The sequence below is a fragment of the Nyctibius grandis genome, chromosome 5, assembly GCF_013368605.1.
Source record: "Nyctibius grandis isolate bNycGra1 chromosome 5, bNycGra1.pri, whole genome shotgun sequence".
Classification (NCBI taxonomy): domain Eukaryota; kingdom Metazoa; phylum Chordata; class Aves; order Nyctibiiformes; family Nyctibiidae; genus Nyctibius; species Nyctibius grandis.
In genome coordinates this window covers 76,190,486-76,333,900 of record NC_090662.1, presented here as the reverse complement: position 1 = coordinate 76,333,900, position 143,415 = coordinate 76,190,486, and the positions used below count along the sequence as shown (strand labels likewise).

Here is a 143,415-nt window from a genome sequence, read left to right as displayed (position 1 = left end):
CTGTACAGAAGCCAGAAACAAAGGTCTAGCTTCTGAGCAGAGCTAGCAAAAATTTTCCAACAGAATATTTTTATCTCAGAAGGTGTCATTTCATCAAAATTTAATCTTTCCACTCGAACTTGCCAGTTTTGACAACGTTGCCATGTCAAAACCCCCACAAAATTAAAAGGAGTGTTCAAGAAGATCAAACCCCTTCTGTATTGGAACAAATGCTATTTGTTTTCCTTTTAAAAGGAGTTTTATTTTTTTGTAATTCAAAGAAATAAAAAACAGAAATAAATGCTTACATTTGATCCCTCGAAGTTCAAATAACTCCAAAATATATTTTTATGTTTAGTCTGTTTCACAAGATTATTTTTTTTGTTCAATAGCAGGGAGATCAATCAAATACCTGGTGCAAACTTGGCATGTCTTCAATGATGGAGGTTATGGAGTCTGACCAGCAGTTCTTCTAAGACAATATGGAAAGCCAGAACCACACAGCTCTCCCTCTTTTCTCATCATTTACTGTTCCTCACAGATTTTGAGGACTAATTCTATTAGGAGATGCTCAGAGAAGATACTGGGAGGCCAGGAAACTTTGAAAACCCTGGGAGTCGACAGTCAGTACAAATCTGTGTGAGCTCTGTGCCTACAGGATTTCATGGCACCATACTCCCAAATATTCCCATGGAAAAGGCCACTCACTGGCGTGGAATTGAGCTCTTTGCAAAGGGTCCACATGACAACTGTGCAAACCTCTTTTCTACCAGGCCTCTTGGGACCTCTTCATGAAGTCATTGCATACTTCAGAAATGGCCCTTTCTTTGAAAATCCTTGCTGTTTGAAGGGGACTACTTACTCCACCTGAGCTCCTCTTTTCCTTGAGAGTCAGAAGTCTCCACAGCTGCAGGTGTGTTAAACATCAGCACACCGCTGTGCCCAAACAGAGCGCTGATCACAAACAAGGAAGACATCAGTAGAGCATACCCAGGTGTTGGCCCTTTACCAAAAATTAATTCCATTCCTGAAGTGCATAATGACAAAACGCACTGCCTTTCAAGAGGGCCATGCACACATCGCTGTACCAGGCCATATGGAGATAATCAAACCAGCCTGCAAGGGTACCCAAAGCCATCTACCTGCCATGGCACAGTGCTCAGCCTTGGCTAACACAACGTTCATATCAAAGACATTCAATCCTCTGAGCAGAGCTGCTAGAACTGATGAGGAGGGTAAAGCTACCCTGTACGGAGCCTTAGGGTCTCTACCAGGCCTGACACCTATGGTAAGTTATTTAGGTGGGATACATCTGCACAGCATTGTGTCCCATGATGGTAGCCTTTCCAAGACTTGTATGTCAGTATGAAGAGTACCGGGGCATCATCACCACCCACATGCTTTGGCACAAACAGCTGAGAAGCCAAAGCAGTAGATCTTGTCACGTGGAGTATGGGTGACTGCGTTGCATTTCTTTTGACTTCTCTACAGCTGCACCTAACAATTATGCCCTTTTTTGGAAAGTTGTTACCAACCCCATGGCTAATATGCACTGCATGTTGTGCGTAGTGCTCTTGTAAAACTGTTTTTTGTGCTCAATTTAGCAGAGATGAGTTCATTGGTATGAGCTACAGTGGCAATAAAACTAGACACTTTTGGATAATGTCACTGGTGGCCATCATCTAGTTAACACTAATTGGTTTCCTAAATACCAGGGGGACAGATTCTTGTAAGAGGATGTAATTAGTGGGGGTTAGACCATGCTTTAATTTGTTGCTTAGTGCTCCCATGGAATTGGTTCCTTGAGGCACATCAGAGAGGAGAAGTAGTAACTGGAAAAGATGTTTCCCAAACTTTTATTCCTGTGACTTGCTCCACTGAAGCCAATGAAAATACCCACATCAGTAGCAGAGTTGTGAAATTGGTTTCTTACTTTTGATTAAACTATACAGAGAGGAACTTAAGTTATAGGATGACAATTATCGATTCCCCAAAGCTAGACACTTCCCCCCAATTCTTTGCATCTTGGCTGGGTATTTTTGCAGGATTTCTTATCTCAGCAGCCTGTAGTCAAGCAGTGGGAGCTGGGAACAAAGAGAATCAGGAAAGCGATGGTACCGTTGTTTCCCTCTCTGAATTACAGTCATCTGAAAGTCTAGCTGATAGCTCAGAGCGCGATGCTGAATGGTGCATCGCTCCATAACAAGAACAGCAAGCCTGAGACCGTTTGCCTCTGCTGCAATTCAATCAGGGTGCCTTGCAGCTCAAATTGCTACTATTTTGTGGGTCACTACCTCCTCCAATATTCTGTGTGCCCTCTCTTGTTTTCTTTTCATTTGCTATGCAGGCTCGCAGACCTTCCTGCTAGGTTTCACTTGGGAGGCCCAGAACCCCTGTTCTGCAAATCCTAACAGGACCTTGATGGATGCTAATGTCTCTGCCTTTCATATCATTTTACCAGTGAAACCTTTGATCTGTCAGCAGTCTTTATATCAACGCAGTCATCTCATAAAATGGAGAATATGACAAAAATATCTGCTGTGCTAGCATAGAGTATTTCCCCCCACCCCTCATAAAAATGCAGCATTAGGGAGTTTACTTTAACCTCCATCAGCCAGATGTGCTGTGAGGGTAGAACTGGGAGCAAAAACTTTATTTCATTTTATTTTTCTTTTATTTTAAAAAAAAAAAAAAGCAGTCTGGTAAAGGAACTTGTAAAGCAACAAGTACTGTACATTATGATTCAGAGCAGCAAGGGACAGCTGGAGAGACTTGATTGGCTCCAGCCCAATGAAACAGAGGCTTCTTGTGACCAGCTGCTGTGCTACAGCATGAATGACAAGGGTAATAATTGATTACTAACTGGCAGCTCAAAAGGAAGAAAGAATTAACAAGAGTGATGAGGTGCTTTACAGCTTGGTAACTGTAAAACCAGTAGAACAATTAGGAGAAAAAGAAAGGGTTTTCACTTCTTACCTTAGAGTTACAAGGACAGTGCTAGTTATTGTAAATCGCATGACAAGCAAGCCAGAGGGGCAGGTCAGTGAGTAATATGGGGGCTTTACACGCCCACAGGTCCCTCAGAATCATTCAGCAGATTTACCGGGGAGCAGCTAAAACTCTAACAAAAGCATCCAGCCATGCCAGTTACATTGGTAGTCAAGGCAAGGTCTCTGAGCCGTCAGCCATAATATCATAGTGGATCTGAAACCTCCAGCGAACGGTGCATTGTGACAAACCAATTCTTTGCCTTTCAGTGGACGCTCGATGGCACATACACTCTTTCTGCCCTGAGAATGAACGCACGCCTTTTTCTTTTTCTTCTTCCCCCCACCCCGCCCCCTTCTTGTAAATGGATTTTGTGTTCACCAGTAAATGCGCTGGATGCATTGTCGCTACACCTTTCTTCAAGGGGCTCGTACTGACCTCATGCTCTGGGCCATGTAAAGACTTCTGGCCACTGAGAGCCAGGCTCTGTCCCTTTTTCATGCAGAGTAGCACCTTACTTTGGGCCAGATCATGGCCAGCATGCCAATGCAAGAAGTAAGGGGCCATAACGTGTCCTGTGTCTTGCTTCCCACACACAGAGGAATAATAGCCTCTGCAGACTATGCCCTTTCCTTAGCCCAAGTGGGAAGAAGGGAGAACTTGATGGATCTTTCATTTCCTTTCCCAAGGCATCTGGCAGCAGGAAGCATGTGCTGTGCCAGCTACAGACCCGTCACGGTTTGCTCCCTTCCCAGAGCAGCAAGGAGACAGGTCTGTCCCAGCGGTAGCTCAGCAGCGGATGGCTCCTTTCCTGGGGCTGAAGCACCATGGTCTGATCTAGCTCTCTGTGAGCAGAGCTGATAAAATCAATGGGACTAATCATGGGGAAAGATATCATTCAGCATGAGCAAAGCTGGCAGCTTCTGGTCTGACATATGGAAAATGCTCTTCTAGCTGGTTGAAGCCTTTTCAATCCAGCCCACCCTCACCCCTCCTCCTGCTCCAGAATCTGCCATCCTTGTGCTTATGAAGTAGCTCCTTACCACTGGCAAGATCTGACACCCTCCAACCAAAGTTAACAAGAGCTGTCTCTCACATCTTCAGCCATCTGAAAGCTAAGCAACCCATTCAAATTGGGGTTTTAGTCACCTTCTACAGCCACTGCAAAGAAAGCTCTCCCCCCAGAGGTGAATTCTTACTATCTCTTACTGCCTGCTCTATGATGGTGCACCATCCACCTCTCGCACTGGCCTATGGACTTGCCTCAGCAACAAGTTAAGAGCTGACTTTGAATTTTTTTGAGGATCAAGATATATGAGAGACACTGTCATGCCCTGTTCAGGGTCTTACTATGACACTTGAGACCAATGAAGTCAATGAGTAATGCACTAAGGGGATTGGGATTGGTCCCCTCTGCAGCTAGAGGCACAACCCCTTGGGCTGTGTGGCAGGGAGGATGGCCAGCTCAGGTTGCTAACATCAACAAGAAAAGCTGCTGTGACAGAGGGGAGCTGAGCTGCTCCAGGGTAGGGGTAATTGGGGCTGTCCTTGCTCCCATTGAGTGGAACGTTAATGGAACAAGTTTCAGACAGAGGATATTGCAGTGGAGCTCAAGATGTACAAATGCAAATGGTACAAGAGGCATGTCTTCATCAGTCCACCCTTGAAGACTCCCCTAAGGACTGTAGAGGGAACTTTACTAGAAAATCTACCAAAAATTCAAGGCCTGGGGGTGGGTTGGCAGGTCTGGGTTTTTTGTTATTATATACGTAGCGCAAAAATGTGCTTGACTAATCTAAACCTTGTGTTGCTTTCTTATACTGCTAGAGCAATTATAGCTGCGGAAAAAAAACACATCACCCAATATGGAAATACTTTTTTTTCATGTTTGACATTTTTACATTTTTACTGACAGGGCAAAGCCTATGATTTAATCGGTCTCCATTTCCCATAACTGCTTAGAAGGGACTGGCCCCTCCTCCACATTTCTCAAAGGGCTGATGATTAGAAAGAAGGCCATGCAAAACTCAAAGGAGTTACCTCCATCTATCATGTAGCACTGTCAAGCTAGGGAAAAAAAACAAAGAAAGAAAATAAATACTTTCTCCCAAAGGTCTTGATGTGTGCACTGCAGTGTACATAGTGATTGTGAGTCTTTGTGGCAGAAATGGGATCATTTTGAAGAAACAAGGTATTTTTGCCACTCATTCAGGAAAATGAGAAGCTATTCTGCTTTTCTTTTACTGAAGCACATTCCTTCCACATCGCTTTTTTCACTCGTATTACTCTTTTTAGTAGCAATGCCACAGCCTGCTGGGAAGAAAGAAAGAAACAAAGAAAGATGATGACCAGGAGGCCCCAGCTCTGCTCTTGTCAAAGGTGATGGACCCACCTCAGTGTGTCAAGCAAATTGCCTTCAGTATGCGCCAAATGGAGACACAAAGTACTAGCATTCCGGCCCAGGAAAAGACAAGTGGCAGCTTTCCTCCACAGAAGGTGCGGAGACACAGCTGCAAACAAGAAAGAGCAAATAATCAGGTGGTCACAGAGACAATAAAAATTGGAAGCTGAGCACAAATTATGTCATCAGTGCTGATTAAGGTGTTCAGAGTTTGGGAAGAATCAAAAACTATTCCAAATGTGGAACTATCTCCTTAAACACATAAAAGTACAGTTAACTTTCTCTTTCAGCTCTCCCCCATGTGTGCTGGCACCATCCCCTCGTGCTGCTGTGATGACTCATAGGAATAGGAGGGTGCCACAGGTGACCAGAAGAGATCTCACCCTGTGCAAATGGGGCATAAAAGTGCTGTGAGCATCTGGGGGTGGCCAGAAGTAAGATACTTACTTGCTCTGCAGGTAGAAATGCCAGTTGTTCTAAGTGCTGGTAGCAGATAAGGCCTTGCTTTCAGTGGCTTATCACTTTGCCACGTTACTAAGTTCAAGTATTACCTGTGCAAGACCTTTGGCCATAGCAGAGAGGGATATCCTGGGGTTTGACTGTTGTGTTTTTTTTTTCCTAGGCGTTAGCAAAAACAGTTTAGCTGATTGTAAGAACAAAGAGGTGGAAAGCCAGGTTGTCTTGACCATGTCTGAAAAAATTACCTATGTGGTGATTTTTGAGCTGACATTTTCAAAGAGTCCATACTTACTAAGTTCCAACTCCTCACAGCCCTCACCTAGGACCTGTCTCTGCATGCACAGACCTAAGGGAGCAGAAGGTCCGCCTCAGGTCTCACCAGAAAAACAGGAATGAACCTCAACTTTCCCTGTGGCTGCCTCTGCTGACCAGCCTGAGACACACTGAGGGGAACCAAAGGCTGTTTCTTGAGGGCAGCTGGGGTGGTTTGGCTGCCACTCCAGCAGAGGGAGGGAAACAAGACTGGTGATCAGGAGACCAAGAAAGAAGCAGCATGACTGAACCAGACAAGAAAAAGACTGGAACAAGAAGACAGAGTTGGATACAGGGACAGAGTGAGGAATAAGGAAAGGAGATCGGAGCTTACCCTCAAGGAGAAACTGGACTGGGACAAGCAGCCAGGATTTGTTGTGGGAAAATGAGAGTTGTGAGTAGATATTGATTTGGGACATAAAGTCTTGAGAGAGACTCCAGGAGTGGATGGGCAAGAAGAGAGGTGCTAGGAGAAGGTCCAAGAAGGGAAACTGTAACTGTGACTCACCAAGAATACAGTGTGTCTCACTGAGGATTTGTTCTTATCCCATTTTACAGATGAGGAAACTAGGTCACAAGGACATTAAGTGACTTCTCCAAAGATATACATGTAATTATGAAGTTAAATATCAATCCTTCACATTTCTACTCAGACACAGGAAGAGTGGGGCTTGCCATGTGACCACCCTTCTTTTTGAGACTGGACTGATTGCCTCTCATACCTTCACAATGAGATGTAGGAAACTTGAGTTTTTCTCAGAGCTCTCCTGCTGACCAGCAAGCAGCATGGGTCGCTCGCTCCATCTCTCAGGGGTCCTGTTGCCTGTGGCTTTCAGGACAACCTGTGATGTACCACACAACTCACTAAAGCACCGTACTGTGGGAGACCCAGTCAAGCCCCAGAGCGTGCCCTATCAGAGAGAAGCAGGGCATGAGATTTTCTCATTCAGTGCTGTCTGTTTACATCTCAGAGGTTTCAGATTTTGCTGCAAAGCCAAAACTCACCAAGGCAAAAAAAGAAAAAAATAAAGTTAAAAAAAAAAGTCTGGTAGTCTGCAATATTGAGAATCCTGAAGAAGAGAGCAAGAAAAGGAACTACCTACCTGCAAGCGTACTCTCCTACCTTGTACTGCTTCATTTATACAAGTGGGTCTGGCTCATGTGGCTTGTTCAGACAGCTCCAGTGGGACTTATTTAGTGAAAAGGACACTACAGGAAAGGATTTGTAAACTCTGGGAGAAACCCAGATTCCTGTGTAAAGCATCTTTGGAATCTTTCAATAGCTTTCCAGTGACTTGCCCTGTTCATTGCGGGTTTCTAAAAACATACTAAGAAGCGGATAATAGCTTAGCAGCAAGCAGACTAATAAAAAAAATTATTTTTATTATTATCATCATTGTCATTATCATCATCATCATCGCATTATTATTCCACCAGATTTACCAATACGGAAGGAAGGGTAATTCCTCTTTGTAAATTACCAACCGCTGCTGAAAGTGCAATACCACCTCACAGAAACCTCCAGTTTTCTCTGCTTTCATTATCTTGTGCTGAACGCATTATGATCCACCATGCACCTCCACAATTTCAAGCCATTTTGTGAATTCTGCTATTCTATAAACTTCAGAAATAAATCAAGATATGTGTGCATTTTGACGATAATATTTCATGCCCCTATTTAAGAAGGAGGAGAACACAGAGGTATCATTAGGTACTAGGAATTTGCTCACAAAGGTGTAGAATAAAGTGGATAGGTGCCTTGTGAGACTCAGATTAAAATTACTTCTGATTCAAATTGAAAGTAAAAGGCACTGATGCACTCATTGTTTGCAATTAAAGTGCACATCAAAGGGGGGTTAACATTATTAAGCAAAACTGAAAGTGCTGCAGATAAAACACCTATTCTGCTAAGCCTCTGGTTAGACGTTCTCATTTCTTCACTCTACCTACACATGTGCAGGGCTTCCCCTCTGCTGCCATCAAACTTTCAGAATAAAAAAATCACTATTTCTAAACCAATTTTATTACAGTAAAAGTTAGCAGCACAGAATGCGAGACCCTGGGAAAACTGTTCTGAGAAGAGCATTGGTCTTACAGTAAAGCACTGGACAGAGACTTCTGAAATGAGTGCAGTTCCTAGGTCCTCTGTAGGTTTCCTGTGTGTCTGGTCAAGTCATTCAGTGCTTCAGTTCCCAAATGTCAAGAAAGGGTGATACCACAGCGTTCCCACACTCAGCTTGACAGGACTGTGTCAAGTACAGACTTTGGAGGTTGGGTCTGAAACTTCGCTTCTGCTTGGTCTCTCATCTTTGTCACCAAGCTGCCCATTTCTCTCATTCAGTGTCAAGAGAGGCTCAGCTGGGCACAAGGAACCTTCTGCCCCTTGATGGGCTACTCCACATACAGAGTGCAGTTGTTCTCTACCTGCATGCTCCCTGGAGCACCAGATTTACAGCACATGTGCAGAATGAATTCATGGCAAAAGTACCATGACTTTCCCTTGTGATACTGGGCCCCAGAGAGCAAAGACGAGATTCCCAATGCTGGAACAAAGCACATGGTGAAAGAAAGTTCAAGAATTAGGGCACACAGCAGGCTTAGGGGGCACTCTTTGTCTTTAGTCTTGTATATTTTTACATTAAATCATCAAATTAATCATCAGAGGAATACAGGAATAGTCTTGGGAAGTGAGATCTGTAGAACAATCTTTGAACTGATGCAGCTTGTGACAGCCTAGCAGATAGAACATTAGGTCAAGCTAAGGAGACTTGACCTTTTGAAGATGATGCTGACCCTGATCCTTCTTTGTAAGTTCCTTTTTAGATGGGCTGTATATGATCATTTCACACTGCCTGCCTTCCTGAGTTTGCACTTCCAATCGTTCTGCTGAGCTTCCCAGCATACACTTTTGCTTGTTTCTCATCTGAGCCAGGAAGACATATCTTGCCAAAAATTCCCTCTCAAATCCCCTTCCTTTTACACAGTGAGAGCAAAACAAAGGAACCAGAATACAGCATGCGAGGGTAGCCTTCAAGATTAAGACAACATTAGCAAGAATATATCTACATTCACATTAGATTCACAAGAAAAAAGCCTGACAAGTCTTCATTGTTCGAAGCTATGAGAAAAGGAGGAATAAAAAGAAATACAATAAAGCTATCTGGTTGGAGAAGAAATAAAAGTTGCATACAGGAAAGCGCAGAGCATGGGCAATGGCTTTTTGCTATTACTTGTCCAAAAGGCAAGAGAGAGGCTTTTTGAGAGCAGCTAATATCAGCAGTAAGGGAATTTTCCCACCAATGGGAAAACCGCAGCAAAATTTCACAAGGAGAGGATGTGTGAGAAACAAATTCTGATCTTCAGCATCACCTCACCACACCTTAAATACCTCTCTTGGAGGAATGCCTCGTGCCATGCAATGCTTTAGCATCGTGAGGTCTCATGTAACTGACAGGAACAGCTACACATCAACTCTGGGGGCTTCCAATCATACAACCGCCAGTGGACTGCCAAGATCCTACTCCATACTCCCTCATAGCCCTGCAGACCTGCCCCAGCTCCAGCCAGGGGAACTCAGGTTTGCCTCTGACTCTGCATGCTTTGTAACACCTGGCATCCCAGCATCTTTCTCCATGAATGAGTAATATGGGGACCTTACTACTAACCTAATCTAGGCATTCAAAGAAGGAAGTCAGGTTCATTAAGCCTTTCAGAAAGCAGCATCTAATAATAAACATGACATTGCTTTGATTCCAGGAGCACCGTCTCAACCCAGTTGGACGGAGCAGCTGTACTAGTCTCCTTGGGCCAGAGAAGCCCAGGCACCAGGCTGTTGGTCAGGATGGGGCTCCCTCTCCAGCCGTTGCACCAGCATCATTTGCTTTATGATCTCCAGGAGGAGATGGCTGTGGGTGCCAGGGATGGATCAGCAGAACGAGTGCAGACGGTTACATCAGGGCACTGTGCGTCCGGAATTAAACCCAACAGGAAGGATATGCTCTTACAGGATACGTTTGTCATATTACTTGAGGTTTTAAAGACTAAATTAGGTGAAAGGCAGCTCTTTGACTCAGATATCCCTCCGAGACCAGGGACTTCCCACTGTCTCAGAAGAGCGGTGCAAGCACAGAGGGGTAGCGGTGCAAGCACAGAGGGGTTTCAGTGCAGCTAGAGAAGTGCCACTGATGACAGATGCAATGCAAGTGAGCACAGAGCAGAGCTCTTTCAGTTCATTAAAATCTAAGGCTTAGAGCCTGGAAGAGGGGAGGTTGGAACCAGCCCTATGGAAAACTCCTGTGGAATTTAATAGAAAAAAATATTACAGATTTTGAAAGCTTATTGGGAATACTCCTTCCCCTGAAAAGGTTTTGGGGTTTTTGCATTGGTTTCCTTGAAATTTGTCCTCACACATTTCTGTGGACCCTCCTGGATTCATACCTATTACATTTCACTAGACTTTTCCATGCAGACATGCAAACTGAAACCACAGAAAATATTTTCATGCACCCTCCACCCTTCAGAGCAAACCCACCATGTTCTCCCCGACTCCAGTGAGGTGTGATGTGGCAGCTTCCTCAGAGATGCCAGCCAGCTGCAGTAGGCAGAGAGGCAACAGAAGCTGGGTGGAGGGAAATAAAGCCCGCTTTTAGGTAAAAACCCTGTGCTCCCTGCCTTTTTCGTTCTTTCTCTTGCAGCCAAGATGCACAGGGCTAAATCAATAGACTCACAAATCTGAGGAAGTTTATAAGCCACTCTTAGCAGAGACCAGTGACAATCCTAAATTTGAGGTGTCCACAAGCTAGCAAATCCTGCTCTGGTGAAAGTGAGCGCACCTCCTATCGAGACCAGAGAGAGCTGCTCCCAATTACACTAAAGCTGAATATGGACCCATTACTGACTTTTCTTATTGTTGGACATTGTTAAAAAAAAAGACACTGGAAAAATGTGCATTCTATCAAGTGTTGTGAAACTGTGTGGGTTGGAGAAGGCTTGGTTTTTAATAAACGAAACATTCATTGCATCCTATTTCAAGGACTTCTGTTAGATAGACAGGAGGCAACAAGCAGGAAGCTGAAGGTTTTCTCCTGCTAGTTCTCCCTTTGCTATCAAACAATAACATTTTTAATGCAATAGAAAAGAAAAAAAAAAAAAGGAGGGGGGAGTAGGAAACCATGTAACCGTGGAGGCCAGGGAGGTTTCCTTACCTTTGCCAAGGTCAGAGCCTGGCATCACATACAGTGTGAGAATGCTGGTGCTCAGGTGGCTCTGTGCCCGTTCACAGGAAAAAGTGACAGACTAGCCTTTTTCCAGCTATTCTGAGGTTAATTTTTGAATGGTTCCTATGGACTGTAAAAAAAAAAAAAAAAAGTTGTATTTTAAAGGCAGATTTAAACCAACCTGAGACCTCAGCATACGCTCCTTGAGTCATGTCAAGGCATACCTGCAGTCTTCAGTCCTATTACATTTTCAAAGGCATTTTCCACTGGAATGGTATAAGCCTCCAAAGTTTTAGGTATAGTTCATTCTTCCCAACTTCCCTCTGCTCTGCTTCCTCCTTATTGTTTTCATCTGCTAGTACATCCCTGCCTGATTTGTCATCATTTCATGTTGACATACTGTAGTAAGACAATTGCAGCTGCTCTCTCTGAAGAACGCAAACAGGGATCTGTCATCTCCTCTCCCTTCTTCCCCCTCGCCCTCCCGGCAGGGATGGATTTCACCGGGAATGAAGGGACCATCACCACTGAGCAGTGGCTGCCATCTGCCTGTGCAGAGGGCTGGCAGATGATCCCTTGTCACTCAGATCTTTGGCCATTGCAGTTTATGCTCTGGCTAAATGCTCACCCATCCAAGTGTGTGTATGTTTATGTAGTCAACTCTGGGATGCAAACGGCATTCCTCTTATCATACGGAGAGAGGATATGAGCTCATTCATAAAGAATCCCAGCTCTGGGGTGCCCCACTCACTTAATCCAAGCATCCCCTGCATGCCCCTTCTTCTGAGAGGGTGGAAGAAAAGCAAAGCACAGTGCTAGTGGCTTTTAATAAGTGGGATAATATATTTCAGAGAGGAGCTCAGACAGGAGAGGAAATGAACTTGGCTAGACAGTCACTTATAATAAAAAAGGGAGGAAGAAATTTGCAAAACTCATTCCATTATTTCATATAAATATACTTGGCTGGGTTAAGACAGGCTGATATAATCATAAGATGCTGAATAAGACTAAAGGCCATCTCTCCCCTTTAGACAGATTTAGCAACGCAGCACCATTTATTAGTCTGCTTGATAAAGAAACAAACAGATTATTGGCTTGGCAATTGCTGACTGTCAAAATAAGCAAAGCTCTAAATGTTGTACTAGGCCTCTGACACTGGAAGAAGACCCTGGGACTGGTACAGCACCCAAATTGTCTCACTGGAGCTCCACCTGGGCTGAGGGATCAGCTTGTGTGGTACGCTTTGCAGGCCTAGGCTTAAAACGGGAGCGATGAGCAACTGATGTTTTAGGCATGTGACTCAGCAAACACATAAATAGGAGTGTAACTTGGACACAGCGGTGTATCTGCCCGGGGCTTTGGTTGAACACATAACCCCCAAGTAGTGAAGTAATTAGTAAATGAGATTTAGGTGGGAGAAGAGCAAGAAACAACAGGGAAAGACCTGTTGCCACTAAATGTGGTGTTGCTGTTTGGGGCTCATTAAAACAGAGGACATCAAAAAGCTGGGAATGGTTCAGAAAGGAGCTGCAACATCCTGAATACCTGCGATGAGACCAGAGCTGGCTCTCACCATAAGCAAACCAGGCAGTTACCGCCTAAGAGAGCAGACAAATGCAGGCAGCACCAGGTCTGCTCTGCCCGTACCAGGCTGGCTGCTGCCACTGCCACTGAGGGAGAAGGCAGGGCACGTGGCACAGCCATGAGTGTGCCAGGAGGTGAGTCTCTCCTGCTTTTCTGCCCCAGCTTCAACCCTTTTCCCTCACCTTCCCCTTCCCTGGGCAAAAATGTCCACTGACCCCCACAAGATGAGAAAACTCAGCTCTGCCTGCAGTACCAGGGTGCCTTGAGCCAGCCCTTGCAAAACACTTGAGTGACTTCAGTCTGTTTATTTTATCCAAGAAGATGTGCCCAGGCAAAGGTTTCTAAGTGTTTGCATGGAAAGACCACAGAGATCTCACCTAGCAAGTGAAAAGCCTAAAAAGACCTCAGATAGCTAGATAACAAGGTGACAACTGAAAAGAGATATGTTTAGGCTAGGGGTAAAATGCCCACTCAAAGGAGAGTTATGAACTGGAACAACTCAGCCAGGCATGAGGAGGGTGCAACATAGTGAGATGGCTCATGGTGACTGACTTTCCCTCCAGGCATAGTCAAGTTCAGCCTCTGGATATGGGGACTTGACAGAGGAACTGCTGGACACACTGAAAATAATTTTTCAGTGTGATCAAGGAGCTCAGACAAGACAATTTCAACAGTCTCTGCCAGCTATAGTGTCAAAGAGGCTCAGAGCAGCCCCAGTGAAGTTAGGACACCATCTTAAAGTCCCTGGGAACCCAAAAAAACAGAAGTTGCAGAGGGTGGAAGAAAGGAGGTGATGTAATCTGTAGCTGAGGGGTAGACTAGGACAGTCAGAGCTGAAGAGGGATGATAGTATCTCAGAGGGGATATCAGCACCACTCCATTTTGCAGTGCTGATACAGGGATGGAGCAGGTCCTGGGTGAACCTGCACCCAGGACCACATACACCCTGGATCTATGCTTAGCCCACTCTGCAAGGGGGTTAGAAACAGCTCTCTTCCCAAACCCTGCCCGACTCCACCACCTGTACCACCACCACCCCCTAACCACCAGTCCTCAGGCTAAGCTACATCTCCTGCACTCCTAGCAAAGATGCCATGCAGGAACACAGGCACAGGGTTCACAGGGTTACACTGTCACCTTCAAAGGCTTGCTCAAGATCACACAAGAAGCCTGTGTGAATGCAAAGAGCAAAAATAACCTTCTGAATCTTGAGCTAGTATCTAACCCATGAGGCACATTTTTCCATTGGGATTTTTTTTATAAAACCATGCCTAAAAGTTCCCACCTTGCTCCTGCATAAGTTAATGGGGAGTCTGTAAACATTGTCAGCAGGAACAGGATCATCCACGCGCAGTATTGAGTTAAAATGTTAGAAATAGACATCTACTCATTACAGTGAAGGCAATTTTGCCAATGCGTGGGCTATATCATGACTTCATGATACTCTTCTGTTTAAATTTCCAGCTCCTGAAGGTATGTATGTGGTGACATAAGCAACTCACTGGTATTCTTTAAGTGAATCTGCAGTGCTTGTTGATGAGAAATAAGTAGGACCACAACCTTGGACTTCAGGAGAGCTGACTTTGGCCTCTTCAATGACCTCCTTGGGGGTATCCCATGGGTTAGGGCTCTAGAGGGCAGGGGGGTCCATGAGAGCTGGTCAGTATTCAAACATCACTTCCTCCAAGCTCAAGATCGGTGCATCCCTATGAGTAAGAAATCAAACAAAGGGGGCAGAAGATCTGCATGGGTGAGCAAGGAGCTTCTGGCAAAACTGAAATGGAAGAAGGAAGTCTACAGAATGTGGAAAAAGGGACAGGCTACTTGGGAGGAATATAGGAAGGTTGTCAAGAGTATGCAGGGAGGCGACAAGGAAGGCTAAGGCCCGCTTGGAATTAAATCTGGCAAGGGAGATCAAAGACAACAAGAAGGGCTTCTTCAAGTACATCAGCAGCAAAAGGAAGACCAGGGAAAACATGGGCCTGCTGCTGAATGAGGAGGGTGCCCTGGTGACGAAGGATGCAGAGAAGGCAGAGTTACTGAATGCCTTCTTTGCCACAGTCTTTACTACTAAGGCCAGCCCTCAAGAATCACAGACCCTGGAGGTACAAGAGAAAAGTCTGGAGAAAGGAAGACTTCCCCTTGGTTGAGGAGGATCAAGTTAGAGATCATTTAGACAAACTGGACACCCACAAATCTATGGGCCCCGATGGGATGCACACACAAGTGTTGAGGGAACCAGCAGATGTTATTGCCCAGCCACTCTCTATCATCTTTGAAAGGTCATGGAGAACAGGAGAGGTTCCTGAGGACTGGAGGAAGGCCAATGTCACTCCAGTCTTTAAAAAGGGTAAGAAGGAGGACCCAGGCAACTACAGACCGATCAGCCTCACCTCTGTCCCTGGAAAGGTGATGGAGCAGCTCATTCTGGATGCCATCTCTAAGCATGTGGAGAAGGTCATCAGAAGTAGTCAACATGGATTCACCAAGGGGAAATCATGCTTGCCTTCTAATCTGATAGCCTTCTATGACGACATGACTGGCTGGGTTGATGAGGGGAGAGCAGTGGATGTTATCTACCTTGACTTCAGCAAGGCTTTTGACACTGTCTCCCATAACATCCTCATAGGAAAGCTCAAGAAGTGTGGGTTAGATGAGTGCACAGTGATGTGGATCGAGAACTGGCCGAATGACAGAGCCCAGAGGGTTGTGATCAGCAGTGCTCAGTCTAGTTGGAGGCCTGTAGCTAGTGGTGTTCCCCAGGGGTCAGTACTGGGTCTGGTCCTGTTCAACTTATTCATCAATGACCTGGACGAAGGAACAGAATGTACACTCAGCAAATTTGCTGATGACACAAAACTGGGAGGGGTGGCCAATATACCAGAAGGCTGTGCTGCCATTCAGCGAGACCTGGACAGGCTGGAGAGCTGGGCAGAGAGGAACCTCATGAAGTTCAACATAGGCAAGTGTAGAGTCCTGCACCTTGGGAGGAATAACCCCATGCACCGGTACAGGTTGGCAGCTGATCTACTGGAAAGCAGCTCTGCAGAGAAGGACCTGGGTGTTCTGGTGGACAACAAGGCCAATGGTATCCTGGGGTGCATTAGGAAGAGTGTGGCCAACAGGTCAAAGGAAGTTATCCTGCCCCTCTACACGGCCCTGGTGAGGCCACATCTGGAGTACTGTGTCCAGTTCTGGGCTCCCCAGTTCAAGAAAGATAAGGAATTACTGAAGAGAGTCCAGCAAAGGGCTACAAAGGTGATCAGAGGACTGGAGCATCTCTCTTATGAGGAGAGGCTGAGAGAGCTGGGTCTGTTCAGCTTGGAGAAGAGAAGACTGAGAGGGGATCTTATCAACAGTTACAAATACCTTAGGGGTGGGTGTCAAGAGGAGGGGGCCAGAATCTTCTCAGTGGTGCCCAGCGACAGGACAAGGGACAATGGGCACAAGCTGAAACACAGGAAGTTCCATCTGAATATGAGGAAGAACTTCTTTACTTTGAGGGTGACAGAGCACTGGAACAGGCTGCCCAGGGAGGTTGTGGAGTCTTCTTCTCTGGAGATATTCAAAACCCGCCTGGATGCAACCCCGTGCAACATGCTCTAGGGTGAACCTGCTTTGGCAGGGGGTTGGACTAGATGATCTCCAGCGGTCCCTTCCAACCCTTAACCTTTCTGTGATTCTGTGATTCTGTGAAAGCTTAAAAATGTAACAGGAGATAAATGAAAACTGAAAAATGTGAACAGAACTTGAACTACTTTCTAAATCTCATTTTTCAGCCACTCCCATAAATACTTGCAGCCTGAACTTTTGGCACTGGTAATATTTCTTATGCTTATGCTTTAAAGTGCGAGGTTATAAGATTATAGTCTTTCAAAATTAATGGGAATTTACTATCACAAACACCTTTTTTAAGACTTGCAATTTTGTAAGTGGTTTATCATTTTTAAAAATGATTTTTAAAACATTTTCTTTTAAATCTCATTTTGTGACTGAGCTGGCTCCATTTTTGATTAATGTTTTCTGCCACATGACAACTGATAAAAAGTTATTATAAAATAATTTGAAGGGAAATTATAAATTGAAAATGCAGAAGATTATTTCAAAATTTTTGTCATATATATTAATTTTTCAGTTCAGCTAGTAATTTTGGCTACTATTTTCAGAACCTAATCCTGAATTAATCTAAAGGAGCCCCATTGTCAGAAGAGTTCAGTTTCAACTGTGAACATGCAGCACACAGAAAATCTAGTCCCTCCAAGGTATCACATTATGAACAGCTGGAAGCAAGGCACAGAATTTCACCAGTCAGTTTAAAAACTCTTGCCCGTAATGAATTGCTGTGCTTGTGCTCTATAAAGGGCAGAGGGTTGAATATATTCATGCCATATTGCTTTTTTAACGTACGTAGTTCCTTCAAATTGAAGCCAGATTTGCATCTAGCAGGACACCACACATCTGGGGACACCTTTGCCGACATGGTAACTTCAACGTGCAGAAAATGCATGTGGTAGTAGCTACCTTTTCCAGAAAGTATCTCTGTTAATATTTGTGAAGTACACAAGGGACAAGGATGGCGATCGTGACAGACAGTCACAGGAAGGTGGTAATTGCTCTCTCCTCACAGCAGAGTTCAGAAGTGGATGGCAAGGTACAGGACTGTACACTGACCCTGATGACAGAACAGCTCCTGCATGTCTGCCTACTGAGCAAGGATGATGGGATGGGGCTGGAAGTTCATTTGTTCGGTCACTTCCCAGCCCTGAGAGTGCCTGCGTTTAGGCAGAAGTACATTGCTTTTCCCATAACACATGTGGGGCATACCTAGCTGGGAAGAGGTAGTTCCCCCTTTAAAAAAAAAATAATAATGACAAAACAAGGTTTTCTCATTTTCACTATAAAAGTAACTTTGAGTTTTCTCCTTTTCATTTAAAAAAAAAAAAAAGATTACTCACTCAAACAAACATCCTCTTCAGTTTGGGATGAAAAACCCATAAGCTTTCTCGAAACAGATTTTGCATTCAAACTTTTACAGAATTAATAAGCTTCTCTGTCAAATATATTCTGGCAGAAAATTTTCCACTGTTTCCTCAATTAGCACACACACTTGTACACAAAATTGCATGCATATTTCTTTCCATTTCTGTCCGGCTGTCTTGTAAAGGTCTAAAACACTCACATCAGCTCCCATGAATGAGGAAAAAAAGAGCACTGCATCTATTTTACAGATGTGCAGCGAGATTAATTAGATTTACCCAAGGACACACAAGAAGTCTGTTCAGCAGCTGGGAAGAAAACCCCAAGTTCTAGTCATGTGCTTTAGCCACAGAATTATCCTTACTCTTGGAAAAGCAGAGGGGTGCTTCTATGGAAAACAATGAGTTGTAAAGCCTGAGGAAAATAAATTCTCCAAGGCTTTTTCTTAAGTAGGGCTGGAGAAAGAATTTGTCATAGATGGGTCGCTTGTAGGGATGTTTAAATGCGGATTTTGGTCCCATTTGTAGTCTGGTTTGCTTTAGTAAATAAATATGTACATGTGTTTAGGTGGGCTTGAATAAACCTCCATCAGTGAAAGACTCCTTCACAAAACCACTGGTGCAGAGGAGAGCCCAGCTTCCCCCCGCTCGCATGCAACTCCATGCCCATGCCACCCCACTGATGTCATAAATGCTAAATTCTTTCATCGTTGTTTGAAACAAGACCTCCATTATAAGCCAAATTTTCACTCTCCCTCTAGATGAAAAATAATCAGGCTGAACTTTCACAGGCATGATATTATTCCGGGGTAGAATGCCTTTTTAGGAAACTTGAGGCTGAGCGAACAAAGTTTTCAAGAGATTTTGGATGAGGGAAGCAGGGGAGGTGACAAGGAAACATACAAAAATGAGCTGCTTTTATATTTTCCTGGCTTACTGAAAAAACTTTCAGGCAGGAATAACCAAGGGAATAAGGCAGATTTTCTTTTCTACATGATATCATGAGTTGCACACACTGCAGCAATATCTGTAAGCTCTAACTGACCAAGAAACCTCAGAGCAGCCCATCAGGAGCAGCAACGCAAGGTGGAAAGCAGCTCTGGAGGAGCTAGCACAATCGGCGCAAACTTTGACTAATTGTATCATTCAGGTGTGGAGGGATCTCTGGAGGTCCCTAGACCAACCCCTTGCTCACAGCAGGGCGAATTCCAAAGCTAGATGAGGTCTCACAGGGCCTTGTTCAGTCAGACTTGGACAACGTCCAAGGATGGATATCCCTCAGCTTCCCTGCGTTCCTGCTCCTGTGCTGCACCACTCTCACAGGGAAGAATTTTTCTTAACAGAAACATCAGATTTTGTCTTGTTGCAGCATGTATTCCTTGCCTCTGGTCCTTTCTCTGTGCAATTCTGAGAAGAATCTGGTTCTGCTTTTTCTATAACTCCCCTTTAGCAAGTGAAGACTGCACCTATATCTATCTGAGTCTTCTCCAAGCTGAACAAACCCAGTGCCCTCAGCCTCCCCACATACACCACATGCTCCAATCCCTGACCATCCTAGAGGCTCTTTTCAGAACTTTGTCCTGAAAAGTTTGTCATCTTCTCTTTGTTCTTTCTCCAGGAGGAACACATGCAGCAGTGGCACCTGATGCATGTATTGACTCAACCTACCTTAAGCTAGCCTGATCTGGCCACACTGACTGTAAATATGGCTTCAGATGCAGTGCACACAGGCACACAGAGAGAGGCAAGAGGGACAGCAGAAACCCTGATGCCAGCTCAATGCCTGGCCTCAAGGTCCAGAAGTAAACAGATGGGGATCTACAAGGACAGTTCTTCACAGAGGGTCTTTCATGTCTAGTGCAGTCCATCCTTATATCCTTCCCAGGCCTCTCTTTCTACAGCCACCTCCAGTTTCCCAGCTGCAGAGATGTATAGGCAGGACCAGGCACACTTACTGACACAAAGAGGTTCCTTATTCCAGTAAAGCTCCCATTGATTTCAAGGGGACTGTTTTTGCAGGAACACCAGACCAAGCTCTGTTAAAACTGGCGTCTTTTTAGTAGAAAATACCACTGGTGTTTTGAGCATGTGCAATATCTGAAGTGTCTACCCCAAGGAGTTTTGCAGGTGGTGGGCACAGCTTTCCAGCTTGTTCAACTCCATCATGGTCCACTGCAGACTTCAGTGTCATTGCAGACAGATTTTCCTCTCCATCTTCACTGAAAGAGCACATAAGGGGCAACCAGGGCAGCACAACTGAATCAGGCAGCTGCTCGGCTCTGAGAACTGGCTGTTCCATACCAGAGGAATAGACTGGTTTTTGAAGGCAAAGTAACACATGACAAGAGCCCAGTGATACCACAGTTATCTACAATATACTGCATGAAACTGACCTTCGTCTGGCCTGGGGTAAGTCCTGGGGACTAAAGGTGGCTGAGTTGTTTTGTTCCTCCTCCCAGTAGCAGGGTGGAAGGGAAAAGAGGCATGATCAAGATGTTCATGGATGACAGTCAAGCCTTCCTGATAGAATTGCTTTCTGGGATCATTCATACAGGGGATAGCTGAAATAATAGCTAACTCCAGGGGAGCTGCCTGCTTCTGGATCTAAAGAACACAAAGAATTTTATGTCTTTTTGTGGCCCTATTTTTCCTGTATAATACATGTTGTAGGCTCTGACTGTAGCTGAGGACTAGGGCTTTGATATCTTCTAGAATTCCTCATTTTATTAAATAATTTGAGTAAATGGTATTAACACGAGTTTTTGCATGGAAATTGAAACCTAAGTATGTCTGGTGTGTGGTAGAGGTAATCAGGGCAATACTGAAGTAGCATGTGATAAATTTTGTCTTTCATGCATCTTTGTCTAACTCTCCAGTACTTTTGCTGTGAAATCTATCCTCCGCAAGAGCTCTGCCTAAACTCTGTGTGGCTTCATAGTGCCATCTTCGAAAAAAATAAACCCACCAAACCAAAAACAACTTGTCAGGGGAATATTTTTCTGTTTTCTTCAAAAATAAGATACCCACACACCCTAAAAGCTACAGCAGGCAGAACTGCAGAACCAGCAAGAAGGAGTCTAAGCCCAGTGGCAAACTGAAGACCTGACGTGCTGAGGCAAATGATGAGAGAAATCAGAGCTTCCTACTACTGAAAACAGGGAATTCCCAGATCACCAGCAAAGCATGTATCATTTTCTTCCACCCCCAGAATATTCACTGACACTAGGCTTTTAAAAACACAATTTTATTCTAGTAGAAAATCTATTTTGCTACAACTTTCTGACATAGAATAGTTGTAACGTTTTTCTTCTTCTGAGGCTTATGCAGTTGCGGAGCCCTGGTAAGTAAAGAAACTTGGCTTTTCAATCAATAGGTCCTCTAAAAGCTCTGTAGTCTTTGCAAGCTTTTTTAAAACTTTTTTTTAAACTTTGTTTTTAATAAACAGAAACCTTACTGGTGTGACCTTAAATACTTACCGGCGCTTGTACAGAGCAAATCCATACATTAGCTGCATGCCTTCAATATCCATGAGTAATGAGGCATCTCCAGCCATACAATAAGATTTTGATGCCAGACACCGTCATGTATTTTCTGCCTCTCATATATATGCATGTGTGTGAGAAAACCCCACCTTCATATATAGTAAGTCTTTCTAGCGACATTTTCACATGAGAGAGGGAGGCTGAGGTAATCTTATTATCACCAAAACATTGTAAAAACAGCAGAGCATTGGAGAACTTTAATCCTTTTCTAAATTATGGACTGAGAACATTACAATCGTGCTGAGCACAAAGGCAGAGCTGTAACTTGACAGGCTTGTATAATTTACAGCCTCCATAGTAAAGAGGTGTTTTTATTAAATGACTGCCTGAATTTCTGCAGCCACTTCAGTCTCTGATGATACTGGGGAGGCTTGCATTCTGCTGCCATCATTCAAATCCTTCCCTTTCACAACATGAATATGGCTGGGATTCCAGTTCAAAACCCATATACAGTTATTTATCTATTACTGCTCATCAATTCAGAGCTGGGGCTATTTATGCTGGTACATCATTTCACACACCTTAAATAGCTTTTGTTTCTCATTTTATAAAGCTGAGTTTTCTTTATCAAATAAGCATAAAACATTAACTAAACAATAAGTAAAATCCATTTATCACCAGGAAAATGCCCCTTGCAAAGAAGACCTGTTTTTTATCTTCATGTATTCAAATTTCTATTTAAAGTAAAATAACATACGACAAATAAAGAACTGAAGCTTTTTTGCTGACTGAATACTCATTTGCCATAGGTACCTAACATTATTTTTCCCTTCTGTATTGTACAGAAAATAAGAGCATTTGCACAGTGAAAGTGGTAAAAATACTTTTATCAGTATCCACTAAAGAATATTTTTGCACTGGGCAAATAGGATGGGTGACTTCAATCTCAACATTACAGTGCATACTCTAGAAGGATGTTTACACTGCTGGAATGAAAACAATTCATAAGCAAGCTTTTAACTTAAAATAAGTAATATAAATATTTATCAGACTAGTGTTTTAAGGCCTATATTACTAAACTATTTCTGCATTATATTGGGAGTGACAGCTATTGTTAAAATTGAAATGCTTTCATGGCAGAAAATTAACTGAAATCCATTTAGCCAGCATGGAATTTTGCATTAGCGAGTATGTATTTACTGGACTTAGAAAAAACAGGTCAGAAATTTCAGACAGATAGACCTTATTCTGGGAAAGTGTTTTGTCTTAGCATGACCTCTCCTGTGGATCCCACTGATATTTAGTAGAGAATCTTCATCCCTCCCTCCCTGTTTTAAGGCAGGTCCTACAGAACGAATTCTGGATATCATTCCACAACACATAAGCAGCTGCTGAGCTTTAAGCCTGTGAATGCTACCATTGACTCCAGTGCACGCAGATACACACTTAAAATTAACTATGTGCTCTTTACTGGATGAGAGGCACAGCACTCAAACCCTTGCAATATCAAGCCTTCATGCCTCAGTTGGTCATTCTCAGATCATCATTCCTCACTCTCAGTAAGAAGCTCCCTTGCTTTTCTTTAGCACCTTGGGCTGACATGTCTCTTCAGTCTTCAAAATTAATTTTTTAATCTATCATCTGCCAAGCACTCTGTTGAGACAACAGGAGGTGGAGCATAGCATCCCCAGCACAAATCCACAAAATCAAGGAAATGCATCTTCAGTCCATCAAGACGCATATGACACCCTCTCCTCCCCTCCCACAGCTACTAACTTGACACACCTCCCATAGTCTGCTGTGGGTAGTTGGGCCATGCTCAGAAAGCCACTTGTTCTTCATGCCTTCTGTAGCCAAGACCCTCTCTCCCACTCTGTTGCACCATCAATTCAATCCCTTCCCACCTTTCTAGATCTTCCAAGATAACTCCACATGCCCTGCCTGGGGATGCTACTGTTGTCTCCACACACATGCCAGCTCCAGCCATGTCAGCACTGAGGCCAAAACAATAAACTATATTGGACCCACCTAACTCCATCCAGAACCCCAGTATTTTGGTTACCGGGAGAGTTATGCAAAGACCACGAGCAGAGCAGATGATGGGACTCACCAGTGGGACTGACCCACCTCAGCCCTGTTCAGTGTCTCATCTGAAAAACATTTATGGCTGTTTGGGGACCACAACACATATAATCATAGAATCATTTAGGTTGGAAAGGACCTTTAAGATCATTGAGTCCAACCATAAATCTAACACTGCCAAGTCCACCACTAAACCATGTCCCTAAGCACCACATCTACATATCTTCATATCTTTTAAATATCATCCTTAACTCTGCCTCATTCAATTAGCAAACCTTTATTAGGTTGCTTTTCTTTCTCCAGCTCTGCTACACTTGGTGAAGGAGTGTGTTGTACTCAGAAATGCTGGTTTGGAATAAGGTGTTTGAGGAAGAGAGATTAGAGGGAGCAAAAAGAGACATTTTGTCAGAAGGGCCAGAGATAAGACTGGAGGGCATGGTCAGTGAGATAACACAGTGGCAGGAGAGATGAAATGTGTTCCTCGTGCATGGCAGAAGAGAGGAGAATGTCCATTGTTTTATTACGTCACTGACTTTACAAGTCTAAATGGGGTATATTGCTTACTGATAGAATCCTAATTACCTCCAGTGAGGCTTCTCATAGAAATTTACATGACTTTTTAACCACTTAAGAATAATAATTGCATGCAGATGGATGGGGATAGAAGGGCCTTGCACACCTCCAAGCAGCTCCACATCAATACTTCTGCATCAGCAGCTCCATGAGCACTAGCAGAAAAGCATAGCTGTTGAAATCCAAGGTTTACTGGTTAAAGAGGAGTGTAGTTATGTCTACCCCAGTCAGCGAGATCTGTGTGCACACACAGCCCCATCAATAACATGAAGGTGGTGTTGCTTAGTTACGCCATGGATAATGACTGGAAATGGAAGCAAATCTAATTTCAGTTTTAAATAAACTGTTAAATCAGAAAAACTTAGCATCCAGGATGCTAGCCTTTTTTTATTGACTACGTATTCATATATATGTAGTCCATAAAAAAAAGTCCATATATATACATACGTATATATGAATTTAAAAACAGAAGGGGTTGAATTTCATGCAGCATCTAATTTCAAAGACTTTCTGTGAGAGTCTTAAGAGTATTAAGTGAAGAAAAAAAAATCTCATAAAAATCCAAACTGCAAAACAAATGTCAAAGGGCGTTAAAACTAAGCTTACATGAAATTTCACACATGAAATTGGCCACCTAGATTAACCAAGGAATTTATGCTCTGTTTTCACGGAACCATTGTAGCTTTGGAGTCATTTCAAGGTACTGCTTTCATGTATTTCAACAGAGGGATTTGCATATGCCCACAGAAAGGCACACTCCTGATTGCTTTTCCAGGTGGCATCTCAGATGTTGTGTTTGGTATCTAAAGGTGTTCCAACTTTCAGTAGACTTTTAGGACTCTTTCTACATTTGAATGCTCTGATGATAAAAGCTGACGCTCTTGGTTCATTTACCGTGATTGTCCCACCTGAGTGTTTCATGGTGGCTCATGAAGTATGAGGTCTTAACTGAGTCTTTCAACATGAGGTAACTCTTACAGGAGGCATTGTGTTGCAGCCTCTTTGAGATCTTCCCTGTGCTGAGTTTTTAGTAATATTTTCCCCTCCCCAAAAAAATGGTTAATGCAAAGAAAAGTGGCACAGTATGAGTCCCCAGAGTAGCACAAGAACAGCATGTCTACAGGGCACTGTGCTTGAGTCAACAGGACAGCACAACTTTTGGACCCTGCAGTGCTGCTCTACAGCATGGGGATGTGAGTTCCTCTAGGCCCAATGATACCTTTTAGAATATTTTTGCTATAGGACTTAGCACATTGTTAACATGTAAAAGGCAATGTTTGTGTTTTTTTCTTTTCCCACTCTACAGTCTCTCTTTTTGTGGACATTTCCTGGTGGACAGCAGTGTGTAAGTTTCTGGGGATCTGCTTTACTCAACTTTTTGCTTGTTCCACTCTTTTTCAGATATCCTTCTGTTTTTCTGACTTGCATTGCCTGTCAGACTTCTGTCACAGGTCTGGAAATATTCCCATTGGAGATTCCTCATCTCACCTCACACAGTTCTGCCTTCTCAAGAACATCCTGTTGCAAAGGATCTGCATTTCAGTCATGATGTATAGAATTAAAAATAGATTTATCCAGAAATTATTTATCTCCTAATTGTTAGAGTAGGAAATCCTGGAAAGGGAAACATTGTAAATGTGAAGCATTAGGAGAGATCGCCCAGGAAGCTCTGTAATCTCCAACATGAAAGACTACCAAAAGTCACAATAGAGCAAAGCTCCATGTTAGTGAACCCATTCCCTGGAGTAAAGGCAGTACCTTGGTGGCTCTAATCTAATCAAGGTTAACGGTGATCAAAAGTCATTACTCTATTGACTGCCAATTGCAAAGATCAAGGTCAGTGCAACACATTCATGAGGAATTAAAAAATCCGAGTTTCTACTGAAGGAATGCACTTCCGGTCACCACTTGGTAGCACGTCATGCTGACATCTGGAAATTTTAGAGGACGATACGGAGACCACATGTCTTGCATGCACCATGCGAAGGGTTATTAGTGCAAGGAAGGATGGCAAAGCTGTAAGAAACTATCTGAATCTATTAACTGACAGGGGGGTTTACGTGAAGATACATAATTTTTGAGTGCTAAGTCAGCCACAACAGACTCCATTTTACACCTTAGTTCTTTCTGGATGACACTTTTGGTTATGTATCTTACCATTAGCAGTATTTCATAGAAGCACAGAATCACAGAATCACAGAACAACCTGAGCTAGAAGGGAGACACAAGGATCATCGAGTCTAACTTCTGACTCCACACAGGGCAGCCTAAAAATTAAACCAGATATCTAAGACCGTTGTCCAAACACTTCTTGAACTGAGGATCTTGTTCCAGTGCTTTACCACCCTCTCAGTGAAGAACTGTTTCCTAATATCCAACCCGAACTTCCCGTGAAGCAGCTTTAAGCCATTCCCTTGCATCCAGAAAAAAGAGATCAGCACCTCCATCTCCGCTGCCCGTTTTGAGGAAGTTGTAGACAGCATTTGGAGGGAAAGGATCAGGGTCGTCAGAATTTGCAGCAGTTCAGAGACTGTTCAGGTGTGCTATATGGAAAAAAATGTGCACTGTGTGGCTTAACTCTTAATTCTGAATTTTAGCAAGTTTTCTGACTCAGACTTGTAGCTACTGCAACAGTGTCTTTTAACATATTTCTTAGGTCAGTCTATATAAACTGAACAGCTCCTCTAGTCTGGAATTGCTGGTCTTGTAGGCAAACTGGCAATTGTAAAAGTCATGTTTTAAAGAAAAAATGAAAGAACAGACACAGGCTGACCTACTCTGGCCCATAAGATCCTTGCATATTTACCATTATTTCAATTCCCCCCATCCCTGCTATTAAAAGGTGCTAGAAGTTGAAGGCATTTCGGGTAAGACATTCATGCAAAATGTTTTCCAACCAGATTTGACATCTCAGGCTGCCACTGACAGGCTGGTGTAATGCATTTCACGACCAATAGCTCTAACTGACACTACCTTTCACTCCAAATTATTTCTGCTCCTGTATCGTAACTGAGGAGACATCTAGGAACTTCGAATCCCTGTAATACCTGAGCACCACACACAACCATGAGAAGCTTTAACATCATCATGCCCCCTTTGCAAACAACTAAGGCATGCCCCAAAGTCTCAAGGTCTGCACCTAACTAGGAATAGAAAAGTGGTTGTCCATACCTGGTTAAGGATCTCAGCCACTAGATAAACCTGTTGAGGTGTTGCCAAGACCAATTACCATGACAGGCAAGCTTATTTGTTCTTCTTCTTGCTCTACAGGTCTAGGTGACCGCTACAGTCACACACAAAGACCTGCAGCTACCATGACCCCCCAAACAGCTTTTCTTTTGGCTGAAGAAAAAACAGTGCCTCTAAGTCAGTCATGAACTGCCACACCAAGTCACTGCCTGACCGCGCTGCGCCTGGGAGCTGTAACCATCAAAAAGTGCTATAGCCAAGGCAGGATGGCAAATATTGAGTTTTTAATGATACCTACTGCACACAAAGAGCCATGGAAACTCCCCTGGGTTCTCCACCACCCAAACTGTGGCAGCGAGCGCACATTATCCCTTGGCACCTGGAAAGGGCAGCGAGCCACATCTCTCGGCTGCGATGCAGTTTCAGTGGCACTCAACCTGGCCCCAGAGGCATTTTCCTGGATGTAAAACACTGGGTAGGCTTGGATTTATTTTTGGTTTTAATACTATTTTGGTAGCAGTTTGTTGCCTTCAGGAACCACAGTGTAATAGAAAATTAATCTAGTCTTAAGCTTTGAAAGAGGAATGCAGTGAACATGCATATGGCTGTAAACAACAGACCCAAAAGTTGGGGGCCTGCTCTGTGCTCCCTTCTCACTGGGTTTTGCATTACCTGCACTAACCCAAACACCCTGGGACGTGCAGGCAGCCATCTGTCCTTCCTGTCCTTTCAACTACAAGCCCAAGGCGAACACCCGTTGGCCAAACATTTCAGAATTTTCTGCGGAGGACGGGGCTGTTTCCCCCGTGCATTATAACGAAGCCCGCGCTGCTGTCATGTTCCAGCTCCTGCAAGCACAAGCCCTGGCAGCGGCCCAGTCAGCAGAAGCCAGAGCTGCGGCAGCACAAGGAGACCCCTGCCCCGCTGCCCCCGCTGCCGCCCCAGCGGCTTAACCAATGTCAGCCCGACGGGTGCACGCAGGGGAGGATGGATGTCTCGCACTGCCCAGGGGCCAGGGATGAGCTGCCGAGCTGGCCTGGTCACCCTGCCCTTCTCATCAGTGGCACAGGGAAGATTGGGAGCCATTATATGTAACCTGCTTGACTGAGACCAGACAGACAGGGGTTATTAAAGGCTATAATTTCACAGCCCACATGCAGAGGCTTTTTGTTTTTTAAAAAAAAGATGCTACATTGCCCTGCCTCAGGAAAGCCATCAGGACCGCCCCACCTTGGAGGCAGGGAAGGCCCTCAGCCACACTGGGACCCGCCTGCCAAGGCCTTCTGCATCTCAAAAACTTCCAGACTGGAAAATCTGTGTTTTTCTCCCCCATTGCGCTATTACAGCGGTGTTGTTATTTGCATCAGAGTGGTGCTTAGAGACCTCAGCCAAAGGAGTAAGTCTCATAGCACTAGACACAACACACGTGCTGTTCCAGACTACCCCTTCTCCAGCACATCCTCACCTAAATGGACACAGCAGACAAAAGCAGGAGGAAGAAAATACCAGTGAATCCATTTCATGTGTGGGAAACTGATTCCTATTTGGGCCAAGGCCACTCCACATCACTGATAGCATCACAGTGAATAAGAGCTGTGTCTACTTTGAGGGCAGTTTGCTGAAGTAAGAAGAGCATAAATAAGAGTCGTACCCAGAGAAAGTGAAGTATTTGTCTAAGGTCACACAAGAATTGCATTGCATAGCCAGGACTTTAAGCATACAAGATGTGTTTCTGAGAGCAGTTAAGCAGAAGCACTAGGTAGAATGATAAAAAAAATGTACTCCTCTTTCAATTGATTATTACTCTCTACAACAGGAGTGTCTCAAATGAGGTTGGAGTCACATCATCCTCGACACCCTACAAACACCATGAAGCAGTGTTTTAATTTCTATTTTGTGTAAGTCTTTCTGCTGAGAATGAATTGGTTTCTACATCAGTACAAAATGTCATTGAGTCTTTTATTTTTATTAAGAAGTAGCTATATTGTATTTGTGGAACACAATTTATTAACACAACAGACAACTCTCCAATGTCACTTCATTAACAAAAGCAGTTTATGACTGTGAATGAGATCAGAACCTATGTCAAACCCCTAAAGGTGCAGCAAGGGTCAAATTTTACCTTGTTTTACAGGTTAGCAATTTATGGGCTTGGTATGCCAATCTCATTTCAGTAAAGATGTCCTAGATTTATGTCAATGTGAAAGTTGAGAATGTAAGTTCGGGATTTTCCGGAGGGCAAGCACAGGTTCGAGGAGAGGAGAGAAGAGAAGAGGAGAGGAGAGGAGAGGAGAGGAGAGGAGAGGAGAGGAGAGGAGAGGAGAGGAGAGAAGAGACAAGGTTTATGGTTGTAATTCTTCAGATAAGAGCACAAGCTGAACCAAGGCAATCCTCTTGTAAACTTTGGCTTTTACTCACTGTATCTTTTCTGAATGGAAAATCAACAGTAGATGAATTCTCCTGTAGTGAAGACCACACTTTTAAACTCATCTGGGTATTCCACACAGATGCTTGCATTTCTGTACAGGGAAGCCTATCAAAACCTCATAGGTGCGCTAGTTTGCCACCCCCTCATGCTCACCTTTTAACTGGGCTGCAATTTCACACACAGATTTTCTTTTCTATCAGTAAGAGATTCGCTCCTGCAAGATTCAGAGAAGCCATCTAAGTGTTATTTTGTAGGGATCCTATTTTTAATGTTATGCCTGAAGCGATTTGATAACCAGAGATGAGGCGGTCCTCCTGCCCTCCTCCAGATCTGTATGCCACAAGATCTGGAGCTCAGATGACCTCCCACTGAACTAATTTGGGGGGCAGGGAGGGACACATGACCTAAACTGGTGGCAAACTAGCGCAGCTGCAACAACTGAACAGCTTCCTGCTGGGTCCGGCCCTGGTGCTGGCTCCTTGCCTGGCCCAGGAAACTCCACCACGGGCACAAGAGAGGCGAGGGGGGTGATGCGGGGGGCGGGCAGGACTGCCCTGTTAAGTGGCAGTAGCTGTTTGATCAGTTCAAAGCATACCACACCCTCATGTACACTAGCTTAGTCTTTTCATACTAGGGATAGTGATTTTCAGTTTTTTTCCAGCTGTGGATTTCCCAGAGGAGTGGTGGACTTCATGCACAGACACAGATAAATGCCTAGCATATGTTAGCCTATACTCCCTCCTTGGAATTAGTACACCAGCACCCCAGGTGTCTGTAGCTAGAGTGTAATGGCAAGCAGCATCATATACTTTCAGATAAATGGTTGTCTTGCTTCCTTTGAAATTACTGCAAGTTCTGGCTGATCAATAAGAAGGAAAAAAAAAACCAAAAGTTAAAAATTTCACCTTATTGCTGGCAAAGAACAGGGAAAAGTCATGTTGAAAATCCAGTGTTTTATCCTTGGCAACTCTGCTTTGCTAGTGCACCAAACTGGAGAGGAAGAAACCATTATTGGCAACACAGTTTAGGGTCTTCTTCAGCACGCAAAGCTCCTCTGTGGGCAGAGAGCAAGCACAATGTCTAAGCCCAGCCTATTCACATTGACTATTGGAGAAACAACCAGACAGCCTTGGGAAGACAAGCTAACCCGAGACTCTCTGAACGAATGTTTGAAATGGATTAAGTCAGGTGGAATTAGGTCATGGGGGAAACGTTTTAGGTACATTTGGTCTGTATCTAATCTGATTGTGGTGCATAGACACCAGCAAAAGCCAGCAAAAATGTAGATGAAGCGTAGTAAAAATTTTACAAATGTATTTTCTACAGAAACCTGTGAGCACCCATGAGATTTTAAAATTATAAAATATGTTTCCCCGAAATGAGATGGAGAAGTATAGCTCTATTTATAGCCCTGCTACAATGACTTTTCACAAAAAAGGTCAAGTACCTGTTATTTGACTGAAGATCCATTGGTACAACCCTACATGAAGGGTAAACTTACGCTACAAGGTACTCATTTTGTATCGGAGCTTACTGAGTAGCCAAACAGTGTATCAGCCCAGATGTTTTTTTAGAAGGAGCTGGTAAACAATAAAATTCAAAGCAACTGGCCTTGTTCCCAGGTAGGATAAAATCACGGTTTGCTGCCATTTAGCAGTTAGGTCTCGGCTGGCAGGATAGTCCACTTGCAGAAAGGCAGGACGAAAGTGCTACGTTTGGCTCTAACTCATTTCCCAATGGCTGGGTCTTCGGCAGGGTGCCCATAGTGTTGTATTTACATAACCTTACCTGATAAAAACCTAAAGAAAACTAAGTAATGACTCTGAGATTTAACCCACAGTTTAAAGTGTTAAACAACCCTCCCTACACTTAGAATAAATATTCCAACTTTCTCCCATGGTTTCGAGATGTCTTTGCAAGCGCATGACTTCAGAGAGAAAAGGAACAAAGGTTTGGCATTAGGAGAGAGAAGATATGCAAGGAAGCAAACATCTGTGTTCTGGAAAATGAAATTATTTAGAACTTGAGTTGAGCAGAACCATGAATTTCCAACACCAGTTTTTTTATTTGATCTGTTGAACACATCGTACGCATTTCATTTTGAGCTAGCTCAGTATTCAGCAGCACTTTTCAGTTGTGCCAGGGTGTTGACTCCTGGGAAGGAGCAGTGGAGGAGCTCACAACATTCTTCATTGCTACAAGCCACCCCATCCATGTTCTCTTGATGCCTAGGTTTGCTCACTTAAAGGGGAGACTGCACTACATCACAGGGGGATGTGGTCTGATCAGAGAGCCCAGCCACAGGACTGCAAGGCCCCTTCCCACAAGCAATGCACTACAGCTTAATGTGGAGCCTCTGACAGTCAAAGCATCTGGGGCCATTTCAACACCAGACTCACCTGAAACAAGGTACTGTTGGGAAGCCTGTTAGGAAGATTCAGATAATTTGAAAATCTCAGTAAGATTTATTTTTTTCCTTGGAATAAAAGAAATAAATACTTTGTGGTCACTGAACTGCTATCAAGTATGCAATGCAAGTAGCTCTGTTGGAGCACCAACACACATGGAGAAAACTCGTGGTACAAAATGCCAGATGTATGATGATCTAGTTTTGTTTTCCATTGTTATCTCTACCAGATGGTTTTATATCACACCTCTGACCATGATTTGCAAAGCACCAAAAATTTAGCATTTTTAAAAAAATATTATATTCAAACTCTCATTTTACTGCCTTGAATTGTATTTTGTTGTGGTAAATACTTGTTAAAGTTCATTCTTTCCTTCCATATGGTCTTTCCTCTTCTGAATACTTGCAGCACTGTACATTTTACAGTTACAGTGGACCCTTTTGATTCAAAAATTTTTAAATCCAAACATATGCTCAAAAGAATGTCCTTCCTCCCATTGCAGTGGCTCTTCTCCTAAGAAACCCTTTCAAATGAAGGGTCACTCAGAGCCTAGGCATACCTGCTTGTAGTCCTAGCTGAGACATCAAAGGCTTTTTCAAGGTATTTTTAGGTGTAAGAATTTAAATAACATACTGTTAACCTATCTGCCACTGATAGCTGGATCATTTCAGACCATGAGAAACCCAAATGTCCGAAGTGATGACTGGTTTTGTTTCCTTTCCTTTTGACTGCTTAAGAGTTGATGCCTACTCTTTTGAAAGTGCCCTTTGGAACACAGAACAGGATGACACGGTGTGAAAGCAGTCGGAATCATTGGATATTTGACAGGGAAGTGTTTCATCTGGTGGTGCATCCAGTGACACACTATTCCCAGTGGCACTGCTTCTTCCCAGGACTTACAGCCCAGTGTAATACAGGGTGGCCGTGAGACTCCCTCATCCGGTAAGTCCATCTTTTATCCAAAATACAGTATGGAAACAACTAGGTGGGGGCGGGAGGCGGTGGTACATCATTAGACATCTCCAGGGTAAATGAATCATGAGAAATAGGCAGCAAGAAGTTGCGAAGACTGGGTTTTGCCAGATACATTTGATTAATTTTTGGACGGGTTACACAATTAGTGGGTGAAGGGAATACAAGAGATACAATGTGTTTGGATTTTAGTAAAATATTTGAACCTGTGTCCCATGAAACCATCAGCAGAGAAATTAATCCAAACTGGCTTGCAAAAAAAGTATTAACATGTGGGCTGCAAACTGGCTAGAAGACAGGAAACAAAGAGTAATGATAAACAGCAACGAACCAAGTTGGAAGGACTTGTGATCAAGGATGAATGAATGATCTGTGTATGAATGAAAGTTGCAGGTGATAATATGTTGGGAAGAAATATAAACACAAGCAAGGATTTCTTTTTTTTTAAAAAAAGGCAGAGTTATTAAGGAGTTTCTGCTGGAGCCTGGAAAATTAAGGGATAGGAGAAGAATCAGGTGGGGATCTGTACTAGGGCAGTGATACTGACGAGGATAACAGTCTGGAAGTGGTCAGTTAAAAACAGACCTGATCTCAGGGGTGTCCAGCATTCAGGCTGCAATCCAGCAAAATCCCTAAGCAGGTGCTTAACTTCAGGCATGTAACTAGCTACTGAGTCACTGAGAATTAAAGTAAGCCTGCTAAAAGCTTTGCTGAATTGAGACCAGACTGCTCAGTACCTCGCAGATTGAGCCCTTTGCTGTTTTTCCCCCACGATGCATCTTTCATCTGCTCAATACACGTTTAGGGATGGGCTCCCTGGGCTCAGGGGGCCTGTCTTTTAAGGAGCCATACCCAGCAGCTGTGGATTCTGCTCACACAAAAGGGTTTTGGAAGTCCAAATTCAGCTCAGCTTCAAGCAGAAAGAAGACTGAAAATTCCACACTTCTCCACGGACAAAAATTTCATCAGCAATGATAAATTGCTTCAGAACAGTCCAGAGGATTTTGGGTTGTGCTCAGATTTTCTTTGACAGTGAGATTACACAAACTCAATATAAAGTCTCATTGAAAGAGTTGTTTCAAAGTGAAAAAAGACACTATTTTATTGCCAAAAAAAAAAAAAAAAAAGATTAGACTGGCTCTTTTCTTGAGTTTTCCTTTACACATCTTCAGAGAAACTGAAATCAATTTACAAAATAACTCAACATTTTACAGGATTGACATTTTCTAATGAAAACTGTCTGATCTGTCCTTCTCTCCTTGCATTCACCTGCTACCTTTTTATCTTTGTCGTAACAAATACTGAAATGATATTACTGATTGTCTGCATGCCTTGTATGAGAAATTCTTATTTTTTGTTATTACCAGCAATTCACATGCTACCCCGTGCACACTGTTCCTACTGCTCTCCAGTCCCCAGGGCCAGCAAACAGTCTTTCACTTCACACCTCCTCAGAAACATCATCTCCAGCTCCGCTTGGCCCTTTGTCGCTTTTTTCAGAACATTTCTACTGGGTCAACTCTTTGTGGGGAAAAAACAAAACAAAACCAAACAACAAAACAAACCAGAAAACACCATAGATCTTCCTCCACACAGTCACAGTATTTAGAGTGTTTTATTAGGTCTCATTGCTTTTTCTTATGGCCCCAAGTTCTGGAGCCATAGATTATGGAAGAATTGAAAGTAAGGCTTCAGCATTCAAACTTAAAAGGAATGAAATGTAGCACTGTTTCTAAGATCATGCGTTTTAGGGGATCCTTGCTCATGGTATGTTAAGGTTTATGCTGGCAATGTAGCAACTATCATACTGGGATGCCATCCAACAACTTGCTACATTACTATTTTATCTCCTTATTAGAAGGCTTCGTCTCATCAGCTGCCGTCCCGAAGTCCCCACCATAGCTCTGCCCCCAACTCCAGCCTAGACTGCGCCGCCGCTGAAAGAAACCTCCATCATTCAGAAGAGAAAATGCACAGGAAAGTCTCTGACAACTTCTCAGAAGCTCCTTTTCCTCCACACCCAGCTGGTTTTGGCTTGATAGTGACTCAAACTGTCACCAGAGGACTTCTGGGTAGAAAATTTAAGCAAATGAAGATCTATCACTGACATCCCTCCCCTTAATCACCAAGAGATGGGAGCAGAGAGCATCCTCGTCAAAGCCCCTGCAAGTCCAGCAGTGCCTCCCAACCTCCCCCTAGCTCCTGCCCACCTTGCAGAGAGGTCTCTTCCATCCCCCTCATACTGGCAGGCAAAAAGGAGCTACTGTCAGGCTCACAACCTCATCTGTACACCACTTAAGGTTGTGATCTGTAAGTGGGAAATTACTGCTGCGAAAAGTGAGGAAAAAGCTTTATCAAAAATTTACACAATTAAACACCTCAGAAGTGGTTAAAACTGAGCAGGATGGTGTCTACCAACAGAAGACACTTAGGTTCCCAGAGTCTTCAAGGGACACATCAGGCATGCACCTTTTCTTGTGCAATACCATGCACTTAGCAAGGTTAAATTCCATCTGCCCTTCCAATCTTCTTCCCTTTATTTTTCCCCAGTGAAGCTGAAGTTTTAGAAACTTACAAAAATGGGAAAACTCCCAGAGGGAGAGAATTATGCCTGTGATTGGAGTCCATAGGTGTTATCATCACCATCATGGGAGCTGGAAAGAAGACTGAACTGCTCTTCATTTGCACCAGCTGATGAATACCATGCTTCCAAGAAAATTGTGGTTTTTGCCTTTCCCTGGTCAACCACAGTTTGAAGGAAGACGTGGGTCACCATGCAGGGCTCCTCAGAGCACTGAAACCTCCAGCATCCCTGGCTAGTGGTCATGCTGACATCCTCTGAATATAAGCAGTCTGCTGACTGACAGAGCCTTTGGAAGCTGTTCGATGAAGAATTTTTAGGATCGACAGGGAAGTAAAACTCCCCGTTAGTGCAGGAACTGACCATCCCAGCAAAGTCCTTGATCTATCCCACTCTTCTATGTTATAGTCTTCACATGACTTTGCTTTGGGCTTTTCCTGCAGAATTTTCTTATAGAGTGCTGAAAAACTTTCTGAGCTGTGGTACAGTTGTTGGGAATAAATGGTTGATGAACCCCTTTGAACTGAGCACCTTTGTTCAATGGCCTGTGATTTGCAGAGGACTTGCCTTGGTGATGAAAGTGGTCCCTTCCAATCCTATGCTACTTTTTAGAGCAAAGTTTTTTTCTTTTTTACAAAGTACTGTCCCCATTAATAATGTTTTATAGATTATAATAATTCCTCAGTGCAAAATATTGTGTGTAATATATCACTGTGTAAGCAATCCCCCCAACACATTTTGTTTTCTTTAAGTCTTTAGCTAAAACCATTTTATAACATTTGGGTTGTCACTGATATTGTGTTCCTTCACCTCAGCTTCTTGGTTTGCTCAGATTACTGCCAGATTTCTTAATTCCCCCTCATGCCAACTGAGATGATGCAGTATCTCCGGGCCAGTACCATGCTGCAGCCTGTCAAAATGTGATGGAAGATGGCCCTGAAGCCTTCCTTGACTTAAACTGCAGCTGTCATTTTCCATCAGTGCCCACTGTTGCAGCTTAGCTCCTGCTGGCACAGCACCCTATGCAGAGTTTAAGCTGTGCTTTTCGCTGCAGGTCTCCACTTTTTTCACGCAACTGACACTTTTAACTCTCTCCTTCTTCCCCCCAAAAAAGCTTCTTCTTGCTCCTCTGACTTTTCTTCTTTGGCCCTGTTCCTTCTGTGCCTGAGGTTGCACACAGTTCTCTCCCTTCACTCACATTCCCCATCCATGCTTTCACCACAGCATTAAGCCATCGTTAGTGAAAGCAGAAAACACAAGGATTCAGAGGAATGCCTTCCTAGGCTCTCAGTGTCAGATGAGGAGTATTTGCAACAGGGTAGGGCTAGCAGCAACATCTCCGCAGAGTGAGACGCTACTCTTAGGATGACACTTCATCTACACGGACTGGGGAGCACTGTCCCAAGTGGGGCTGGTAACCACAACCTGGGCTCCCATTATGGTACCGGCCACACAGGCAGCAATACAATGAGAGGCAGCAGGTGGGTCTGAACTGAAGGGCAGGGAGCCCAGGGAAGAAATTAGATGGTACCATTCAGCATGCTGAGTGGCAATCACAGGACACCAGATGCGTCGCCACTGCCAAGTTCCCGTAGGGGTTGAGGAAGAGAAGAGCATCACGGAAAGGTCTGCAGGACAGTGAAGAGGCTCTGCTATGTTTTATAGGGAGCACTTTCCCTATGTAAAGACCAGTAGAGGAGAAAGTGCACATTTGTTGGAAAGTGCCAACAGTGGACTAGCTGTGTCCCATATGCCACTTACCCCTTTACGCTTCTTTTCCTCGCCCTTTCAGTTACATGTCCTGATCTCACCGGTAAGATGAAAAGGGGAATAACTTTTCCTGAGAAGAAGCTAGCACTCTGGCTTTGTGTCAGTCTATGTGAGAGTCATTCAGCCAGAGTATTGCATTTTTTTCTGCTGACCACAAGATAAATGTCCTTCAAGTCTCACTCTTCTCCACAAGGCTGTAATGCACATAGACCTACACCAACAGAGCGATGTGCCTTGGCAGGCTAACATTTGCCCAAGGCTAGCTTCACTGTCTTAACCTGTTAAAAGCCACGTAATATTTTCACTCTGCCCTTCTATCTGTTGTAAGCATTTTGTATAACAGTTAAACGCCATGGAAGCTTGCACATATTTCTCCTCACAGCTCTCTTGTTGCTGGGGAAGTGGCCCACAGGTCTAAAATGACTGGGCTGCCCTAAGAGAAGGTGAAGTGGAACCTAGGTCTCCTTGCTGGCATATGAACATGCGTCCCTGGGTGTCTGACTCTGCACAAACACAAATGCACGGCATGATCTTTTCCCCAGCAACCTTGCAATGTCGCATGTAAGACAAGAGACAGATGAAGCAAAGCGGGAAAACAATGGGACACAGCTGAGCCAGTTCAGACCAAGGATCCACCTAGCCCTGTATCTTGTCTCCAGCTATTCCCAAATTTCTTTTATTGCTTTCTTTTTCAGTTATCAGGCCTGGGTTTGGTGCTTCCTTCTGCCTCCCATCATGCTCACACCAGAGCCCACCACTGGCAGTGTCCCAAGCAGCTGTGGCACAGGGCTCTCTGGGGGAGGCTGAGCAGAGCTGGGCATAACCCTTCTACCCTCCCTTGTCCATCTGTCTGCATATCCCTCCCCTCATCCTGAGCCCACACTGCTCTCCCCAGCACAAACAAATGTCCATGCTGGCAAAGCCCCTTGGCAGAGTGGGCAAAGGGTGGCCAGCTCTGTGCCAAACCCATCATTGAACACCCTGGCCTTCCTCTTCCCTCCTCAAAAAGTCTCCTGCACTTTGCTTGGGGTGAACTGGCCAGAGAACTCTCCATTGTGCCCCCTGCCATGGCACCAGGATCTGTCTCTGTCCTTGTGCCCACTTGTGCAAGAGTGGACAGTGGATGGTGCCAGTTAAATGAGTCAGTTGCTGCTGGTTTTTTTTTCATACATGTGGAAGAATTACTTCAAGAATGGAAAAAAAGTTAAGGAAACAGGAAAAACAAACAAATAAAGCTGATGTCCCCGGGGTCCACAGGCAAACCCCAAAGCTGTAAGGAAACATGAGAGAGATGCAAGAACGAGACAAGTGTACATGATACTTCCCCATGTACGCTCCCGTTTCCATCCCATTCAGGAGACAATGGCAGCCAATGTGCTTGGCTGGGCCTACCATCCTCTACCTGCCAAACAGCTGGCAAAATTTACTGAATCAAACCTCAGAGCATGCCTGAGATAGACATACATTGAAATAACTGTATCTGCTTTTGTTGTAGACAGGGGGAAGCTGTGTGATTTGTACGTGTCAGAGCTGAAACTACCCGGGAAGCCCTGATCCTCTCTTAAGCTCTGACCGCTAAGAATAGGGGCTCCCCTTAGAAGGCAACATCCAAGTTAAATGGCAGATAGAAATGTAAGCATTAGGCTGTGAGATAGCATTTCCCTTTCTGTCACATGAAAGACGAGTTCATTATAGAACATCCTCTCTCAAGCCTGTAGGGAAAAGCTTGGAGGCTCATAGATAAAACAGATTGAGTTATGTCTTCCTTCGCTTTAAGTGAGTACAAGTACAAGGATTTTTATTGTCTACAATGTTAGCAACATTGCATCGTCCAAAAGACCTTGTTCATTTATCAGCTTTCTTTAAAATCTTTTGTTCAGAAGCCTGCTTGTGTGTGAACAGAGAAAAAATTCAGCTCTATCTAGTATCAGCCCGCAGCTGTTCAGTGACAGAAGGACTCAAAAGCTGCGGATATGAACATGGGAAAATCCACCCAAAGCAGAAGGAAGACACAGTAAGCAACAGCTGCATGACAAGAATATGCTGTTTCTGTAGCATGAGGGGAAAAAAAAAGCTACAGTTACAGTAAGCATCAGAAAGTTGTCAGCAAACATTATAATTGTGATTCAGTTCAGAAAAGAAAGCAAATTTACTTCTCCTTCTAACTTTCTTTACGTATCTGATGCTCTTCTGGACATATGTTCTGATTCCCAGCAGGGTTTGGAAACTCCGAGCCAGAAGCTGGGTCCTTTGAATCATCTTCTAAGCACTGGAGTCAGCAGATTTCAACATGTCCCTGACTTTCACAGGAAAAAGGACAAGATGAGCAAAAAAAGCCCCAGTCCCCCAGATCTGCTAAATCCTTTCAAAACCCTGCTCAGTTTTTAGTCTGATTATTCATAATATTGCTGTGCTTGATCACAGCATGTTGGACTCGTGCTTTTTATGCTTCTTAAACCAAACAGATCATGGGCACAGTAGATTTCTAAGCATGTTCTCAGGGCATGGATCCTCCCTCGAGTACTTCTCCCTGAGACCCCACAGCCAGAACCAGAGACTAACACTGGCTTTCCCAGCTCTCCAGGAGTCTCAGGTTATATTTCTGCATGCACTCCATCCTTGTAGGCCCTCTATAATTTACCACCTCAGGGATAAACAACTATTAAAATACATAGCAGGTCAACTGTGTGACATTTATAAAAATAATCACTCTCTACTTGAGATGCGCAAGAAAATATATAGAGCTAAATAATGAAACAGAAGAGCCCATCTGTACTTTCCTGTGTCTGGTTCTTCACCATCCTTTGTCAGCCCCTTTCCAGGTCCTCTCAGGAGAACCTTCTTTCACTCCTGTACAAGGTCTCTCCACATGCAATTGAAGCATTTCCTCTGCAGCTCCCATTCTCAGGTACAATTTCATTTAAAAGGACCTTTCTTTTGCAGAAGTATGGTCCTTTCTTCCTTTTTTTATCCTTCCCAAGCTTTCTTTGCGTATGGCTTCTTAGCCCTGCTTCTAAGGTAATGCTTTTCCCTCAGTCCCAGCCTGCTCCAGAGAAGCTGGGTAGCCAGACCTTCTCCAGGATGGAGCAATTCCTTTGTTATCTGAAACTAATGAGCCCATTCAGGTGCCAACAGTCTCTAATAGTCCATCTATTCATAGACAGAAAAAAAAAGCTCCACTCCTTCCACTTCTTTTCTAGCACAATGTTTGTGAGATAAGGGAACAACAAAAGACAGTCCTAGAACATAAGGAGGGAGACAATATACAAAATAAAACTGGGATTCTATACTGTGCATAGATTCTTTAAAAAGACTACCTATCCCACCCACTCTGATGAGGGAGATGTTTCTGTTCAGGTACTGCTCTGACATCGGAAAGGCAGTACTCTAGGCTTAGTTGTGAAGCTCCTGTAGGATGTTGCTTTACACCACAGAGCCTCAGCTTCCCATTTGTAAAATAGAAATGATGCTTTCCTAACCCGCAGGTCATTGTGAAGCATCTGTTCTGAGGATGGTGATTGCTACCAATGAGCCTTATAAATAAAAATTTGAAACCCGACAAAGAAACAGCTTATGTCTGAACATCAAAACAGCTACTCAGGCAAAAGGTCCTCTAGCCCAGTGCCCTGACACTGCCAGCGGACAGTACCTAGGGAAGAAGTGAATCGAAGAACAGGACGAGGAGCTAGCAACCCTGCCCCAGGAAGTAACTCCCTGTTCAAAGAGGCTATTGCCACATTAGATGAGATGAAAGCCCAGGTGAGAGTTTCAGCGTACAGTGAAATGAGACAGCAGCACAACAGAGTTTTGCTGGGGGTACAGATCTACAACATCAGGGATGAAGAAAGGGCATAGCTCACAATCAAGAATGGAGCCAAGGGAGGAGGCAGGGGAGGAGATAGGGAGGTTTCAATGAAGAAGAGCAGTGTGGAACATGTGCTAGTGATTTTCTTAGTTAATAAGGCAGTTTAGTTCCATTTACCAATAAAACCCACATCTACAGATCCGGCACACTACATCCTGAGCTATGTATATGGAGTTATGCCAATTGACAGCAAGCACCTATCACTGCTTCTTGCTGTTTTTCAAATACTCAGGAAATTTCAAGGTGATGGACAAACGTTGCAGCCAGGCAAACTTTGACCAGGCACAAGGGAAAAGTTCTTCTTCACTAAGAGTGGTGCAGCACTGAGACAGATTACCCAGAGAGGCTGTGGGATCTCCATCCTTGGATATTTTGGCTGAACAAGGCCCTGAGCAACCATATCTAGCTTGGAAGGTGGCCCTGCTGTGAGCAGTGGATCAGACTAGATGACTTCCAGCCTAACTCTTTCTATGAGCAATGTTTCTCTAAGACTTGTGTATATTTGCATCCAGTAACACAGCTGAAGGGCAGCATCACCCTTTAGGAAGCATCGTCATGCACAGGAAGTTGTGTATGCCTGTGAACACCAACTTCAGAATCAGGGAAAACAGTGATCAAGCAAAAGGGTTTCCTAGTCAAGAGCAAAACAAAATGCTGTAGAAGTGAGGCAGCCGAGCTGCAGAGCGGAGAGAAGGACACGTCTTCTGATAGTCCTGGGGAGAGGTAGCCCTTGAGAAATCGCTCACCACTGCTGCTGAAGTGTTTTGCCCCTGTGGGGTGATGACAGATCTCTGGGAGTTCTCCAGGGGCAGCAGCAGTGGATTTTGCAGAGACCTGTGAGAATTTCTTTCCACTTCAAAAGGAGGGCAGCTATCACTTCATCTGCCTTCCTGTCTTGGTCCCTGCCCAAGCCACCTTGTTACCCACATCAGGAGTTTTGCCCAGACCAAACAGGAACCTCTTTAGACTTTGGATGTAACTCAGACAAAGCAGACACGACTTTCACCATGCCTAGCAAGACACCCCAGTTAGCCAAAACCTACCTCCATGAAAGTGCTAGGAACTTAGATCTGAAATGGCTGGGGCTACAGCTTGAAACAAAAATGTTCATCACCCCATTGTACAAAGGCAGAGGGCCAGTCCCTGAGGTCTTTGTTCCCTGTTACTCACACAAATGCCCAGCAAAGCCTCAACAAGGGCAGCAGTGCTGAGCATGAGGACTTGGGGTAGCAGAGGATGCTAAGGAGCTCATGGGTGAGAGGGGTTTCACACCACTCACAGTTTCTTACTTCTGAAGAAAACCATGTCTTCAAAAGCCATGTGGCACCTGGCAAGTGACTGAAGACTCTGGCTGTAATTGCCACTGTGAAAAGGGGCAAAACCTTTCAAAATGCTTTAATTTCATGACTAACTTTGAAATGCATACTTCTTCATTTGTAGCACAGTGGTGCTGAGACATTTCATTACAGGAATAAAATACTGCATTCCCAAAAGAGGAGGGAAAAAAGAAGCAAATGACAGTACTGTTCAGGTGGTCATTAATATTATATACAATGTAATATTTTAGGCTATTAAAGTTTTAAAAGTAATTCATTTTCCCAGGTGTAGGTGTAATTGACACTGAGCAGAGTAGTAAAATATTCGAACTATTTATCCGTGGGAATAGCTTTTAATTCAGCAGTTTTGGAAGAGGAAATTAACAAGCAAAATTGTTTACTTCAGTAGAGGGTATTTATATGCACTATTTTGGTTTACTCTTGTTTTGTTTTTGTTATATTCTTGTCTGCTTGTCAGGCAATAAAACTTTGTTCATTCCGTTTGTTTGTTTGACCAGGTTAAGAAGACCAAAGTCAACAGATCTAGAGAGTATTTCATAGTCTCTGGAATGCAAAGGGGACATTCAAAATACTGTATCAAAGGTTATTTAAGACAGAATACTTGTGAAACTAGTATTTCTTTATGGACAGTTTTTGATGCTTTTACAGAGGAAATAAGCCAAGTGCTGAGGGGAAACATAGCTTTTCCTCCCTTTAAAAATCCACCTATTTTCAGAACTTGGATGTGCTCTATACACCAGCACAAAATGAGAAGCCCAACTTAGCCCCACAACACGTTGTCACTTAACACAGCCATTCACATGGCTTCCAGAACAAAGTGTCATACTAATGTAGCTCCACATGAAATATCTTGCTATTTGCCAGATAATATATGCCTCATATGTTTCAGTAAACTGTTCAGCGTGGGAATCCATGTCAGGATAATGCTCTTACTGCAGATTAATAGAATCATTACACTTACCTTTAAAATACAGCTGCTTCTGGGAAAAAATATGCTGATTATTTAGCTGCTCACAGTAATGTTAAGACAACCAAGTCATTCAGTACCCCTTCCCAACTCCTCATAAGAGGAGCAATTTGCTCTGAAGGTCTTCCTCTCCCTTTCCCTGTTTGTATAGACCTGGGCATGCTACACGCATATATCAAATGTAAAATCTTTGCCTCAGTGTAGACAGAAGGAAAATAAAATGGAATTGAAGCTCCACATTTGTTTTGGTAAGAGCAAAACCACATGTATTGGATCAAGACTGAGACCACAGTGAAAAGTCAGAACATTACTTTTGAAGGAAGGTGTGTGACAGCAAGATGCTTCCAAAACTGGAGATTAGTTGAAGGCTGGGGGACAAAGAGTCTTTTACTACCCTCTCCTAACAGTCTGGAAAGAAGAAAGATTGCACATTTAAAGTCAAAGCCATCTTTGAACTAAGGACTGATACAAACATCCCAGAGAGCAGGGAAATCGCACAACGGAATGCAAGAGGTTAACAGCAAAGTCAATTTTAAGCAGAAGAGAAAGGTGATTCATAAGCAGAGTGGAAAAAAAAAAGATTGTCACCTTCAGATCCTATCATACTATTAATTATGAAAGAGATATCAATAGTTCATACCTGTAATTTGTCAGAACTGTTTTTGCTCTTTCAAATATCTGCTCCAAAAGTCAACTTTTTTCCCCCGCACCGCTTAGCAAGAAAAGAATGACGGCGTTTATGTACAGTTCTGCATACCGGGGGCCCGATCCTGAAAAAATGTCAAGAGCTCTCCCTTGCAACTGATTGCCTGGCATGTGGGAGGCACCTGTTATGTGTTCCTGCTCCCTGTAAAGGAACGGCAGCCTTATCAACCGCTCACCAAGGAGAGGATCGAGTCGGCAGCACTTGCTGCAAAGTACGTGGCAGTCCTGCAAGATAAGGCTGTGGCACCAGGAGAGTTAAGCAACACAAAAATTTCCCTGTCTCCTGTATAGCGAGAGAATTCCCAATCCTCGACTTTCAGCTCTAGCAGAAATTTCTCATCAGTTTCAACTCCTTTGCTGCAGAAAAAACTGCAAGATCTCACCCTAATTCTGCATGTGCCTGTGTTACCACAGGTTATAGGTTCTACACAGGTTCACAGATCCAATAATTTTAAGGCCAGAACACATCACAGGGATTACGTACCTGATTATTTTTGGTGTAACGCTGGTCACAGAACCCCACGCAGTAACTCCCCCTTCAACCCTGCCACTGTAATTTGTTGTAGAATATACTTTGTAGGCTATAACCCCACCTAACCTTAAAGACACAACCCTAAATGAAATATCAAGGGATTAATTAAACTTGCAGTTGAAAATTTCACGTTGTTGTTTGTTAGCCTAAATGTACCGCCACCACCTCTACCCATCCTGAATCTCCCTGCATTTCTCTAGATTTCTCTAGCTTACGTTCATGTCAAACCTGGGAGTGTCTTTGGGCTAACTGTGATGAATTTACGAAGTCTTCCAGGTGAAAACATGGGTCCCAGGTACATGACCATTCTTGTAGTTCTTTTTTTGAGTGCCTTCCCATGTTGCCTAATAAAGAAATCTGTGAGTGGAGTTGTGCACTCCTTGCACTGGGCATTCCACAAACGCAGTTTCTAATTACTGCTCTGAAGAAGTTAAAGCTAAGGAATGAGAAAGGAGTATGCATAAACCAGAAAGGAGTAAGCAATTAAAAATATGTTAAGGAATCACCCAGAATTCATTAGTTAATGCTGCAACTGCTGTGCCTGCATAAAATCACCCTCTAAAGGCAAGTATAGCTTTATTACAGGATATATTTCACCTGCTCAGTGATTATGTTGTTTAAGGTGGCTGTTAATGATAAAGCTGCCACTACACAGGTATTTAGAGTTGAAAATTACCTGTACAAGTAAAAATAACTCCTTGAAAATACATGGGCAATGCGCAGCAGTTCCTGTGGTATCCAAATCCTTTTCCAGTCTTTAATCGGAAACCAGAGGAAAGAAAAGATAATTTTTTATCATGTTGTTCCTGTTGAATGCACAGCATGGAATTATGGAATTTACCTTTGAACAGCTAAAAATCAGATATTAAAAAAAGAAGCCACCAAGATAGACTGCTTCCAGCTTGGACAGTGGAAACACATTCATCTGTTTCTTTTTTGGCTTCCAGTCGGTTTCACTTTCAGATTCTCATGTTTCGCACTCCAGCCTTCAGGTTTCAAGCACTGCAAGGGAATACTTATTTCATTTAAACAAACAAAAAACCTGCGGCCGCGGGGCGCACACACAACATGCCTATTGGTCTGCGGTTCAAATGCAAAGCTTCATCCCGTACTGTCCCCTGAAGCATCTTCAAGATGGTTCTCTGGGATTTGTAAAGAAAATAAATGAAATAAATAGGAGTGATGACGAATTAAGGATCTATTTTTTAAAAACCCAAGAGTCACCGGGTTTTGCAGGGCTCTCGGACTAACACCAATAAAATACCATTACATATTACAGATTCCATGATACCTGCGTGTCGGATTAGTGACGAGCAGCCGTGACACCAGCCCTGAAGACCCGAAGAAGAGGGGCTGCCCAGGCACTAGCGGTGACCGCGGTGTTGCCCCCCGGCGGCTGCGGCGGGGCTGGGAGCAGGACAGCCCCCGCCCGCCGGGCTGAGGGGCGGGCGGCGCGGCTGTCCCAGCAGCGCGGTTCCCCCGCGGCCGCGGCGGCGGCTCCGGGCAGGGCGCAGCGCTGCTCCGCGGGAGCGCCCGCTTGGGGTTGCGCGCACCGCCGCTCCCGCCGGGGGAAAAAGCATATACCGAGGGTGTTTGATTTAATCATTTATGCTTTTAAACGGGCGAAGCAGCTCATCAAAAGAAGGGGAGCGAGTGCGAAACGCATTTTTTTTTCTTTTTTTTTTTTCCTTTTTTTCCGGAGGGAGGGTGGTATATAACATATGGCACTCGGTAATCCCTACACGGAGGCTGTTAAAACATCTGCTGTTTCCAAACGCATGCAGCAGCGCCCGTGGGCACGGGGACACGGCGAAGGGGCAGCTCGGGCACGCTGGCTTCTGCGGGCGCGGGGCCCCCGCCGGCCGCGTTTCAGAGGACCGGCGTTTCCCCGTTGGAAGGGGCTACCGAGTATATACAAGCCGTCGCACCGTGAAAAGCGTTTCGGTTTTGTTGTTTTTTGTTTTTTTTTTTTTTTCCACGACATCGCTGCAGATCAACGGCACCTCCGCGTGCAGAGCTGGCATGCTTCCATTTATTGATTTAGTGTTGGTTTTTTTTGCTAACGGGACCCCCCCCCTCCCAGCAAGGTGGCGGGGAGGCAGCGGCCCGCCCACGGGGTCCTTGGTTGCTCCCCGGCGGCCGCCCCATCGCGGGGCGCGGGGGGCCCCCGCATCTCTCCCCCGGTCCCCGCGGCTCCCCGCCGCCGGCAGCCGCGCCGTGCCCCAGACATCACCCCACTTCGGAAAGTCGGTGCCGGACAATTAGGACACCCGTCGTCCTCCCCCCCGAAACCCACATAAATCACAATCGCTGCATTGTCGGGCTACAAAGCCAGACGGGAGCGCTTATGAATTTAAGTTTGGAGAAGGAAAACGTGCTCTGACACAACACGCTCCCTGTTCACAGGAGTAGCCAGGAAGGGGAAATGAATGGTGGAAGTTAAAGAGCCTTTCATTGCGGAGCACGCCGCGCCGCAGCGGGTCCCCGCTCGCCGCCCTCGACGTACGGCGGGGGGTGCCCCCTTCCCGCTCCCTTCCTTCGCCCTCCTAAAACGCGAGCCTTGCCGGGCAAAGATTTGCCCAATTCCGCCTACGGCGGGGTCGGCCTCGGTAAGCTCCCGTCTCGGGGGGCGGAGGGGGGGGGGGTGCGAGGGGCCACACACGGTGCCCGGCAGCGCCCAGACGGCGCCGCCCCCGCGGCTTCGTTTCGGCTGTGGCCTGGAGCTGCTCGCTTCGTGGACGGGACGGGACGGGACGGGACGAGGGGGGCGCGGAACTGATTTCGCGGGGAAATGCTGCTAGCAACGCGTGGAGGGCTCAGCTGTCCCGGCCCGGCTCCGCGTTACCGGGAGGTGGCAGGGGGAAGGGAGTCCTGCTGGCTTTTTGGTGGCGAAGTAGCCATTTGCTCCGACGGGCGGGTTAGGTGCGGGGCCGTCCCAGACGGTTTTTGCAAGGGGACCCTTGCCGCTGTACTCCGAAGAGATGCAACCCTCGTCAACGCCGGTCCCATCACTCCCATCCGTTTTGATGAAGAGGGGCGAGGGCTAGCGTGGGAGGGGGCGCGTTTGCCCACTCGCGAGCAACGACGGCCCTTCGCTCGCCTTCCCCGATGCCGACAGGGCCCGTGCGGCTCCCCGGACCGGAGATACGATCAGGTGAGGGGGCTCCACCTCGCCCCCGTCCCTCCCGGGCTGCTTTCGATGCCGGGTAGCATGCGTCCTTAAAATATAATCTGCCCGGTAACAATCAGCGCGCAGCGGCGAGAGCCCCAGAGCTATTGGCTATGCAAATAGAGGGAGGGGAAGCGGCGCCCCAAACTCCCTACTCACACTTTTAAGGCGGTATTTCCTCTCCGTCTCCCCCCGCCAAGCCCACCTCCGCGGCGGCCGGGGGGGACGGGGACCGCCACTCCGGAGAGCCCGCTCCTCGCACCCCGCGGGGCCGCCGCTGCTCTGCGCCCGCCCGGGCAGTTCATCCCCGGCCGGCCCCGGGCAGCTCCTTCCCCCTCGGGAGCCTCTGCTCTGCCGTAGCAGGCAGGAGCAGAGACTTCGCAAAGTTGACACATTTTGCAGGCGGGGAGCGACTGCGACGCCGGCAAAGTGCGAGGAGGGTGGAAGTCACCCAGTGCGGGACATAACTCCTGTCGCCGTCACCCCCCCCCACCCCGCCCTCAACCTCTCTCTCTCTCCCTCCCTCCCCCCCCCGCTGCGTTTCCTAGAAAGTTGTATCAGTGTGGCCATGCAGTGCTAAAACGGTTCGCCTGCTAGAAACACGTATGTGTGCCGGAGGAAGTAGCGTGGTGATTGTTAGATTTCACCTCGAAAACGGCCGCCGAACGCAGAACCCCCACCCCTGAAGGAGCTTTGGGGTCTTTTTCGGGTTTGCTGTTGGGCTGTAGTTAGCAGGGAGCTCTGTGTCCCCCCCTCCCCTCTGCAGATTAAGGGGGTACCGGAGGGGGGAGTGGGTCAAGGGCTTGAGGGGGGGCGGGACGTGGATGTGGCACCCCGCCGAGCCAGGACATTTCATTCTTCGCCCCCATCGTCTCGGTGGGTACCAAGGGGGAGCCCTCAGTTTCTTGCAATAAGAAAAGGCGGGGGGGAGGAATAGATTCAGACGGGTTCCCGCGGAAGGAAAGTGTGGAGTGGCTTTCATTTGGTCGCTGGAAGGAAGAAAAAAGAGAAGCTGTCATTTGTGTCTGTGTGTGTCCCTATACGAGGGCCTCCTGGTTCCTTGTTAGCTTATAGAGAGGAAAAAAAAAAAACCCCCACGCGTTTGATGTTACGTCTGACCAGCTGCTGTTCTCCATAATAACAAGAGAGAGAGAACTGCCTGCCCTGGCGAGTTGCGTCACTTTGCTTCAACTTTAGGCTAGAAATCGAGAGAGAAGCAGAGACGAGTTTCAAGGGAGGCAGGAGCGAGCTGGAAAACCCTGCCGCCTTCCTCCCACCCACCTACCCCTCCTCCTTTACCCCTCTCCTTTCTCCACCCCCTTTCCCCCCTCCAAAAAAAAAAACCCCAACTTTTCCACCAGAGAAAGAGATCTCTTTGGAAACATGGAGCTGCTGTGTTGCGAGGTGGATCCCATGAGGAGAGCTCTGCCTGACCCGAACTTGCTCTACGATGACCGCGTTTTGCACAACTTACTAACCATAGAGGAGAGGTATCTGCCCCAATGCTCCTACTTCAAGTGCGTCCAGAAGGACATCCAGCCCTTCATGAGGAGGATGGTGGCCACTTGGATGCTGGAGGTTTGTATCCCGGCGCCTTCCCCCGGCCTCTCGGAGCGGTGCTGCCCGGGGAGGGGGGAGGCAGGGCGGCCGGCTCCGGGCTCCCCGCCGCGGGCAGCACCTCCGCCTCCCCCGTCCCCTCTCCCCCTGCAGCCTCTCGCCCCTCCGGTCGCTGTGGGGGTTCTTCTTGTCCTCCCCCTCCTGAGCTGAGCCGGTGCGGTGCGGTGGGGGAAGGGGCGCGGGGAGCATCGACAGCCCGCGGTGGAAATCGCCTCTGCCGGGGGGCTGCCGCAAAGCGGGGTGCAGGAGGGAAGGAAGTGAGTGTGTTGAGGGAGGGGGGGAGTTGGAAAAGTAATTTGCAATTAAAAAGCACAAAAAAGCCGCCTCCGGCTGCGGGCGGCCGGCAGCGCTTGAGACTGAGGCTTTTCTGGGAAAAGGGAGCTGCGCCCGGGGCAGGGCGAGGGACGGGGGGTGCCCGGTGCCCCCCGCGTTTTCCCCAGCGAGGATTTCATGCCCACGTATGCAGTGGTGAGGACGTGCCTTTTTTTCGCCATGTTGCGTTGCATGCAGCTCTGCTCAGAGTTGCCGAGACCGTCTTCCCCCCTGCTTCCCAAGAAGGGTCTCGGAAATGCACCCCGCCACTGCCCCCCCGCCCCTCCCGGCCTGGCGGGGGGCTGCCGGGGAGCCCGAGCAGGCGGCGAATCCCCCTTTCGCCCCAGTACTTCAGGCGGGGCGGCAGCGGGCCCAGATCCCCGCAGACTCGCCTGCCTTGCCCTGGCCCCACCACCCATCATTTGCCCCTTCGTATCTCCTTTGTGGGGGACCTTTCCCGGACCAAACGCCCTGGGTTGGAAAGACCAGACTCCCCGCTTGGTTTTCATGTACGATTTATGCTTTTTCTTCCAGGCTCCGATTTTTGGTAAATTTTTGAAATAATTTTTTCGCTCGCTCCTGCTAAAAGGATCGAGGCTGCTCTGGCTCTCCCCACCCCACGTCGCCCTCGCTGTATCTCCCGTCCTCCCCCCCCACGCCGGATCGGGGACGCAGGGCTGGGGGACACCCCCCAGGGGAATTTTTGCAATTGTCGGAAACGATAGGGGACCGTCCCGGGATGCCACCGGCGTCAAAACCGGGACCCCCGGGGAAGTTTTGATATTTTTATCGATTTTTTGAAAATATGACGAAATAAAAAAAAAAGGAAAAAATTGGGTCGCAAAAAAAAAAAAAGTCGGAGGCTGCTCGCTTGCTGCTGGATGGGGCTTCTCGTCTCTCCCACACAGTGTCTTGAATTCATTTCTTACTGAATGAACTAAAGGAATGTGAAAGCCGATTGACAGCCTTCCCAGCCTCTCCAGAGATCTCCCCCTCCCCCAAAATTTAGCTCCCCGGGAAACAAAAATAGCAGGAGCCATAGCAGGGAGGCAGTGGTCTGTTTCATGGGATCACTCATTTTTTTTTCCTTCTTGTCTCTTTCTCTCTTCCTCTACCCCCCTCCCCCCCCCAACCCTGCTGTCCCATCCTCCCCTCCCCATGCTCCTCCCTTGCAGGTCTGTGAAGAGCAGAAGTGCGAAGAAGAAGTTTTCCCTCTGGCCATGAATTACTTGGACAGATTCTTAGCTGTGGTGCCCACTCGAAAGTGCCATCTGCAACTGCTGGGAGCCGTCTGCATGTTCCTGGCCTCCAAGCTGAAAGAGACAATCCCTCTCACAGCCGAGAAGCTGTGTATATATACGGACAATTCCATCAAACCCCAAGAGCTGCTGGTAAGCAGCCCCCTGCCACCTTCTCTCCGTCAGCTCTTGCGCTGGCGGCCTCCTCCTTCCCTCTCCCTTTCTTGCACCGCAAGCCATCGCTTTTGCCACCCGCCTCCCGCTCCCCCCACCATGCCTTTTAAAAAATCGCGATTTTCAGGGTTTTTTACGCACTCTGTGAATTGTCAGAAAGTGCTAAAGGCTCAAGAGAGGGGTCACCCCGAAACCACAGGTGCGGTGCCAGGGTGAGGGGGACACAGGGGACCTCCCCATCGGTTCTGGCTCCTCCGAAGCGTACTGCCGTGGGGCATTCAGACCCGCTCCCCGCCTTGCTCACGAGCAGGGTGGTGGCGGCGGCAGCCCGCGGAAGCTGGCATTGCCCCGGGAGCCGTGTACCCCTACCCCCGCCTGCCCCACGCTGTGTGTCCCCCCCGCACTCCGTGGGTGCGGGTGTCCCCGCAGGGGACCTCGCCGGGAGGGAGGTGCCGGGCGCACGTGCGCGGGGCGGGCGGCGCGGGGCGGCGGCGCCACCTGGCGGCAGACACGCGTCGGCGGGCTGAGGGGCTGCCAGGCGGCGGGGCCGGGCGGGGCGGGGGCCGCCGGGGGCGCGGAGCCCCGCAGAGCGCCGGGCCGCCTCCCGCTGGGTGGGCTGCGGTCGGTGCCCGGCGGCGTCGCACGTCGGGGTGGGCTCCCCTCCCTCCTGAAGCCCATGGGGGGCTTTTGCTGTCGGGTGGCGTGTAGGAAGGCTGAGGCGCCAGCCGGTAAGTGGCTGGTTTTATAACCTGGGTAGACGGTGGATCAGTTATTGGGGAGAAATTCTTTACTGTGAGGGTGGTGAGACACTGGCACAGGCTGCCCAGAGAAGCTGTGGATGCCCCTCCCTGGCAGTGTTCAAGGCCAGGTTGGATGAGGCTTTGAGCAACCTGGTCTAGTGGAAAGGTGTCCCTGCCCGTGGCAAGGGGGTTGGAACGAGATGATCTTTAAGGTCCCTTCCAACCCAAACCATTATATGATTCTAAGCTGCGATCTTGTTCCCGTGGCTTTTGTGAACGTGGTTCCCTGTGGGTTATCACCCAGGCAGGTGGCGAGATGAAAATCCAGCTCGCTTGAGCGTCGCCGCAAGTGAAAGGCCACTCACGGTAGTACTTCTACTACGTCCATTCAGACATAGTGAAAGCAGAAACAAAAAGAATCAAAATTATTTAATGGAATAATATTTGCAAAGCGCTTTGTGGTATAGAGTGCTAGACAGGTATTTGAGCCTCCCAGTGTGAGATGTACGTTCAGCCAGATGATAGCTGTGTTCTTGCAGATCTTGGTGAATGCGCGTGGCCAGCCAAATCCCCGGAGAGTTTCTCCTATGAATCACTGGGTGAAAGCAGTGGGGATTCCCCCGGGGAGGGGCTGGGACCTCACGCTTCTGCAGGGTAAAGAGTTTCGCACTGCAAACCCTGCCGTGACTGTCACAGACGTGAGATGTCCAGTCAGTGGTACGGACTGTTAGGGGAAGCGCTGTGGCCCCCCCAGGCGAGAAGATACGGAACAATGTGCCTACGTTTTTGTGCCCTGTGGATTTAAGTATGTGTTTTGAGTGCTTCCCTGTATTCAGTCCTCTAGATTAAGTGCTCTTCTATATCAAACTCTGTTGCATTAGTAATGTTGGGAAGATCAGTCCTTAGTTAATGTAGTTGTCATTATGTTCAAACATTTTACAGATTTTTCTTGAGAAAGAAAAAAAACCCCACCTAGTTTTTGGGGCTGGTTACATACATGAATGTGAGATTTTTCAAGCTATGGAGGGCTCTGTCATAATCCAGTAGGAATGTCTGTAGGAAAGTAACGTGCTGTTAAAGTGGACCTCTATTCAGAGAAATGACTGCAGAAATGGCATTGTGGGGTCCATGTTTATGGTTTCTCAGCAACGCTGGTTGATGTCCCCTCGTCTGCAAAATGAAAGGACTTCCAACTTGCCAGCTCTACGAGCTTAGCTGGGGCTCCCCACCACGCTGGGCTCCATCAGGCTCACGCATCATCAGGACTCAAGAATCAGTGCGTGGAATTTAGTTAATAGCTAATAGTTGATGCATGAGACAGAAGCAAGTCCAAGGCCTGAGCTTGGTTCACTCTGCGGGGTATTCGAACTGTAAGGTATTGGAAACTTACTTTAAATGTTGAAGCATGCAGGTCTAGCCTAGCTTGAAACCCATGGCCAGAACTGTTGATTAGGTACCATTTCAGTGTGTAATCACATTGCAGGGAATGGCCAGTAGTTACATACGCACCCAAGCTTTCCTTTGATTTCACTGGGAGTTTTGGGCGTGCAAAGAATGCGGGAATGGATCCTACATGATTTATTGGCAGATAATTTACACAGGCTACTTCTTGGCCGTGTTACGTGTGTTTCCTTTCAGCAAAGCTTTTCTCGGAGTAGTTTAAGCACCATGAGATTTATCTGCAGGAGCTTTTGAATATGCTTTTGTGAGAGAATGCCATCAAGCTAACTTCCCTAGTTTTGAAAAAAGAATGTATATCTAGGTTATTTTTGTCCATGGTTATCTCTAGGGCTTTAAATGGCTATAAAGTAAGGACTATAGCCATTTAAAAGAAGTTACTAGGAAAGGACCACAGTGACCTTGGCAATATCTAATTGCAGGCTAAACTTTCTGGGTGGGCATTCAGCACTGGATACAAAAAAAGTAAAATCTTGGCAAAAGCTGCCAGGTCTCATTATTTTCAGTAGAGCTTGACATTTCCAGTGTTTAAAAAAAAATAATAAAGTCAACAACTTCAAAGCAGTAGGGACATACGGAAAAGACGTTTGAGCAAAAACCAATTTAGCAGTGATATAATTACAATCAGAGAAATAAGCAAAGCAGGTTTTTTTTTTTTCAGGCTTGTTTATGGCTTTTTTTCTCTTCTCCCTTCCCCGCCTCCCCCTGCAGGAATGGGAGCTGGTGGTGCTGGGGAAGTTGAAGTGGAACCTCGCAGCTGTCACCCCACATGATTTCATTGAACACATCCTAAGGAAGCTGCCTCTGCCTAAAGACAAGTTGCTTTTGATCCGGAAGCATGCACAAACGTTCATTGCCCTTTGTGCCACAGGTAGGCCAAGGTGCTCCGGGCGCGCCTGCTGCTTGCCGTGTGGTTGAAAGTGCAGCTTAGTCGCTGGTGGTACAAAGGCTTTTCAACCCCTCCGTCCATACGTGGTGCGGGAAGAGCGGCTCAAGCTGGTGGGACTGTTCACAAAGAGCATCATGAATCAAGCTCCGAACCTGTGTGTAAACAGAATTCTTGCAATCAGGAGCCATAGTGCAGTTGCAGTCCTGCTCCTACTAACGCATGCCATGCTTTTGCAATAAAGACAGTAAGACTGGATTTGCCCGTACGATTTTCTGCTTTGTCCAGTCACTAATTCTTTTAAAGGGTCACAGATAGTTTGTAAGGACAGATGTGAGACGGCCAAAATACTAGAAGCTGTTATGGCACATTAGCCCAAAATGCATTGGGCTAATGCGTTCAATTAATGTGGTTTGTAAATTTTTCATTAACCGGACACTGTCCAGATAAAAGGTAAAAATTGTATTTTAACATGTATGTGATGCTACCACATTACTGAAGCATAGGGAATGACAAGTTAAGGAGTAATTACTTCTTTTTAAACATTTGGATTCTTTCTTTAACTTCAAGAAAGCAGTGAAACTAGGCCATTTTGTAGGGAATCATTATACTCCCCTTTTGTCATATGTTTGGCTCGATACAGTTTCTGAAAATTTAGGTGAGAATAATTGCTTCTCTGGAAGAGAGGCTTTTAATTTATACCTGTCTGCAAAACACTGGTTTTTGTTTTGTTTTGTTTTTTTTTACCCCAATGACTTTTAGAAAATAAGTGTACTCTAATTATCATCCAAAGGATTAACAGTTAGACCATTCCTTAGAAGCTAGACCTGGAACATATAAACAACATGCAGTGTTTTCTGGTGTTATTATCAAGTAGTATACGGCTCGATGTTTGAATTCACTACAGTTTGACATACAGTTCGTGACAGGAGATGTTCTGCCTATGTGTTTGTGGAGGGAAAAGGAAGACGGGGTGCAGCTTTTGGGCGTGAGTGTCTACTTCTGTGCCTGCTTTTCAATATTCGAGATGTTGTGACTGCTTTTACAGTGTAGGCCACTTTTTGCTACCTCAGTCGATCTGTTTTAAGAGGATCTTATATGGGCTGTGTTAGGGCAATTGACTTTTTGTTTACCGAGATGCTCAAGCTTTTCTTCTTTTCCCACTGCTGCGTGATCCTTTTCAGGCGAAAGACCACAGGACTCAATAGAAATATTGCTCAAAGTCTGTAGGATCACTCTTGGTAATTCATCAGACATTTCTGGACTAATTAGGTCTTTACTTGAGGCTTAATCTGTTCCATCAGCTTTGCCTTCTTTCTTTGCCTTCTCTCCTTACTGAGGATTCATTCACGTTGCCCTTTTTCTTCTGATAAAGATGGTCTTTCCCATGGACATTTCTTTGGATCCTCCCAACGCCATTGGCCGTCGGCCTCCATCATACCTGGATGTTGTCTTCCAAACCAGACCAATCTTTCTTCTTTTGTTGCTTTCACCTCCTACAGTAGTGTTTTGTTTTGTTTTGTTTTATCCAAGAGGGCATTTTCTTGAATGATGTAGATTTCATTATGTTTTAACTTTTCAAATTCTTGTCTGTAGTTCTTTGCCCTTAAGGTTTTCCATACTACCAAACCATTGCAGGGCTGTGGGCCATGAAGGAATTTCCAAAGTCCATGGCTTCTTTCCACCCTTTCTCCATGAATTCTTTGATGGTTAGCTCCATGCTTTACTAGTTCATTTACAGAGATCCAAAACAGCATCCCCGTTCCAACCCTTAGCCCAATCATGCACTTCTGTCATGTGTTTCTCCCATGTGATCTGCTTCTCATGTTATATGTCTCAAATCCATGAACCGAAGTCCTTTACGTAGAGTTTAAAGAGGAAACAAGTCACAGCTTCTTTTCTTGCAAGTGGAAGACACAATTGACTGCGTATGGAGCTTCCCAAATGACAGGCACCATGGTGCTGGCTGTAGGTTTTCTTCTCGTCCCATTTTCCGCAGACCGCTGTGTTGGCGTTTAGTTCTGAGGAGGACCCATGACCCCTTGCAGTTTCAAAAGCAGAGATCTTACCCAAGCCCTCATTCCCAGTTTTCTACCTCATTCGCAGTTTACTAGCAAACTACTACCCCCATTTGCACTATAGAAATGTCATGTTATTACTCCTGTATTTCCCTTTCACTGCCACTGTTCTCGAAGTCGTTCTTGCCCTCCTTGGTGAAGAAAAGCCCCTTCTCATCAGACTTCCTTCCAGATCCAGTTGTCATTTCCTTTTCTTGTCCTATTTGTTGCAGAGCTCTCATACGCTGCTGTATTTCTTCTTTCCCTTTTCCCTCAGAGCTTCTGCTCTCTTCCAGCTCGCGTTAAGCCTGGTGTTTCCTTTCCCCCTTTGCCTTCTTTCAGCAGGATGACCTCCTTTGACATGTGGCTGCCTCTCCCCTTGCTCCCTCCGTTTGTGTTTTTAGCCCAGTTCTGACTCTCTACTGTTACCAGACTTGACCTTGCTGGCTGGCTGACAGCTCTGGTCTGGAGCATAGCAATGAATCCCTTTTTATTTCCATCCTTTCCATCTCAGTGCAGTTTTCTCTACTCTCAAGTACTTTCTCTTCTTTAGTATATCATGCAAAATCTGGCATATTTCAAACCATTTTCCTCTAGCCTGAGTTCGTCTTCATCAACTGCTCCATTTTAATTTCCAAGAAAAGCGTTATATCAGAAATTCCCAAGTGTTCCCTGCCTTTTACAGGAGCCGGCTGTGATCTCGATCCTACAATACTTTGTGTCAGCAAACGGAGAGGGAAGCGACCTGGATGTTGTGCTGGATGTGTAGGATCGCTTTGATATTAATCTATTCTCCTTTCCATTTGAATGTTAGACAAAAGAAGATGATACTTGGTTCTTTTGTGTATTCCTCTCAGTCACGTTTTATTGTTTTGGCGCTCTCTCTGTTCCTCTGTCTTTTATTTTGAGCCCAGTTTCTGAAACAAGCTGCATGGTTGTAAATCCAAAGCCTCTCCCCAGTCCTTGTGGTGATTAATGATTCACATGAGCATGACTGAAACTGGAACGTATCCCTTTTTGCCCTTGGTCCCATCTGAACATATGGCTGCTGAGCAAGACAGAAGCTTATTCCCTGAATAAAAAGTTTTCTCTTTACCGTGCCCTGCACTTGCAACACTTTCAGGAGCCTCCTTCTCCACTGGAAGGGGCTAAAAGTGGCGTCTTCCCGCAGCCCATCCCTGTCTGTGCTTCCAGCGCTAAGGCCATGTAAACAGGGTAGTGTCATTAAGCGAGAGCTTGATCTGTTGGCTGGGAATTGCCCATGCGTAGGCCAGCTTTCTTCAAGCTGCCTCACTCGCTGTGCAGTGAGAGTGTATAGATTGACACGCACTGGCATAGCCTAGTCTGTCCTGATGTCATTTGTTTCCTTGTCCCGCTGCTGGCTCCCTGTGTAAGCTAAAATCTCCTTCAGGCATCTTCTGAATTTTAAAGGTACTAAGAAGCTGCATCTGGACCCCTTGTCCTTACAATATAGCTTGGCAAAACTGATGCTTGCAGCTTTTTCAGCTTGGGAGGATCCTGTTTATCTGTGAGCCCAATAGAGATCGTCCTTCTTTTGCTCTCTGGGATCCCGTCACTTTGCCGCCGTGACCCCACCTCCATCTGTTCATTGCTTTGCACCCTTCATCCCTCCTCTGTCTCTTTGCACAGCGCTCCACAGTTTGGAGACGTTTTCTCTGTGGATGCCTGCTTGCTTGTACGTGCCATGCTCCAAGCAAGGGAATTGCTCCTGGAGGAGTGGGAAAGGGCACCGGTTACACAGCTGCGTGCACAGCAGAAAAGAACCGTGCATTATTTCCTTGACTTCAGCGTGCCCTTCATTTCTTCTTCTTCCAGGCTGTTCAGAGTCACAGATGCCCAGCTGCTTCCTTGCGTTACGCTCTCTTATTGGAGGCTGTATGCGCCCCTGTTGTGGCGCAAGATGCCCCTTCTTATCTCAGTGCCTATAAGGGAATGGGTTTTGGGAGAGGACAGGCTGTGCAAATCAGGCTTTCAGAAAGAGGAGCTGTGCGTCTCCGAACGCAAGCTGTAGTTGGAGAGGCTCATCTCAGTGAGGAGGTTTCCAGTGTTTTATTTAAGTGGCATGCAGAACTTGGAAGCAAAAGGCTTTGCAGACTTCCAGAGACAGAAGGTAACTTGTGTAGATCCCTAGACCAGCCCTTTGCGTGGTCTCCTCTGTGCTTCGTTCAAGTCTTATGGCAGGTGAGATGTTCCCATGATGGATACAATACAGCATCTCATAGACTGGTGGCTTTCAAAGCCTGTGTCTGCAAAGAGGTTAAAAAAGAGGAGGAAAATTTCAACTTTAAGTCAGTTTTGTACAGTGTGCCAAACCTCTGCCCACTGTCTCTGGGACATTAATCATCTACATTGGAAAGCTGAGAAGGCCTTTTTTTTTAAACTTCTGGCCAAATCCTGGGTCCTTACTCAGACAGAAGTTCTGTGGGAGTCAATGGGAATGTTGTCTGAGCAAAGACTGCAAGATGAGGCCCAAAGCCCTAGTGATCTGGAGGGTAACCACACAGAATGCTTTGTAACACCAAGAGGCTTGTTTGGTCCTCGGGACTCCTGCTGACCGAGTCTGCTATGCATCCTTCCCCTCTCAGCCAATGTAAGAGTTATTGGGCTCTGTCCCTGCAGAGGATAGAAGCGTGATATGAGTTATAGCCAGGACCTGTTCTTTGCAGAGGGAAAGAAAGAAGTCCACAGAGGCTTTGTTGTGTGGATTAATCTCTTAGAAATAGAATAACTGTTGCAAAGTGACAGTGGTTGTACGAATATTTCTTGTGTGACAGAAGAAAGAATAATCCACGTGAATTTATTGCCATACAAAAGAAGGCTATTGGTTGTTCCTGGGAGAGGCAACTCATATCAGTATATTGAGCTCTGCAGCAAAATGAAGCCTCAAGAGTGACGGAAGCTCCATCAGCTAGTAAGCAGGGCCTGGAGAGTGTTTCGTGTGACCAGACTCGCTCCTTAAGTTGCAGGACCCATCAGATCTGGGAAGATGAGGTGGAAAGAAATGGAGGAAGACAGACTTTGCTGATACAAGCTGGGGTAATTCCTGTGCTGCCAGATAAGTTGTCCTCCTTCCTACCAGCTGCAGGTCTGACATTTTTTTTTTGGTGGTTCAAGTGCTACCATAATCCTGATCTTTGTTTAGGCTTCCTTACTGAAGTTGTAGAACAAATGAAATTAATAATCAGTGCACACAGTTGCTCAGAAATAGAGTTTATGATCAGCTAATAAGCATGTTGTACCGAGCGCTCATATAATTTACATAGGCTGTTCCACATGTTTCCCTGTCTCTGCCTCACTTGGATGGTTGTGATGTAGTAGTAGCATTTAGGATACTTTAGACCCATTTGTATAAAGGCCAAATACTTTTTGCCTTACTGTAGCCCAGGAACAGAATTAGGTGTCTGCCATCCTGCCTACTTAAAGAATAGAAGCAGCTCTGTACTTGACAGTTTTTTGTTTGGTCATACTTAGCACTGACATGCCTTTTTTTGAAGGGCTGAAGAGTCATCTGGTTTTGCCTTTAAAAGCAGAAATAGTTAACATGGGGAAAAATTGCTGTGTCTTGTAGAAATATGAGAGCAAGAGAAAAAAATGGCCAAGTGTCACGGTTTAAAGCCAAACCAGGACACCAAGGCAGTTAAAACCAACTGCATTTGAAAAAGAAAGTATCACACTAATGCTGTAACTGCATTTGGGTCAAAACCGGCAAGGATTAAATTCACTACTTATTGTTCCCCTTAGACCTTTCTTTTAAACTTACTTGGTAAAATATGGTTGTCCTCATAGTAAAGTCATTGTCTGGGTGAAGTTTGAGGCTGGGTGAAATTGGACCATTATCTGTATCATTTCATAAACTGGTATTGATGATTGTCATGATTCTGTTCTCCTGATGGAGGCAACATTCCTTTTTTTTTCCTCTGTGAGAATCATTACCTTCCTCAAGACAGGGGTTTCCAATTCTACATTTGCAACTCTGAAAACTAAACCTCTATCAAATGATAGAGATTAAAACTAGCTGTTAAAAAAACCAACCAGCAGCCAGAGCAGTAACAAGGGTCATTGTAAGAAGGTAGAGTTCCCACCTGGCTTTGGTACACCGAGCACGTTCAGCCTGGATATTTGTCAGTGCTTGTTTCCTTCCGGCAGTTTTCCTTTATTGGCTGCGAGTTAGGGCTTCCCCTTGCAGGACCTCTCTGGGTTCCTGCCTCCGGTTCCCTCCTGCTTTAAACTGACTGTCAACCTTGCATTTTCCTGGCTTGGAGGTAGTGAAGTCCACTGGATCAGGAGAGAGCCAGCAAAACAACTCGGTCGCGGTGCACAGGGTCCTAGAACCTGACCATGGCTTACATGTGGCTCGCTGGCAAAAAAACATCCTCGGCACGTGCATACATTCATGCCCTGGCTGTGTGAGCTCCAGTCTGAAAGCAGGATGTGGGTGCAGGGTACTCTGAATTTGCTTGATGACTCCTGCTGGCTGGTCCAGAGGTGGCTGTGTTTCAAAGGGCACTGTTTCTTATATTGGCTTTTTTTATTTCCAGCACTGAAGTCAGTGGGGTTGTGCAAGGTTGGTACCTTGTTTTTAAGTCCTTTAGGAAAAAGGTGATGCTGAAATGGGGATGGGATGGTTTCTGGTATTTATTGCCTGGGAATAGAAGATGAAACAAGTCCTGCTTTCTAACAACCCGTTTCTTCCTTGAAGTGTTCATGTATTCACATCCTTGTAGACTACACGTTGTTGCACTACTCCTCTGACATTTAATGAGACTCTTTTGTACTTTGCCACGGAATTGCATAAATCACAACAAAGTTAGAGGCAGAGCCATGTCTTCGGTACAGGCTCTGGGTGCCCATTAACCAAGGCTGCACATAGGTCCGAAAGACGGATTTAGCCCGTAGCCGTGCTTCAGGTGCCCAGTAAGAAGTGATTGTTGAATGATTCCCTCTGTAATTCAAGGTCCATCATCTCCAAAAATAATTTAAAGTAAAAGTATATGTTTCAGCTTCACATGTTTAGGTCCTCTCTCTTCCCCTTTTATTTGAGGTTTTTTTTCCAAACCTCAGGGCAAACTTTTGACTTAATTCTGGGGGCAGTTTTACCTGGGTGAAAACTGAGTGAGGATGGTGGGACTTGGCTTGTTGTCATGGGGGAAGCAGGGATAGAGGTTTATAATTGAAAATAACATGTAAAAAGCTTGTTTTGAATTTCTTGATGGAATGTACAGGACTCGGAGGGGGGTTCTGCATCCCCTCAGATACGGTACTTAATATTTGTGCTTTCATTGCACCTTGACAAACATTTCACGTAGTTATTGCTTTGCTTGAATATGGAAATATGTTAATTACGGCCTTTATTCCACTGCCTGCTCTTTTCCTCAGCCTTTTCTATTCAACCCTCTAGGTGGCCCAGCACAATGTGGCTTCTTTTCTTTCAATGAGCTCTTTCCACACTAATAGGGTCCAGGGTGATGTGAAGAACCATTTGCACAAAATTGGTGCACCACCCCCCATCCCTTTGTGGGCATGTCAGGTTAAATTCATATCAGCAGGAGGGTCACTGCCATGATTCTCAATAGCGCGAGATGAGGTGATGACTTCAGACAATGGCGCCACACTCTCCAGTTGGAGACACTTGCCTCACCAGTTGCAGTAGTTAATTAATATGCTAAAAATAGAAGCCAGTGATACAAATCGCTGCCTGTTGTACAACAAAGACTGGGCATGTGTAGCTTTGATAGCCAAGTTTATGGTGCTTGTTATGGAGGGAAGTTAGTTTAGAGCTAGAGGCAATGTGAGACTTTCTGGATGCTGAGCTTTAGTCACTCTGGGCCTCTGGCCATTCGCTCGCTGTCTCATTTGCATTATGAATGACATTAAGGGAACTAAGAAGGTTATTGGGACATAGGAAATGTTCTCATGTGACCCCACGTGGAAGCAGACCTACAGCAGTGTTAGTTGGCAGGGGCACTGTGGCTCTTTATTCAGCTTCCTAGGAAGACGGTTTCTGGGAGTAGAGATATAAAATCAGCCACAAGAAAACTGGCGTTTGGATAATGTGAGGGTCCTGATGCAAGGCCCTAGGAGGCAAGGAAGTTCAGAGGGCAGGCTGGAGCTGTGTCCTTCGCTCAGCCTGCCGTGCCTGAGCAATGCTGAGTGTTGGGTGCAAGACACGGGAGCTCCCTGTTGCTTGGGTCTCCCCACCAGCCACCTGGGGCTGGGTGAAGCTGCTCCGTGGGGGCTCAGTGATGATGCATGAGGGTGTGGGTCCATCTGGGCCTCCAAGTAGGTCCATTTTTGCCTGCTGCTGGCTCAAATGATGAGTAGAAGGGTGTGGGTTTTGAGTCTCACCCACTGCATTATAGCTTCCATAGGGACTGTCCAAACGCCGTCAGAGTTTGAGAGGTTCTGCATCATCTTTTTACCACACCTTCCCTGAAACTCGAGACAAAGAGGGGTAAATTATTGAAAGTCCATTGCCATCCATAGTTCCCATGTATAACTAGGAGACGGTTTGGCAAGTCATCATTCTGTGATTCTGTAAATATGAGGAAAAACTTCTTTACGGTGAGGGTGACCGAACACTGGAACAGGCTGCCCAGAGAGGTTGTGGAGTCTCCTTCTCTGGAGACATTCAAAACCCACCTGGACGCATTCCTGTGTGATATGGTCTAGGCAGTCCTGCTCCGGCAGGGGGATTGGACTAGATGATCTTTCGAGGTCCCTTCCAATCCCTAACATTCTGTGATTCTGTGATTCTGTGATTTAAATGTGGGAGTCGCATCCCAACTTAGGGCCACGTTGGCCAAGTGCAGCCTCATTCATGCCAGTGCAAGCACATGGGATTCGCAAACCCAAGCAGATGCAGCGTGTGCAAAAGGAGAAACAGACCCGTGGAGATGTAGTCTTCTTTAATTTAGACCTTTTCTAAAGAAATGAGTGGGATTGCTGATGAATTGCTCTATGTAGATGACAGCAGATTTTGGGGATGATAGGTCTTTTCCATAAATGTTTGAACATTTTTTAAATTTTATAGACATTTTTTTATTTGCTCTGTGGACCAGGAGGAGACTGGACAGTCACGCAAGCACATAAACATTTGCAACTTTTATAAAAACCTCTCATTATCGGAGTCCTTTAACCATTCCTGCTCTTCATATTGGACTTTGTAAACTGGTGGCCCAGCGATCACACTTCTTCCATGGAGCCACTCGCTACCAGGTCAACCTGCAGGAACAAGCTACTGCAACAGTCACGCAGAGCTGAGTCCCAGGGCCCCCCGTCAGTAGCAATGAGTAAGAAGAGAGGCAAAATGGCATAAAATCAGGGCAGTTTTGAGGGCTTAAAATCCCACTGTATTTAAGGCCTGTTCTCAAGGTCTGGCCTGATGATAAGTGCATCCACAGGCTGAGGCATGGGGGATAGGGCAGGCTCTGTGGAGACCGCATGTGCTATGTGTCAGGTAACCTTATCTATTTATTTTCCATGGTCATCCATTTACAGGCTGGATGGGGCTAGCCTTTGCACGTGTGTGTATAAATCCACGTGAGGTAAATGTGAAAGTGATTTTGATCATGAAAATGCAATTCCTGTTACCTCTACATGTGCTGAGATCAGCATCCTCAGGGCTGTGTCCTGCACTGAGAAGTAGGAGTCAAGGCTTTCTGTTGACTTACTCATTAGCGGGGGCAATATAACTTAATTTCCAAGATCATCAGCTTTCCTATGTACAGTGGGGTCTTGCTATTACAATAGTGCATAATTCTTATTTTCATAATAATGGCAGTCCATATTCATTGCTTCTGTCAGTGGGAATTTGCTCCTTCAGAAGTGTTTGTCAGGGTGTGATGTCTGCTGCGCTCCCCTGGTAGGAAGGACAGTGGGCTTCAGCAGCATGCCATGGCGGGCTTGCAGGTGGTCACTTCCTGGTGGCTTTGTGAGACAGATAAATCCATGTTAGGGTTTCAGCTCCTCCTTTTCTTTCCGCAGTTCTAACATCCCCCCTCCAGTCCATCTGGATGAACGTTATGACCCGAGTCCCATTCTTACCTGACTGCTTCATTCCTCATGGGTCCCAGGGACATATTCCAGCCCAGAGAAGAGCATGCCGTCTCCACAGCTCTTGCAGTATCTGCCAGCTCAGAGTCTGGGAGGCTGGGAACAACTCTCCATGTGTCTAAAACTTGAGCGGTTACACAGACATCAACAGGTTACAGAATTTGTTAGCTGAACAGAGAGGACTTGGGATCTGCCCTTAACAGAAGGGCAATCTTCTGTAACAATCTGTTTCTATAAATAGACTGAATATATTGATTGTGATTTCATACTAAGTATTATTTGGGTTTCCTCTTCCTTCTCGTCCAGTGCCCCCAACTGAAAACTGGTAGAGAAGGGTTTGTTAATGAGTTATTGGTGAACCAAACAGCTTGCAAACCAAGTTTCATTTTTAGGAAGATACCATTAACCTAGAAGATCTCCTGGAAATAGTATTTAGTAAGACATGCTGATAAGCCAGTGCCTATGAGAGTATCATAAACCATAAAATGGCCTTATAAAGGTCACAAGAACATTTAGTTTTATTTTAATTTCTCTCCTGATCTCCACAGATGTGCGAGAGGAAGTTTTGATATGTGTTTTCAACTTGTTTATTAAGAAATAATAGTAATGACAAATGTGATCTTTGTTTTTTCTTTGATTACCTAGCTATGGGCTGTAAGTGTTCTCACTTCCTAATTGCAAAGGTGGTAAAAATGAATTGTTAATTAAAATCTCTTTCCCGGACAGGTCTTTAAACGCTTGAGTTAATTAAGTCTTTAAAAATTGACGTGACTAAAAATCTCAGTTTGGTCCTTTGTGATACCTTATTCCGGTTAGTTTTCTGGTTATACAGAGAGCTGTAATGCGACCAAGACCCAAATTTCTGACATAAATTACAAAAAGCCTCCTTCTTCTCTTTCCTTTTCTTTAAAACTAAGGAAAAGCTATTAAAAATTGTCCAGGTTTACTTTATGCATCAGTGAGACTAAAAGACTGAACTGCATTTCCATTTTAATTTGCAGATCTGTTACCCCTTCTTTGACTGCTTGTGATGAGCAGTGTGACTAATGAGCTTCGCCGGACCAAAAAGAGTGGCACTTTTCCCTTTCTTCTACTTCCCCATTTTTTATTCTTGGGTGTGGTTTTTTTATGTTGCTTGCCTCTGATGTTTTGCAGCTTTTCTGGTCTGGGCTTGGACTAATTCCCAGATCTGTTCTTGCAGATTTTAACTTTGCCATGTACCCACCGTCAATGATAGCAACTGGAAGTGTGGGAGCAGCCATCTGTGGCCTTCAGCTCGATGACGGGGACAGCCTCACAGACCTCCTGGCCAAGATCACAAACACAGATGTGGTAAGTGTCCCACATTCCTCTTCTCCTTTCACTTTTGAGGGCACAGTGGAGAAGCAGGCCATCAAACCCTGCCTGATCCTGAAAGCCCAGTGGAGCAAAGGAGGGGGGAGCTCCTGGAGCGAGTGTGTTGCAGTTGTGGACCCCACCTTGGTTGCAGTGCTTGGAGTGCCCAGAGCTCCTTGGGATCAATTTTCATTCACGCTTTGTTCAGCAGCTTGGCGGGGAGAGCCTGCGCTGCACGCCCTGGCTGATGGTCAGGCGTGCTATAGGGGGGAGCTGCCTTGGGTACCGCCACGGGCGATGGGGCGAGCAGGCAGACAGCATCCCCCGGGGCATAAGGTAAACCAGTATGTGCACCCATCCTGTGTTCACAACCTTGAAACTGTTCTTCTGGCCCTCATTGAGGTATCATCTAAAAATGCTTGACTTGAAGGAAGTGAATAATGAGCTAATCCTCTGGCACCAGCACAATATGAGGCAGGTGCAACCCAGGCTGTCTGGGATTTTGTCTGTAACTTCACTAAGCTCACCCCATGAAGGGCACTTCTTGGCTTGTCAGAAGGTCTTCTTGTCAGTAGAGGTGAATCTGATGGCAGTTCAGTGGTGCTCAAACTCATTCAAAACTGAGTTTGCTGCTCTGGGGTCAGCTTCTAGTGGGGACATCAGAAAAACCCAAACCTGACAGCTCTGTGTGGCAGTCTCAGCCTAAAGCTGGGAGGACTGAAAGGAGCACTCACGGTGCCTTACCGCAGGGGTGGTGCCTCTCCTGCTGTGCCCCCGTGTCGGTGGGACACTGTGAGGAGAGCTTACACTCCTGCAAATCCAAACTGCTTGGTCTGTGTGTGGATAAACAGGAGTTTCATCTCTTGCAAAGAGATGTTTTGCCATGATGAAATTCACTCAAAAGGAAAGAAAATGAGTGAGGCTTTCTGAAATGCAGGCCCCTAATAAGATTATGCTTTTTTTTTAACCATAAAAGTATCAGTTTCCAATGCATCGTCCTTAACACGTGCTAACTATAAAACTTTTTATTGCTTTTACTTCACAGAGCAAATACGCTGTGAAAAATTAGATCTGTGATAACATTGTCAAGAGAAGTTTGTTTCTTCCAACAAATATTCTGCATTTTGGTTAAAAAGGAATAGTCCAGTTTAACAAAAAGGGAAGAATTTTGCCATTTCTTTTTTTCTTTCAATCAGATTGAGCCTAATTTTTAAGTGCAGTTCTGGGGCTTCCCATTTCTTTTGATGGGAACTGGGTTTTGCACAGAGAAATGAACATTTCCAATTCTGAATGCTTATAATGTGAAACAAGTAGCTGCAGAAATGTAACATGCACTCATTTCAGTGCAAGTGAAAATTTTACACAGGTATTTGCTCTTTTGGGTCTGTTTTCTAAGTATGGGGAAACAGAGTGATGATACATTACAGTAAGCAGCAAGAGTGTGCAAGAAGTATCCTGCATAACAATTCAAACTGCATGGCCTGGTGCGAGTGATGCACAAAGCTCATTTGTACATTTAGACTGGGCAAATCCGTTAAGTTTACTTCATTTATGTGGATAACAAGAATTATCTGTTGTTGGTACTGATATGGGCAGTTAATTGGCTGAATGAAAGTTTCTCCTTGGATGTTTGTCTGATTGGATGTAACACGGTAAGTTTTGGATGCTGCATCCAGCGAATGTCCGGGAGGACTCTTAAGACAAGTGGGCAGGTGTGAGAGTGACATTAGAAGACTAGGCAAAGACAAGGATTTAGGGAGAGACTAACATCTTGTTAGCAAAGGTACTGTCTTCAGCCAAGGTTGTGAATATCCACAGAATAAGGAAAGCAGTTGGTGCTAGCCCCTAAGAGCCTCTTTTATAACTCCATGTGTTAACTCCATGGAGTGTCTGAAGGGCTGATGCCCCTCTGCTGTGATTTTCCTTGTTTCATGACAGTGCTGGGTGAAGTTGTTCCTGCGCGGCTGCTGCTTATTTTTCCTGCTTGTTTTTTGCTGATGTGTGCCTACACAGCTGCTCATATCCTTGTGTTTCAAACCCCATGCTGGAACTAATCCAGCTTAAAGAAGGCGGGGAAGGACCACTTGTTGTCATTTCGGAGCTGGGGAGTCAGGGTGCTTGCTTGGTTTGTAAACCGGATCAGTTGACTGATAGATTTCCAAGAACAGCCTCACAAGCAGCTGGAAGAGCTGAGCACAGTGGCACAGGGCAGGACCGCAGGGGCAGATGAGGATGAGAGGAATTTCTGTAACCATTGTCAGTGAGCTTCCTGTACTACAGCTATAGAAGTTACAGCCTGACGGACCAACTTGGTAATCAGGAGGACAAGGATAATGAGAGTGAGCGAATGACAGTGTGGGGTGAAGAATGGGAACACAGACAGGGGAGCGAGGGACAGGGAGGCATGCAGAGTGAAGAAGAGAGTCAGTGGAAAGTTTAGGGGGAGCCTTCACAGCTTGGCACCTGCTCCTGCTGCTGTGAAGCAGAACAGAGCACATCACTGCTTGCAGAAATCCCTGAGTAGTCCTTCGGAAGACTTTTTTGAAGGCAGAAGCAAGCGGTGCTCAGGTACCACCAAAAACCAGACCTAAAACAGATACCCTCAGCAAGCTCATCACTTTGTTCCTGTGCCATCTGATTAACAATGCAGTCTTCCATTACTAGACCATGTTCCCTGTACAGTAAGCTCCAGATAAACTTCTGATGTTGTTTCCACAGTATTTTAGCACTTGTCAGAAGGGAGATGCCAAGGTAGCCCTTGCTGGTGTATTTGTATTTGAGGTGTTTGGTAGGTTTTGATGAACCATTGAGTAGCTGGGTTCTGTCTTTCTGGAGATGCCAGGGAGTTGTACAGGGTAGTTCTTCATCTCCTCTAAGAGTTTCCCTGTTCGGTCACAAGGATCTTTTTCATTCTCGCTCTTTTTCGGCATGGACAGGAGGTTTGGGTTGCAGTGACAACATGGTGCTGACAATATTCAGCTCTTAGATGAGGGCAAGCGAGCTTAACACATGGGCCACAAGGGCTACATCATCGGAACCTTGCAAGATACTTAGCTGTGCCTCAATTCCCTGGTCTCAGGGAAGAGGATTTCCCTCCTTCACCCATCATTTTTGCCAGCAAAGAGGTTTTGAGCATCCTTTTCTGATGCAGCGCTTGCCGCAGTAATCTGTTCCATAGTCACCTTCATGCATGGATTTATGAACAGAAGGTCCTGCAAGGCTAGATGCAGCTGCTCTCTTGCATAGCTGGTCCTCATGGTAAGGGTTACACCCACAGGTTCTCCTACTGCACCTCTCCATGTGTTTCCTTCTGGTTGCTGGCGGGTGCCTTGCTGCTTCACCTGTGAAGCCCTGCTTGAATCGGGATCCCAGCTGACTCTTACCATGCTCAGTGTGCATACTGGGGATGTTTGTGAAGGCTTGTAGAGACAGAAGAAAAGCCACAGTATGATCTTTCTGGTGGAATTTTCTTTCTCCTTGGTACAGTAGAACCCATGTTAATTGACTTTCCGAGCATGTTGCGAGCATATTCCACATGACCACATTTGAGGGGGAATACAGGGCTTTTTTTGATTTCTTGGTAATTTTTCTGGACTCTCTTTGATATTTATGGATATACAATTAAAGCTCATGTTCTTCATTATATAGGAGGCACTTGAAGCTTTCTCAGGCATCCCAGCCCTTCTTAGTGTAAGGCTCTTTCGCAGCATCTTGCAGATTGGACAAACTTTATCTCTCGTGCTGAATTTTTCTATCCTGATTGTTTCAGTCTGAAAGAAAATACCTGCCAAAACAGCTCAGTAGTTCTAAAGTGGTTAGAAAGAAAAAAAGATGGTTTTTTTTTTGCATTGGAAAATTCTTCATGCCTTTTCTTTGAAATTTAGCAGATGGGGTTTTGTCAGAAATGTGCTTTTTGCCATCCTGGTGAAAATCTTCTCAGATCTGGATGAGCTTATATGCTTTTGGCAAAAAAAAATACCACTCTTCCCAAATAACAAAGAACTCTTTTAACATTTTACTGGTCACATCTCCTCTCCAAGAGCCTATCGGCAATGGGTAGAGACAAGCTTTCTTCCCTTTGCTCCTGGTCTCAGCCCACAGCATCACAGACCATGGAGGAAAGTCTCACCCCTCGAGTCAGGGCATACTTGGGACAAAAGGAGCTTTTGGATAATTTAATTGCTAAAAAATCTAAGTCTTTGCAGAAGTTAGAGGTGCTGTCATTTTTCAAGACGTTTCCATTGTGTGGCAGAGGTGGCCTTAACTCAAAGTCTGTCTCCTGCAAGCTTTGATGTCTCGGCCCAACCAAAGGCAGCCGCAATTTTTAACTTGGAAATGGCAGAAATATTTTGGTGGGAATTTTCTCTGTGACTTTTGCATTGGAAAAATGCAAAAGCGCCGAGGAATAGAAAATTTCATCCTGCATGTTAAAGCTTGAGAGAGAAATAAGCAACTGAAAACAGGGTCTCGGAGAAGTATTGGGCAGTCTTAGCAATAGGTAGGAATACCAGCCTCATCTGTAAAATGTGTTGTTGGAAAAAATGTACTGGCTAGATTGTGTAAGAGTTAGCCCAAGGCTGAGTTAATGAAGGGTAAAGACTATTGTAATATATTTTACACTGGGACTTAATTGAAGTTGAATGAACAGCTTCAGTTCTCTCACTTCCTGGTTTCTGACGCCTGAGAGCTCTTCCTGCAGCGACCCAATTAATTCATCGTCACTGTGTGAATTTGTTTTCAAAAGGGAGGTTAGGGAAGAGGAAGAAATGAGAGCTCCTAGGCTTCAGGAGCATCACATGGTGGAAAAGCAAGGGAACTCACAGAAATTACGCTTCTGCAGAGGAAAAACTTCTTTCCCTCCCCATGCCTCCTGGTAGCCCACGGGAGATGGCAGAGAGCTAGCAGGAGAGTCCTTCCTCATCAGAGGGTCCTGGGGGCTTCTGCTTCTTTTTCTTTCGGTGTGTGTGGTTGCTTAGCATGGTTGCAGATGATGGGACTTTCTCATTGGCTTTCCAAAAAATGTCACTGTCTAAGGCAAAGCGTGAAAAATTTCAGCTTCAAGGTTGCAAACATATGAAAATAGAGAATGATAATGAAATCCTGATGCAATTTAACTGCAGTGAGCTTTTCTGAACTTTTACTGTTTTATAATGATAATTTGAGGGTGATACCTGCTTGGTAGGAAATAGTGGCATAAACCAAGAGGCTGAAGTCAATGGACTTTTTTAGATTTACACTGATGTAACTGAGACTGGAGTTTGGCATTTAGAGCTATAATGTTTTTAATGGATGTTTCATTAAGAATTAGAAATAATTCTTTATGAATAAGAATTATTCACAATTCTTTTATGAATTCATTAATCTTTATAATAAAAATATGTTATTAATAAACAGCATTTAATTTAGAACCCAGCTGTTGGGTAAGCAAACAACCAACACGAGTGTTTCTTTCAAAAACACATTGGTGTCGGCTATCCTTGTGTGAATCCAAAGCAGCCCTCCAGACTTTAGATGAGATAGTACAAGGCATCATGTCAATGTCATTCTAGGGATAACAGTTATTTCTGATAAATAGCTGCCCTGGGCCATTTGGTGAAGGTCTAATTGCAGTTTGAAGAGACAGTGACAACGAGGCCATGAAAACCTCAGTTTCATTACTCCTTCCACCTACCAAAACAAACACCAGGGAGCTACTCTTGGAGAAGCTGAGAAGCTCAGCAGCCTTATGGGTAGTGAAAGTAGCTCTGCATCGTGCATCTGAATTGCCTTTTCTGATCATTATTGTCCCAAAGAGTTGGTAAGAGCTAGTCCCACACAGCTTCACACAGCTCTGCAGGATGGGGATTGCATGTTCTGATCTGTTTTGCTCCAGAGAGTGGGAACATTTCCTTTGCTGTTTCTTGAAGAGGAGAGGCTAGTGGGTAAAGAGTTAACAGACCTACTCACAGGAAGCTGCTGAGCTCCCTGTGCATCTCTTGGTGGGTCATTGCAATGGAAAAATAAACAACTCGGGAAGCTGGGAATTTCCATAGCATCCCAGACCAGCACTCCAGTGCGCGCAGTATCCTGTCCCCAGTGGAGCCAGATGCTTCAGAGGAGGATACGAGCCATCCCCACTGTGTACAATTACGGGATGTGAGGAAGGATAGCTGAACGGGTAGGGCACATTTTAAGACCTTGAAATAAATATTCTGCTTTGCACCTCTCTCCTAACCTCCTGGAAGAGCAGCTGTCAGTTCAGTGTGTCTGCTCGCTAGCCATGGGTCTGGAAACCACCTCTCTGGCCATGCCTGGGAGCGTTCTCGTAAATCACGTGCAGGGCATGCATGCCCTGGCTTGGTTACTCCTTGCATCTCATCTCCCTTGAATCTGTCCTGAGCCCTTCCATTCTCTGGTACCCCAGATCTCCTCATGGAGGAGAAATCCATTAAGGTTTCTGAAGAGCTCAAAAAACTACTGCAGGGGTAGGTAGATGAGGTCTTCACCTGTTTACAAAGAACCTTGGACCAAAATTTTGTAGGCTGAAGTCAGTGAGAATTAGGCAAACAACTAAGTTTTAAAGATAACCCTGCTTTGAGCAGAAGGTTGTGTTAAGTGACCTCCAGAGGTCCCTTCCAGCCTCTTTTAGGAGGCTGAGTGCACTGAAACGTAAAAACTATTATCTCAGGTTAAAAATGCATTCAGGCTTACATCATTGACAAAAGCTGGCAAGGATCCCAAATTAAGCTGCTTAGTAGCTGTTTGTGTAACAAACTCTGTATCACCGTAGCCACCAGAAGGGCTGGCCAGGTTCACTCTGTGTGATAATGAGGGTTATATGCACACGTAAGGAGCATCTTCTTCCTAGAGCCCAGCTCTCAAGGTTGTGTCTGGATGACCGAAGGGGTTGTCCTCCCCAGCATCAGCAGCAGGGGAAAGGTTTTCAGGCAAAGCCAACATGTAAGTTTGTACGCAGGCACGAGTCCTTTCTAAGAGTCTGTTCCCACATGGGAACTGGTGCGTACTAAGTGGTTTTGAAAATCCAAAGCATATTTAAGGGCCTGAGGTAGAAAGAAAAAAGGAACCAGGCTTTTCTTAAAGTCTTGTAGAAACAGCTGGCTGTGAGCCCTTGAAAATGTGGAGTCAGGCTGTTTTGAAGACTGGATCCGTAATAAATGGCATTTAAAATATCTCCACTTAAATGTGCTACATATGTCAGTGCTGGGATTTCTTTTTTTCCCCCCCAAGGTCTCAAAAGTCCCTTCATAAAGATCCCTGCAACTTTCTGCACAGAAATGACATTCAGAACCACCACGTTAAAGAATTCAGTTTCTGTTGAGCTGCAGTACAAAATCATGGAGATCTATCTTGAATGGGTAGCTTTTGAACATTGTCCATACAGCACATACACCATTTATCCCCTCCTTTGTAGTGTTTAGGGCCTGTGGTTTTGGAACCCAGTAACAGGACTCGCTGTATCTTATCCTGCCTTATTTGTTGCAGACCACATTTTGTATGCAAGGAAACAACAGGCAAAATAGCCTCCAAAAGAAAGGAAGAATGAGATAGTTTCCTAAGTTGTCTTTGCCTGAGTTGGCAGCTGCTCCGCTTCATTCAGCTTTTTGTTCCCTAGTGAGTGCTGTGCGTGTGTAGCAACAATGGGGTGATGCAGTTACACCGCGGGCTCATGGCGCAGTTCCGTCAGATCCATTCATAAATACAGCCTCGGCCGGCACACCGAGGAAGCCAGGCCCCCGAGGAACCGGCTCCGCAGCCCAGGCATTGCTGCCGGAGCAGCTCACGGGGCCGGCGATAGATAGTTTGTCGGAGACTTCCATCTCCGGCAGGGAATCCTTGCTCAGCTCACAGAGCTTTGTGTAATGCAGGCGGGTTGTCACAGCTTTTTTAAAATCCCCTTTTTCAACATTACAATTACAGCAGGGTAAATTTCACAGTTTTTCGCAGTTGCAAAGTATATACGTGTTAGACAGAGATGATCAACTTGAAATCCCAAGTCACGTTAAGCAGGGAGTGTAACTTTGAGCGTCTGCCCCTTGGTCACCCTGCCAGTGTTTTGGCTTTACTCTCACTTTTTCCAGTTCTGAAAACATTGTTCTCTCCTGTTGCTATGAGAAATACCCACACGAGCAACAGGAAACCAACAAGTGGATTGTTTAAGCAAACAGTGGAACGGAATCTAGAAAATATACTGTTGAAAGTGCTGAAAAGACCGAAAAATTGCAGAGAAAAATGTGTCATCTTTCAAATGCTTAATGTTAGTCGTCTTCTATATTGCATTATTACAATAATGTAGCAATACTAAGCGGAGGAGTTCTGGCATAGATGTGATTTTTTTTGTTTTTTAAAGTGAGATGTCCTCGTTAGTCTGCATGAAATGCCCTTTGGAACAGCAAATTACTATTTTCTGTACTTGCAGATGGAAAAACAGAGACATAGAAGCTTATCTGTAATTGATGCTATTTGTTACAGTAGCAAAAATAGACACATTTAGGAGGGAAAATATTTCTGTTTTTAAACTGCATCCATTAGATGTGAGATCACTGAGATACAGTAAATGTAGTAAATGGGCATGATATTCCCACAGCAGCTTTTCAGGCTCTTGTTTTGGAGAACATCGGCAAGCTAAAGGCCAGCGCTCGGCACACGAAGGCCCCGCTTTGGGAAGGAATCCCTGGTTATGTCAACAATGAAGCATGTGCTTTGAAGAGGTTTGAATTGGGGCCTAAATGTGAACCAGCAGAGGAATCCAGCTGTCTTTTGTATCTAGGAGGACAGATGACACGTTCCATGCTGGAATTTATGTAAATCCCAATGCTTTAATGCATGTCTGGTTGCTGCTTTCTTAGATTACCCAAGCAATGCATACATGACCAGTGAACAGTATTGTCACTTCAGATATCTTCAGCATCCTTTCCGTTTATCATACCAGGTCCTGCACCTAAGAAAAGTCCTTTTCTGTTTTCCCTTTTGCAGTTAGTTTTAAGAAAGAGGAAGAGATGTTTGTGGCAGTCATCGGGGGCGTTAACAGTTATTTGTGAAGTAATTAACATTTATGTGGAAAACCAACCACCCTTTAACACAGAAATGCCAGAAGTCTTTTGCAGCCTTCCCAGGTTTGGGACTTTGAGCACTCAGCAAAGCACCCAGGGTTTGGATCCAGGCTCCTAAATCTGGTCAGGAAACGATGGAGCATCAAGAAGTATCTGGTAGAGTTACAGCTCGGTGTTTTGCACCATTTGTATGCATATGTTACGTATAACAACAGCCCTACTGTTACTCTTCTGCTGGTGGTTTTAAAGGACAGTAGGGCTGAAGTTTGGTTTTTGAAAGCCCTTGAGAAATGGCCCTCTGAATCACTTAGCAGGATTATCCTCAGCCTTGCCATTGCAAAGGATTTCATGACTCTGCCTTGCTGTTGGCCTGGGCTCAGCCATAATGCATTTTCTCTGGACACTGGTATCCCCACGAGTGCCATCTTGAATGGGCAAAGGCTGTGTGGCTGCAAGGTTCAGGGCAGTTTCCGTGTACCCATTAGGAGGCTTGCTGGGGTAAGCTTTCTTATTTCTTCTGTCAGACAAGACCAAAACTGAGATGCAAAAGGGGAATCTAAAAATTCCGATACACAAAAGCGCTCTGTCCTGAGGCACTGTGGAAGAGACCAGAGCTCAGTTCATCACTTCCACATGGCATGCCTCCCTGCCTGCTACAATCAATGAGTGGCACAGCTGTGGCGGTTGCTGGCACAAGGAGCTCAGGGTCTGGCAGACCTGGGTGTTAAGTGACCAGTATGGATCCAGGGGTGCGCTGTCATTTCTCAGCCCTGACTGGCTGTGAAATGAATCTTGTGGTTTGAATGTCTTAGAGTGGTTGTCTGGTTGTCATCACAGGAGTAGGTGCCATAAATACACAGCCGCAGTCCCCTTGCGGTCACAGAAGCTCTGGATTAATTCAAAATGGGGAAAGAGAAAAAAGATGTGTGGCTGAAGCAGTTTACCTTATTGTGATAGCCCTCCACTATCAGCATTTCAGAGGAATGATCTTTTTCTTTGTGGAGAAGGTGGTGTACTGCTACTCAGTTGCTGTGGGATCTGATGCAGAGACCATTGTCATCCGAAAGGTACAGTCAGTCAGCTTCAGTTTGGATGGGGTGCCAAGGAAGACTTGAAAATGGCTAGATCCAGTCTATGGCAGAAACCCAGCCTGAGTTACTAGAATAGTTATAAAATGTCTTCTTAATACCCTCCCCTTTTTTTTTTTCCTTTTTTTTTTTAATTTGTCAAACTGGTCATAGTCTTACAAGATGGAGAGGATGCCTTGCGTCTGTTGAACTCAGTAAAGCTGGGGAATGGGCTGCTTAGGTCACGATGAGGTAGTCCTGGAGCTGGGAACAGTCAGGACTGAAAATCCCAGTGATGACCAGTGCAAAGTGAGAGCCTGTTGGTTGAGTGGGATGCATCCCCCAATAGCTTGCCAATGGCATTTTCATAACAGCATTATCAACATCAGTTTAAAACTGGAAGCTGGGGGCCACTATAGGGCATATATGTTATAGAGGTATTGAGAAGTTCAAGAAAATTAGTTATGTCTAATATTCGGCAGGATTTTTCCTAGTGCTTGTGCTTTCTTTCAAGGTTGTCATTCATGGAAATTGAAATCCTCAATCATAATTGACTTGAATAAGTAGATCCTGCCATAGGCCTGCTGAGTCCTGCTTCCAGTCATTTCCACTGCCAGCATTTCCATCACAGCCACAAGGGTACTCCTCATCAGACACAGAAAAGCATTTCTTTTCCTCCACATGCTTTTCAGATCTGCTAGTAAAATCACCCAGGGATGAAAAAGTTTCAGAAAAAAAAAGAAAGCTAAAAGTTAATTGCCTTTTCAGTTCTGTACATGCTGAAGTAAAAATAAAACTATGGAATGGAAAGTACCTGAACTATTTTAATCATTAAAACTACTAGACCATATAGAAGAATGGGGAAGTTGATCCATGTGACACACACTTTAAAAACCTTTTTATAAAAACAACAAAGGCAACCCTACAATATTCTGAAGGAATGGCCCAATTGCTGTATTGCAAAATCTAGGGCCAATACTTCAGTGCATTATAGTATTCTTTCAAGGAAGATTTGCTGAAAATAGTGCAACTCGTATTTTTTTTCTTTGATATGGTTTTTAAAGCTTTAATTTTTTCTTGTCAGTGCTATCTAGAGCTGGCAAAATGACAGTCCACCAGTAAAATATGTACACGTGCAGCAAATCCACATGAAACTTGGAGGGGTTAAAAACACTGAATCACGGGAAAGCCAGGCTAATTGTCCTGATAGGGTTTTTGTATTTTTTGTATTGTGCCCCTTAACTTCGGATTGACAGAAAGTTCCAGTGAAGCAAACAGAAGTGGTAGCCCCATCTATAAAATAAGCCACTTGCTGTATCACGCTATGACAATTGGGCTGATAAGATACTCATAATAAATTCATTTTTTTTCCCCTTTAACCCATGAGATTACCATCCAGCTGGTGTACTTCGTATGTCTTAAAGCCAATTGCAGATTGAGACAGTGGTTCAACTGCACAGCAGATGTGGTTTTAGGATTTTTCATATAAGAGTAGAAGCACTTTGCTCACATGTCACATTGGCCAGTTGTAAACTTCTTCTGCCAATTCCAGTTTATAAAAAAAGCCATTGACAGGTTTAGTTGGCATCTCACCTGGCACAAAACACGTTGCTCAAATCTGTCTGCGCCACTCTGACGTTGTGCTGTGCCACATATCACCCGTTGTTCCGCAGCTACCATGGAGTAAAAACCCATCCTGTGACCTGAATACCTCAGCAGAAGCGGTGGTGTGGGCCTGTCTGTGATCTTCAGCAAACCAGGGTGGTCAGCTGACGAGTTAGTGCACAGAGCCAGGATTAATCATTGCACAGCCACGGCCTCAAGTGGATGCGTTTGTTGCATCTCCATCATCAGTACTGGAGAGTTTGGGCTGCATCTGCTGGTGTGTTCCAGGTCGTTTTGCTGCATGACTGAGGTTCACTCAGGAATCTGGTATTTGTGTTTTGTTTTTTTTTTTTTTTTAATAGAGTTTGATTGTAGAACTTGATAACCTGCAAAATAAAAGTTTTGCCATTTTTGGTTTGTGCTGGCCAGGCAATTTCAGCTCCCGGATGGATGCTTCATAGACAAGACTAATTAAACAGAATATATTACTCAGATTAATAAAAACCTGAGTTTTAGTATGCAAATAGCAACATTTTTTTTTGAAGCTATTTCATGCTGAATGCAACATGCTGGTCATTTTACCATAGTTTTCTTTGTTTTAAGGAATTCAGGGGTACATTATTTTAAGTTCAAAACCTAAGTGTAGACCAGAGCTAAGACATGACAGGTTAAATACATCAGTGGCTTGCGGACCCCTGCATGAAATAAAATCCATGCAAACTGTGACAATTCCAGTCTGGGCCCTTTCGTTGGTTTTCTGTACAAAATGAAGACATCAGAAATGACCCATTTCTCTATAGGATTACCTAGAGAGATTGTAGCCTCTTCATACATTAAAAGGAGCATCATATTGACCATCAGAAGTTTTTGTAATAACAGTGTAAATGATCATGTATAAGGGTGTTTAGAAACAGACTAAGTTGGCTCCAAATGCTGAAGCCTTATGTTCTGTGTGTCACCACCCTTCCTTCCCCAAGCCTGGCTGCAAGGAAATTGCCTCATTAAACTCTCCAGTCTGAAGCTGCTTGTAAAAAATCTGGCTTATTCTTAGAAGGTCGTACTATTTTGAAATTGTGCACCACTGTGCTTTAGAAGAAGAGATTCTTACACCAAAAAAAAGAAGTGCATTATGAGTGTAGTCTCTTACAAGAGTCTCCAAACTGGTGCCCTTGCTCTTTCTTCTATTTGAAAGTGCCTTCACCCTTGAAGTGACTTGTTGCCATTGCCCTCTCACAAACAGGTGAATGCTTCCTAAAACCTGCCCAAGCTAATAACGGGGGATTTTCTTTATCTGAGTTTCTGATAGCTTTTGCCAGATAGGTACTTAGGAAGAAAGGCCGAGGAATTTGTCCAGCTTTCATCATTACACAAACAATTCCAGTATTCGGAAATCACTAAAGCCCCCAATAATACAAGAGCAAGCCCCAGCTATAAAAAAAACATTTACCTGATTAAACAAAAGTACATATTCTTACCTTAAAACAGTTAGTTTTGCCAGCAGCAGCAGCAAAGTGGTGACAGAGAAGCCCTTCTCCTTCCTTACCTTTTGCTAAAAGGAAAGGAAGAACTCCATGAGGTGAGGCGTGCTGAAATCTTGCTTATCTCTGCTGGATCTCATCACCAAAAAATCCACTGTGCTCACATTTTATTGCATCTTCAAAGGCATTTGCCTCGGTCTCTCACTTCCGAGGCTTCCTGCTGCACTCCAAGTAAGTTAATACTAAAGCTTCCTTCTCTTCAGGAGCAGGAGCCCAGCAGACGGCAGTCCCCGGCCGATGGTAGCGCAAGCAGGGACGGGCAGCTGCCCCGTGCTCTGCCTGCCAGGCAGCTCTGGGAGGCCTGGGTTTGGGTGTACCCTCCTCCATCAAACCCCAGCTATAATGAAGCTGATGCATGAACCATGTGTTTGGTAACTCTGCGTTTTTTTGGTGGCCCTCCTGCTGGCACAGTTGCCACATGAGGAGCTTTGCAGCGTGGGGTGGTGGGAGAGGCAGCGGGCACTGGTGTGGGATGGAGACGGGGATGCAGCCCAATGTGGGTCTGCCCAGGGCCACAGCGCGGGTGCTGGGACAAGCTGGTGTCCTGTCTCGGGCCGGGGAAGCAGTCACCAGACACACCAAGACCAGCATTTTCCAACACAGCCTTCCTGCCGTTTTCTTGAGTGGTAATTTCTTTAGTATGCCAATAATATCTGCATCCCACTGAGCTGACTTGACATTTCAGGTGCTCCATGGTTCTGAGCCCCAGGGTTATTAGCTGTTTGCAAATGATGGTGATTAGGCACTGGCTGTGGCAATGCAGTGGTGGTGCCCATGAGATACCTCTGATCTTCCAAGAGCATCATTCCTGCTCACAGTGTTGGGATGAGTTACAGGAGTGAGGGAAATCAGGGCTCAACCCAGAGGCAGCTGCAAAGAGCTTGGGGGCGATCTCTGCAATACATGTAATGTAGGAGTTGTTCCAGTGTACGGGCAAGGACTGGTACCACCAAGAGCAGGCTGCAGCACTCCCTTGCTGTACTGTGGGCTACACTTGTGCCTGCTGAAGCTCAGGAGCAGAGTACAGTGCTCTGTGAGATGAGGAGCCTACAGCCAGTCACCTGAATGCAGTGTTCAGTGCTCCCCAGGCCATCTTGAACAAACCTTCCATGTCACAGCTTCCCAGCTTAGGCATCATGCTTAATTTGTATTCTGACCCCACAACAGTGGTGTAGCACATTTTGCCTATAACCTGGTTTCCAGAGGATGGAAGCGTGGGTGCCTGGGCTGACAGGTAACTCCTGTGCACCCCTGCAAAGGACCCTCCTATGCTCAGCCGAGCCTAGATGCAAACAGCGATGGTGGTTGCCTTCCTCCAAAGCACAGACCTCCTCGACCATAAGGGCTCTGAATGAATGCAATATGCAGTTTTTGGAGCCATGTATCTTGGCTAACCTTGGGCTGCATTTCTTGGGGGTATCAAGGTATCTGACCCACCCCCTATGTGCCATGCTGAATTCTAATTATACTTAATCTTCTGAAAAAAAACACAACAATTGGAAACTTTGGTTAAGAGCCAGCTAATGTTGGTAAAATTACCTGCTTTCTTTAACCCTTTCCTTGGACATAGCAGCATTTTTTTTTGTTGTGGTTTCTCCCCTTCCATAAAAAAGCCAGCCTGAGGCAGAGGGCAAAGTGTGGGAAAGTTTAGCTCCAGTGACTGAGACTTGGGAAAGTTGCTAGCTGTGAGAAGCATTGCTTACAGTGGAGCTGCATTGAGGTGGGGTAGGTAAGGTATGGCTGCAAGCCAGCTAACGTGACCACAGCTCCTTTTTCAGGGGCAGTCCCACAGTCCCTGGCTCTCAGGACAAAAGGCAAACACGGGGAAGGCTCGGTCTGCCCGCCGCACGCACACGATGTTGCAGCAGAGGCTTTTCGTGTCACCGTGCCCTGTACTCTGTTTCACTGTGGTGTTACCACGCTGAGGGAACAAACTCCTGAATCAGATTGCACACAGGCAGCCCAGATACTCAGGAGATTTTCGATGACATCTTACTCTGGCTTTAGCTGGTGTGATCCACGTCACTGAATATTTTTGTCTCTAATACAGCCAGCATCCCACCCAATGCCCTTTTCCTGTGTCAGTTTGAAAAGCCGTCCCTCAAGGCATCCCTTTGGCAGATACACCTTCAGAGAAAGGTTGTGGTGCTTCATTACATTAAGCAGGACAGTTCCACGACAAGGAGAGGACATGATTTTGCAGCTAGCAGCTGCTGGCTCATAGCCAAGAAAAATGGGTGTTCATGACCCACCAGAGCTAATTGTGCCCATCACGAACATAAATGTCGTCAGCGGAACAGATACTCTGCATTTGATGTGTTTTCCCAGTCTGGCTAGGATGACAAATTAAACCTCTGTACATGAATATTTCAGACGCTCCTGGGTAACCTGGTATTATGTGGAGAAGGCGGGTGCTGTTGTCAGAGCCCAGCTTCCCCGCGTTGCAGTCACATCCCATACTGGGTTCCTGGGCTGACACAAGCGCCCGTGGGACCCTGTGGAGGTCAGTGCCCAGTTCTGTTCTTCAGCTTCCCCTGCCTGAAAGTGGGAATGGTGATACCAGGTCTCACCACTCCTGCCAGATGCTCGTACGCCAACCGAGGCTTCAGTGAGTTTACAGTATCAGTACCTTTTCCAGTGTTGTAGAAGGACTCCTCAGGGCTGCTTTTAGAAAAACCCATTTATTGTATCACCACCTGCCCACCTACAGTGTCGTATTGTTACTCTCACAGTCCCAGCACGCTGCACCTAATTAGCATTGTGTTTGTACAGCCATGGCTTGAGTTTTATTTTTCAGTTTCTGCTATAACCACGTGTTTGTCAATGTTTTCTCACACTTTTTTTTAAATAACCGTATTATTTGGTCTTCCAACATATTATCAAGAATGTGGAACATCCTGTAATATTTTAGTGTCGTCGTCTTCGTTGCTGTGTCTGGTTTAAGTGTGGTGAATGCTTCGCATTTAATTGTTTATTTATACTTTATGTTTATTGCAGGATTCCTAATGTACAGGGCTCCCAAATTTGTGTTGCTGTGCTGTATCATGCTCTTTCTCCAAGTGTTACGTAGTATAATTTGTAATGGTCTCTGAGGCTTGGTTGTGCATTTTTGACTTACATTTTTTTCTAGTAGCTGTCCTTGCTTTAATGTCTTCTGTGAATTATTGCCAATAACTGTTCTTGGGGCTGTTAAAATAGTCCTGGTCTCAGAGTGAAGTTGTGGGAACATACTCTACACCTCCTCCTCCTCCTCTGCTGCTGAAATTACTTTTCTTCTCTGGAATGTGCTGAGAGAATGATAACATGGATGCATGTTTGGGGCTGTGTTGTTCATTCCCCTTGTGTGAATTTTCACTGATAAACAGATCCTTCTTTTGCCTTTGCCTTGGGGACCCAAATGTGTGACTGATAAAGAGTCAGCAACAGAGCACTGCACTTTTTCAGGGACCTCAAAACTTCCCCTTCACCTTGGTTTACCATCAATTTGCTTGTTGGTAAAACTGAAGTGCCTCTGTCTGTGTGACGTTGGTGTAGCACATGTTGGTTATTTCAGGAGAAAAAGGCAGCTTTTTTGTAGTGAAGACCCACCCAAGTCACTTAACCCTGCACAGGAGAATGCAAAAATTCATATACCCTACCCTTCATTTTTTGCAGCACTTGGGTTCCTGCTCAAGAAGGCCACACAAATGAGCAAGAACAGGTAAAATATTAAGATTTGGAAAGTCTAATAAATATGGCATTAGCATTGTTTAACCCAGGGAGTTTGTACATAGTGATTACCTGTGAGAATTCAAGGTCATTTTCTGTCACAGCAGATGCTCCTTGGGAATAACATATCGATGCTCTTTCAACTTCTACTAGATCAGTAAGGAAAAAAAAACCTATCTGTCTCCACTAACAGATCGATTTGCTTTCTGTCCTCTAGGACTGCCTTAAAGCTTGTCAAGAACAGATCGAGGCGGTGCTAGTAAACAGCCTTAGGCAAGTCCAGCAGCAGCAACAGCAAAGCAATCCTTCTAAGACGGTGGACGAACTGGACCAGGCCAGCACTCCCACAGATGTGAGAGATATCAACCTGTGAGGACGTCGGCACAGAAAGTCACGCTTGCTCCCCCCAGTCCTTTTATTTTTGTTATTATTTTTAGAGTGAAATCTTTTTTTTTTTTTTTTTTTAATCTGCTCCCACATAGAACGTATTTAAAGCTCTTTTAGGTAAAAAAAAAAAATTCAAAAACTGAATAATGAAAAAAAAAGCATTTGGTGCCTGTGATGTTCTACAGAAGGGAATCCCACAATATATTTGGTAATTGCTATTTGATTATGTATCAGTGATATTAAATGCTTATAAAAGCATACAAAGTAGCTAGATAAATGTAAGCCTGCGTTTGTGGGAACGAAGTAGAGTATACTTGTCTGTGTATTATGACCTAGTGCATACACCCCTTTTTTAGATTTAAGAAAGGAATCGTGTGTGCGATTTTATGGCTTGACTAGATTGCAAAGCAATAGAATAAGGGGTTTAGGGCAAAGTGGGAAAAGATCCCTGAAGCTATTGAACCATTTTGAATGCAGAAGAGATTTGCTGATCTGTCACCTCTGTTATTAGTCAGAAGTGTTTGTTGGATCTCTGTATGTTAGTTTTGTTTACTCTTGCTGTCTGTGGTAGCTGCTACCTAAGAAAGAAGATGCTTTATTTTGCCAGTCGGAAGAGCAGGTGGGTTTTTTTTGTTTGTTTGTTTGTTTGTTTGTTTTCAAATTCCCCTCTCCCCTCTTGACTTTTCCTACTTTTCCTTCAGAAATGGTTCATTCTAAACATAGCAGCATCTTTGGCATAAGGGCAATCCCATTTCCCCAACTGTGGGCCAAGCCAAAGTTACCGAGCGTTCACATTACATGGGGGAAATGCACCAATTGATTATGACCAGTCAGCTAATCAGACCGCCTCCGACCTTTGGATTGCAAGATGCGGTGGATCATCTGTGAAAAGCATTATATTCCTTTACAGCGCTAATGCTTCACATCAGTGTTAACTTTTGGCAGCTCCTTAGCTTGGCCGTAAAGACATTTAAATGATGTTCTGTCCATCTTCCTTTTTAACATATCCTCAGTGTGTTAAAGAAGATGAGATTTGGTTTGATCCCTCTTCTACCTACCCATCTTCCCCCACCACCCCCGCACACTTTTTCAGCATTTCATTAACTTTCTTGATCCACAGTGAGCGTTTTTGTAAACCATTTCATTCGAAAAGCACTTTGAAAATGTTCCTAAGGGATTAAATGAGATGGTTTATGACAATTTTGTCGAGGAAAAAAAAAGAAAGCAAAAAAAAAGAAAAAAAAAAGAAAAAGTCACAAAAGCAAAGCATATAGCTTTTTATAGTCAATATTTTCCAGTATCTGGTGTACTTGGTTAGTTGCGGTGTTGCTGGGAATACCAACACCTGCTTCAGATGACATTCCTGTCATGACATTCCGGATAAAAGCCTGATGATTTGTATTGTTCAGTGTCACAGAAGGATCTTAATACCACCTGCATGCTTATCTATGGACAACGAAAGAAAATTGCTGGTGCAAAAGACACGAGTGGTAAACATCAAGGTGTGTGACTTGGAGTTTTATTACAAAGGTGTATTCAGTGTACTTGAATTTATTTTTCTGCTCCATCTGTAACGAAGAGGCATTTAGATGGTAAAGGAGTTGGAGCAACTTTTTTTTTTTTTTGCACAATTGTATTAACAGTTTGCAAATATACAGTATGAAGCTGTTGGTTGAAATGTTTGCATTTTTAAGACAAAAATCCAGAAAGAACATGCTACTTCGAAGAATATTATATGAATGGACTCAGATGTATTTGGCTAGATGAGGGTAGGAAATGGAGTAAGATTCTAAGGTTTTGTTGTTTTTTTTTGGTTTTTGGGGGTTTTTTGGTTTTGTTTTTTTTTTTTTTTGCGCTGCTAAGAAGCTATGATTTGTTTCATTCTTATTCACATTAACAGTACTTAGCTGTATTGTTTCACTGAGTGTGCTGCTATTTTATAAACATTTTTATAATATATTATTTTACTGCTTAAATTTCAAATCCTGAAGTAGATGGTTAAGTGGAGATATGATGAGTTCTTTGATTTACTGGAAATGCCCTGTACAGGTTTTTTTTTTCCTAATAGCGTGTTCATGATTATTTTTTTTATTTTATTTTATTTTTTCCTTCTTTCTTCTTTTTTTTTTTTCCTTCCTTCCTGATCACATCCTGCAAAGACGGTATACTTACCTCAGGTTTACTGGACAAAACAGAAATGGTTCCCATTTTCACAATACCTCACAACGTGACAGTTTGGTTTCTCCTCGGGGCCCGCACTCTGGCCGTGCCGGGGAGAGGTTGCAGGCAGCCGGGGCGCTGGCTCCCTTCTGGTCTTCGGTATCCTTTTCATAGTGGAAAAAATGCATTGACTCTCTGCTGGCGGCTTTGCCAGAGCAGGTCTGTGTTTCCCAAAACCCGGTGGTGGGGACAGCCTTGTTCTCACCGCCATCACCTCCTGCCTTGATGTTCCACGTTGGGAGCACCTGCAGTTCAGCGACGGTGTCTTTCCTGGAGGAAAAAAAAATAGTTAATTTTGTGGAAGCAAGACTCCGGAGCCACACGCAGTGTATATATGACAGATCAGACCATTCCCTGACAGCCCTCCTATGATAGCAAACGTGGCTTCACGGGGAGACATGCCAGAGGGTCCCCAGGTGGTGGGATGCCCTCTCCACATGCTGGGCGGCAGCGTGGCTGCCTGCAGTGAGCACAGGCACAGCGTCCATCGCATCTGCCTGGTTTGCTCCCCTCCGTGCTGCAGGTCGAGTGCAGGCGGGAGTAGTATTTAGGGTGCCTGCCTCTGCTCTTCGTCCCACCTCCTGCAGCGCCCCAGTCCCACGCAGGGATCCCCTCCTGCAGTATCACCCCCCCAGAGCTTTGCAGCGCTGATGGGGAAGGGGGGTGAGGTCCGCCACCGAGGTCAGCTCCTCGTGTGGCGGTCGGAGGGGCGCGGAGGGGCGAGGAGCAGGCATGGGAGTTGCAGTGTCATTCGGTAGCCCCAGTCCCTCGCGGCATCCCAGGAGGTCTGCCCGGTTGGCTGCTGGGGTGAAGAGTGTCCTCGGCTGCAGTGATGTAATCAAAAAATGCCAGCCATCTGGTTACACCCAGAAGCATACTGTATTTGAAGTCTGGAAAGCCTTCCAGAACTTAAGCATTTTTCACAGGAGCATTCAAAACTAAAATACTGGAGAGTACTCCTTTAGATGTTAAAAAAATGAATACTACTGTTGAAAATGAGGTGTGAGATTTTTTTCCTTGAATTGCAGAAATCATAAACCTTCCTATTGATTAACTGAAAAAAACACGTTGCTGATTATGCTTTCACAAGTGCCAAAGGATTGGCACATTGCTAAAAGCGTTTCTCAGCTTCCTATTGATGGTACTTTGATGATCTTCTCCTCTCTCCCATTACTGTAGTGTAGGAGCATCTTGTAATCAATTTTGTAGTCCCAACATGCTTGTGAAAGAGAAAAATACTATTAAACCCATTTTAATATCGATGATTTCTGCTTGAATAATCAGATGGCTCTTAATTACTCAACAAACCACCTGGCCACTGGATTTTTTCCACTATGTTTATTACCATGTTCTCATGTACCTCAGAAATCACTCTTGGTTGCACAGTTTCTGTTCTCAGACTTTTTTTTTTTTGTGTGTTTTTTGCTTTATCAAGTGTGATGCCATATCAAGTCAACGTTATTCTCTCACAACGTGCTCTTTTAAGAGGTGTGGATCTTTATACGGTCAGGGGATGCTAGAAAGTGCAGTAGTAGACATTATCAGTGTAAACAAAAGTATTTAGAAAGTATGCGAGATTGTTTTTGATGGATAAGACTCTGATACAGTGTAGTCTTGATTACCTTTTAAAAGGTCGTCTTTGTTCAGTGTTGTCATTTTTACTAATAACCTGTTGTTTTGGCTAGTTTAAAGATGGTTCTAAGAAAAGTGGTTTGGCGGGATTAGGTATGCTGTATGGACAATAAACTCACCTTGACCTAAATTTGCCTATCTTGGTTTTATTCATGCAGTGTGAAGGTAGTGCAAAAGGAGACGTGATTCTAAAGCCTCTTACCTAGGTAGAAGGTGTTAGCAGGCATATAAAATGTGAACTATTGAATGCTGCAGTCGCAGAACAAGTTTTCCTCTAAAACAGCTTGTTGTCTACTGGATAGGCAAATTCTGGCATGTTTCTTCTGTGACAAGGTCCCGTGAGATTTAAGGAGAGCAAAGTCCTAAAAACAGTAAGTTGCTGGATTAAAACACTTTGGAGATTAAATTGAGCTGGTGGAAAAGTCCTCTTAAGTACACAGAGTGCACACTTTTGCAACTAACTGAAATATTATTTAAGCCTCCACTCAGTTACTTGTTGCATTTAAAGGGTACTGCAAAAAGTCTGTTGTTTTTCTATCAGCTTTGGGCAAACTGTGAGTAAAAGGAGGGGGCTTTGTGGTGAAGCCAGAGGGAAGGAAGGAGCCTCCATGCGCCAGGTCTCCTTCCTCAGCCTGTGCCCAGGAGGCAGGATGCTCACCCTCGCCCTCTTCCATGTCCCCTGCTCATGGATGCTTGCTGTGAAGTGACCAGCCTCCCATGTGGACATGCTTGGCCTGACCTCAGTGTCTCGCCTCCACTGCCATCCAGTTGCAGTCCTCTACTGAGTTTCAGGCCTTTAGGCACCCCTGGGGAGAGAGAATGAAGAGGTATTTGGGCAGACACACTGGGGAAAAAGTAACACCATCATAAAATGAATAATGCAGCCAAAAACACAGAAGAGAAATAAAAGCAAAAAAAAAAAAAGGAAAAAAAAAACCAAGATGTAATGAACAGAGAGAAGGAAAAATACTCAAAAGGAAAAACACATGTTGCTAAAATGGAGAAACATACGAGCAAAAAGAAGTAGATACGAACAAATAGGAAAAAAATCAAGGATGGGATAGGAGATATGAACTAAATCATGAGGTTGTGAGTCAGGAGATACAGACTTTTCTAGTCATAATCACACAAACCTGGGAGCTGTGGCTTTAGGCAGTCTCTCAAAGGCAAAGTCTCTCCCTGCAAAGTGACTTGTGAGCCTCATATTTCACAGTTTGTTTGCACCAAAGGTGGAGATTTTAAAGCATGACAAGTTCTCGTGTTCCTCTGGCTACCATTTAACATGACCAGCAATCTGCAGCATTTCGTAGCATTTGGAGCCTATGAAGAACTGGAACTTGTGAGGGTTGTTCTTACACCTTCCATTTGTGGTTTAAAGCTCAAAGGCGTGCTCTCCAGCCTAATTTCAGGTTTCAGGTCATTAATTCCTTTCCCACTACAGTGGCACCAATAGTCCTCCTGGAACTGCAGGGATGTGCTCTGCAGCTTTGTGTTTTAAGAGGTTTTACTGAATCTAGATTTAGCAGAAAAGAGATTTTCTGTTGTCATCTAAGTAAATACATGTTTTCAGAAATAGTGGATATAGGGCACAGAAGCTAAAATTGAAACTAATTGGACAACAGCCTGTTCCCTTCCTTTAAAGAAAGCTGGCTGAATGCTGAGAAGCCACATACAATAGGGTTAAGTTCCATTATTATGTGGCCTGTGAAACTGTTCTGTATTGTTGTCTTTTTACCATCTGCAAACAATTTCTGCCCATCATGATCCTATACTTTACATAAGGACAGCCTGAGGATTTTAAGGAGGGACAACATAGCAAAACCATGCTTTAAAACAACTGCATGCTGGACTGACTTGTGTGTTCAAGAAAACTGCGGAGGCAAAGAGAAGAAAGCTTTAGCATTGAGATTTCAGAAGAGAAAAACACCACACAATCGCTCGGTGTTTCCCATCTCAGTATACGAGTTAGATTATGTTTTATTTTATATTTCCCCAAAACTTTCTGTAGGGACTAGAAATGCAATTTATCTTTCTAAGCTGGGAATTTTCCTTTGTGTTTCAAGTAAGGCATCCTTAATGCTTGTTTCAGGAGTTTTTTCAAAAACACTTCCACTGCAATTGCTGTATTTTTCAATTTTTCTATGAACTATGTAGCCACTCTTCATTCTGTGCTGCTGTAAATAAGCAAAAAGCCCTACAGATCTAATGCAACCAGCACAAGCAGAATGAAATTCTGTCCCTGCTGAAGACAGTGGGAGCTCCACTGTTGACTTCCAATAGGTTTAGTAATTTTCTCACCAACGCCTGTTCATTCTTGCCTCATACTGTAAATTACCAGTTACATCAATAAATGCGAAGCTGATGCAAAGGCAGGTAGCATTTCTGGTAAGTCTGGCCAAGTCACTTCCTTCTTTTCAGCAGGAAAAGTTGGGATTTAGCTGCCAAGGGGTATGAGAGGTGTGGAGTCTGTCTTTCTCAATATGGTGTTAACGCTTGAGCATTACATCAGTGCCTTATCCTATTAAAATCAGCACACGGGACTCCCTAGGTCACTGAACTCACTGTCTGCGGTCAAAGCCCATCAGTCATCCATACTCTGCCTGGAAGGATGCACAGGAGGATGCATAAACGATGAGCATTTTCAAACATACTGTAACGCAAACATCCCACGGCTAAAGAGCGAGAGAGGCGAAGGGCACCTCACACGCACTATCAAACACACGGACTGCTTAATGGCAATGTAGATAAGGTAGAAAAGGTGTATTTTAATGTTTTCACGGCGAAGAAACAGGCCAGGAAAAGAGTATGCATTTGCTCATGCAGGCGACTATCGCTGATAACACTTTCACACCCTTCTGCGGTCACTTTCAGGCACAGAGTAGTTGCATTCAGTTTTTAAAGAATTGTGTTAGAGCCTTCTCTGTGCTGTTTGCAAATCAAAGCCAGCCAGCTGGCACAAAGGGAAACAGGCTATGCTCTACTTCTTTGCCCCCCACAGCACACTGAATCATTTCTCCCAATTAAGGGAAAGTTTATTTTAAAAAAGACTTTGGGGATCCCTTTAGATCTTTGGAGAAAGCTGGCTGTACCACGGTTACTTTGTACCTCATTGAAATATTAAAAAAACCCTACACTATTTCATTTTCCTTACTATAATGTTGTATTTAAAGGGGTTCTAAAAGGTGATTTGCATTTCAGCTGTGTGCAGCCGCAGGAGCGCAGGTACCACAATATTTTTACACCAAAAAGAGTGCGTGGCAGCTCATGATACTGCTGATGCTGCCAGGGGACAAGTGAAAATTGTGGGGGTCTTAGTACGGACACTTGTCAGGGAGAACATCAGGCCAGCGCTCGGCATGGGCTTCAGGTGCACCGAGGGGAAGGGCATCCCTCCGTAGCGGATACGTTAAATTGAGACCTGTTAGGCTTACAAGCTGAGTAAAGCTGACGTATTTACATTTAGGTATGAGCATCTTATGCAATATGTCTGCATGAGGGCCTGCTCTGAGTTCTGCTGCAGCCTGCTAGGGAGAGAGAAAGGAGCTGGTGCAAAGCACAGTAAGAAAATAAAAGGAAAATAAAAAGAGGAAAATGCCTGTCTCCTTAAATGTCTGTCCTTCTGTGGACATGATGTGGTGATATTCCTGTCTTGCTATTGAGTTTTCTCTAAAAATAAACTGGGATGTTATTTGAGCTCTTCCAAAATGTAACATGCAGAAACTACAAGAAGAATTAGGACAGAGCGGTGAAGGAGAGAGAGAAAGGTCAGCAGACTGGCCACGTTTGGGGCTGCGGCTCCTCAGATTACTTGGTAATGCTTCTTAGAGAAAAAATTCTGGTTTGCCTGGTGGGAGACTAGCAAGCATCCCTGAAGAGCAATAGACTGACCTTTTCGATGACCAGGGTTTTCAGAACTTGAACAAAACTGTGAGAGGGACATAACTGGCTGGAGGATGAGGAATGAATTCAGGATTGTTACCCAGCACCCCTGAACAAACATGTCTCTCAATTTTTCCAGTTTCCTCAAGTTCAACCTCTTTGCTTCTCCAAAGAAGTTTTTTATTTCAATTTCTTTGGATTTGCTACTTACACACGACAAAGTATTGATCTTTCTGGAGTGCCCTGTTGGTATTATTTAGTTTCCCAAGTTTAGGTATTAAGGCTCAGCCTAACGTTATAGAAATTTGCAACAGGAATGCATAGAATTTGAACGTGATTCTCCATGATGGACCACCAGAGCAATAGATTACATATGTCATCTAAGCAAAGCGCAAAGCTTGTTGAATGGGAACTGACTAAAATTGGACCGTAAAACTCGAGGGTGCAGACTGCAGGAGGACCACTAGATGACGGTAACGTAACTCCTACAGCTGCAGCTATTCCTGGAGCATCTCCAGGAGCTGCCTGGGGTTTCCTAGCCTTCTGGAAAGTAAAATGTTTCACTGAACCTTGTCACTTCTCCCACAGCTCACCTGAATGCCTTCATCAACCATAAAGCCTGCAGTTGTGACTTGAACTTTTACACTTGGTGGTTTGGGCAAATGGGTCTCAAGTGCTGCTGCAGAAGCATGGAAGGGCTTCTGTGCAGTGGGACAGTCGCAAGGGGCTGGCTCTGCTTCCTGTTTGCAGCCAGAATATCACACTGAAAACCATCTTAAAAATAATTAAACACTTTCGTGAAGTTCCTTTTCCATGAAAGCAATTGCTGTAGTTGCTGCAAAGATATTGCACAACTGTGTTCTCCAGCCTGTCCAGTTTGAGAACTGGACATAGCGCAACTTCTGTGCTTGGATTTAATAAAGTTATGAATTTCTTTGTGCCAGCACATCCTTTAGAGGCATATTATGCAGGGAGAGGAGTCAGGGAGGAAAAAGAGGAATAAATTTCTCCTAGGTTTCTGCTGGGCTGGTGAACTTGCAAGAGCAGGAAGCAAGAACAGATCCTGAATGACAAGTGGGCTGCAGGGAATGTAGCCCAGCTGATGATTTCAGTTTTGTGTTCCTAATTGCCAACTGTTATTTCATGGAGAGTAGATAACTCTCCCTGGCTTGATGATATTGTCTGATGTTAGTGATATGCGATCCATATGATGATGAATTTACTAGAATCGAGTTTAAAATTTTTATCAGAATAAAATTTTCTCATTCAACTATGTTTAATTTCCAGCTCCACAAAAGCTTTTTTTTCCTAAGATGACTTCTTCAAAATACTATTCCTTATCTGGTGAGGAATAGTGCTTGTGCTAGCAGTTGTGCTTTAAAAACATGTTGCTTCAATGGGTCAGTTTAAAAAATAGGCTCATGAAGACAGACGGACGTGATGTGCTACAGCAGATCAGAGAAATCACTGAGGAGGAAGAAATTAAAAGTGAGAATTTTAATGCTCAGGAAAAAATGTGCATATGCTATAAAGATGAAGGAGACAGGAGCAAAGATAAGAGGACTAAACAATGGAAAAGGGAAACACGATCTAGTAGCCAGACCACAAGGCTGTAAGTCAGAAGCTGCACCTTTTTCGAGCTGTTTTCTCACAAACCCAAACCGTGTAACTTCAGACAAAGTCTCTTTAAAACTTTGCCCGAAGGGCTGTCACTTTTGCAAAGGGACCTGCATTAAACCATGAACTTATAAGAATATAGACGCTAACAGTGTTGGCTCACATCTGTTTCTTGTCCTTCTAAAACATGCTTGAAACACAGCTGGGGTCTTATCGTCATAGCAAAACACAGTTGTTTTTAATGGTGATACAATAGAAATAGGTCAGAGCTGAGTCATTTGGCACTGGCTCATTTAAAGGCTAGACATGTCACTAGTCTCACCCTTTGAAAATGTCAGTTCTGAAACCTGTGGAGGCAAGGCACTGCAGAAATACAGCGTCATACCACACTGCCAAAGGAAGATAAAAAGGGAACGAAACAGACCCACCATTGCATTAAATGTTTAATTTAGCATGTTTTAAACTGCTATCAAATGAAACAAATTATGTTTTAGTCTTCATTTATGTTTTAGTCTTCATTAAAAATGTGTTTGGTGTTAAAGCACAAACCAGTTTCAAAGTTAGGTCAGATCTCTGGGCAACCCAGAGGAATTTCTCCCATTTTTAGATAGCCTTTATTCCATCCAGTTGTGAAACCCTAAAGGAAATACACTCAGCTATCTGACCAACTAATATTTTGGTTAATCAGATTATCTGTAATCCATAAAACTTTAGCTTCTGATTTGCGGCTGCTTCTTCTGTTACTTTGTCCATTTTACCAGCAGTAATTTCATAATGCTATTATTTAATAATACCAATTGGGTCATTGCTCTCATTGTCTATTAGAAATCACCATTAGCAAAATGATTAAAATATTAATTTTAAATGCTATTTTCTCAGTTTCTGTGTGCTATTAGAGCTCCTTGCATATTTTTATTCACCCTTAAGTGACTTTCCCATTTCTTTCCTTGCTTTTTGCAACCATAAGATACGTATTACCTGTGATTGTATTCTACATCAATAAGAGTAATGATTTGACCAAATGTTTATGGTTAATTTCCTAAAATAGCAACCATTTTGAATCCTTAGTATTTCTGGCCAGCAGGACCTTTCCTGACATGAATGTTGTATTTCTGTGTTCAGGAAAATATCTTCTATGCTGTATCTTTGCAGTTTGCCGAGATGTACGTGTGGTTTTTTTTTCATGAATCTTCAAAAACGGGAAGTGGGGAAGGAACAGCAAAACACATTTCTACTTTTGTAAGACTTTTTTTTTTTTTGCTTTGCTTTTTCACTCTCGCTAGGGAAAGTGAGTCTAAATGTCAAACCCTAGCAACAGAAAGAAGAATCCCCTTACTCACCCAGCAGCTTATGCATAGGCAACAAGTATGAACTACAAAATGCAGATATGCCTTGTATTTCTCTTCCCACAACTGCTGTCAGCTGGCCCAGAAAGAACACTGCTAAGCAGAAGAGAAGACCTGATTTATTGTATCTAGCTCTCAGATGTCAGCTTTACTCCTGAGTTTGAAAACAACCCTGTGATACAGAGTGTGTGTAGGTGGTAGGTTTGCTTTTCTCTCTCCCCCCGACTCCCTTAATTCCTCTCTTTCTTATTTCCCAAGTATGATGGTGGCTGCAGAGCAAAAGTGGCCTCTGTCCAATAAATCAATCTGCAACTGTCTTAGTGCGAAGCTCACCCATCCCAAGACTATGGACCCCAAAATTGTGTTCCACCAGTCTCCCATCTAGATCCCAGGAGCTGAAATGATTTGGGTAAACAGGACCTGAAGAAGAAGATGACAATCTGTCCCATTTTTCAGAAAATAGATGGACTTCTGCCACACAAGGCCAGCATGGCCCAGCTGGTTGTGCATGTCTGCGTTGTGGATGCCCACACCACACACTGCTTTGCCTTGTAAACAGCTCATCTAAAACCGTTGCTTTGGAACGGCTTCCATCTTTGCCGATGATTACTCTGGGGTATGATTTGGCATCCAAGACCTTTAATTGACTTGTAATTAGTGTAATTTATCCAACTATTGATATTACTCTGAGCAAAGCCCTGTAGCTGATTAGTGTTCTTAATTTAGTTGACGTAACAAGACTGAACATCATCAAATATTATGTCTTCTGCAATGAGGTAAACTTACTCAACTCTCTGGTCCCAGAATCATGAGATTATGTGAAAACTAATGTTTTAAGGTGAAAGGCATCTGATTATAATTGTAAAATAAGAACATAGAGTCATAGAATCATTCAGGTCGGAAAAGACCTGTAAGATCAAGTCCAACCATTAACCTAGCACTGCCAAGCCCACCCCTAAACCAAGTCCCTAAGCACCACATCTACACGTCTTTTAAATACCTCCAGGGACGGTGAGTCAACCACCTCCCTGGGCAGCCTGTTCCAATGCTTGATAACCCTTTCTGTGAAGAAATTTTTTCCTGATATCCAATCTAAACCTCTCCTGGAACAACTGGAAGCAGTTTCTTCTCGTCCTATCACTGGTTACTTGGGAAAAGAGACTGACACCTGCCTCACTAGAACCTCCTTTCAGGTAGTTGTAGAGAGCGATAAGGTCTCCTCCGAGCCTCCTTTTCTCCAGGCTAAACAACCGCAGTTCCCTCAGCCGCTCCTCACAGGACTTGTTCTCAACATGTACCTTGAGACCTTAAAAAATGGTTCAGACTGGACATACCTTCCCTTTAATTTTTAAAAATGAATATTCTAAATATATAGGGTTTTAGGGCTGGTGGGTGCCCTGCGCACACCGGCAGCCACAGGCAGAGCAAACTCGCACCTCTTCCCACGGTCTCTGCTAAATATTAAGACGGTGAATCCGTGCGCTGCAGCTGCAGACATCCTTCGTGTGGAAAAAGGCCACCCCTCAGGAAAGCGGGCAGGTAACCGCGCTCCTGAGCGCCTCCGCGGCCTCACGCGAGCTCTCGGAGCGGATGCAGCGAAGTTTTTGGGACAGTCCCCGCAGACAGCGGCTTTGCAGCTGCGCTGAACAAACCTCTTTTATTTGTGGGGTGCGGAACGCACCGGACCCTTCCGCGCGGGACGTGAACCTCCCGCGAACCCACCCCAGCACCGCCCCCACCCGCGCCAGCAGGAGCTCCGCGAACAGCCAGTCCCGGCACCCGTTTTAACGCGGTTCCCCGGCGACCCGGGGTCTGCCCCCCCCCCCCCGCCTCCTCCCACGGCCGCGCCGGGGCGGGGCCGTGACATCACCGGCGGGCGCGGGGCGGCCGGGCGCCGCAGTGCGGGCGTGAGGTGCCGGCGGCGGGGCGAGGCGGGGCCTGCGCGCACCTCTGCGGCCGCGCCATGGTGCGCTTCGGGCTAACCGTCGTCCGGCAGTGAGTATCGCGGCACAGTCCCACCGGTGCCGGGCCTTGCCCTTCCCCCGTCTCCCCGCTGCCTCCCCCCGCCCGTGCCGGGACGGGCTCTGACGTCAGCGGAGTTCCGCTCCCCCCGCCCCCCCCGCCGGGGCGGTCCGTTAGGCGCGCGCGGCTCCCTCAGGGGCTCCTGTCAGTCAGTGAGGCGGGCGGGCCGGGGTGCGCCGTGAGGGAGCCGGCGGGCGGGGTGAGCGCTGGGCTGGCCCTGGAGGGAGGCGGGGTGCCCCGGCCTCGGCAGCGGCACCGGCGGGGAGGCGGTTGGGCCGGCGGGGCTGTCTGGGTACTGCCTAGGGGGTTACTAGGCCTGGCTGGGTAGGTGAGCCTGTCCTAGTGTGCTTTGGTTAACCAGACAAGTCAAGCCGTGTCGGCGTAGTGAGTACGGGGTTACACATAACGTTAGTGAGCGCTATTTGTGAACTCTTAGGTGACTCCTCATAAGACCTTTATCCTGCCAGAAGCTCTCTGGTGGGGCAAAGAGCTCGTTTAGGAATGGTAGTCTAACATTTCTACTGTGTAATTTTAAAGAACTGGCTTTTGTGACTTAGAATAGGTGAGGTTTTTCTTTAAGCTACAGTGGATAATGACAAAGATTTGTGGTGAACTAGACTGAGTCACTCCAGCTTCCTGTACTTGACAGTGGTTAACTGTGTAATTTTTACAAAAGCTAAACTTTCTTTCTCCTTTAGCATAATACAGTTTAATACTTGATCAGTGCAACTGGAGCAATGACTACTTCTTTTTTTTTTTTTTTCTGATTTTTCCTCCTGTTAAGAGTTACTCTTGACTTCTCTTAAAGACCTGGATCTGCTAACTTGGTGCTGTAGTTGCAGCCTAACTTTTACATCAGCTAGAAAACATGTGAGCATGAAACAATTTGTTGAACTTGAAATCTTCGGGTGGGACTCTTGAAGACACATCAGAAAGATTCCAGTTCATTCACCAGCAAATGGGTGGGAGTTTGTCCATCAGATTGTGCTTGCGTATGCTGTGGTATCTCAGGGCTACTTGGAAAACTGCACATTCTGCTCTTCCTCCCTGAGTCGAGTATATGACCAGCAGGATGGACTCCATCCAGCCTGCTGCATTTTCTTCAGGAGGTTGGAAGTAGCTGTCAGGAAGTGGGTAGAGCCTGACGAATTAAATTGCTGCCCACTGTGCAGGAAAGAGTTTAAAGCATACTAAAATACAGTGTTTTATCTTAAAAGTACTGGCCTTCTGTGATCAGTTACCAATCTGGGACTCATCTTGAGGATTTCTGCACAACAGTGTTGATAGCTCTCTGTATAAAAACCGAGCAGCACACTTGGCCTTAGTACTGCTAAAACTTAAGCACGTGACATTTCAGTCAGGTAAGGAGTCTCAACAAAGTCAGCATGCTTAACTTTGTTCGTGCCAAGTTCAGCTGTTAGATTTTCCCTCCTGAATAAATCTGCACATGGTTTTGGTTGCTCTTCTCTTGAAATGCCATCAATTATAGTTTTCAGGATAGAATATTCTAATTCCTGTAGAAGGTGATGTTCATTCTAGTAGTTTTTCTACAGCTCTGGCTTCATAATGCTGTGTTACTTCAAGGTATGCAGCCTGCTTTGCTGCTGTCTTTGATAATATCTTGAATTGGCTTCCCTCTAAAGTGCAGAGGTCCAGTTGGCTAGTGCACACTTTTCATAAGAGGGCTCCAGAGTCTTCATGCAACTTCCTTCTCTCCAGCATGCAGTTGTAGTTGTAATAGATAAATTATAATGCATATATGATAAATTTAAGAAATTACTTCCCTTCCTTTTATTTGAGGTAGGTTTGTCTCAGTAAGTATTGACAGCATGATCGGGGTTGACTACTTGAAAATGTTTTTGGTTTATTGTAAAGTCTTCAAATACATCTTTTTGAAAAGAGTCAGTGCTGTACTGTATCTCATTTTTCATATTCACACTCCAGACTCTGCTGTCTTCTGTTGGTATCTAATGTAATAATGTTTTTGAACATTCAGTAAAATTATTGTGAGCTTTTTTTTTGTTGTTTATAATCTCTTTCAGTGGAGAAACAAGATACAACAAAGACAAGATACTGCAAGGTTAGTATTAGTTATTCTGCTAGCTTCTTAAGACGTGGAAAATTATTCTCCCCTGCAAAATGTGAAATCCTGTGCCAACTGCTGAAATGTTAAATATTATTACAGAATAATATTGTCAGCCTTAAGAGACTTCACTTGTAAGCCAAGATGTTAGCTTGATAGCTTTAGAGAACTATAAAGATTCTAAGTCAGTCTCCACAGAATATCAACAAATAGTGATGCATTTCTGGTATCAACAGGAGTATTAGAATAGTTCCTTTTTCCAAACAGGGAAAAAAAGTTACCCATGATCAAGTAAAGTGATAGCAGCACCTGTTACTAAGGATGCCAGAGCGTCCCATAGCACTGTGTTACATCTCCGTAGCCTGAAGCCTGGGAAAGGGGCTTCTGAGGCTCGTATGAGAAGTGAGAGCTGAAGCTCTGGTGAAGAACCAGCCAGGTGAACGTTTGTACGATGGAGTTGGTAAGGAGCTGCAGAAGGACGAATAAAGGTCATGTTATAAAGGAGGCTATTCCCTTAAGAAGGTAGTCTGTCACTTGCAAAAAAAGCCTACACTAGAGCAAGAAAGAATGAAAAGTAAAGATTGTTTAAGTGCTTGAATTGTTCAATCCCAGCTCTTTATAGGAAGGCAGTCTTTAGACAAAACGTTTAAAACAAGAATTCTCCTTAGCGACTGCTGACTTGTACACCCAGAACTGAAAACGCTGAGCTGCTGGGATGTCTGTTGTAGGAAAACTGAGGCTTACTGCTACAAGGAACCTAGTGGGATTGTACTCCAAATAAATAAACTTTATACAATGCTATGTGCTGTGAGGAAGAATCGTGCTTCCAGATTTTCCTGCCTCTGTTTTGACAGTGCAATTTACAGTTCTTGCAACATGGCTTTGTGTTCATAATAAAATGAATAAGGAATATTCCACTGCTTTATGTTCTTAAAAGTACCAATGATGTCCTTTTAAATTCCTAGCCCTCTGTGTCAAATGTCATGTAGAGGTTCCTCTCCCCTCTCCAGTATAGAAAGTGAACATTGCCTTGTGTTTTGAGAGGTATAAGACCTATACTAGCATGGTGGAGTCTGAGGTCTCACATGGCTGAATTATAGACAAGGTGCTTAGAACTCAAGTTCTGGACTTCTGGTGTCCTGTCTTTCACTATTGGAAGCATATAAATGATTGTGTATTTGCTTGGTGAAAATTATTTTTGTCGTTGTTCTGGATCTGATGAGAATTGCATGCTCTCTGCTTTTACTACCTACAAAAGTAAAGTAGGTGATACAAGTGTGGACGTAGCAATTTCTTACAGGTTTGTCCCTCTTGCCACAGTTCTTGGTTCTCCTACAGACTCTGAGCTATGACAGGAGCGCACCTATTTCATTCAAGTTGGGTTACCAAAGTGCTGGTTCTCTCAGCGCCGTCCTAGAGCTCTGTGGCCAGTTAGTTTCACAGACTACTCTGGCTGAAGACAATTTTTGGAAGGGTTGCTGCTTTTCAGCTAGGTTTGTTCCATCAACATGCTCACTGTGCAGCTGCATGAGCATTAGTGTCAATGTGCAAGGTGGAGTAGCAGAGAGGAAGGGACCACAACAGATTGTGTTTACATCAGCTGTAAAATTCTTATGAAACTGTGTCTTTGGCAAAGAGTGTGTGCTGCTTTCCACATTACACAGAATCCCTTCTTGTTACCTCATTTCTTCAAGGCATTGTCAACGTTAGGGAATGGGGAGGAGAAGGCATTTCATAGTTCTCGGGACTTGACCCTCCCGATGTGCATGTTTTTTCCATATATGTATTTTAGTATCAACATCAGTATCTCAGTTGTATTGTCTTTTTTCTTATTTACAATCAACAAATCTGTTTATAGAGTTTCAGTTGTGAGATTCCTCTTGCAGGAAGCGTACCAGTGACCATTCTGAAGAAGACAAGTGATTTGAAATGACTACTCACATTTAGAAAATGTAGGCCTCTGTTTTACGTTTAAATTTGTCGTATGTATACATTAGTATAAATATCATCAATAATGATCCTTCTGTCTTCCTAGCCTGTACTCCCTTTTTTCATACAATTTGTGTGACTTTATTATCACTGAGACGGTTCTTTATTGCTGCCATGCTTGTTCAGCTGCTAAATGATCTGAAATTTGCATGTCTTAATGTTGATGGGTTTTTATTTTCTAGGTCAAGGAGTGGATGAGCCGCTCTCTGCAACTGGTTTCAGACAAGCAGATGCTGCTGGGTTATTTCTCAGTAATGTGAAGTTTACTCATGTCTTTTCAAGTGACCTCCTTCGAGCAAAGCAGGCAAGTGCTTCTTGAGTCAACTGAATGTAAATATTAGCTTCAGAATTTGGCATTTATTTGCTGTTGAAGATGCAAAAATAATACAATGATGGAGAGCCAAAAGCTATTTTGATGGACTTAGAGCTACAGTTTGAGTTGTCTAGAATTCGAGAAGGCCTCTGAGTAAGGAAATTTCAGTGAAAACAGCTCAGTTAGGAAGCGATGAAGGCCAGCTTGCTTTGCAGGATGTCACGCAGTGTTGTTCTTATGGATTTGCCGTTATTTTAAGTGTGCATAGGTTCTCACTAAAGGAGTAATCAGGACTTAGAGGTAACACAGAGTGAAGTCAATTTTTCTTTGAAGAAACAAAACAAATTGGCTGTGATATTGTTGTACTGTCTTATGCGTTGTGGCAATATACTGTGTTTTTCTGAGGAATGCAGACCAATATAGGCAAGATCAAGTTTTGCTGTAAAGTCAGTACAGGGATCATTAAATGTGCAGAGAGGTTGGATTTTGGCAGGAATGTAATAGCACACCTGTCACCTTGATGCACTATTTTAATAGGTTAAGTAAAGAGGAAAAAATGTTAATTACTGAATGGAATTACATATGATTTTGTGTGCAAGATTACAACATACACAAAAAAATTAGGGAAATGGAACTTTTAAAGGTAGAGGCATAGATCAGCTGTTCTAGGAAGGTTGTGTCTCCTGTGGAAGCCCTGTCCTTAGTTCTGTCTCCTGTGATTTCAGGAGATATGTAGCCTTCATGTGATTGAAACTACGAAGCAATTCTTGATAGCCCTGCTGGTTGCTTGGTTTTTGCTCTTGTTGTCCTGACACAAAAGTCTGTGAAGACTTGCTGTAAACCAGATGAACAAAATCTAGCATAAATCTTCCTTTTTTTTCTTAAAACATATATTATCAACATTGCTCATCAGTTTTGCAGCACAGTCTCATAAGCTGTTTTAGCAGCACCACTTGGGCAGAAAACGAACTAGAGAGGAAGGGAGGAGTGCAATAATGAGATATTTTTAAAATGCGTAGTAGCTGCCTGACAAGTCACTTACTTTAAGTGTGTGAATGGTGGTGATTATATTTAAAAACATTAATAGTGCTTTATAATATTCATAAGACTGTCTGTGCTGTGTGCCTGCCTTAGGGGAATTGGTTTTGAGTGCTCAGCTGCTTGAGAGTGAGGTTGCTTTATATTTTTTGGCTTTATATTTTTTGGCTTTATATTAGAGACAGCCTTTTCCATGAGAAGCATTTGCACTCTCATAACATAGAAGACAGACCTGAATTTGTCCTTTGCATAAAGGCAATGTGTTTTGCCATTTGTTTGACAAGCTATTCAGACTTTGTGGAAGCTTTTCCAAAGATGTGTAAATCTGCAGTTTCCATTTGCTTGGAACTCCCTTTTTTGGCAGCTGCAAATCTATGAAGAATTGTCCTTTACTACGCTGATCCTTCATAGCTCAAGTATGAGAGGAATGTACAAGTTCCCTTGCAAAACAGGAAAAAATTGTTTTTAAAGAAACTGTTAGGGGTAAAGTTTAGTTTTCCTTGCAATGTCTCCTCCATCAGCTGTAGTTGGGGTATGTACTGGTTACTGGAACTAGGACTGGTACGCAGTCCTCTGGCTACTGCCTGTGGCTGACAGCTGAATGTTCAAGCCTGAACAGGATAGGAGAAAACTGGGATGTGTGCAAAGAGAGTTGTACTAGCTGGGCAGGAGTTCTGAGAGCTAAAGGAGATGCAAAGTGAGCAGGTATAGTAAATGCAGAGAGAGGCTTTGCAGGGAAGCCTGTTTGAGAGAATAAGCCTGCGAGGGAGGGTCAAAGACTAGCTCCAGAAATTAGCAGTGTAGAAGAGAGCAGGGAGACCTGCAATGTGAAAATAAAAAAAGACTAGTTGGGCAGACTGGGATGGGGTGTGAACAGGGCATAACTCCGTAAGACTTCTAAGCTTAACAGAGCATAACACCAGAGTCTACAGGGGAATATGGGGCCCACTCATGCCACTGGGACAAGAACTCTGCAGTACTGAAGGTAGGTTCAGGACTGGGACAGGCTGGGCCCTGAGAAGAATGAGAGAAAATCTTTGAGTCTTTTCCATGTATAAAGTGGTAACGTTCCTGAAGCATGGTGGTGTTCTAGTAATGGTTGGTGTGGAAAAGATGTGAGCAAGTTAATCAGTTCTTCAGAGCAGATTTTGGTTTCAGCACAGTAAATGAAGCTTCATTTTTGTTTACAGTTTGGGGTATGAATTAGTGCTCAGTAGGTGAATGTTGTCTGTGCTATGTACTGAATGAGATATCAGTCCTGGAGAAATTTCAGGATGCAATCATACAATTAACTGTGCTATTCATATATACAAGGAAATTGGTTCAACCCTATCTGAATTTTTACATTATTCTATGATAGATATTTAAAGTTACAACATAAAGCCTTTCCTAGGCAATACATTAAATAGGTCATAAAAGCTTGTTAGTACAACAAGACTGCTTATTATTTGCCAGAATCCAAGGAGGCTTTTCAAAATTAGTTCTTTGAATGACAGTTCAGTTGGTTATAGACATTTGCTCAAGACTTCCAGCTGATATTACGAGTCACAACTGTATGCAAATCCAGTACAGCTTTCACACTTTGGTGCGTATAAGAACAAGAGCAGGTTAGCTGTCCTTTAATTTCCATTATTGGCTGTGGCTGCCAGACAGTTGTATAATATCCAACACACTAGAGCCTGTATTAGGCAATACTTTTTCCAAAGTGCTATCAGAATTTCCTCTTGATCAGTTGTCTTGCCCCCCCTCCACTCCCAAAATCACATGCTTCCTTGGAAGATAAAAAGATACATAGCAGAAAACTCAAGACATCCAGACTATTGTTAAAAGCAAACTATGCCCTTTGAGTTTTCTCTGTCTCTTGGCTATGCTATCAAAAGGCAGGTGAATACAATAAGCTAAATTCTTTTTTTTTTCCTGAGTGTATCATCCAGTGCATTTCTCCATCATAACATTGAGGCTGACATTTCACTATGTTGCCTTCTGCCTCTCAACTGCTTCAGTAATATTTGATTTCTGAGGTGCACTTGCCAGAAAGTAATTTAATTTTTAGATGCTATGTTTTTTGCAGTGGATTAACTGATAGGTTTTTAGGAACATACTGCTTGTGAGTCTGACTCACGTACTACATGTAAAGAACGTGTTGGCATGATTGCTTTGTGAGTACCAGTATACTCAAGAGAAGATGTGGCTTTTATCCCAGTAAATCCTGCTGCTGCCATGCATCTTGCTGCCTACCTTTCATGGGTGCTAAGTGTCTTCAACTGTTCTGAACTTTAAATTGTGAAAGAACTTTCAGAAGATTGCAGCTTTTCTGTCTTTTATGGCCTGACACAGGCCATATATCCAACTCTGACAGACACTACTAGCTGAAAAAATTTTAATCTTGTTTGTTTGGGTTGTTGGGTACTACTAATGTGATTCATATTGGCTGTGGTGTTGTAAGACGGTCTAGCTATCCCATGAGAGAACAGCCCATTGATGTGCCTGTATATTCACTTTTTAGACTGCTGCCACAATTCTAGGAAAAAATAAGTTTTGCAAAGATTTGGAAATCAAGTATGATGCAAGACTTCGAGAGAGAGTAAGTGCTGAAAGAGTTTGTTTTAATATTGGACACTGAACAATTTGAAAATGTAACTTACTGCTGATGTATCTTGGCTTATGAAATGGTAGATTTAACAGTGGAGAGCACTATTTGATGTGTTTTTAATCATTGAAAATGGAACTCTTCACATCAGGTACTATAAATTGTTTGCCTGACTGCAGAATTGTGAAGCAAAGTCAAAATTTAGTGATTAGTGCTGTAACTGTGATGCTCCATTGATTTAATTCTCTCTACATGTAAATCTTACCTTACTTATCTTAACTGTAATAAAAAGCTTAGCTCTGTTTGCTAACCCCATATGTAAAGTGTTAAAGATACTCCCTCTGCTTGCCTTCTCAAGCCTGATGGCACAACTCAGTGTGGGCCTTTTAGCTGTTTATACCTTTTCATTTGCAGAAAGACTACTGAAAAGCTTTCTGCTGCCCATGAAACAGTCTGCTTTCCTGATTAGCCTCTCTGCCTCATAACAGGCATGATTGTACCTCCTGCCTGTTTTTAAGTATGTCTTGAGCAGAATAAACTCAGATGCTAGCGGTTTCTGCTAATATGAATCACCCTTCAGATGCTACACTGCGAGTGTCAACTGAATTTTAAATAAGGAAATGCTGCAAAACCAAAAGTGGGATGGCACATTGCCAGCAGGCAAATAAGTGTTTAAGAAGCAGAACATGATTGTAGCATTTCCTATTTGGATCTTCTTTTTCTGTCAGAAATTCCAGTTCTTCCCCTGAAGTCAGCAAGTTAAATGCCCCCCAGACTTCTTTAGTTGCTTTACCACCTGATGTTTTTGAAAATATTATGGGCCATGATACAGAATTTTAGAAAGAATAATCTTAAGTCACTGTTACCTTTTTTCCCCCCCTTTCATGGCATTTGTATGGATGTATAGAAATGTCAGTACAGCATCTGTGGGCCACAGATTGTAAGTCACTGCTCTGGATAATTGGAATTAAGTTTGAATTGCATGAAGAGAAGCAAAGTCCTTTAAAAGAATGCACGTAGTTGACCCTATTAAGAAAGTTTTATTCTCTCATGCCTTGCTTTGATGAGAGAAGTCTGGAAAAATCTTTAAGATTAGGATTTAATTTTCAGCAGTTTCAGAGCACTTACTTCTTCACATCTTTCTTAGTGTTCTTAAATTGCCAATATTTTGCTTTAGAGAAAGGGATTGAGAGGCTGAAGTAAATGTGTTTCAGTATATTTAAATTCTGAAGACTGTAATAAATTACTTATTATGGTAGTTAATTGCATATCCACAGCAAGTGGGTAGTGACATTGAAGTCAAAAAAGCCTCAGTAATGAGTATGTGTCTTAATCCTGGTCATCAACATTTCTGGAATGCGTGTAACTGAGAGTTTGACAGTATAGCATCAGCTCTTACTTTCTCAAAATACTTATCGTAACTGCAGCGTTTTCACTGTCTTCAGATGTTCCAAGGAAAGAACAAAGTTTTCCATTTGAATACATTTTTCATCTGTTAGTGATAGTGAAGTATTGATCTTCAGAGGGAGAAGTATTTATATGTTTTACCATTGCTAGAGATGTGCCTTGGAAAGATCTTCAAGGTCAAAAATGGTAATGCACATACAAGTGTATCTATCTTGTAAAATACATTACAGATGATAAATAGTACATTTTATAATGTGACTTCCAGTGATCCAGAATAACTAGCTGGTATACATGAGTTCTTAAGACTGTTTCTGGTATGGTCTTTGTGTTTGGAGGTCTCAGGATTAAGCGTGTCATTGAAGATAGTTAATTGCATGTTCTGAGTCCATTAGCATATGTTTTTAAGATTTTTTTTTTGCCTTTCTTGTTTTCTGAAAACACGGTCTGCAGCAGTAATGTATGTCCTGAAAAAGTGGGGGGAGGACTTATTGTTTATTTTTAATAGGTAGAGTACTTGTGGGTTTTTGTCTTTTTTTTTTTTTTCTTTCTGTCTTTTTCAAAAATTCTGATTTTAAAATGGACTCCTCTGTTGTGGAGATTTCAGAGTTCTGTAGAGAAATTACTTTTTTCCTACTTGTGAAAAATAATTTTCTGTAGTCTTTCTGCAAATGAAAAGTAAATGGAGTTTATCCTCGTGTGAACAGCTACATACAGAGGTGTTTGCAATATAACCTCAGTTACAAAGACACTTGAGTTTTGTATGCTGAGTGTCAAGAATGTAGGAAAAAATCTCAAGGCAAAGATCAGGCTGAAGGTAGTGTTTTGAATGTTAGTACTTTAGCTTAGGTGCTGCTCTTAATGTATTTCTCTACCCAGCATATATATATATACACACACACACAATTCATGTATGTACTTTTAACCTAAATAGCAGATATAAAAGATACCCTCTCCCCCAATATTGGGATAAAATTCAATAGGTAGTTAAGCCTGCACGTTGTGCTTGAGAATCCAAGAAAACAAAGCTGTTAAAGAGATGTCCGCATTGGAAGCGGTACTGGAGACTTGATTTATCTCGCTCAACCCGCTCTTTGTAACTTTCCTCTTACAGAAATATGGTGTTGCAGAAGGAAGGCCTTTGACTGACCTCAAGGCTATGGCAAAGTCTGCTGGAGAGCAGTGTCCTTCATTCACACCTTCTGGAGGAGAAACACTGGATGAAGTATGATATTTATTTGTGCCCTGCTTTTTGGGCCATTTTATCAGTGCAGATGCAGCTATTACGTACTTAAGAACATCTTATTGAGAGCTTAGCTCAACCAAAGGTAGTTATTTTCTAAGCTAAAAACACTACTTGACCTGATTACAGTGGCTGCCAAGTAGGGAATCTCTTTAGAAATAAAATATTGATTTTGATATTGACTCCTCATGAAGCTCTCCTTTGATGATGGCAATTACTCTAAACCTTGGCTTTGGAGGGCAGAGGAGTTCTTACAGCATTCAGTAACTTACTGTTGATTTCTGAGACTTGTCTGTGATAAATGTTTGTCTTTTAACTGAAGTAGTTTTATGTCAGATTTCTGAAAGCTGAAGTCTCTTGTGTTTTTCACAATGTACTCTTATGATCTTTCTCTTTAGGTAAGAGAACGTGCAAGGGATTTTTTTGAATTTCTCTGTCGGCTAGCTGTTGAATTGGAACAGAAAGAACAGGACATGCATGGTGCGGCAAGCAGAAGCTCAGGGACGTCTGAAGAACCGTTAGTTTTCCCTTGGACGAACCACTGCAGTGAAGCAGAACTTAGCTTTTATAATGGTGGAGCTTCTAAAACATTAGATGCCAATATATTAGTGGTGAGTCATGGAGCCTACATGAGGAACTGGGTTGGTTATTTTGTTTCAGATCTCAACTGTACTTTGCCAACAAATTTAACAAAGTCTCAGTTGTCTTCTGTCAGTCCCAATACAGGAGTTAGTCACTTCATTGTAAAACTTGAAAATGGAAATTTGTTAAAGCCTGAAATCACATGTGTTTGTCTTAATCAAGACTCCCACTTAGTGGATGTGGGAGCTGAATGTGTAGCTCCAAAAGTGTTTTAAGACTCTTTGTAGGGGGAAGTGGTTTCAGTTCACCATTATACTAAGCTTGGGAAAGGTATCTATAGTAATTACTGAGATTGACTGGAGTTATTGGCACTAAACTGCAAAACTGAAGATGTGCAACTGCTTACCATCTAAAATGACACAATTTGCATGGTCCGAGTGCCCCTTATAGGTTGGCACTAGAGAAATAACACAAATGTTCTTTACGAACAGAAACATAATATTTCCAGTCACTTGTGTATCTGCTGCAACAGTGCATATTTTTAAAAACTTCTTTTCAGTAGCCCATAATTTTTTTGGTTATTTCCAGGTAAAAGAGTTGGGGAGAGGAGAGGAATGGTACCTCAAAGATGAGCTATACTGTATTCCTGTTTTATTACAAAATGCTATATTGTAATATTAAACATGTCTGTTGTCTTAAAATAACTTTTTTGAATGCAATAGCATAACCTGAAAAGGAGCATTGCCTACTGGAAGAGGTTTGGTACAGAGTCAGGGGCCGTGTTCCTGGCTCTGATACTAAATAGCTGTGAGACACTGCGCAAATCTCTTTTCCATTTGTAAAATGGGGATGATGATACACCTACCTCGCAGGAGTGTTTTGTAAGAAATTGTTAACATTGTTGAGACCTCTGTTGAAGAGCACTGTATGCAAACATAACGTATTTATTTTTAACTGTAAGCAGGATGAGGAACCTCATGTGCGCATAGTTGAAATAATGGCCTCTCTCCTGAAAAGGAACCTTATCAATAGGGTGAGTTGTGCCCGACTAGAATCCTGTTGTCAGTTGCAGTCGTACACTTGATGGATGAATATTTTTGCCTAGAATTAGGCAAGTTTGATTGCTTGATGACTGCTTATAGTTGCTGTTAGTACTGCATTCTTTCCCCACTGGGGTGTTTGTAGTGTTACTGTGTAAGCTTATCTGATTTATGTTATTTATAATATCCACATACTTTTTCTTCATTTGCCTATTTTAAGCCTGTTTAAAAAAAATAAATTTAAAAAATATTAAAGGCTCCTGAATAGAACTCCATTTCATTTGTATTTCTTTTGAAGTAAAAATCTTTGTTAATATTATTTTGTGAAGCTTTGCTCAGATCATATAACTCTCATTTTTTTTCTGAAAAACCCCAGGCTGGTCTTTTACTGTGAAAAAGAGCTCTTTTTAGGGCTGATGGATCAGGGCTATCCTGACTCTTACCTTGAAGAACCATTGATGTTGAAATGTTAAGGACATACTTAAATTGCTTGCAACTGTATAAAATTAACTGTTTGACTAAAGTTTTAGTTTTTTGTAATTTTTAAAAATATGCTGTCCTGTGTACTTCAAAGTGCTTGGGTTTTTTGCCTTGAAGCAGAGATTTGAATTTTGAGGAGGAGAAAAAGGTTGCAGTTGTTTCCTTGAACAGGTAGGTACCTATACCTAACTGCGGCCCTAATGAAGAACAGCAACAGAATTATTTAATCTGACTCTGGCAACTGTGCTTCACTTCTTCCATTTTTGTGACTGTGATTCAGTAGAGAAGTTCTCTTGATTCCTGGTGAACACAGAATGGGAATCTGCTTCCATTCTCTGTGCTGTTTGTCCAATAATAATACTGCTAAAATGCAGAGGACGAAGAGGGAAGTGTTCAGCCCTGTGGTGACCAGAGGTAGGCTTCTAAGGTAGCATTCTCTAGAACCTGGAAGTGGACCTAAGGCTTTTTTCTTGTAGCAGGGCTTGTTTCTCTAGCAAATAACTGTGAAACCATCTGTTGCTGTGTCTGAAAACTAGTCCATAGAGAGGAAAGGAGCTTACCTGATGTGCAAAGATGGATGCTAGAAACTGGTGTCAGCAAGGATTGGTCTTTCAACCTCTAACGCATTATATAATGTGAAGGACTGGATACCCTTAAGTTGGGTTGGCGTATAAAATTCCAGTTTAAATTCTGAACTTCTGCATGGATAGGCTAAACTTGTTACTTACCGATCATCTGGCTTCTTTTCATTTCTTTGCAGATTCTGAGGAAAGCTGCTTTGTTATGGCTCCTCTTTCCCCATAAGAAGCAGTTCATAAATGTACAGGTGTATCTGGGCAAAGTTTTACAACTCGGGATTTTCCAGCAAACATGAAATCTTCATAATGTAGAATCCTGGGAAACTGAAGATTTCTCAATAACAAAAACAAGCTTTGGTCAAAATGGCTCTATTTCAAGTTTAATTGTATATAAGCAACCTTTGTTCAGAACAAAGGTATTCTTAAGCGAAGTGTTTCAGTGTTATTCAGAAGTAAAAATTTGTGAATTCAAATAGTCACTATAAAATATTTATAAAATTAGTAAAATTCTTTTTTGAAAAAGCCAGAAAGAAACTGAAAATATCCTTGGTAGCCAACCATTATTGGCATTATGCATGATTACCACCCAAACAGTAAGTTTGTGTTTGTGAATAAAAAAGGGTCTGTTTCAAATCAAAAGTAGAGAGATGACAGTCGTAGCTTGAGGAACTGCTCGAGACTTTTGTTTAAAGGTGTCCGTACCTCTTTTTCACAAATAATTAATTCTTTGTATACTGAAGTGTACACAGGAAAGAAAAGTGGGAATGCGACCTTTTGGGCAGACTCATTGAGCTTCTTGAGAAATGCGGCTTCCTAGAGGGCTCCTGAATACTAAATTGATGATCACAGCCAAAGAAGGTAGAAAAGGTTTAATTATGACTAGTGACAGAGTTAATGGCAGAGGGTGGGAGGGGAGTTCATTCTTCATTTGCCTGTCCCTGGCAGTGCCTGTTTATTTCAGGAAGGCTCGTTACATAGCAAGAGACTGTCCTGTTAGTGCTTTAAATAGCTTGAACTTTTCTGTAATTGCCATGTCCTGAATTTGGTCAGTCATTCCATTAATACTTCTTGGAGCCAAAGTAACCGAGTTGAAAATGTGCATCCTTCATCAGCTGGAAAATGAGTGGAGACCTAATACGTTTTCCTCCCTAAGTCAGTAACTTTTGTCAAATATTTCAAAACACAATAGTGATTTGTGTGCTTCCCTTAGTTTAAAAGGCTTCTTTTTCTTTCTTGCCTGCCCTCAAGCAGCTTAATTAGCATTTTGTTCTTGATGACGAGATGAATGTGTTACAGGAACATCTACTTATTTGTTAAATGCTTTGCCACTTCTTGGGTAATACTCTTCCCATAGGGATTTTTGACTCTTCCTCTATAATATGCTTTACCTTCTTTAATGTATTTGTAGGTGTTTAAAATTTAGACCCATCCTAAAAAACCTGTCTTTATGATTGTTTTATTTAAGTTACTGTTAACAATTTCTTTCTTCTTGCGTTAACTCTTACATAGGGCAAACAGAAGGTACAATAGTGTCTAACCATGAAAAATACCATGCGGTGAAACCATTCAAGTTTTCTAAACAGCTTGTATGTTAATGAAGTAACAGTTTTTTCAATTAAAAACTTATAAGCCAGAATCTCCTAATTATGACTTTGTAAAACACACTAAATTGGTGCAAACGCATCTGCCAATGGCTGGGGGAATATAAGCAGTCAAGCGTGTTTTGCAGTTGCCCTATTGTATTCTTTCCCTGTGTATCTGCACTTGACATTGTTGGAGACAGGATACCGGCCTAGGTGGTCTGTCACCTGCCCTAATATAGCTACACTTTTACCTTTGTTATATCAGATTTAAGCTTCTCTGTGCAGTAAAAGTAAATCAGTAATTTTGGAAGCTTCTGTAGGTAGTTGCAAGACTTTTTTCTTTAAGTCTGTGTATAGTACTGGGCTTTTTTTTTTTTGAGTCTTTGAATTGACGCTGATATTAAATCTTTTTTCTTGCTATTTTAATAAAGTGACTCTTGTACATTTGTACAGTAATTCCATACAGTTTATTGGGATCATGGGAAAGGAGAGCTGCAGTTACAGATGGTTCTGTTAGGAATAGTAGCAGAACATAAATATTTGAGGGATTACTCAGTAGTGGGCAATGAATGTTTTGTCCTTGTGAAATGCCAGTCTCTAATTAGCAGCAGGAGACAAGGCCTTAACTACAGGGTGGATTTTCAGCAGTAGCTGCCAAGATGTAAGAGAGGCTGTGAAAGCAGATCGAGCTGTTAAACACATTACTGAGATGGTAAGAATTTCAAGTGGTAAGAAAAAGGTACATTCCTTTTGAATACCTCTGTAGGAAAATAGTGCTGAAATAAATGTCAGAAACATCCCAGCTTGCCCACATAATGGCCTGTAGTCAGATCTGAGAGAACCAATGCGTACTTTCAAATTATCTTTTAAACTGGTGAAGGTTAAAATAAAAGCTGTCTTGGCAGGCTTTTTCAGCTGAACAACAGGAGAAGAAAAGGTGACTGGAGATCACCAAGATCAAGAGGAAGCACGGTCCCCTCCTTTCTAAGCTAATGTTTTCTTCTGCTGAAGAGTCCAGTGGTATTCAGCTCCAAAAAAGTGATGCCTCAAAATGTAGGGGAGTTGTGACCTCCTTTGGTAAAGTCGTTCATGTTTAAGCAGTACTTTACCAGGCCGGACTTGATTTGGAAAAGGTGAAAGGAGAGACAAAGAGGAGTTCAAAGTTCCCAGCATGGTAGCACATTTGTTCCTCAGTTTTGGCTCCACCAACATCATCTCCTAGCAGGTCTGCTAAATGTCTAGCATGTACTAGCATGTCCAGGCATGCACTTTGGCAGAGTGCTCTGGTGGTATCACAGTTTCCTTCCTTTAAAGTATCAGCTCTTTTTCAAGATATTTGCTCTATTCCCACAGTTTTCTGTTGAGTTTGTTTTCCAGACATAGCCCTCTCTTTGCCATAGGAGGAGGGTTCTCCCCACCCTGCTTTCTTTTTCTTTTTCTTTTTCTTTTTCTTTTTCTTTTTCTTTTTCTTTTCTTTTTCTTTTCTTTTTCTTTTTCTTTTTCTTTTTTCTTTTTCTTTTTCTTTTTCTTTTTCTTTTTCTTTTTCTTTTTCTAGTACAGAATTTAGATCAGATGCATTCTCTATCCAAGCTTTTGGTATTTCATGAGACTGCCTCAGATCCACAGCCCACATGCCTGGACCTAAAATATGTCAGATTTTTCCCCAGAAGTGTCCCTCTTGTGAGGACTTTGGCCGTGAGCCTGAGGTTTTTGGATATATAGTAATCCCAGGCAAATGGCAGCTGCATGAGCACAAACCAACTGTGCAGTATGTGAGCTGTTTCCCTGACATCCATGGATATGGCAAACCCGCTGTGTGAGTGATCTGTTCGTGCGTGGTAAATCCAACGCTGTTCGGGCAAGTCTCCTGTGCTGAAATAGCTCTAGTGTCACTTGCAAACATCTGGGGGACTTCCTGGCGTGCAGGGAGCCCTGTGTGAGTCTATGAATGTCCTACCTGACACCAGAAGCTGGTAGTGGGGCCTCTGAGAGCACAATCAGAGAACAACAGGAGAGGCCCTGAGAATATGGGCACAGGAGGATACTGGGATTAAAACACAAATGGTGAACAGGCAATTAGAGGTCACCAAAGAAATGCACCTGGGGTCTGGGCAGAACCCCTTTTGGGGCATGACTGGATGTGATACTCTTTCCCTCTGATGCCCAGTTGGTTGATCAAGCCGTAGCTAAACTGAAGAGGGGTGGTGCACTAGACTTGTCTGTGATAAGTCATGATATGTTTTGGAAGAACTAGCTATTGAAAAGTGAATTTACTTAAGTTAAAAGTAGAGGTAAAAACCAAAGTTTTATTTCAGAATGGCATGAATCACAAAACTAATTTAATAAGCCCAGCTATACTTAAGTGTCTTAAATGGACTTAATACAGAAGAAAGGGGGGAAAGCTTTGCTTGTTTAAATCAGAGCTGTAAAAATTATCTAGAAGTTACATCCCAAATGGGCAAAAATTACAGGGAGGGTCTCTAGGCCCAATTAGATCAGTAATCATCTCAGAATGAGTTGCTGATGCTGGGAAGAGAGCTTTATAAGGAGTAGAAAGTAAGTTATATCATATAGAACATTGTATCTTAGATATGAAATGATGAGAATTTGCAAAATAAAACAAGTAGCAAAAACGTCTTGAGGTACATATGTATCAAAATAGAGAACAAGGAAAGGAGTTTCAGAAATGTTCCAGTGTGTGGATGGAATAGAGATTAGATAGTCTTAAATTATATCCCCAAAATGAATTACTTCATTTACAGCACTGTTGAACACAAGGGTAAAAGAGGATGGATAATGGGAATGAGAATAGGGAAAATACCACATTCAAAGCCAAGAATTAAATAATTTAATATGCTCCTGTCAGGGGAAATGACTAATCTTTATCCCAGAATTCTGAAAGCACATCTAAAATTACACATCCGTAAGCAAGTATTTTAAATAGATCTGTCAAGTTGGGTGTGGAACCGTATGACTAGAGAATAGGAAATAAAATTTTATTTGAGAAGAGAGGACAAAGTAATCTTACAGAATTGTTAGTTTGACTTTAATAACATTCAGGGCTTTGGAACAAATTCTGAAGGATAATATAATTACAGACAAGAGAGGTAAATGAAACCTGGAATATAATTAAATGAGTTTTTACCATAAGTAGTATACACTAGACTGAACTGATAGTTCTTTCACAAAATAACTGATGTATTGGCAAGGGAAAAATGATGGAATATGATCTAGGTGAATTTTATTTGAACACTTGACACAATGCTATGATGGAAACCATCAGCTCAACTGGAAAAGATAAATGTTACTAGGAAAAAAAAAAGGTGAAGTAGGTAAGAAAGCAATTTACGGGCATATGAGTAGGTAGTGGTGTCCAAGGTCAAGCACTGAGCTGGAGTAAGTTAATATTTAAGTTCCTCATGGGGCATTTTTTTTGTAATGACTTTGAATAAAAATATAGGAATGTGGAAATGTTAGTGAGGAAGCATCATGAATAACTACATGGGTCAGAATATCATGCAGAGGAAGAAATTATGAATTTGAGGAGAGAAATTAAAGACATGGCATGAAGCCAGCTACTACAGACTGCAAGCTCAGGTGCACTTTGATACCAATGACAAGAACGTCTGCTACAAGCTGGAAGATAATTATTGAAATCAATGAAGGAGGAGAATAAGCTGGGGTAACATTAAATTATGACTTAGTAGTAGTTGGTGCTGTTGCATTTAGAAAGATGAGACTGATCCTGAAAGGTGTCTCTGGTCAAGGTAAGGAGTCATTAATGCCATTGTACAAGCAGTGATGAGATCTCACCTGCAACGCTACGTGTAATTCTTGCCACTTTGAGGAGAAGCTGGGAAATGTAACTCTACCTTGAAAATGGGAAACAATGACCTGGGTTAAATAAATCAAAACCCTTGAGTTATTCAAATAAACACCAACAGCATTTTGTAAAAGATTTCTTCTTACCCAGAGATCCAGGAGTTGGTGTTTAATGCATGGTTAGTTCTGGGAGATCGAGGAGGCAATATTTCACTTAGGAAAGTTGCTCTTTCTAACCTGTGCCTTCCTAAGCATGTTGCTTACCCGGAAAGCTAACAGACAGGAATGAAGTTCACTCTTGGGCAGATGAACGGTACAAGTCTCACATCTCATTTAAATGTTCAGAGTAGGGCAAGAGAAGGGGAGACCTACTTTACAGAAGGTTTTCAAGCTCAGTAAACCACCAAAAAAAATCATAGAAATTGAGGTTAAATTTAGTTAACTTGCCAATTATACTACTTCTTGAGTCTTAAAATCAGTTCTTCTCCTTTCTAAAAATGTTTGGGCTGTATTTAGGATTGTGCCTTTGCCTCAGCAAATAAACTCCTGGCTTATGCACCAGAGGTTGTTCGAATACAAAAAATGGTTGGGGATGAGGATTTGCCCAGAGTTCTGGAACAGGTTTGTGGTCTTACTCAACCTGCTGTCCCAGTGTGCTTCAGCAAAACATTGTAGCCCCCAACTAAGTTACTAAGCAAAATACTCAGCTTTTGTAAGATATTATACAGATCAAGCATTTAACAGAACACAAAGTAGAACGCCATGTGTGGTAGGTTAATGAGGATTTACAAAATTAAAAGAGTAAAGATTGAAAGGAAGTGCTAGAAGATGTGTAAATCATCATGCTTTAGGATCTAAAACAGTGTCATAAGGCTCAGAAAACACCAGGTGCTACGGTGGGACTATTGGGACTGTCCTTTCAGTTGCCTGGTACTGGTCATTGTCAGGAACAGAAGTCTCGACCAGGTGTGACCCTTCATGTTCTGTCTTCCTCTGCTAGAACAACGACTCCAGGTAAAAAAATCACAAAACTTCAGAGTTCTCTTATTTTTTGATTTTTGTCTTTCAACTTCAGCATAAATCCTCTACATGAGCCCCTTCCTGTCCTAACCATGGACTTTCTCCAAGGGTCTGCGGTCTTCTAAAAAGCGCAGAATCAGATAAGAAATATAAAAAGAGGGTGAATCCCCATTAAATCAAGCTAAGGGGTAAAGACAAGAGCAGGGGAAGGCAGGATGGTGGGTGATGAAAAGAGCCTAGCAACAGCCCGCACAGCAGGCAGGAGAGCAGAAGGGGTGGTTGCATTAGCCCGTGTTATGCTTGGCAGGTGTGGCTTCTGCTAAAAGGTACTTAGTGCTTCCTTGTTTATACCTAAAGCACTAATAACCTTTGAGCTTGTGCTGGCAAGTCTGCCAAGGGCCTAGCCCTTCCCACAGGAAAACTCAGGGGCTTTTGAAAAGCCTTTTTGTTCTGGGCTTTGGGCACCACTACTGTCTGGTACTGTTATCAAACAGGATTACAGGATTATTACTGAAGAGCAGTTTGTAAAATTACACAGTTTGCAATGAGATGAGATTTAGCAAGAGAAATAATAGCTGAGGGCTCTTGAAGTGGCCATCTCAGTCCCCTCTGCCCCTTGTCCTTGCATCTTCATCAGCTCAAGGAGGAGAGAGCACTGGCCAAAGGCAATATGAGGATCTCTGGAGGGAAGGTAGAAGGTTACATCAAGGCGTCAGGCTACTGTAATTCCTAAGCTCCACCCAGGCAAAAAAACAGGCCAGTTTATTTTTTTCTTTCAAAGAGGATTCTTTAATGCAAAACCAAAGGTGAGATTCTACCTGCTTTATTCTGGTATACACCATCTAGGGGAAGCTGAGCCTGTACTGTAGATGTTAATTTTGTAACTCAGCTTTGAGTTCACCACACAGATTTATTTGTGCATTTGGGTTTTGCTTTAAGTGGGTCCAGATTCATCCCAAACCCTGTGTGAAACAGCTCAAAATACTAAATTTAACTTTTTTTTTTTACCTTCTAAATTACTTTTCCCTCTGGTGTATTGACTTAATTCCTTCTCTGTATTCAATAGCTTAGAAGAATTTTGCACCACACCATTGTCATGGTTTAAAGCTGGCCCAGCTATTAAACCAGTGGCAGATGCTCTCTATTAACCCTCCTGCCCTGCCCCAGAAGGGAAAGGGAAAAGGGAAAGAGACTTACGGGTTGGAAAGTTAAAAGAGTTTTAATAAACGATAATAATGAAAAAGAGTATAATAATAATAATGGAAATAATTAACATGCAGTTAGTTTTGGAAAGTGCAGTTACTTAGAAGAAACTTAGCTGAAAGTAAAAATCACTGAAAGGAAAATTGGTCTATTTTAGGCCAAACCAGGACAACCATGCATTAGCAACTATACCCTGTGGTTTTCTTCTAGATATTGATAATTTGTCCTAAAAGGAGTTAAAAAAACAAAGAACCATATGGCCCTCAGCATGACTCTTATCTCCTGGATTGTTCTCAGCTGTGGTGATCTTGGATTGGGACAGATATTCCTAACCACCAGCTCCTTATACCACAGTCCCTAAGTAGTGCACCCTGCTGAGCCTCTACAGCCCACCAGTCCTGATGCTACATATTGCCTTTGTCATCCTTCCCTGCTATTTCTCTCATCTCTGCTTTCCCCATCATCCTTTTTCTTACTTCCTTCCTTCTTCCTTCTCTGCAAACTTTTTTGTGCTCCAAAGGCAAATACAACTTGAAAGCCCCATGCTGTAGCAAGCTGCTGAGCTCTGTGTAATACCATGTAATCAGATGTTCACCTGCTATTTCTCAGCCTCTCCCCTTTGTTTTTCTTCTCCTTTTCCTCCTTGTCTTTTAGCATCACATCAGCTCTGTGAGAAAGCAGGTGGGAACTTGATTCCCAGGTGGCCCCACCCAGTGTAGCCCTGTGACTGACACCAGGGCAGGTTCCTTGATCCCCAGTACAGGTGAAAGCACTGATCCACAGTTATGGATAGCACGAGGTACACAGCAGTGGTACGTGGTGTCCTGTCCTGTCAATGTGTCCTGAAAGTACCCAGATCACTGTAAAACCTGTGGAAATGCCATCAATTATTTCAAGCTTGTAACAAAACCATTCTGATTTGTACACATGGAATAAAAGCATATGCAAATCACAAGCATAGGACATGCCCTGAAGGAGCTGGTGACTGGAGAAGAAAAATAAGCATCGTATATGACCATAAGGGAAACATAAGGGGAAATTTTTGTTCTCCCTTAGATATTAAGACCTGGAAAAGTACATTGTTATACACTTGCATCCTCCTGCCTAGAGCACTTTAATGCTGCCCGGCATGGGCTGATAGGATCGTCTCTGCACACCAGTGGGTCTCTGTATCAGTAGCAAGAGTGGTAAGAAGAGTTCTGGGTCTTCCTGCAGGACACCCCACGATGAGTGATAGAGAGGATAAGCAATAAGGCTCCCTCTTGCCCCATACTCTCACTGCCCTTAGGCAGGAGCTGCAGGATCCCAGAACAAAGTCAGGCTTTGAGCCTGTACTTTGAACACTGGGAGTTAGGTTTGATTTGAAGCTGCCTTATACTTGGGACAACATGATAATCTGTGTATGTGGCTAGTGTGTGACCTGACATGAGGCATGTTCTCTGTACACATCTGGGTGACAGATGGGAGAGTCAGAAGAAACATTTGAATTTAAGCCACACTGGGCTAAATTTCCTTTAATTCCTACTTAAGTAAATAGATACTCCATTAAATTCACAGTAGTATAGGAGGAGATAAAGCCATAGCTCAACTTATGTGGGAGCTGCCGTTCTGTGTGGGCTTGTGAGTAACCAATAACGAACAATGAGAAAAATGAATTAGATTATAATTGTCCTTCTCTGTCACATCAAGGCTGAATTCTGCTGGGATCTGGAAATAACTTGGGGAGGAGCAAAATTCTGGGAACTGGTAGGTGTCATGAGCTGCACCATAGACCAGTGAGAGGCTAAGCCTGAAGTGGGATGGGTTGGCCTTCTCTGTATCTGGTTTTAGAAAGAAAGCATGGATGGAGCTGCAAAAGGAAGGAACCACAAGGAGATAGCCAATGTGAAAGGGGGTCTTGGAGAGCTGAAACTTTTGCTGGCAGGTGCCTGTATACAGACATGCCTGATGCTGGGCAAACCCATACTGCTGAGAGGGCTGTCATTCCTGCACCCCAAAGATGGAGTGTGGGGTTTGCTCTATTGGCATTGCCACTGCTCTGGCTCCTGGCCTAATTTATTCTTGCTGTAAAATACATAAAGACAAATCTACTACAGCCCATGAAGAGCCACTTCAGTAATGCCACTACAATTCTAGCAATTGTATTGGGATGAAACACAGATGGGTGATGTCTATCTGGCACTTTGTTCTCAGCCATGAGAACTGCACTCTTTGCAGTTGTTTTGCTCCCCTCACTTTGCAGGGACATGTTACCTGTAAAAAGGCCAATGAACTTGATTCTGCTGAGTCTTTAATTTGATTTACCTGAAAAATTAAAATTGAAAAATATATTTACCAAAAAAATGTTTCTACCAAAAAAATGTTTCAGATGTGTACATACATGGAATAGTTTACATGCAGTCCAGCTTTCTGCTGGTCCTTTGTAGCAATGTGGGCTTAAAGAGTTAGATGATAAAGCTTTCTATATTGAGTAAATAAGTGAACAAGGCCCAGTCAAACCTTTTGTGATATACTTCGAGAGACTCCATTCACACTGCTGCTCAAGTACTGTTCTTTAATGTCACCATTTACAGACACTTCTAGAAAAAGAGTTGCTTCAATTTTCGGTTACATTTCCCAGAATTTGTTTGGCCTAGAGATGGGGATCAAGCACTTTTTTTAGGAGATGTCTTCTTTTAGAAAGGCACCTGGAACAGGCAGTCTGAATTTCATTGATTGTCCTTTATTATTATCACTGACATAGAGCGCAACACCCCCTCCTCATCTCCCCTGCCTGTCCTTCCTAAAAAGCCTGTATCCCTCCATTCCAACACTCCAGTCATCAGACTCATCCCACCATGTCTCTGTGATACCAATAAGGTCGTAGACTTGCAGGTATGCACAGGTCTTTAGCTCCTCTTGTTTGTTCCCCATGCTCCGTGCGTTTGCATAGAGGCATTTCTGTTGGGCCCCCGACGAAGCTGCCTTGCTGCCCGAAATTCCTATCTGTGGCTCTTCTGGCGCTCTCCTGCTGACCTTCCATCCTTCTCCAGTCTCTGGGCACCTATTACTGGCCCTGGCATCGGACTGGCTGAATTGGGATGGACTGAGGTTCCATTCCCCCGGCAAATCTAGTTTAAAAAGATTTGCAAAAGCAAAGCAAATCACTTTACTTGTGCAAAGCATTTGACACTGTCCTGTACAACATCCTTGTCTCTAAATTGGCGAGACATGGACTTGATGGATGGGCCACTCAGTGGATAAAGAATTGGCTGGATGGTCGCACTCAAAGAGTTGCAGTCAACGGCTCGATGTCCAAGTGGACACCAGTGACGAGTGGCATACCTCAGGGGTCGGTATTGGGACAGACGCTGTTTAACATCTTTGTCGGCGACATGGACAGTGGGATTGAGTGTGCCCTCAGCAAGCTGGTTGACGACACCAAGCTGTGTGGTGTGGTCGGCATGCTGGAGGAAAGGGATGCCATCCAGAGGGACCTTGACAGGCTTGAGAGCTGGGCCTGTGTGAACCACATGAAGTTCAACAAGGCCAAGTGCAAGGTCCTGCACGTGGGTCGGGACAATCCCAAGCACAAATACAGGCTGGGTGGAGAACGGATGGAGAGCAGCCCTGAGGAGAAGGACTTGGGGGTGATGGTTGACGAGAAGCTCAACATGAGCCGGCAATGTGTGCTTGCAGCCCAGAAAGCCAACCGTATCCTGGGCTGCAACAAAAGAAGCATGGCCAGTGGGTCAAGGGAGGTGATTCTGCCCCTCTGCTCCGCTCTCGTAAGACCCCACCTGGAGTACTGCATCCAGCTCTGGGGCCCCCAAAATAAGAAGGACATGGAGCTGTTGGAGCGAGTCCACAGGAGGGCCAAGAAGATGATCAGAGGTCTGGAGCACCTCTCCTATGAAGACAGGCTGAGAGAGTTGGGGCTGTTCAGCCTGGAGAAGAGAAGGCTCCAGCAAGACCTCATAGCAACCTTCCAGTATCTGAAGGGGGCCTACAGGAAAGCTGAAGAGGGACTTTTTACAAGGGCAAGTAGTGATAGGATGAGGAGGAATGGTTTTAAACTGAAAGAGGGTAGATTTAGATTAGATATTAGGAAGAAATTCTTTATTGTGAGGGTGGTGAGACACTGGAACAGGTTGCCCAGAGAAGCTGTGGATGCCCCTTCCCTGGCAGTGTTTAAGGCCAGGTTGGATGAGGCTTTGAGCAACCTGGTCTAGAGGAAAGGTGTCCCTGCTTGTGGCAGGGAGGTTGGAACTAGATGATCTTTAAGGTCCCTTCCAATCCAAGCCATTCTATGATTCTATGATCATCCATGCTTTTGCTTTCAGCGCTGTGCTAAGGTACCTTGCAGATGCCTGGTGTTTTATTTGGGTTCCTCCATGGAGAAAACAGTCTCAGAAATAATTTCTAATAACACGTCATGATCCATAAAACGACAGTCTTTGGATCGTTCCTCTCAGCATTTATTCCTTGCTTTAAGATCCAGTTGCAGTTTCAGTTCACAACAGAGCAAGCTTCCTGGATAAGGAGAGAAAACAACTGAACGTACCTTGGTGTTTGTCCTGCTCTTGGAAAGAGACAGGAGTGGCAGAGATCATTTCTGGGCCCACGGTTGCTCTGCAGCGTGCTTTCTTCTACTTTCCCTGTGAATGAGTTTGAACAGTCCCAAGGCAGTACTGAGATTTCAAGTGTGTAGGAGACTAAATGATATCACCTGATTTTTTTATGATACCTTGGCATCTATTAAGTTTCTCATATGCTTCCACCCTGTTGCACATTCCTTCTGTGCTTCTTCCCCCTTTGAAATCCATGGAGCTAAACTTTAGCAATGAGAGGAGAAAGGGATTTTAGAGAAGAGCGGAGAGTTCCCCACCTACCTAACCACACTCCCACTGAAGACCACTGTCCTCTTGCCCACAAAATGCGACAGTACTGTGGTGCCTGGTGGTAATATGATGCTTCTCTTGATATTGGCACCATAGCAGATGCAGGTGATGCTACTGACTATGACAGAGCTCCATAGAGTATCTGTGGTGAGGGGAAGCACTGCAAGGAGATAATCTGTCAGACCCATGGGCACTTGCCTTTTTACAGCTCTCTGCTGGGTCTTGGTGGGCCTGGGGACCATTGCAGGAAAGAACTATGAGGATAGTATCTGCAATTTATTCAATGTGCAACCTCTGCAAACAGAGCCTTAGCATGGCCCTAGGAATGGAGTCAGAATATTTTGTATGAGCAGCAATAAGTGAGCAGTAATGGTAATTTACGAAGTATATTTTACTCTAAGATCTTGTAGCCAGGATCACAAATATTTCCTAGCAGAACTGAACTTCTATACCAGTGGTTTTTGATTGCTTTTAGGTTGCAGAAGAAGTTTCCGAGTAGAGGTGACAATCCCTTCATGGTCAGTTGTCCTGGTTTGGCCTAAACGAGGCCGATTTTCCTTTCAGTGATTTTTACTTTCAGCTAAGTCTCCTCTAAGTAACTGCACTTTCTGAAACTAACTGCATGTTTTTGCAGACAGTGTCTGCTTCCAGGACTGATAACGCTCGAAGTTTGTAGTTATCACTGGGGCACCGGTAGGGATGTTGTGCAGAAAGGCTTTTGCTGTACTTGTTCTTGAGAGAAACCAAGGTCACTGCTGAATTCCTCACTGCTTACGAGTGAAGAGCCGAAGGGTGGTCGCAGCTGCAGGGGGGAGCAGACAGGGCAGGTGACCCAAAATTGACCAACGAGGGTATTCCATCCCATACACGTCATTCTCGGTATAAAGCGGGGGGATCACGAGGGTCTTGCTCTCTTTCTGCTATGGCCAGTGTCCAAGGAGGACTCCGTCTGTTTTCCTGCTGCCCCCAATCCCGATCTGTGCGTTCCTGAATCCAGCTCTCGACCATCGCTAGGCCCAGGCTGGGCCTTCCCGGAGCCTGCCCTGCAGTGCCGGTGGTGACGTGGCTGACTTCAGGGGAGCTCAATCTTGGTTTTGTATATATATTTGTATATATTTGATTATTTCTATTATTGTTATTATACTCTTTTTCATTATTATAGTTTATTAAAACTGTTTTAATTTTCCAACCCAGAAGTCTCTCTCCCTTTTCCCTTTCCCTCTGGGGGGAGGGGGAAGGGATAACAGAGAGCATCTGCCGCAGGTTTAATAGCCGGCCCAGCTTTAAACCGTGACAGATTTATTGGCGCCCAACGTGGGGCCTGAGAGAAGCTCCGACAGGTTGCTCTGATAAGTCGAATCCCAGCTCCAGTGGGAGGAGATCCGGAGAGCTCAGCCAAGAGAGTATCAGATTTCTTCCTTTGAGATTTACGAGGGGTTGGAAATTAAAACAGATAGCTAAGATGGTAATGTTATTTGTGAGCCTTGTGTTACCTCTTCTCTTTATAAAGCTTGTTTTAGAGTTAAGTGTAATAATACCTTACTTGCCGTATGCACTGTGTGTTAGTGTTTTCATGTGGTTTAACAGGGCGTGCTGGTCGAAATGTGTCGTTTCGGTATGGGTTGTGATACTGATTTATGTCGTGATAAACTGGGCAGTCATTATTCCGATCTCTTATCTCTATGATACAATGATGGGCAGCTTTAATCGCGAATCCGTAGCTGCGCACACCGGGCGTCTTTTAACTGATTTTGATAGTATCTGCTCCTTTTTTGCCAAGCTGATTCCTGCAAAATTCGAACAGGGCATGTCGTTATTTTCATGTGTCCTGAATGTGTTACTGGTGTGCTATGTGATTAGATGTCAGTGCAGCAACAGCGGGAGGTATCATGCTGCCCCTGTAACCAGGAGAAAACACCGAAAGAAATCAGCTAGTAAAGTGAAGGATGATGACTCAGAGGCTTCTAAGGCAGAGCCAGCACAGGACCCAGGTGAGGGCCCTTCTCAGTCAGAGTCAGGGCCTGACACAGAGGGGGGTTTCCTTGATCGTCTTTTTAAAGAAGGCCCATTACACAAGAAGGACAAGAAAGGTCCTTCTAAAGCAGAACAATCACAGGAGGACTCGGACTTGGAAGTAGAGATAACCTACCACTCCTTATCCCTGAAAGAACCGCGAAATATAAGAAAAGATTTTAGTCGTTATGACGGTGAGCCAATTATTACCTGGTTGCTCCGATGCTGGGATAACGGGGCAGATAGCATAGAATTGGATAGTAGAGAAGCCAGACAGTTGGGATCCCTGTCCAGAGATGGTGGTATTGATAAGATGCTTCCAAGAAGGTCAAACACTATCAGTCTCTGGAGGCGACTCTTGTCAGCTGTAAAGAGCAGGTATCCCTATAAAGATGATGTTATGAGCCACCTAAGCAAATGGACCACTATAGAAAAAGGTATTAACTACCTTAGAGAACTAGTGGTGCAAGAGATCATTTATAAACACCCTCAGGACATTGTAGATCCTGTAAATCCTGATGAAGTGGAATGCAACCGATCCATGTTCCGGAAGGTTGTGAAGAGTGCTCCACCAACACATACCCATACATTGTCAATATTAGTCTGGGGAGAAGATGCTATGGCACGACCTAGTGTGGGCAAAATGGCTAACTATATGCAACAGTATGAAGATAGTATTTCTTCCCCACTGCAGGCCCGTGTCTTGGCTGTGGAAAAACTGACTAAGGAGAACAAGGACTCATTTAAACAACTGTCAGACAAACTGTCCAGGATCGAGAATAAACTTGAATCTCTACCTACACAGGCCCGCGTTGGAGCCTTTAGGAGGAAACGCCCTCCTACTGGACCGGCTCAAAGGAAACGGAACACGTCACGAGGTATCCTGTGGTTTACCCTGCGTGATTATGGGGAGGACATGAACAGATGGCATGGACAACCTACCAGTACCCCTACAGGCACGAGTACGTGAGTTGCAAGCTAACAGAAATACCAGAGAGAATTTTCCTAGGAGGATGGCTGCTCCACTTACCAATGAGCAGGACCCCAGTCAGGGTAGATGGGCCTCAAATCCCTTTTTTCCAAGAGTGAATAGGGGAAATGAAGGTCCAATCCCCGTGAGCTGCACGAATCCAATCTTTAATTAGAGGGGCCCTGCCTCCAGCCAGGAGGAGGAGAGGGATAACCGGATTTATTGGACTGTGTGGATTCGATGGCCTGGCACATTAGAACCACAAAAGTATCGAGCCCTGGTAGACACTGGTGCACAGTGCACCCTCATGCCATCGAATCATAAAGGGACAGAATCTGTCAGTATTTCGGGAATAACAGGGGGATCGCAAGAGTTATCTGTATTGGAGGCCGAAGTGAGCCTAACAGAAAATGAATGGAAAAAGCACCCCATTGTGACTGGTCCAGATGCTCCATGCATCCTTGGCATAGACTACCTTAAGAAAGGGTATTTTAAGGACCCAAAAGGATATAGATGGGCCTTTGGTGTAGCAGCTGTAGAGACTGAGGACATTAAACAGCTGTCTACCTTGCCTGGCCTCTCAGAGGATCCTTTTGTTGTGGGGTTGCTGAAAGTTGAAGAACAACAGGTGCCAATTGCTACTGCCACGGTGCACCGACGACAATATCGCACCAATCGAGACTCCCTGATCCCCATTCATAAACTGATTAGACAATTAGAAAATCAAGGAGTGATTAGCAAGACTCGCTCACCCTTTAATAGTCCTATAGGGCCAGTGCAAAAGTCTAATGGAGAATGGAGATTAACTGTGGACTATCGTGGCCTAAATGAAGTTACACCACCTCTGAGTGCTGCTGTGCCAGACATGCTAGAACTTCAATACGAACTGGAGTCAAAGGCAGCCAAGTGGTACGCCACTATAGACATTGCTAATGCATTTTTCTCTATTCCCTTGGCACCAAAGTGCAGGCCACAGTTTGCTTTTACCTGGAGAGGTATCCAGTACACCTGGAATCGACTGCCCCAGGGGTGGAAACACAGTCCTACTATTTGCCACGGACTGATCCAGACTGCACTAGAAGAGGGTGGAGCTCCAGAACATTTGCAATATATTGATGACATCATTGTATGGGGTGATACAGCAGCAGAAGTTTTTGACAAAGGGGAGAAAATAATTCAAATTCTTCTGCAAGCTGGTTTTGCCATAAAAAGAGGCAAGGTCAAGGGGCCTGCCCGGGAGATCCAGTTTTTAGGGATTAAATGGCAAGATGGGCGTCGCCAGATCCCGATAGAGGTGATCAACAAAATAACAGCTATGTCCCCACCAACTAACAAAAAGGAAACACAAGCCTTCTTAGGCGTTGTGGGTTTCTGGAGAATGCATATTCCAGATTACAGCCAGATTGTACGCCCTCTTTATCAAGTGACCAGAAAGAAAAATGATTTTCAGTGGGGCCCTGAATAACAACAGGCTTTTGAACAGATTAAACAAGAAATTGTGCATGCAGTAGCCCTTGGACCAGTCCGTATGGGACAAGATGTTAAAAATGTGCTCTACACCGCAGCTGGGGACAATGGTCCTACCTGGAGCCTCTGGCAGAAAGTGCCAGGGGAGACTCGAGGTCGACCCCTAGGATTTTGGAGTCGAGGATACAAGGGCTCTGAGGCCAATTACACCCCAACTGAAAAAGAGATACTGGCAGCATACGAAGGAGTTAGAGCTGCCTCAGAGGTAATCGGTACTGAAGCACAGCTTCTCCTAGCACCCCGATTACCAGTACTAGGCTGGATGTTCAAGGGTAAGGTTCCTACTACTCATCATGCAACTGATGCTACATGGAGTAAATGGATTGCATTAATTACACAGAGGGCTCGAATAGGAAACCCTAATCGCCCAGGAATCTTAGAAGTGATTATGGACTGGCCAGAAGGCAAAGACTTCGGAATGCCACCAGGAAAGGAGGTGACACGTGCTGAAGAAGCCCCACCGTATAATGAACTACCAGAGGATGAAAAGCAGTATGTCCTGTTCACCTATGGATCCTGCCGTCTTGTAGGAAAGCATCGGAAGTGGAAAGCTGCTGTATGGAGTCCCATACGACGAGTCACAGAAGCCACAGAAGGACAAGGTGAATCAAGTCAATTCGCAGAGGTAAAAGCCATCCAGCTGGCTTTAGACATTGCTGAACGAGAAAAGTGGCCAAGGCTGTATGTTTATACTGGCTCATGGATGGTGGCAAATGCCTTGTGGGGGTGGTTAAAGAAGTGGAAGCGAAGCAACTGGCAGCGTAAAGGTAAACCTATTTGGGCTGTTGAACTGTGGCAAGATATTGCTGCTCTGCTAGAGAAACTAGTTGTGAAGGTACGTCATGTAGATGCTCACGTACCTAAAAGTCGGGCAACTGAGGAACATCGAAACAACCAACAAGCGGATCAAGCTGCTAAAGTGTTCCAAACAGATTTGGACTGGGAACATAAAGGTGAACTATTTTTAGCTCGGTGGGCTCATGACACTTCAGGTCATCAAGGGAGAGATGCAACATACAGATGGGCTCGTGACCGAGGGGTGGACTTAACTATGGACTCTATTGCACAGGTTATCCATGATTGTGAAACATGCGCCACAATTAAGCAAGCCAAACGGTTAAAACCTTTGTGGTATGGGGGGCGGTGGTTGAAATATAAATATGGGGAGGCCTGGCAAATTGACTACATCACACTCCCTCAAACCCGCCAGGGTAAACTTTATGTGCTTACCATGGTGGAGGCGACCACCGGATGGCTGGAAACATACCCTGTGCCCCATGCCACTGCCCGGAACACTATCCTGGGCCTCGAAAAGCAAATCTTGTGGCGACATGGCACGCCAGAGAGAATTGAGTCGGACAATGGTACTCATTTCAAAAACAGTCTCATAGATAACTGGGCCAAAGAGCATGGCATCGAATGGGTATATCACATCCCCTATCATGCACCAGCATCTGGGAAAGTTGAACGGTATAATGGGCTATTAAAAACTACCCTAAAAGCAATGGGGGGTGGAACCTTTAAAAACTCGGATAAGCATTTGGCACAAGCTACCTGGCTAGTTAACACCAGAGGATCTATCAACCGAGCTGGCCCTGCTCAGTCAGACCTTTTACATACAGTAGAAGGGGATAAAGTCCCTGTGGTGCATGAAAGGAATCTGTTGGAAAAATCTGTCTGGGTTCTTCCTGCTACGGGCAAAGGTAAACCCATTCATGGGATTGCTTTTGCTCAAGGACCTGGATGTACTTGGTGGGTGATGCTGCAGGATGGTGGAGTCCAATGTGTCCCTGAAGGTGATCTGATCTTGGGTGAGAATACTTAATTCTGAACTGCATGATGTTAATTGCTGCATAATACTAACAGTGTTCATAAGTGTCTTTCAGGTTGAAGCAGTGGTGATGAGACCGGAGCTAGCTGCAAGTGGCGTCCAGTAACCTCCTCGAGACTGACATCTTTAACCTGCAACCCGTGGGCACGAACTGTGACAAAGCTCATACCATCTCTCCTACCCTGGGAGACTCCTAGCCAGATGGAAACCCACAATCCTGAACTAAATGAACTTGATGAACTTTTTTTTTTGTATAGATGAATCATAAACTAATGTTATCTGTATATATTTTAAAATGGAAAATTAGTGGTGATCTGAGTATGACGTGAATGGTATGGAATAAGGGCTGGAATGTCCTGGTTTGGCCTAAACGAGGCCGATTTTCCTTTCAGTGATTTTTACTTTCAGCTAAGTCTCCTCTAAGTAACTGCACTTTCTGAAACTAACTGCATTTTTTGCAGACAGTGGTCTGCTATCCAGGACTGATAACGCTCGAAGTTTGTAGTTATCACTGGGGCAACCGGTAGGGATGTTGTGCAGAAAGGCTTTTGCTGTACGTGTTCTTGAGAGAAAACCAAGGTCACTGCTGAATTCCTCACTGCTTACGAGTGAAGAGCCGAAGGGTGGTCGCAGCTGCAGGGGGGAGCAGACAGGGCAGTGACCCAAAATTGACCACGAGGGTATTCCATCCCATACACGTCATTCTCGTATAAAGCGGGGGGATCACGAGGGTCTTGCTCTCTTTCTGCTATGGCCAGTGTCCAAGGAGGACTCCGTCTGTTTTCCTGCTGCCCCCAATCCCGATCTGTGCGTTCCTGAATCCAGCTCTCGACCATCGCTAGGCCCAGGCTGGGCCTTCCCGGAGCCTGCCCTGCAGTGCCGGTGGTGACGTGGCTGACTTCAGGGGAGCTCAATCTTGGTTTTGTATATATATTTGTATATATTTGATTATTTCTATTATTGTTATTATACTCTCTTTCATTATTATAGTTTATTAAAACTGTTTTAATTTTCCAACCCAGAAGTCTCTCTCCCTTTTCCCTTTCCCTCTGGGAGGAGGGCGGGGGGATAACAGAGAGCATCTGCCGCAGGTTTAATAGCCGGCCCAGCTTTAAACTGTGACATCAGTCTAGACCTACTAAGGCTTTGTTTCTCTCAACGTCTTTCACAGAACTTTCATGGTTGTGGTGCATGAAACACCCAGGAAGCTGCAGCCTATGAGGCTGACAATCACAAGGGGTAGTGGGACACACAAATTTTCAGATACAGCTAGTACCATTTGTTCACCCAAGTCCATCCGGAATGAGGAGCTTGAACAGATGATGCAAAATCCACCATTTGGAGAGAAGGAAAAGTTTATTGGTACTTTTATAAAAAGAAACAGTCTCTATAATATGTTGTCATAAATATTCATAAATATTCTGTGGGACTTAAGACCCACTCAAATAAATAAATAAATATTGCAATATAAATAAGTAATGCTTTCTTACTAGCTGGTGATGGCCAGCATCTCCTCTGAAGAATTAATTCTTCTGACATTTCAATACAGTTCTCTAAAGTTACAAATACAGTTTTTGATGCAAAATCCATTGTGCATTCACTCTTAGCTTAGGGACTAAATCCCCTGGCTATTGGTGGAGTGAGCAACCTTTCTTACTTTATTCTAATGTATGAATATAGATATCATATAGACATTTAATCCCACTGACATTTCTCATCAAAATTTGGTATGGATTGAGACAGAACTTCTCATTATTCAAATTGTTGTAGGTCCAATGACTCGGAGTCCTAGAGGACTCTGTGGAGCTTACAACAATTTATGCAAAATGAAAACTTTGCTTGTGTAATTGCAGTCCAGAGTTCTCAAGGAGCAAAAGCCAAGAAGAATGGTATAGGGATCAAGTAAAATTATTAAACTAGAGCACATAAATAAAATCACACCTCTCCACTGTATAGACAGCAAGGTAAAAAGTCTGGCTGTATTTTGAATAAGCAAGAAAACACACAACTATCTGCCCACCCTGCAATTCTCCTAAATCTGTTAGAATCACTCCTTTCCTTTTGAAACTAATCAAAAACATGATGAGTTTAGAGGATGAAAACCAACCAATTATGAGGCAGAACTCTTGGTCTAATACTAATCATTTGACTTGTCCTGCGCTCCTAAGAACTTGTATGAATTAGGAACCACTCCACATAGGAAAACTATTCCAACAGCAGAATTAGGCCCATCAGTACCTTGCTAGATTTCTGCAGAGTACGTCAAGAATAACTTTCTGAAAACCACACAGATTTAAGGTTACAGGAAAATCAAATTAAATGAAAATAAATAAAGGAAAAAATAGCTAAGTATGTACACAATTTTCAGAGTCCTTGTGGAAATGAATATAGCTCCATTAAAACCAATCAAGCTATACTGAATTCTACTGGCTAACAATTTGACACCTGAATTACAATAAAAAGCTCTTCTCTGCAGATATCACATCTTAACTAAAGATTTGTAAACTTCAGGCATATATATATGGAGGTTAGATTCTGATAAGTAAACTTACCCATAACATATACCAATATAGGGAAAAGGTTTTGTCAACATTAGAGATTTCTTGATTGACATTAAAGTAATTTCACTCTTACAAGTATAAAGCATCTGATACCTGGTCAGAACTACATAGAAACATGTACGTTAAACTTAGATTCTTCTTTTCTAAATGCAAACCTAATTTTCTCTCTATTAGATGAGAGTCTTCATGAGCTATTAATAGTTTAACACGTATAAGGCATAATTTTTTTTATTATTTTTTTCCCCTGTGTAGTTCAGCAGTGTGCAAACCAAACCATCCTGTTTAACACACTGTTGATTATTAGTAATCCTGGTAATTCACTCTGGGTTGGAAATAAGCAAAACTATTGAATGTCTCTACATTATATTTCCATATTGTTATGCTAGAATTTAGTGAATATAGAAGTGCGATAGAGAAGGACTTGAGCGGAACAGTGAGACTGTCCTCTTTTTTTCCCAGACCTCAGCTAGGATTCAATAAGCGTCAGAAATTACATTTTCTACACAAGACCATTTGATCCTGTCCTGTTCTCCTATCAGTTACTCCAATTTTCCATGTATGCTGCTCCTATGACAGCAGACCAATCATTTTTTCACTCATGTGGGCATGAAAAGAGACTGAAGCTCCAACCTTAACAGCTAAAAACATATCTAGTAATTTTTATATAATAAAATAGCACACCATCAGTCAGTTTGTCTGCTGTGCTTGCGCAGTCAGGGATGGTGCTAATAAGAAGATTCTCTGCCTCTGTTGGAATCTCAGGTGCTCCAGGTCTCTTCCTAGCTACATCAGTACCATAACATTGATTTCTTATTTCATTCAAGTGAATTCAGTTTTTCACTGATGCATACTAAACATGATTCAGACCCTAAAATGTTTAGTTTGTATATTCTTTTCAAAAATGTATCTTCTTTCCAGTAAAACAGCCCCAACTGGAAAATGTCCACCTTGTTTTTTCAGTAAACTGTTATCTACAAGTAAAACATTTGAAATGGAGGATTTTTTTTCCAGTGTCTTTCGGGTTTATAATAGCCATTTTGAGAGTTAGAAAACAGAGTGAGTCTGCCAGACAGTTCCTTTTGTCTTCAATTTGCAAGTGGTGGGTCCCCAGTTATCTTGTAATATGAAAGCGAGGACTCGCATACCTCCTGGCATCCATCATAGCATATGGATCATCTGGGTTGACCACGTCGTTCTGGTTGATTCTCATGGGTTCTCTGGGCATGTGGGAAAAGTCTGCTTGCTGCTGCAGCTGAGATCCGAATGCAGAGATCTTTCTCTGTGGGACCAGGATCTGGTGAGGATCCATTGGATCGATATCTGCACTTCTAGTATTTCTGTGGGGCTCCGGTGTGTTGAATCGAAACAAAGGGATTTCATTTCTCCTGGACAAAAACTGGGAGTATGGTGGTGGATTCATACCAGGGAAGAAAGCTTGTTTAACTCTGCCTAAGCTAACCAGGAAGTTGTGTTTGGGAGACTGGTACACATCATATCCATTTTCCAGCGTCCTGTGGTTGAACACGCAGTCCTCTTGACTGAAGTAATGCTTAGGGAAAAACATATGACACCTGTGAGCAGAGGGTTTTGGTGAATGACAAGTGCCGATTAAAGACGGAAAGAGGGATGAGAACTTGCAGCAGGTGTTTTTTTGATCTGCCAGCTCTGTAACTCAGACAACTCAGGTTTAGTCAAATGTAGATCTAAGATGTGTGCCCATGTTTTCAGCAAAGATATTATAATGATAACATTGTTTTCTTTGACAAGGCTGCATTGTTTGAGCTTCTCCAAACCCATGGCTCTAGGCTACAGCAGGAATTCAGATTGGTCCATCATTGGATCTAATTCTTCCCTTGTTTACCCAAGCAGGAACTCAGATGGTTTTTATCAGCTCTACAACTCAATGCAATTAAAGAACAGAGGAAAGTTTAACCTAAATGTCAGGTCCTCAGCTTGCTGAAATCTGCATCCTCCTACTGTGGCTATGCAGATTTGCCCTAGCTGAGGAAACAGGCACCACTGTAGCAGAGTGCATTTGCCTTTCAGTCTTGAGTCTTAGTAAAGCTTACTCACCGAACCAAAAATGTTTCCTTTCATGTCCATACATAGGTAGCATCCGCTCTTCACGCCTATGATTATTACTGAGCCAGCACCCTCGGACTTGATCATTAAGGCACCTGTTTAGAAAAACAAAGATGTCAAATCCAGGACTCAGTTCAACACTGTACTATTGCCTTACAGATCCACAGATGCTCTGGCTGGAAGTGTCTTCTGGGGGTCTGAACCAACCTCCCACGTGAACTGGGACTGTTGCCCACCCTAGACGAGCTTAGCCCTGGCTTTGTCTGTCTGAACCTTGGAAAGCTCCCAGGATGGAGATGCCACTACCTCTCCAGGTGCCCTGTTCCAGTGCTGCACTAACCTCCCAAAGACAGTTTTTTTCCCTAACATCCCCTCTGAAGTCCTAAACCACAGGATGGGGCCATTATCCTTAGTTCTGTCATCGGCCACTACCAAGGGGAGTTTTTCTCCCTCATCTTTGTGACTGCCCTATGGTATTAGACTACCCTTAACCTCCTTTTTACTATACTAAACAAGCCCAGCTCCCTCAACCTTTCCCAATACATTGTGCTAAAGGCCCCTGACCATCCTGAAAACCCTCTGCCAGACCAGCTCTGGTTTCTCCACATCCATCTTGAACTGGAGTTGTTATAGTGCTCCAAGAGCAGTTTCACTGGGGTCAAGCAAAGTGGGAATACTACTGACCGCAGTAGGTGGTTTGCCTTTCTCTCAAAGTGAGTGTGCTGTTGACTTGTGTTTGACTCAATGCCTGCTGTAACCCTTGGGTCCTTCCTGGGAGGGATATACACATCCAGCCTCATCCCAGCCTGTGCTGCTGCAGGGGGTTATTGCAGCCCTGGTACAGAACTTTGCGCTTCTCATTTATCTGGCAACTCAGTGGTACCATGGTGACATGGCAGAGATTCAGTCACCCTCCTTTTCATGACCCATTGCGTTGTCTCATTTCCACCCTTCCCGCTTCACCGTTCCAAATATTGGTGTATATTTGCTTCATGGCAGATATGAGCAAAATATGGTATTTTGCTGGCTATTGTTCTCTAAAATATCACACTGGTTCTTGACCAAAATGAGTTTTATAAAACCTTTAAATATGAAGGAAGAATAACAAGACAGTGCAAGCATCCGTGCAAGTGTGTCATTAGTAATTCCCAAAAAACCACAAAATAAAATAGCAGAACTTGATCCTTTTTTTCTCCTTGATTAAACTATAACTTTTAAAAACATCCTTTGCTCCTTATATATTTATGTAAAAACATCATTACATATGCTTACATTTTTAAATGAGTGGATGAAGAAAACACTATGGCAGCAACAATAATAAACATGACTTTATGATGCCTAGCTGCTTGTGATTTGAGTGCTGCTAAAAGACAAGTACTTTTTAAATGCTTTGAAAGAACCCTAAGTCATAACCCCCCCCCATTTTTCTACTAACTACAGTTTTTGGGCCAGGTATTCAGCAGAGGAAGAAGAACACCTTAGTTTTCCATGACAATAAACTATGATGAGACAGTTTGAGAACCTTTTAGTCACAGTAGGGAATGGTTACTCCAGAGACTTAGCACTTCTTTTATGACAATCTGGCCTTCTGTATTTTCCCACTGTTTAATCAACTGTTGCTTGCTCAGTTACCCATGTTCTATGCACAGCTGAGTTTCTGACATGCACCTACATTAAAGACACAAATCTGAAGCCTGCCTCACAAACCAATTTCCGATGCAGAGATGTATTGATGTATTTGTAAGGAAATGACCTAGTTTTAGTAGTTGTCAGCTCTCTACCTGAAAATAAAGATTTTACAGATGCTATCAATCAGTTTTGCACCACAGCTGTGCTGAGTTCCCTCAGTGCAATTCCTTTAGCAATACTGTCACTGCAATGGGAAGTAGCGATATGGAGGATGTCATCACTAACCTCTGATAGGAACTTCTACAAGAAGCTGTGGATAAAATCATGAAGTGAAGGATAATTCAGGTACTTTTTGCTTTCAGAGTATCGCAGGAACCATAGGACTTTACTTCTCTTAGGTGAGGAATGAAATTCTCTATCCGCTAAATTCCTCTGGAGTGATTTTGTTTATTTGTTAAACAAAAGGAGGATTATAATTATGTATATTTTCCATTTCATATCTATACTCCTCTGTCTGCCTGCCTAATGAGAGAAGGTTTTCTATAGGCAGTGAGAAAACAAAAGTCTTGTTCTCCCTCCCCTGCTCCCATGAAGACTGAGGGTCCATAGTAAGATACTTACTGTAAATGGTTTGGTGAGGAACACCATCAACGTAGCCATCAGCGTTGATTTGGAGATGGAAGCTGTTCCTCTCTGTGTCCGTGTAGAGGTGCATCAGGTGATCTCCATTCCTCCAGCTGGGATTCAGCAGTGGAGAGGAGTTGGGAAAGGCGAGGGTAGCCTTCAGGCTACAGAGTATCAGCAGCGTGTACCCCAGGCAGCTGTAGGGACTGGTCTGCAGCATGGCTCACTGTTCCTACCCGTTGATCAGTATCTGCAACTTGGTACGCCTCTGTGCTTCTCACTTTCCCTTGGTCTCCTGTGTCTGGAGTGTGGATCCTCAGATAGGTTCCCTTCTTTCCTGCAGAGGCTTATAAAGGGCAGCAAAGTGACATCACACAGGAAAAACTTCTCCACATCCTTGACTTTTGTCAAAGCAACATTTTAAGTGTCCCAAAACCTCAAGGGAAGGATCTCTGGCTAAGGTGCGGGGGGGAAAAATGTAAGGTTTCTAAAGACAGCTCACGAAAGCTAATCATATGTTCAAATGTTATCTACAACCCTGTGACATCTGAAAGCTTCCCACGCCCCTACTGTTAGATCCAGGAAGAGCAATCCACTGCACTTTACTTTTACTGAAGGGAATGACCCTTCAGACCTGAACTATCTTTTTTCTCAGATATGTTTATTCAGATTCCCACCTCCCCTCTCAGTTTCCCAAATACATTCTGATTTAGTGGAAACATCAAATACTGCTAAAATACTTTGCATATGTATCAAAAGCTTTTATTAGATTGTCCTGGGCCCGATTGCCCCTTCATTATGATGTAAGTTTAGCAGTGAGCCTGTTGGGCTTGTATTTGTGTCCTCCATTCGAGTAAAGGAAACTTGATATGAGCACAACCCACTTCAAATAAGCTGTCCCTTTTATTTCTCCAGTTTCATTTTGAGTCGCCTAAATAATTTAAAGTTGGCTAAGCAGCTGAAACTTACCTGTAAAACACTTAAAAACTACAAGTTCATTCCTGCATTGCACATCTGGCTGGCAGTCTTTTACAGAGTCATACAGGTTAGCATGGCCAGTAGATCTAGGATCTGAATCAAACCTGAAATCACTTTTCAGTTGTCCTGCCAATGTTCTACGGCTTTACAAACAAATTTTCTGATTTAAAAAAAAATATAGTTCCATTTATTGTATGGAAAAGCTGTACTAATGGGTCACTGTGTATACGGGTAAAACAACGATGATAGGAATAACAGGATATAAAACTAGACTGTGTTAAGTTTTCTTTCAAAAATTAATACAAAACTGAAAAGAGTACCAAATAATAATGTTTTTTTTTAAAGAAACATGAGGATTTTAATTGTAGCAGTCCTAGTTTCAGTTACAGTCTCTAGTTGGACGCAGTATGCAAAATTCTTAGTTTTGTTAACAAGCTGTGGAGCAGTGTCATCAGCACCAAACATATTATGGATTGATGCAACTACAACCAACTGCAAAAGTTTATTTGATTTTTTTTATTGTTTAAAATTAGCAAAACTCTGCCAAATTTTTCTATCACACCTGTGTAAATCTAGAGACTTGCGTCACTGTATATACACCTGTGTAAATGACAGCATTTTTTAGCCAAAGTGTATAAGGGTCATGTCTTAAACTGAGTAGACTGACAAAGCTGTCTTCACTGAGAGGCAATGTAGGCTACAGATGTTTTACTGGTTATAACATCTGAAATGTTTTACTTTAAAAGATAGCTTGGAAGGAAAGGAGGGTTATTTTTTCTTCTCTTTTTTAAAGTGATATATCTGTTTATTGTTGAAATTATCCACCAATATTTTTCACCCTGGTATTAAAACAAATGTTTGGGTTATTTTTTTTGTTGTTTGTTTTACTTTTCCTTTGCTCTGTTTCATTATACTACCATGGAAATGTGGATATGTATACTTCAGAAACAGTTGCAAAAGTTTCTGCGAGAGGCACTTATAGGATAGTGTGTCCCCTTGGAATTCTTTGTGATTCTTCTGTGAATGCAGTTTTTCTGGTTTGATATTTGTGATATTCATCATTAAATTTTTCTGTGCTTGCCATTATGCACTGATCTGATCTCTCTCCGGTGTCTTAGCTGTAGAGAAACAGTTCTCAGATGTTTGAAAAATTTATTCAAACCCCTTTTTAGCACATGCCAGTTGTGAGCAGCTGTTTCATTTTTTTATATTTCAAAGAATCAAAGACTACTTTCTCAGGCTTAAACTGTTTGGCATTTGCAAAAGTTTCCCATAGGGTCAGTAAAACTTCAGACTTTACTGAGTTCTGTTTAAGCTGCTGGGCTAAAGCAAATTTAAGTCTCTGCTTGTGAGGATGATAATGCAAATTTTGCTTTTTCATAGACTTTTTTTTTTTTGTTTTAAACGTATAAATGCCCACTGCATTGTGGGTTTTTTTAACAGTGCATTTTTTTTTTTTTAATTTCAGGCTGATCCATTTATTCCCTCTGTTAGTATGCCACTTAGCTTCTCCTACCCATTCAGCTGTTGATGAAGTAACCAGGTGTATGAAAGCTTGCTTACTTTTTCAGCTGTCTATTAGTCTAATAGAAGTGATGACAATCGTTCTTCTCTTGTATTGTCATGCTATTGCATCAGTAGTAATATTTCTGCAACTTCTACCGCATATGTCAATATTGCTTTTTTAGATCTCTATATTGTTCTGAGATGTTCGACCAATCAAGACAACTTTCCTCAGTTATCAGTAAAGAATTAGCTGCAGTCTTACAGATTTTGCTTAGTTTAGAGGGAAGAAAAAAATGGAACTGAATTTGAAGACCAAAGGCATTTCAGCAAACTCAGAACTGCTGTTCTTCTTTAACTGCCACCTTAGTCCAAAGAATAATTCAGCTGGTGCTAAGTTTTGTTCGAACATGGAAAGAGGTGAATTTCTCCTCTGGAGGAGCCTACATTTTTAAGCAAGTAGGAGGGAAAGTGGATGCTGTGAAAAGAGCAGTGTGAGCACATGTGGAGCTGGAGGCATGCTGGTGGGAAAGGACAGGGCAGACCCATGCCTTAGGACTGAATGTGGATGTTTCTATGGTCAGGATGGCCGCATAGCCGCATTTTCCACTTCCCATTGCAGGGGTGCTACGCGCCCATGTCAGGTGCCACAGTGGTGCAGGGCTTTCCTTGGAAACATCTTGTAAAGGCAGCTGGGAGACAGCCTGGAGGTATCACCCATGGTGGATATTGGAAACCATGGAGGTAAAGTGAGGAAATTCTCACTTCGGAGCAAGGTTGAAAGGAAAAGGTGGATAAGACAGGCCCCAACTTGCAGGCTGAAATTTATTTGGAAAAATCATTGATGTCTTGCCCCTTAGTGGGTCTCATTCCCCTCCTTCTCTCAGCCATACTTTTGTCCCAGGCCTGCTCCTGCTGCTTCCTCACTTCAGAGGCAGCACAGGTCTGGCTAAGTCGGTGAGTCTGGGTGGTCAGCTGGGCCAGGTGCCTCAACTGTAATGCCTGTGATGCTTGTGCCTCACTGGTACAGGGTGTGTTAGGAGTGCTAGCCCAGGACACAGAGCAAATGGGACACAAAACACTGAATATCTGTAAGTGAACATAATAAGTTTCTGTGCAGAATGAAGCCAATGTTTAGTCGAAAGTTTTGTAATTTATTTAAATATGATCATTTAACTGCAAATTATACCCAAAACTACACAGAACAAACTGAGTTAGGGTCATGGAAGCAGCCTGGGATCTGACTTTCCCCCATTTTGACTGCTTTGAGTTTCAGCTCCAGGTCATTTTTTGATCAAAACTTACCATTTCAAATCTGTAAACCCCTGATCTCAGCAACTGCTTGTCATCCTTTGTCCAGATCCTAGCAAAGTAACTCCTTTCTTTTATTGATTCAGTCAACTGCAAAGGACTTACAAGAGAAAGGCAAGTTTTTAACAACAAATTTAAGTTACTACAAGTTATTTGCCTTCAGTTACCTTGAAAGTGCTTTATGTACCATCAAAAATTTGCAGGTTAAAAAAATTAGTTTCCTACTCAATATAATTGGGTTGCCCTCCAGGATTCTCCTACGAGTACAAATGCATGTTCCCTCACAGTGCTGGACTACCTTTCATCATGTAGGAGCACCTGTAGCAGTGTTGCTTAATAAAACATATTGACTTATATTTAAACAGGTGTGTGGCTTGTCCTTTTGCAGAACTCTGTGCTCTCTCGTTTTCTGGGATGGCCTCAGGAAGCCTCGCTCTCTGCTGTTTCAAAGATCACAAGGGAGTTTAGGTTGGCAGATTTGAAACTACCGCTGCTTTTAACAATTTTCTTTGCATTGCATCTCTTCAAAGCGGTCAGAGAAATTAGGGGCCCTTCCTTCTCCCTCCTCTTCCTTAAAATCGGTATAATAACTGGCTCTGGGACAATCACATCTTCAGCATTGGAAATACAAGGGTGGAGTGCCTCTCCAGAAGTTATTCTAGGAATAATGACGCACTAACTCAACGGTATGTGCAGTGGATGCTCTGTGTGTATGTGTGTGCATGAGCCTTTGCCACAGACTTTACCCAGTGTTGTTAAACACATCCTGAGTGACCTTATTTGGATGTCCCATTCTTGTCACTCTGCCCACGACTAAAGAAAACATCCTGGCTAGGTTCACCTACGTGAAACAAATGAGGTAAGAACAGCCCACTGGGTCTGGGACCGCAGCATGTACTAGCAGTTTCTGCAATGTTCTTGCCAAATATATTGTTTTGGATCTTCTATTTTTTTCCCCCTCACCCTTTCTCTACATAGTAGACATTTTGGAAATCCATGTCTAATTTCAGAAGTGCTAAGTCACCTGCACAGACAGCTCAGACAGTGATATTGCTAGAGTAGCTTCCTCGATGCCTTTCTCTACAGGATGCAGGATGTATGGTCTTCCTGAGAAGTGCCTGTCTTTTCTTCTTGGCACTTTTCTTTCCAGTCAGTCAGAAGACTGGCATAAGCTTTCAGCTCTGGTTCACAAGTCCAAAAGGAGGGGCAGGTTTTTAACAGTGGCTTTAGAGATTACGGGCTTTCAAAATTTAATGCAATAAAGACAGTCAGAAGCAGAAAGCCTCAATACTTCAGTGTATTCTGAGGAGGTAGATAAGAAATCAGACTTCCCTGCCTGTATATGTCCCAGATGGGCATTTGTGATGCTGTTTGTGTTGTTTTGCTCTAACTGAAATGAAGGGCCTCATTCCTCCTCCAGCTGAAATCCTTGGCAGAGCTCCCAGTCAAAGCAGAACCAGTCCCTAAAAGGTTGTGTTTTCTGAACAGAGTGTTTCTGTCATTATAAAGGGTCTGAATTTTCTTAGGTATTGTGGAATAGAGTATGGTTACAATCTGTGATGAGAGCTGCTGATATCCTCCTTTTCCAAAGAGATGCTTCTAGTTTATTGAAATGAAGTCTCCCAGGTTGTGGCACCTGTTCCTCTGGGGATGGGAAGCCCCTTTCACATATGGGGACCTGCTTTTCCTGCACCTTGGGTCAGCACCTGGACACAACCAACCCAACAGATCATCTAATATTCTTGATGGTAGGTAGATGAGAGGATGTCCTTGCCCTAGGGTGAGACAAATGAGAAAAGTTGGTGGGGATCTGAGGATGGGTCCCAGCATAGGAGTAAGTGGGGGGCAAGTGGTCAAGGTGTGAGAGGGTACACCAAGAAAGTGAAGGAAGAGGGCACAATGACAGACCTCTTTTCACGTTTAACTGTGGTAGCTGCTGCTCTTTGTATATGAACAAACCTGAGGTAATCTGCTTGAGCGATGCAGGTGATTGAACCAAATGCACCTTCTAAGTGTCTTGTGGTATCAAGTTCTCCTAATAATATGTATACATATTTAAAAACACATAATTTCATCTCTTGGTGTGCAACTTGTAATTTCATCTAATGTGCCATAACAGTGCAAAGGTTTCAAGTTAATTCTGTTCCTACACACATACTTGTGTCAACTCTCAGGTGTTTTTTCTCCTCAAAACTAGACAGTCCAACTTAATCTGAGCTCTTACACGGAGATCTCCACATGCTTTCTCTGAGCGTCCTTTGGCTGTTGCTCTTGCTGCTCAGATCCCAGCCTGAACACCTTGATTCGCTTCAGTACACCTTCTATAAAATAAAATCCACAGGCCCAGCAGTAAGAACCCGCAGCACTTGTCCATCCCTTGTTTCACTGCACGACCCTTTTTTCTTTCCTGGATACTTCTCCATTGTTTCCTATATTCCCTAAAACAATATAACCAAATGCTCTTTGACCTGTCGGACCTGAGATGAGGATGACCTTAAACGGTGCCAGGTGGCTTTTGCCTGGTGGGTTTGCTGCAGGCTGAGGTGCAGCTCCCAGTGTGGCAGAGCTAGCAGAGGAGAACCACGGCCGTCAGGGCCCTGGCAGGCCTCCTCAGGGGCGAGCAGCAGCTAAAGCATCTCGGTAGGCAATAACATTGAGTAGGTGAAGAATGAATAAGAAGTTATATTTTTTAAAAAAAAAGGAAAAAAAACAGTAAGTTAACTATAATATCTTCCCTTTCATCTGCAGGGGAAGGGAGCAAAAAGACAAAAAGCAGCCTCTGAAAGACTCCTCTTGGTTACACTCTAGTTTAAAGGCTGGGACTCAGCTGTTTGTGAAGCATTTTGCACACAGCAGCTCTGTTGTCTTTCACTTCTGTTCAGTTCTTCTTAGTACTGGAAACACAGTCAGTGTAAACAGAAGTGTGCCCTTGGGGAAGCCTTCTTTTCCTGTGCTGTTACTCTTGAGAAATACATGCCCTTACACAGGGGGCTAGGAGGGGTGGAGACGGCAGCCTTATAAAAAGAAGAAAAGTTTTAAAAGACACTTTTTTTTTTTTTTTAATAGTTTGCTTATTTTATGTTTCCAGATCTGGTTTTGGGAAGAAAAATTCTGTATGCTATCCATAACCCTTAAGTTTTCAACTTTACAGCAATGATATTTGATCTAGACATAAACGAAGATAATGTCTAGGCATTCTAATCTCACCAGTCTACCTCCACAGCTTTGCACCTGAGTTTTAGTGATTACGCAAGTTGTGAATTTTTTTCTGAGAAAGACATGACATTTTAAAAATGGACCTCTCTAGCATCAGTTTGGTTTCAGATGTAAAGAAATAAAGAACGGCCTTTCAAGATATAAAAGATGTGCTGATATTACAAAAGATTCTGACAAACAGATTGGAAATGCAACTATAAAGTATTTCTGAGTAGTGTTTGCAAACCAAACAGAGTGACATTGGGTTAATGAACAGCACTGAAAAAAGAAGGAATTGAAACTCAGAAAGCAGGAGCAGATCATGCAACATACTTTTTACCTTAGTTGGAAAAAAAAATGGAAAAAAATGAGTGAATTGATTCCAAGCCATCTCCATGGAAAGTACTTTGTTTCAAACAGTCTGCTCTAACAGCCCTCTGTAATGTACACTTTCTGTACAAAACCTGTACATTAAAATTCATTAAGACTAAGTACCAGGGTAAGACTAATTCAGGGTAAAATACTCTGTGGTCACAAGTTGCAACAAAGGAAATTTTGGTTGGAGAGAAGTTAAAAATTTTTCCCCTGAGAGTGGTCAAGCAGATGCCCAGAGAGGCTATAGCCCACAGCCTTGGAGATATTCAAAACCTGAGTGGGCAAGGTCCTGAGTGAGTTGATCTAGCCTGGGAGTTGGTGCTGTTGTTACCTCAGCTTGGACTAGAAACCTCCAGGGACCCCTTCCCACATAAATCTTTCTCTGATTCTATGGCATTGGGTATGGTAACACATGCCACTGCATTGGTTGACAGTTTTGAATAAATTAATAGGATAATTTCCACTTGTTAGATAGAAGATGAGAATAGATAATAAACTTTGTTCTAACTTAGTTTTAAACTTACTCCAGTCTCTTGGGTTCCCATATTTCACTCAATTGTGTCTCCTGGAAGAAGAGAATAAAAGGCTTAGGTTAAAGAAATGAAAAATGGAAAATGCAAAGAGGGAGGGGGCAATGCAGTGAAACTGTCAGAAGAGAAAATATACAGATGACCTTATCATCAGCCAAGGGCCCTTTTGCTGTGGGACAGTAATAACATAGCATGTGACTGATATGGTTAGAATTACTTCAGTACAATTGCATGTGTTGCTCTTTAGCTCTGAGGCTTATTTTTTAGTGGGATCTCTTTGAAATTAAAACTTGATAAGAGAAATGTTTGCTCTATAAGCTTTAAGAGTAATTTTTTAACCTGAAAGCCTAAGCAGTAAATGAAGAAGCCGTGACTGAACCAAGCATTGCTCTTGTACCCAGTACTTCTAATGCAAGGAAAGTAAAAAGATTTCCTCAGCACCTGCAAGATGTATATGATTCTGGACTCCTTTAAAGCAACATGGAGATCAAACGTTGTAAAG

At 43.8% G+C, this 143,415-nt stretch overlaps 3 protein-coding genes across 5 annotated transcripts; 2 read left to right on the top strand and 1 right to left on the bottom strand.

The window, feature by feature from the left end:
- Nucleotides 1–48,797: 48,797 nt before the first annotated feature.
- CCND2 (cyclin D2) lies at nucleotides 48,798–84,351 on the top strand. 2 transcript variants are annotated; one of them, XM_068401251.1, is made up of 6 exons: nucleotides 48,798–48,851; nucleotides 49,337–49,553; nucleotides 51,080–51,295; nucleotides 54,226–54,385; nucleotides 65,732–65,862; nucleotides 83,051–84,351. In XM_068401251.1, the coding sequence occupies exons 2-6, from the start codon at nucleotides 49,359–49,361 to the stop codon at nucleotides 83,204–83,206; spliced, it is 858 nt and encodes a 285-aa protein (XP_068257352.1). In that variant the 5' UTR covers nucleotides 48,798–48,851; nucleotides 49,337–49,358; the 3' UTR covers nucleotides 83,207–84,351. The 2 variants fall into 2 exon arrangements, with proteins under 2 accessions (XP_068257352.1, XP_068257353.1); XM_068401252.1 differs by lacking the exon at nucleotides 83,051–84,351 and adding an exon at nucleotides 82,780–82,825.
- Nucleotides 84,352–95,799: 11,448 nt separating this feature from the next.
- TIGAR (TP53 induced glycolysis regulatory phosphatase) lies at nucleotides 95,800–108,493 on the top strand. Of its 2 annotated transcripts, XM_068402209.1 has the most exons (6): nucleotides 95,800–95,909; nucleotides 97,979–98,016; nucleotides 100,191–100,312; nucleotides 103,866–103,943; nucleotides 106,468–106,578; nucleotides 106,995–108,493. In XM_068402209.1, the coding sequence occupies exons 1-6, from the start codon at nucleotides 95,878–95,880 to the stop codon at nucleotides 107,451–107,453; spliced, it is 840 nt and encodes a 279-aa protein (XP_068258310.1). In that variant the 5' UTR covers nucleotides 95,800–95,877; the 3' UTR covers nucleotides 107,454–108,493. The 2 variants fall into 2 exon arrangements, with proteins under 2 accessions (XP_068258310.1, XP_068258311.1); XM_068402210.1 differs by lacking the exon at nucleotides 103,866–103,943.
- Nucleotides 108,494–131,797: 23,304 nt separating this feature from the next.
- FGF23 (fibroblast growth factor 23) lies at nucleotides 131,798–135,241 on the bottom strand. The gene is made up of 3 exons (XM_068402356.1): nucleotides 135,019–135,241; nucleotides 132,760–132,863; nucleotides 131,798–132,235 (listed from the first exon to the last, which is right to left on the bottom strand). The coding sequence occupies exons 1-3, from the start codon at nucleotides 135,239–135,241 to the stop codon at nucleotides 131,798–131,800; spliced, it is 765 nt and encodes a 254-aa protein (XP_068258457.1).
- Between the last annotated feature and the right edge of the window lie 8,174 nt (nucleotides 135,242–143,415).

Excerpts from the sequence above, each read along its gene's own strand:
- FGF23 (XM_068402356.1), bottom strand. The coding sequence starts at position 135,241 with ATGCTGCAGACCAGTCCCTACAGCTGCCTGGGGTACACGCTGCTGATA. Across the intron at positions 132,864-135,018 it reads TCCTCACCAAACCATTTACA|GTGCCTTAATGATCAAGTCC; the intron begins GTAAGTATCTTA and ends TTTTCTAAACAG. Across the intron at positions 132,236-132,759 it reads AAGGAAACATTTTTGGTTCG|CATTACTTCAGTCAAGAGGA; the intron begins GTGAGTAAGCTT and ends TTTTTCCCTAAG.
- CCND2 (XM_068401251.1), top strand. The coding sequence starts at position 49,359 with ATGGAGCTGCTGTGTTGCGAGGTGGATCCCATGAGGAGAGCTCTGCCT. Across the intron at positions 51,296-54,225 it reads TCAAACCCCAAGAGCTGCTG|GAATGGGAGCTGGTGGTGCT; the intron begins GTAAGCAGCCCC and ends CTCCCCCTGCAG. Across the intron at positions 54,386-65,731 it reads CATTGCCCTTTGTGCCACAG|ATTTTAACTTTGCCATGTAC; the intron begins GTAGGCCAAGGT and ends CTGTTCTTGCAG.
- TIGAR (XM_068402209.1), top strand. The coding sequence starts at position 95,878 with ATGGTGCGCTTCGGGCTAACCGTCGTCCGGCA. Across the intron at positions 95,910-97,978 it reads GGGCTAACCGTCGTCCGGCA|TGGAGAAACAAGATACAACA; the intron begins GTGAGTATCGCG and ends AATCTCTTTCAG. Across the intron at positions 100,313-103,865 it reads ACCTCCTTCGAGCAAAGCAG|ACTGCTGCCACAATTCTAGG; the intron begins GCAAGTGCTTCT and ends TTCACTTTTTAG.